The 132171-nt window shown below is 43.1% G+C and overlaps 1 protein-coding gene across 1 annotated transcript; it reads right to left on the reverse strand.

Annotated features, from left to right (window-relative positions):
* Nucleotides 1–13282: 13282 nt before the first annotated feature.
* On the reverse strand, nucleotides 13283–106726 carry SLC12A8 (solute carrier family 12 member 8). Its single transcript, XM_065413612.1, has 13 exons — nucleotides 106607–106726; nucleotides 102022–102168; nucleotides 97661–97852; nucleotides 93382–93613; nucleotides 62855–62968; nucleotides 50180–50267; nucleotides 46764–46851; nucleotides 29368–29514; nucleotides 23748–24435; nucleotides 22443–22540; nucleotides 17992–18109; nucleotides 16311–16371; nucleotides 13283–13448 (listed from the first exon to the last, which is right to left on the reverse strand). The coding sequence occupies exons 1-13, from the start codon at nucleotides 106724–106726 to the stop codon at nucleotides 13283–13285; spliced, it is 2259 nt and encodes a 752-aa protein (XP_065269684.1).
* Between the last annotated feature and the right edge of the window lie 25445 nt (nucleotides 106727–132171).

Raw genomic sequence — 132171 nt, forward strand, 5'->3', positions numbered from 1 at the left:
ATTTGACATGAGTGAACTAGGCACCAGGCAACTAAATGAAATGATTACGAAGCAGGAGGGTAATTACTAATGCACGAGTTGAAATGGGACATCAATTTATTTCTCAGCTATTTCTCAACAGTTTTCCCATTCATTCTTTATTGGATAACTTGTTTAAACAATCAAAGTAAGGTAAAAGGAGGCTATTCATACTTAGCTAAGGTACCTCACAGGGCTATACTAAGGCTTAGTTAAAATTTGTAAAATACTTTAAGATTTTTTTGGATGGACTATGAAAGTATTAATATTAGCCTTTCAAGTACCCATCCTATTTATACATACTGAATTTTCTGGTTTTGCACGAAATGCTTAACTGCCACTTTGTTTCCTGCCCCTAATAATTATGATTCTTTGTAAACTGCTTGTAGTTGCTGGAATGAAAGTCTCGATAAAGAACAAACATTAGGTCTCACTACATCCTGTGAGGTAGCCAACTCCTATTTTAGAGATGGGGAAAGCGAGGCACAGAGATGAAGTTTGATATGCCCATGGTCAGATAGCTGGGGTAGAATATAGCCCAGACATAAAGTGACCACAAAACTTACTCTAGAGCTGAACTTGGCCCTAGTGTCATTACACTGAGTGTACGGCTCTACCACACCAGAGAACACCCCCCACCCCATTTCTAATCCATTTAATTGTTCCCTGCCATAATTGCACTCTCTGAAATTGTAAATCCAACAGGCAGGAGGCACAATATCAAACGCTTGCCTAAAAATCTCAATACATTATTCTGACTGTTTTGCTCAACAGGCACGTTGAGAACAAGATCAGAAACACATGAACACAAAATACTCATTCCGGGAGAACAACTGAATTATACTGTGTCAGTACGAAGTATCTCAGTTTTCCACTATACATATTGCTTAGCTGGACCACCATTATTTGACACTGAAATAACTTTAAAATCAGACAAATGAGAGCTAAAAAGAAATATTAATTAAAACCAGAGATGAGCTCAAACTTCAAATGAGGATCTGAACCTTTCCAGAATTCTGGAGTCAGGGGGGTTGGATAAATCCCTACTCAAAAGTTTCCAGGAGCATAGGTATACAAGAGAAGTGATCAAAGCCATATATATATATATATAGAGAGAGAGAAATATATATATAATTTACACACACTCAAAGTTCAGTGTGCAGCAAAACACCAGGAAATGTTCAATTAAGGGTACCACATTGTCCTTGACCTAGTGGCATCCTGGTTAAACTTAATATAGATGGAGAAAAACAATAATAGGAGGTGTAGGTCCCATACCACTTCATAGGATGTAACCATAGCGCCTCAAGTCCCATGCTGTTGCCCGGGGAGTAATGCTTGGATTTGCCTTTTACAGCCCACAATGTAATAATTAGCAGTCGGTGTGCAGAGCTGAGCTGTGGCTAACTGGAACATAAAAGCACATTAACAAGAACAAATACATTTAACAAGTATCTGACATAAAAACGTGGGGAAAACGTGCCCTCTCTCTGCCATATTTACAGTCACCGCTGGTACTGTATTAGCAGGCTCTTGAAATGAAAATACCCATATTCACACTTCCCCAATTTAAAGCTTTTCCACTACAACTGCCCAACTTGTTGAGGGTTTGGGGTTTTGTGTGTGTGTAAGTTTAAAACTACTGTTTCTTTTCTTCATGCTATTTTTTCCTCTCTCCACTTCACTGTCTTACATGTGTGTAATATTCACCCTTCAAAGAGATTCCCAACAAAAATGGCAGTGCTGCCAACTCTTGCAATTTTATTGTGAGCCTTGCAATATTTTCCATTTTTCTTTAAGCTTCAACTCCTGGAGTCATGTGAGTACATGAGAATGTCAGCTTTCATTTTTTAAAAAGTAAGTTTCTAGCCCTAATGGCTGCAGAGGAAAGATTGATCTGAGTGTAGTTTGAAGGTTCAAAACCAGAAGGCAAATAAGAATACCCCACACACACATTTTTTTTTAAATCTCATTATTTTTAATCCGCACTCATTATTTTTGGGGCATGACTTGTGATTTTTGAATGCTTGAGGTTGCCAATAGTTAAATCACAATAATCCTCCATTCCTCTCTGGCACGACATAACTAAGGATTTCAAACCACTTTACAAACATGAACATTGGTCAAGGTAGGAAATGACCACTCAGATCAAGATGAAGTGTTGCATGCTGGGACCTGTAGTCTCAGTATTGAGAGAAAAAAGCATGGCTGCTATCAGATCAGTTTAACGAAAGCTAAGGGGGGGGGGGGGTCATCAGCATCCTGCACGTTGGCTCCGTGGATCTGAACGGGGGGAAGGTTGAGCACCCCTGCATTAGTACTACAGTACTGCGTCCTTCACTAATACATACAAATAATGTGCTCTGTAATGCAAAAGTGATATAAAGGCCAGCAGGCTGTTTCCCTCTCTTTTTAGGACCACAGCCTCAATAAAGAATTTAAGTGCAAGAAATAGTACCACGTGTCAGATTTGCCCATGTTTATCCTGACACAAAATATTACCCAATTACCTTCCTGAAACAGGGTGTGATCTACAGGGCCGGCTCCAGGCACAGCTTAACAAGCAGGTGCTTGGGGGGCGGCCAAGGGAGAGGGGCGGCACCTGCGGCAATTCGGGGGCGGCAGGTCCCTCACTCCCTCTAGGAGCGAAGGATCTGCCGCCGCCGATCGCGGCTTTTTTTTTTTTTTTGCTTGGGGCGGCAGAAATGCTGGAGCCGGCCCCGGTGATCTAAAAAGTCCATCTCTCTCTCTCTCTGTCTAATATAGTTGTATGAAACATGGTTCTGGTCTGCTGGTTAATTGAATCCCACTCCTCACCCTGTTTGCAGAGAGGAAGAGCTTAGTTTGTTTTGCACATTGTATTCACTTTGAATTTTCTGGTCCTAACCTGAAAACTCCCAGTTGAAACTACCACGTTTTGCATAGTTTTGAGATGAAACCATTAAAAACTCAGAGAGTTCCTCTGATGTAGAACTCCTACAGGATTTAGTAAGAATGAAACCTATAGGTTATTTTCTATTGTATTAGCTAGGACTTCTCCCTAGGGGTTCATGTGATTTCTATCCAGTATCACAAAACTCCTGCAGTTCACCTGAAATCCAGCCCAGATTTGTCCAAACCTCAGATAATACTTACAAACCTCAGACAAGTTTTGTGTTGATAATACATTTAAAAACTAGGTGAATTTCACCTAGTTTGAGGTTTGTTATAAAAGGTATTAAGATTACAAGTAGGTGAATAATTCATAATTGAGCATTTTTTTTAGTTTGGAAAGTGTCCACAAATGGATCACAGTTGACTCAAATATATTTGGTATTGGAACATTTTGGCTGAATGATTGTTTGCACATAATGCCTAGTCTGTAGCATGCTTAGAAGCAACTCATTGCAAATATTCAATATTTAAAAATAGGGCTATCAAACCATTAAAAAACATAATTGCAATTAATCGCGAGATTAAAAAAATAGTCGTGCTTAATCACAGTTTTAATCACACTGTTAAACAATAATAGAATACCAATTTAATTTATTATAAATATTTTTGGATGTTTTTCTACATTTTCAAATAGATTGGTTTCAATTACAACACAGAATACAAAGTGTACAGTGCTCACTTCATATTTTTATTTTTGATTACAAATATTTGCACTGTAATAAAGATTATTAAAAAAGTGCAATCTACAAGTCGAAGCACAAAGGGGCATACAGATGTTTAGCATATCTGGCACATAAATACCTTGCAACACTAGCTACAACAGTGCCATGAGAACGCCTGTTCCAGTGGTGCAAGTGGAATCCATTTCTTACTGGTACCGGGGGCGGGGCAGCAGCTAAGGGGGGGACACGTGACCTCCTCCCGTGACCCTCCACGTGACCCCACCCCCACCCGTCCTCTAGTGGGGCTGCTGCTGTACTGACGGAGCCGGAGGAGACGCAGCTCTGTGGAAGGGCAGGGGGCGGGGCTGGGGGTTCTGCTCCTTTCCCCGCTGCGGTTCCCGGAGAGCCCTGAACCACAGGCCTCTCCTAGGAACTGCAGCGGGGAAAGGAGCAGAACATGGGGCCACTGGTCGGCCCCACGCCAACAGCTCCTCCAGCACGGCTGTACCGCCCCCAGTCCCGTACTCCGTCAGGGCTGCTGTACAGATGGAGGAGACCCTGCATGGAAGGGCTGGGGAGGGTACAGCTGCGCCAGAGGAGGAGCTGGGCAGCCCCATGTTCTGCTCCTCCTAGGTCTTTCTGGTTCATTGTACCAGCTATAAATATCTTGCTGGTACAGCAGACCGGACCGCCCTACTTGCCCTGTTGGCCTGTTCTCACTTTCAGGTGACATTGTAAATAAGAAGCAGGCAGCATTATCTCCCATAAATGTAAGCAAACTTGTCTGTCTTAGGGATTGGCTGAACAAGAAATAGGACTGAGTGGACTTTGTTTTGTTTTTGAGTGCAGTTATGTGGGGGGGGAAATAATTTACATTTGTAAGTTGCACTTTCACGATAAAGAGATTGCACTACAATACTTGTATGGGGTTAATTGAAAAATACTATTTCTTTTGTTTATCTTTTTTATAGTGCAAATATTTGTAATTAAAAAGCATTAACTGAGGACCTCCAAACTATGGAACCATACTCAGAAATGGAGGCTCAACCAAACCCTGGAAAAACAATAGTAAGCGTATTTCATCTTGATAATAGGAGTGCCAAAAACACATTGAAAGTAGCTTTCTGTGGTAAAAATGTGTGACACAATTACACTCCAACATATATTGGCGTGAAACTTGACTACACCCTCATCTTCCATGATCATCTTGAGAAGGAAGCTGCAAAGATAAAAACAAGAGCCACCATAATCGAGAAACTAGCAGGTACAACCTGGAGTGCATTGGCATCAGTTTTGCGAACATCTGCAATAACACTTGGACTAGATGACCTCCTGAGGTCTCTTCCAACCCTAATCTTCTATGATTCTGTGATTCAGTAACTGAATATTGTGCACCGGTATGGAGCAGATGCAGCCACACACGACTTGTGAATACCCAGCTGAATACAGTGATGCGGTGCATCATAAGAACCCTTAAGTCGACTCCAACACCATGGCTATCTATTCTAACATCGCTCCCCTGCCGATAAGCCGAACTGCTGCGACATTCCATGAAGCTCAGTGAATCCAGGAAAACCAATGTCTTCCTATCCACCAAGACCTTAATAACACCCCCTGCAATCTCTTAAGTCCCGCAAGTCTTTCTGGGAACATTCATTTAGCCTCATGCAATCAGGCTACCATCAGAAAGAGGCTTGGAAAGCAGATCGGGCTAAACAAGACTTAAAAAATAAGCACCTTGTGCTGGATCCCACGCAAAAGGTTCCTGTGTTTGACCTTCCACCATCATCTTGGTCAACTCTGAACCAAATTCGAACCAACCATGGTAGATGCAGACATCTAATGCACAAATGGAAAATTAAGGACTCCCCTGCGTGCGCGTGTGGTTTCCCACGACAGACCGTCGAACACATCACCATCCACTGCCCAATTTATAAATATGAAGGAGGCATCACTGCAATAAATTCTGCTACTCCTGGTGTAGCCATTTGACTTGATCAACTTCAGGTGAAATTGTAGTTGCTGCTCTACACCAGACATATGAAAGAAGAAGATGACAGCGCCTGGAATAATAGTGGCCTGCTCCATGACTGGGCTTCCTAGGTACTACAGGTAATAAATCAATAAAGGGTCATGAACATAGTCAAATCCAATGAGTCCACGAAGCACCATTCGAATTTTTGAACATTTTTTAGAACAGTATTCACCCAGCTTTAGTTTGGATAGTGCTAGTGACTTCTAGCCCCCTCAGAGCTCACCGGAAAGCCTGCACAGCAAAAATATAAAAAGAAGCTCTTGCCAAGGCTTATGAGAAACATTTGGATCCAATAAAGTTACAGGTGCATTTCTTTGCCTCTTCATTTTTCAAAGTGCTCTCTCTAGCTGTATATACAATACAGAGTCGCTTCCATTTGCAGTGGAAACAATCCGCTTTCACACAACCAATGCAAATTCCAAATATTAAAAGTCATATCCCAAAGTTTCTGGAAGAAATCTCCCTCCCCCCAACCAACTCTCTGTTTTCATGACAGTGATCTGGCCTCCCACCCAGAAGCAGCTGTGTGCTCCAGCAATAACAGGAACCCAGCTCCTTGCAGAGAGCCTGCATAGCACTGCAGATAGGCGCTTGTGTGGCAGCAAACACAAGGTTGGAAATGGTCAACAATAAAACTATAAATAATGTGGCGATGTAGGGAGGCTCCCTTATCCTGAAGCGATAGTGGATTCAACAGATAATGCCACAGTCACTCCAGAAATGCAGCTGCTGTTCTGACCAAAAGTCGTCAAGAAAAGTTTTGCTTTGGAGGGTTCTGTGCTTAATGCCTCTCTGGGAGTCTGATCCAAAGTCCATGGAAATGCTCCCTTTGTATCGGGCACAGGGACTCCAGATTAACCTTGCTTAGTTTGCAAGTGTTTTTTTTTTCTCCTCCTAACTTAGTCAGCCCCACAAAATCCTCTTGGGATGCAAGAGTCAAGCTGCATCCTTTCCGGTTCCTGGAGCAAAATTCTGCAGCTGAAAATTAGTTCCAAATTCTGCTTTCATGTACATCTGTATCAATCCAGAGTAGCCATTTAAATCAGTCCTTAACCAACCCCGGTGATGCACAAGCCAGAGCAGACTCCAGCTCACTCTCTGACTTAGCTATGCTGGTTCGGCAGTGCCAATAGACATGTCAAGTAGTGAAAACTCATTATTTTTAATAAAGTCATCAGCTAGGACTTGGAATACAGGACAGGCACCAAGGGCTGCATGCACAAGCGTCAGGTTAAAAGTATTGAGCAGGGTAGAAAAGCCAGGGGAAACAGAGCCTGCGGCTGCACCGCCACTAGTGTACTCCTGCCTAGCATCTGGAGAGAGGTCAAGGATGGGGGAGAAGAAGGTGCCTCATTAGTGCGCTGAGGATCACATTTAAGCCCATGACTCATTCGATATCCCCATTCTCTGCCCACGCTCATCCCTTTTCCCATGTGAGAGAATAGGCACACAAGGTGTTCGCGACAATAGGCTTACCCTTACATGCACCTCCGAAGACCTTCCACTTGCGACTGAATTGAATGGTGACAGCCTTGCACTCTGAGGGGAGCAGCTCTACATATTGCTGTAGTTGTTTCCTAAGCATACGTGCATGTGCACTTTAAAAACTGCGCAGGAGTTGAAGTGAAAGTGACTGGTTTTGTAATACTAGACGGTCCTTTTCAGGGCAGGTGCTCCACTGCTCAAATGAGGTAAGTGTCTGCTCAGGGCTTTGCTGTAGCCTCAGCAACTCCTGGCCTGATTACTTTTGCTCACCCTTCATCCCCTCAGCATCAGGACCAGAGATGGAGGGAATTCACAGCCCAGCCGTACAACTCGGCCAGCATCAGCACAGCAGAAGGCATGCAAGTGCCAACTCAACGCGCTCACAGCAGAATTGAAGGGATAGTCCCAGTGCTTTCAGGTCCAATGCATTCAATGAAGCAATGCACTTCATTGCTTTTGGGGGACGGGGGGGGGGGGGGGGGAAAGGGGCAAGATTTTTTGCCTGGAGGCCCCAAAAATCCCAATGTTATCCATGCAAGTAGTCCCAATTTTGAGCCATGCAGCTCCTAGGCCAGCAATTAGCAACCACATCCTCATCTCCACTAGAACATTTGGTCATGGAGACTCTTTACTAGCCCTGGTCACACTGTGATTCAGATCTAAAACATTAGGTCCCAAATCTACACCTCCAAATCTAGGTCCCAATAACATGCCACTGCTATTTCGGGAATAGAAGCGAAACGATTAGGTAGCTATTTTTAAAGGTTCTACCAAATCCGGAGTCACCAGTAACACTTTTCTTTTCTCTGTGCAACCGACCCAGGTAACCCCCTTTTCTAAGTGAGATCAAAGTACTAGTTGTCTCTGTACAGCTAAAGGCATATCTTGACTGAATACAGAGAGGCCCAGAGATTGAAGGAATCTCAGACTCTCACTAATTTAATTATAATTCTGGGGCCATTACTTGCAATTCAGCTAACCTGATCTTCTTTCCTTGGAGATTTAAATATAATGCTGCGCCTTTAAGTTCAGGAAACAAAGCCAATTTCCCAGTCTGAAATTCCAGTGGGTCGGAAAAACACACTGTCTCACTGGTAACAGATTGGCCCTGTTCCCAATAGCTCATATAATATCATGAGCAGCATAATCTGTAGAATCTACAGGATCAACATGTCTTCAATATAATGTATTGTGGTTGGTTGTTCTCTATCTAGTTTCCCATATCACTCCTATTACTATCACCTAAGCTGCAGAACTGAAAATGGCAGCTGTCTCTCTCCTTAGCCTGGTCATGCAACTAAAACATACACCAAAAGTCAGGATGGACCGCGAGATACCCGTGAGGTGAGATATAGTTATGACACTGGACTGGGAGCTATAGACCTTGGTTCTGTTCCTGGCCTAGCCACGAGACTCCCCGTGTGACCTGGCACAAATTACACAGGGCCAAGCCCACTGACTTCAACGGAGCTATGACAATTTATACCAACTAAGGATATCATAGACTTTAAGGCCAGAAGGGACCATTCATGATCATCTAGTTTGGCCTCCTGCACATTGCGGGCCACAGACCCCTAGCCCCTTATTCTCATAGTATCTCAGTTCCCTGGCTATTAGACTGCTCCTGCCTGCTATTGCTCTTGACTACTTATATTGCAAGCATTTCAGATCAGGGATTGTCTCTTGCTACATGGTTGTGTAGCACCCAGCACAAAGGGGTCCGAGTCTCAGTTGGGGCCTCTAAATCCTACTGTAACGCAAATAAATAGTAAAACATTTAAATGGCTGCTTCACAACACTTTGGGCCTGTTTTGCTAGCAGGATAATCGCATTGGAAAGAGCAGTGTAGAAAACGTACCCAACCACAACCCACCAAATGTACATTACAGTATTAACAATAAACCAGAATTCTTCTTGAGATCTGTACATTTATTTAAATAATTCTTTCCTAGGCTGAATGACCTTTTACAAATCGTGTTTATTTCACAGCTTTCTTCTTAAAAAAAAGCTTGTTATCAATAAATCTGTGGAGTCAAAGCAAAATAGTTATGGTGATAGCTGAAGTATATGAGGGTCCAAGTATATGAAGTATTTGAAGCAGAAATAGCAGGACATTTTCTTAGTGATAGTAACCAAAGGGTACTTGTCTGGGAGTAGCTAGCACAGATACCTCTCAGAGCTATTCTCTGAACTGATCTTAAGGTAAATTATATCTTCATGCAATCCACAGAGTCTAGAGTTACTCTGCTCAAGGGAAGTTACTAACCTGGTGATAGGTTGCTGTAGAGTGGGGAATAGTAACGAATTCCCACCCACACTCTTCCTTCCTGAAAAGGGCAAGAAAAAATATTTCACGCCCATGCAGGTTTCTCTAACGTCAGAGGAATCAAGATGTTTTTGGAAGAGGAGCACAAGTCACAAGATAATCTTACAAACATTTGTTTTGTTAACTTGTAGCATTGCTCAATTCACATCAAGAGTTTTTGCTTCTTCCTTCTGCTCATTTGGTGCTCATGAAAGAGAGAGACTGAGAACGTTACCTAGAATTGGCAGCTCTGCCAGTCCATCTCAATCTTGTCCCGAAACACAGCTGGCTCTTTGAGCATGTTGTCGCTCTAGAACATATTTAATTATTCAATGGGCCTCGTTCTGCTCTGACTGGTTTTCAATGGGGTAACTGGGACTGAGGTGCTTAAGTCTGGGGTTTAGGTACCTAAGTCCCGTTGTGGATCTGGCCCAAGGAGACAATGCCACGGAGAGCTGCCATCTTCCATCCCCCTATCTACTTACTCAGGTAACTCTCTCTGCACCATCAGAGCTATTTTCAACTCTATTCAGCAATGATAAAAAGCTCTTCTTCCGTCATGGAGGCAATTATTAAAGTTTAATATTTAACCCTTCCAAGAGCAGGAGCAGCCTATCCCTTTAGCCCGACAATACATGGTTAAAATAGACTTTCGCTGTAATGTGATCTCCCGTGTTCAGTGCACACTCAGGGTGTGCGTGTGATGTCTTACACTCATGTTGCTGTGACAGCATAGCATTGTGCCCATTTGTAAGAGAGATGGATTATTTCACTAGCACACAAGTACAAGAAACCATGTATTTCACTTCATACTCCATCTAATGCAACAAGTGCCATCCTTCCTGAGGGAAGTTACGCTGCAACAGCAACGCCATATTATTGCCAGAGCAAAACTATGGACATGCTAATCCTGATGCATTTGTCTAATCATATTAGGGTGAAATTCACTGTTGTGCAGAAGGCCAACAAAACCCTGTGCAGTGCTGAAGTCCACTTTCAGAGCCCCCAAAATATTCTTTAAGTGGTGCTTATGGCCTTGTGCTAGGCCTCTGCACAGGACTGAATTTCCCACATTAAAGCCCAGTATAACTGACAGTATTGTTACAGGGCAAGCAGCACAAAGTCGTGTCAGAGAACATTAAGATGGAATGAGAGTTTTTGAGAGAGGTAAAATGTGTTTTGATGTTTGTTCTGGTTTTTCTGACAGACGGACATTGATAAAACAACATGAATGGTGCACAATCAAAACCTCATTGCACAAAGCTAGAAACTATTGTTTGTATTTCACATTGTTACGTCTGACGGATAACTGAACGAACTGTGGTGTCTGATATTTAAACATTCCACACCAAAACCAGTCATCTGGTTTTAATTAACACATTTCCCAAACAAGATATGGGTAGTAAAGGGACATTTTTTTCCCCTTAGATATTTTGCTTCTGTTTGCTGTCTCTGATATCAAAGAGGGCATTAAACTGTTTAGGACCTAAGAAAGAAAATGTAAAACAAAGACTTTCTAACCATCTCTCATACCATGCTGTGCTATGTGCTTTTCTCTTATTTAAACGCCTTATTTCAGAAAAATGGGGGGCTGAATGAGCATCCTGAGATGGAATGAGCAGCAGCATATTTAGATGCTGCTAAGTTTTAAGTGCATGAAATTTTGCAATATATGGCCCTTAGTATAGAACTATGGCTATGTATCATACTGTAAAAGGAACAAATACAGCATGTGCCAGGTTGTTTGAGAGCCCAAATCAGCATGAAGAAAAGGTTGACGATTGCAGAACTACATTAAACACAGTTTACAAGGTCATACTATGGTTAATTTGACCTTAACATTTAATCAAAATTGCCCCTTATTGATGGATTCTGCTAATAGGTTTCTGCTTTGAACTGATCTTTTCAAGCACCTGAAGTGTCTTCACAGATAAATCTATACAGGTTCACTATCTCTGAGCATCCTGTACCACCACAAGTCCATTTAGAAGGTCCAATCCTGCACCATTTAAGTCAATGGCAAGACTCACATGGAGGTCCGTGGGTTTAAGATTAAGTCCTACATTAGGAAAAACATTCGGCTTTAGTTTAAGAGGTGGATGTACACTGGCTCAGAATCCCACTGAACTTAAGGGAAGTATGGATCAACATCCAAACTTTTTTATCTAGAGTACAGAGCAAAACCAGAATATCAGATCCAACTCTTCTTGATATTTGGGGAAGATCAAATCTAGATCAGAACAGAGCTCAGGACCATCTCTATGTATTTCTATCAGTTGTTGTTGTTGTTGTTGTTGTTTTCAAGAAACGTAACTAAGGAATCCTGAAATGAATGTTTCTAACATGAAACAGCTTGGGGTGGGTCAACCTTCAGGCTGAGTTAATTTGACAGCATCCCTTTAACTTTCACAAGAGCGATCATTTAAGGAATGCTGAATTGTGACCAAAGCAGAAAATTAAAATGCGGAGCAAACTTTCAGTAGCATCCCAGAATTACTTTATTCATGATTTCATTGGTAAAGCTGGTTTCCTTCCACCTGCAGGAAAATATCACATGGTAGAAACAGCGCTCAAATGGGCTGACCCTGTGAGGTGCTGGTGAATGCCTTCAGCTCCCACCAAGTACAGTGGGAGTCAAGGGCCTTCAGCCCCTTCTAGTAGCATTGGTCCCAAAGCTAGCAGGAATTCAGAGCTTTTTCTGTAGCAGATGCAGAGATCTGGTTATTATCGCACTGAACACTAAAAAATTGAAAGACTCAAAGATTAAAGGAAATTAATTATCACTCCCTTTTTAAATACATTTTAAATGCCCAGACTTATTTTGCAGTGCTCACTACTATTTTACTACATACTCCTGAGGCCTGCTCCTTCATTTCAGACCTCAGCAGGAGCTTTGCCTGCATTGTTTCCTATCTGAAGGACTAAATACAAGTGATACATTTCTTCTTCTGATTGAAGTAAGGGTGTGGCCACATATATCCTAATAGGTACTTTTTATTCATTTATATAAATTATTATTTTAACTGGGACATGTTGTATTTGGAAACACTGTAGACCTTCAGAAAGAGGGTCCCCAGATTATCGCCTATGTTTCAAGATTCAGCCTCTCCCAATCCTCCTTTCTGAAATGATGTTGAAAATAGCTATTTAGTGCTGATAAAGCATAATTTCACAGTATGACGATACAGAAGAGTTCATAAATTTAAATGAACGGATTTGATTCCAATTTTGAACACACTTCATAATCCTCTCGCCTTCACCATTTCGGCCTTTCATCTAAATGCCTTAAAGCACTTTATGAGCACCAATTAATTAAAACTCACATCACCCCTGTGAGGTAGAAAAATATTATTTTACAGGCAGGAAAACTGGGGCATAAAGAGGTAAAGTGACTAGACTAAGTTTGCACCAAATCAGTGGCAGGGCTGAGAAGAGAACCCAGGAGTCCTAGTTCTCAGCTTGCTGCTCTAACCAAAAGATCACACTGCCTCCATAGTCAGTCCATGGAAGTTTCAAATTGCATTCTTCAAGCACTTATAGTTTTTGTAATATTTAGTTTGTACAGTATTTGAATTCTTGAGATTTCTAATGCTATTGTCCTCAGTTACTGATCACTTTACTATAGTCCTTTAATTTGTTTTGCTAAACTGGATAGGATATGGAATCCTAGTTAAAATTGCAAACTTTGTCCTTTGTAAAAAAATAAAATAAAAAGACACAACCCCAAACAGTGGAAGCATTAAAAAAATATAGTCACATTGTTCAAGTATTTTTACCAGGTGCCACAACAGCGATTAGTGTTAAGCGACTGCTGGAGTGAACAGCCGGATCCGTTTTTGTTTTTTACTGAAACTGATTGACAAATTCTTCTCTTCTGATAATAGAGGAATGGTGGTAGCGGTCTCGAGAGGCAAAATCTGCATTCTCTTCAGTGAGCTGAGTGGTCTCCATGCCAACTGTTGCAAAGGATGGTGTAACAACAATCTGCTCCTCTGGGGATGGCCTTCTCCTGAAAACAGACAAACACACAACCTTCAGATGTCCCATTGTTTCCCAATCTATCAGCAGCTGTGCTTTGAACTATGTAAACAAAACAAATCGAACCTCTGATGCACAAAGACTTAGAAAAAAGACACTAAAAACTTTTCTTGGTGGCTATGTGAGTTGCAGAACTCAGAGAACATTTTCCTCTACGAGAAATAAATAGTAACCTTGCTTACAAAAATATCCCTCCTCTCCTTGGTTGCTGTCCAGTTGCTCCAAAAAGTTCTTCAGCCACATAAAGTGAGGCAGAATTTGCTTCAATTACAGTTGCACTTTGTGGCTGCTAACAAATAAAAAGGATAGTCATATATCTTACCAACCCTTTTCCAAAGTTTACAGGCAATGTGGTTGCAGAAAAGTGAGAAGGATCTACTTCTAGTCATCCTGCTCGTAATGGTAAAGGTCAGTCAATGTAACTTTATTCTACAGTAAGATTTTTAGTGAGCTCTCTGTCTACAGAATATAGTCTACTGTATTCAAGAGAACTTTTTCAAATTTAGGGGCCTAAATTTAGGCAACTCAGTATTGTCAATCTCAAGGATTCAAAAATCATGAATCGGGATGAAAAAAATCATGAGATTGGCTTAAAAGTCTTGAGATTTTTAAAAATTTTAGGTTCTTTATTGTTGCCTCTGGTTTCTGACTCCTTAGGATGCACACTCTTCATGATTTCAAGCTTTTCTCTGCATCCATGAGGTCTAGAAACTTTCATTTAACAAAAAAAAAAGTAAGCTGAGATTTTCATGGCATCTCTTGATTCCAGGAGCTGGGGTTTGAGAAACACATCAAAATTCACATGACTCACAATATAATTGGAAAGCTGGTGACACTGTTACATCCATATATAATATTTGAATAAGTAACCTGATTGTGCAAAGAGCCCTCAGCTGCCTTTAAAGTTCATTCAGCATCTTCCCAGATTGGGCCCTCAGTCTCGTTAAAATGTCCTTTCCCACCTTGCTTTGCAATTTGTAAAAATAAATCTGAAGCCAAACCACCTACAATTTATTTCTGTGTGATATTGTGGATATAAAACAGCATCAGGGGTGTGCTTTAAATTTTTTTTTAAAAGCTGTGCTGGGAATTGACTGCAGGCATTATTATAAGGCTACCCTACCAGCTGTCTAAATTAGAGAGATTTCATCTTGTGACAAGAGATAAACAAGATCAACTTCTAACTTGGACTGCTGCCAGCCTTACACTGGATCCTTTCTAGCTGTGTCTCGACCGATCAATACTACTGACAAAAGGCACCAAGGACTCTATCAAGCTGCCAAGCTGCAGTATAAGAACCTCCGGTAATAGTGACACATCTACCCAAAGGTGTGGAACTGGCTCATTACAGGGGGAACATTTCTCTTTTTACGCCCACATGGTGGATTGCTCATCCACTGCACTGCAGCTCTCTATTACAGGAGTTGGGTATGGAATGGTCCACAGAGATTTGAAGTGAGAATAAAAAATACACAGAGGTGTCAGGAGAGGAGAATCATTCTCTACCTTTGCAATGTGTGTATATAAAGCAAATAATTAATGTGCATATACCTAGGGGGAACTGGATGGACAGTGTACAGGACACAGATCCTCTTGTTGGGTCTGACTCACTACGCAATGACTAATTCTGACTAGCCTTTTAGCATGAACCCATCCATCCACCCTGTTCTCATGCCTCACCTCATAACTCTTCTCTTTCACTCACATCATAATACAAACGAACAATGTGAAAAGAGAAAGGGAGAAACCCCTGGACCTAATAAGACACGTAGAAAGCTTAATTCAAGGCCATTCCCCCTCCTTTGCCTGTATTTTGTCTAACTCAGGTTCTGATCCTGCTAACACTAATGAAGGTACGAAACTTTACTCCTGGGAGTAGTCCCAATGGCCACAGGAGTAAAGTTATACACACGATTATGGGTTTGCAGGACTGGCACCTTTGAAAAAAGTCTTCAAGGCAGCTCCCTTGTCTTCTTTTATATAGGGGAGGCAGATTGTCTATTGGAGAGGCCCCTGGGCTAGGAGTCAGGATGTCTGGGCTCTATTCCTTGCTCTGCCACTGACCTGCTGGGGAATCTTGGCAAGTCACTTCACTCCCATCTCCCTCCCACCCTTCGTCTATTTAGACTGTAAACATTTTGGGACAGGAAGTGTTGATCGCTATGCACAGATACTTAGCACAATGCGGCCCCGATCTTGCTTGAGGTCTTTAGGTAATAAATAAATAAATATCTAAAAAACACCATGCGCACCAATGGTGTTATACTAAAATACAACAAGAAACAGTCATCATCATCTCTTCTGAATAGCAAGCTGTGTGGAACCTGGAACCCGACCTCTGCTTTCCTCCAGGAATTGACACTAGTCAGTATCCTCGCTAGCATTCCCATCCAAATTCTGGATTAGAATATTGCCATCTAGCCCATACAGGGCTTGTCTACGCAGTGGGGTGATTCACTCTATGGCATTCTGATTTCTAAAGAGTAATTGGTCTGTGCAGCCTCTGCTGCGGTGCACTAAAGGTTCCCTAGTGCACCTTCACGTAAATAGAAGTAAATATTTATTTTTGCCAGTAAAGTAAGCACATGCAACGCTGAATATAAAAAGGGGGCAGGTCTATTGATTTAAGTAGTAAATAGTTTTACGTAGTCACTTTCTCTAGCCATATCAGCACTCTAAATACAAGATGATATCAGTTATATCAAGGAACTCCAATACACCAAAAGAGGTGTGTAACAATTCTGCAACACGCCGCCACATTTTTTCACAATGTCAATTGTTTATTGTTAAGCGTGAGCATTACTTATGTCACCACCAAGTGATTAGTACCAACCTGCATGAGCTGACCAAACCTAACTTAATCCAGCTGAGAAAACTGAAGTTAGCTGCTGCCCCTGCAGAGGGAAAACACATGAAAAGTCACCATGCTGCTAATTCTCTCATAATAGCTTTACATGATCTAGACTTGGAATAAAATCTCAAACAAATGTGCATATTGTTATTAGCCCTACTTACACAAAAGGTTACAGGTTTAATAACTGTGAGAATGTGTTTCATTTTTTCCCATACATGAAAGCTTTTAAAGATTCTCAAGAATGTAACCTGAAGAGAACCATTGATTATTCCTAGACATAAGCTTTATTAAACTGTAATAACAATATCCCCTATATTTTCTCCAGTAGATCTCAAAGCACTTTACAAAGGAGTGTGTATCACTATCCCCATTTACAGATGGGGAAAATAGACACAGAAAAGTGAAGTGACTTGCCTGAGATCACCTAGGCAGAGTTGGGTATAGAACCCAGGACTCCTGAGTGCCAGGCCAGTGTTCTAGCCACTAGGCAACATTGCCTCCTCTACTGGTATAGGTAGTGACGAAATGTAGTGATCATTTAAGGGGGAGAAAACTCAAAAGCATGTTCAAATTGTATAAAAAACAAAGATTGAAAAGCTAGGACATTTTACGTTAAGGTAAATCTTTCAAATAATATGTTGGAAAATATGGAAAGATAGAGTTAAGGTACTCCTAATAACCTTTACTCTGCCCCAATATTCCATATCGGAGATAAATTGCGGCTGAAAATGGGGAACTGATGTGTAGAGGGTAGATGGGACATTCAACAACTTAACTGCTTATTTCTACGTTTCTTACAATTCGCGTTCATGGGATCTGCAATCTAGCAACCTCAAGTCTAAATTATCAAAAGAGGATATTTTCAAAAGCATGTGAGTGATTTAGGAACTCAAATCCCATTGATTTTTCTCCTCCAAAATTTTGTGCACCCGCCCTCCCACACATGCACACACAGAGGTCAACACATTGATCCCCACCACATATATACCAAGGAAGTGTAGGCTACGGTAGCTTGCTTTCTGAACTTACTTTAGTATATTTAATTTTGAACCTGTACAGTATAAACCAATCACATGCATAGACCTTTTCAATGCCCTTTTGCTTAAGAGTATCAGATTATGTTCCTCACATATTCAACCAGTTTAATTCAGAATCAAAAGGCCCTCTTGTTTTGCCATTACAAACACTGAGATTTAATGAGATGCTTATTGTAATTCCAATTTTCACAGCAGTTTTCTCAGGTAGATTTATATTGACTAATTAGGTTTATTAAAGTGTATTTATAGATTAGCCATTGATGTAATACATTTAATATCTGCAATTCCTATTAACTCTTAATACCAGTGCTTTTACTTATAGTAATTGCTCTTTCTAATTTATTTTATAGCATAGCAAAACAGTTTATTAACTTTTAGAGATGTTTAAACTCATCAGAACCAAAAATTAATCTGGTAATGCTAATTGTAGCCAGAGACAAATATATAACTATGTTTAAAGAGTCAATTATCAAATTTTACAACAAACTAGCAAGGAAACAAAATCTGCCATTTGTAATGTGTAACTCACATGTTAAATGAAAATGCCTTAATTTCAAATTAACTCCAATTAAAATGTAATAGGTATTTAAGATGATTTAATGCCACGGATTAAAAATACTCACCAGGGGGTAGTCCAGGACTCATTTGGCCAATGTAGAAATATAGAATAATTGCTACACTCAAATTAATGAGAGTGTAGATCCATTGAATGACAAACATGATTACAAGCGATCCGATTGCCTGTTGAAAATGCAGTGTTCAGGATTACTACACAGAGCATGATTGTATTTCACTGTTACGCTAATAAATATTTCCTGCAAAATCCAGAGGATGTTTTCTGCCATTTTTCTGATCTTGTGCAAGACCTGGCAATACTCTGGACCCTGGGGCAGTATTACCAGCCATACAGAGGGGTTGCCCAGAGCAGGAGTTTATTCTTCAAGATGAAAACAGGCCAATGCCTTTGATGAAGCCAAATAAAAAGCAGCCTGTACCTATGAGAATCCAGTATTTTTATTGAATATGACAGCACTGGAGCTTTCAAGGTGTCATTTGAACATCAGAAACTCCACCTTCACCAGCATTGCCAAACCCTGTACACCAAACCACCCCCATTTTATATCCTACCGAAAACCTACGTTCTGCACCCCCAGTGCCTCCTCTGGAGTTTTAACCAGTAGCTCTGGATAATCATAGATCTCCCGGCCGTACCCTACTGGTCCTCTGGCCTATCTCTCCTCTGTACAGGAGTGGGGAGAGAGCTGCCACAGAGCATGGCTGGGTGATATACAGAGAGCGAAGATAGACTTCTCTGTGGCTCCCAACCCAAACAAAATGGAAATGCGCTAGACCCATCAAAGTCAGCAGAATTTCAATGGGCTTCAGATAAGGCCATAAACCTGATTCCTTTGTGACTTTTTGCTTGTTTTTCGCAAATTTGGATGAACATTTCCCAAATTTTTCACCCATCATATAGACGGGTTGAGATTTGCCACCTTTCAACATGCAGCAGAATTTCGCCCAAAGGTCATTACTATAATGATGAGAGAGCTCTATGATGCAGCTGCCTTACAACATAATCATCATTATTACTATTTTCTTATTTGCTTCCGGTAGCACCGCCTATGTGCAAGATGCTGTACCAGTATAACAGGAGGCATGGCCCTGCCCCAAAGAGCTTACACAGAAAAAAACAGAAAGATACGATAGACAGGAGAAGGGAAATGAGAAGGGACTCAACCTAGAAGTAAAGTGGTCAAGGTGACTGCTTAGTCAACCCTTTGTATTATCAAACTCTGTATTACCAATTTAAAAATACAGGATATAATTTCAAAAGCGTCTAAGTTTCATTTTCAAAAGTGACTTAGGAGCCTGAGTCCCATTGTGCCTAAGTGACCAAGGCCCAGATCCTGAAAGGGATTAAGGTGCCTAACTCCCATTGATTTCAATTAGGTGCCTTTGAGAGTATGGGCCTAGACCTCTTTCAGAAAGGGACGTAGGCACTTTTGAAAAATGTATCCATACAGAGTATCCCCCTGTTATCCTCAGGCGCACCATCCATAGAGTCTCATAGGTGTCAGGGTAAACGTGCGTTGTCAGGAGGTGTCTGAATGGGGGTCAGAGTAGTGTCTTTGCATGCCAGCTCAGGAAGCATGTTCCATGTCTGGGGGAAAGCATGGAGATGCTTGTAGGAGAAACAGTTAAGCAAGTCAAGGCTGGCATTACTGCCAGAGCTGAGCAGGCAGGGGAGTGGGGCAGACAGAGGCAAGGGATCAACAAGTATATTTATAGATGTGCACATATATTATTAAGCTTCCATATCAAGTCTTTTAAATCACTGTGTACCTACCCCAGCCCCAGTTATCCACCATGGTCTCTTTCCAAGCCAAATCATTCCACAGAAGCCAAGTCTACTTTAATAACAATGTCAGAATCATCTCTTTACACAAATGTAAGAATTCCCCCATGCTTATGTGAGGTGTTAACCGCAGTCGTGATATAAGAGCTCAGTATTTGGGAACCACGCTGTTTACTGATCCAAAATGTAGATGTTAGCTTGCAACTGCTTAGAAGATTTCATCCACTCAGGAAAAGACACCTTACATTCATCCCGCCCATCTCATCACAGTTCAGCAGGGCCTTTCTCTGGCAGTTAGCATTTGATGAGCAGATGAGCTACTAAGCAATGTGGTTTGAAATGTGGTTGCCAAAGCCAAGCTAAAGATAGTGGGTAATTTAATAGGTGCGCTGTATGTTGTTTAACTGCACTCACTATACATATACATGAAATCACGTATGTGGAGACAATATCCATGTGATAAAGTGCAAAGCCAAGTGATAACTTCATTTATCATGTACCTCTGACCACCTTTCCTGCCATCTGCTCCAATCCATCTCCCCAAGACTTATTTTAATGTTCCAAATCCTTCAACTGCTTCAGACACCTGCGATTTTTTAAGAGAAATGTTTCCCCTCCTTCCCCAAAGGTGGGATTTCCCTCCAAAATTACTCTTGCCCTAGGTCTGGGGAAAGCAAAATTCTATGCAGTAACGGTTCTTTGATACATAAAAATGGCATGGCTTCTAAGCTGACATCTGACTACACTGCACGGCTAGAAAGGGGAGCTTCACACCAATGATAAGGGGGAGATTCCCAATGGAACTAGTCATGTTCTTTCTGGTCTGAAAAGGCCCCGAGATACCGGCCTTTTTAGGTCATTGTCAGATATTTTGATGATGTGCAGTGAGCCCTGTACAGTGGGATTCATGCTAAGTAAGGCACCTGGGCTTTACAGGTGGAAGGATAAAAGATAGTCCCACTCAAAATGCAAACATTCCTAAAATAGTTTTCTGATACGTAGGTGGCACATACAGAATGCATGTGGTATTCACATTCTAGCAGCACAAGTCTGGATTAGACACTTCACTTCTGAGTGGCAAAACCCTGAGTAAACTGTGCCGATCACCCAACATTAGCGCTTCTAAAACCTTTATACCACAACACATAGGAATTGCCAGACTGGATCAGACCCGAAGCCCAGTATCCTGTCTCTGACAGTGGCCAGCACCAGATGCTTCAAAGGAAGGGTGGGAACCTCACCATAGGCAGATGTGGGGTAATGTGCCCCCCATGAAGGTTTCACCCTGATCTGTAATAACTAGAGATTAACTTAAGTCCTGAAGCATGAGGTTTAATAAACTTTCCACAATTTTTGTTCGCATTAGGTATTACTATGATATACACCATCATATATGCCTATGTCACTTTCAGTAGGACTGAACTTTACAGGTAGTGAAGCGTCCAGAAGGACCCCTAGACTGAATAGCACCCTCAATGGCAGGAAGGCAAGTGGATGAATGTGACATAGGCAGCACACGGATTCCTCACCTGTTGCCAGAAATTTGAGCAAAACAATGGACCCCCAATTGGCTAATTGTGGAATCTCATTTTAACGAAGTAGCAAAGATGGCATTCTTCTGCCATCTACGAAAAGGACCCATAGAAATGTGCACACCCAGCCAGTGTGATCAACCAGGTCTTACCGACTGATTCCTGTAACTTCACAACTGCTGGTCTCTCAAAAACCACTTTGAGAAAAGTGCAGTTGCCTCAAAATGCTGCAGTGAGGTTAATCATTGGTGCAAGATATCACAGCCATATTCATCTCATTCGCAAATCACAGCCTGGGCTTCCAACGACGTTTCAAGCTGATTTTACACTGTCTCATTCATAGTCTTGTTTTGCTTATTTTGCCATCGGCCTACATTTCGTCTTGCTCCTTAGACCCCAGTCTCTAACTACTATGGGCTACATTCTACTCTGGGTTACACCACCTAAATCCAGAGTAACTCTGGATTTACATCAGCAAGACTAAGAGCAGAATGTATCCCTTTCTTCCTAAATATGGATTGGAAGCAGGAAGTCAGATCCTAGGTTGGGACTCTAAAATTATGGAGTTCCCACACTATTTAAATAAGATCAACCACTTCTGTCCCATGTTGACTTTTAGTGAGATCCTGGTCTGGCCTGCTCACACATGAAAGGGAATAAGACGGCATACGCCCACTATTTGCATTTTGTGGTAGGTGAAAGCATCCTCTGCAGAGTCACTAAGCCCTTTCCCACTGGCCCAGGTGGGCAGTGATTGGGCGGAGCGAGAATGGATAGACCCTTGGCTCTGCGCCCCCCTCCCAATGCATAGGGCAGCACAAGTGCACCAGGTAGCGTGCAGATGCAGGGTACTTGCCCCCAATGCACTGGGGAGGTTGGGGATTGGAAGGCAGATTGCGACACTGAGTCATAACCTCCTTCCTGGGCTATACCTGCGGCAGCCAAGCAATGCACTGCCACACACACAGGGCTCATGGCAAAGTCACAGCTAAGCCCTAAAGCTTTTCATTCAGCCCTGTGTATCTGAGCTCTACGATTAACCAACCACATAATGATTTGGGATACTGGAAATGAAAACCCCCTTGCCAATATATTTAACTGCATTGATTGTGATTTATTATTTATTTATTTTTACTTTTCTACCATCCTAAAGCGATGCGCAAAGTAAAAGAAAGTGACTTACACCAACAAGGGAAACCCAGTGATTGCAGAATCTGGCGTAGAAGGAAACTGGCATTCTCTGAATTTCTAGTTCTTGATTTTGTTGCTTTACATTTGTATCTATAGAAAGAAAAAGAAAACAGAAGCATTACAAAACCAACACAGGTGATGAAGTAGAGCTACATCCTAGGAAGCAGCCAGGTTACCCCTTGGTTAGGGTCTTTGTCCTCTATCTACATCAAGTTACATGAAAACAAGATATAATTTCAGGCTTCCAACTTGCATGACAAGGCTTAGCCAGGTTTAGCACTGGTTGTAGAGCGGCAGTGTTGTCTAGCATTTAGTGCAGGAGACAGGGAGTCTGGGGTTCTATTCCCAGTTCTGCTACTGATTCTTTGTATTACCTTGGGCAAGTCATTCCCTCTTTGTGCCTCACTTTCCTCATATGGAGGATATAATAATAAAACCTCACAGGGTTTTGTGAAGCTTAATTAATCAATGCTTGTAGAACACTAAGGGCTTGTCTACACGAACAATTAGCTTGCGGCAAGCAGGGGTATGACTGTACCCTGCACTAGCCTGCCCATACTAACTGTCCACATGGAACCTGCTGATGCACATTAACAGTTCATTAGTGAGCACTGATCTAGTGTTCTTTGAAATAGGACTAGATCAAAGCACATAAACAAACGTAATGCAGGTCATTAGGACCCACACATACAGTTAGTCCCTAACAGCCTAGTGTGGGCTAGATTCACACTCAGCTTGCTGTGAACTAAATGTTTGCACAGACAAACCCTAAGATTCTCTGATGAAAAACTCTACAAATTCAAAGCATTAAGTATCCAGATCTACAATATAAATTAATTCAGATTCTTAGATGCAGTGATGATGATGTGACGAATTACTCATAGTCTTCTTGCACACCATGGGGATAATTTCATTCACAAGCCTCCTCCCCCCAATATCAAGATGAAAACAAATGCCATAGTATGCTCAGAAATCTTTTAATGTACAGCATTAAGAATGCATTTGCAGAATAAGCAGCAGCATGCTATAGACAGTGAACATTCCCACATAATTTTGCCTGTTCTCCAGCAATTAATCTTTCACTGGCAAATTAGATTGGAACCTCTCCTGTGACTCATTATGATGAACTCTACCCTCACCTATAAAAAAAAAGATATTATTGCCATGAATCACAGAATGACAGCATCATATAAAATTAGTCTCTAGCCTGCCTACAGAAAAGTGCCAGCAGGACAAAGATTATTAAGCATCCCCCCATGAAAACACAAATGTCTATCTCTGCTCTTGTGCTCTTTACCTTCCACTTTCTGATTGGGAGGATTCTGCAGCTCATTAAAAAGTTGTTCTCCATATTCCATTAGCTCATGGTCACGTTTTTGCTCAGTGTCCACAGTTGATGATAAACACAGATTTCTTTCACTCTGATGACTCTGTTCAGCAAAACTCTGCAGACTTTCATCACTAGGCTCTGATGTTTTGGTGCAACAGTAAGGGGCGGGGGCAATATTATGATCAAGATCCAAGAGAAAGCTGTCTTGTAATGTTTGCTTGGCTGGCTTCTTTATCTTTCTCTGTTTGACCTTTTGGTTTAAATTCTTGTCTCTCTCTTCTTTCTCTTTACAAGTCTCTGGATCTTTATTAAGAGGCTTAAAAAGCTGGTCCATGTCTTTTGTGAATTCTAACAAGGTGCCATCTGATCTGCTTTGAATTATTCCATCTGATCCATAACGGGAAGTTTTCTCAAAGGTTAAAGGCTGGGAAGAGTTGACAACCCTAGATTCCTCCCTCTGTGTCCTTTTGGGTTTCTGCTGTAGGATATAACTCATAGAGACTGAGAAATAAGAGTAGTCCACAGCAATGTATGTCAGCATGAAGTTTATGGTGACTATAGGAGCAAGGATGTTCACTTGGCCAACGAAGACGAAAGCCATGGTGATGAGACTCGTTAAGCAAATCGCAGCCACTGGTGTCTTGTTGCGCCCTTTCTATTTTGTAAACCAAACAAACATATTTAAATATATATTTGCATACTCCACCAACCCAAAAGTGAAGACTGCCCTCTCTGTTCACACTGATAGAGGACCATCAACATCTAGGCAATATTTTGATGGACATCTCACTGGTCATGAAATAAGGGAATATATACATATATGAACAGAAGCATCAGAGTCTAGTGGCTTAAGTGAGGGACCAGGAGCCAGGAACTAACAAACACAAATCTGACTTCTGCCACTGACTTGCTGTGTGGCCTTGGGAAGGTCACTTAACTTCACTCAGCATCTCAGTTTTCCCATCCGTTAAGTAGAGTAATAAAGCAATGTGCTAAAACTCACAGAGCATTGGGAGGATTCTTACATTGTTTAGATGGGGCTTTGGAGAGGAAAATTGCTAATGATCATTAATCATGCATTTCTAATTTCAGGTCCATGCAAGAACCTACATTGTTGCCAAACAAAAGGCTTGCCATATATGGATACTGGAAAGCTCTGAAAAGGGTTTCAATTGGCAGCTAAGCCAAGCAAGCCTTGTGGGGCAGCGAGGCAGAGGAGAGGTGCCATTTTACATTAGAAGCTGCTGGCCTGGCCTTCAAATGAGGCCAAACTGCAGCCACAGTATTACCGGATTCCGCATTTAGCATTACTCCTCTTTTTATAAAGAAGCCCCAACTGCCTTAAGGCCAAGAGGAAAGGAGCAGACGAGAGGTTAAGCAGTCAAGGATGTTAAAGGGTGTGTGTCAGGAAGAGGAACAAATGATGCCAGGCGAGGATCAGGAAGGCAGACTACCACGAGAAGTATTGTTTATTCTTTTACTTTGGGGCAGGGTGGAGGTAGCGGGAGGATGGAAAGGAGGCACAGACTGAAGTGCGTCAAGCTGAAATAAAGGACTGGGAGTTGGCAGCTCCTGAACTTTAACTCCAGGTCTAACACGCCCTTTGGTTGCCTTGGACGCATCACTCAATGTTTCTGTACTTCTGAGATGCTTGTGCAAAGCCACGTAAGGCTCACGGGACACCAATGAGGGCACAATCTGACTGCAAAACCTCTCTTACGGGTAATGCTGCGTGAGACATAAAGAACCTCACTCCACTCTCAGGCTGTGTCTTCACTGGGAAATTCATGCTTAAACATGATTTTCAACAGCCGAGTTAGCTGACATGATGCTGACTGGCCAGCACAGACCAGGTCAAGCGGTGGGCAAATCCTACTGGGATCAGGGTTTACCTATGACTAGCAGACACAACGCTGAACACGTCTTGTCCTTGTCCACACTGACCAGTCAGTGTGACACATGGTCAGAATCACGTCACCACTCTCAGTTGGAGATCAAATTATATTCAATGCTAGCTCGGCAGTGAAGACAAGCCCTTCAAGCTTAGGGTGAGTTTGTGGGGCTGGCAGTTAAAACAAAGATATCGCTTTTTATGTGTAAATGTGATCTGGAAATCAGTGAGACACACTCACAAAGCAACTTTACTAAGCAGAACCACACTAATTAACTTGGAGACTCTGATGTAAACCTACAGCACCTAATAGATTCTTCTTGAGGAATTTATGTTTTTCTCTACCCAAACCCTTACATTAGTGCCTAAAGCATCACCTGGGGTAGGAAAACACTAAGGCAAGAAGGCACCATGATAGAAGTTTATAACTATCAGTGAGGAGAAAATATTAATGCCGGAGAAGGATTATTATTAGAATGGTATAAATAGGCAGAATGGGATGATGACATTAAGAAAAGGAAAACTTAGCCTGAGTATAAGGGTATGTCTTCACTACCGGCCGGATTGGCGGGCAGCGATCAATCCAGCGGGGATCAATTTATCGCATCTAGTCTAGACGTGATAAAATCGATCCCCGAGCACTCTCCCGTCGACTCCTGTACTCCAGCTCGGCGAGAGGCGCAGGCAGAGTCAATGGGGGAGCAGCAGCAGTCGACTCACCATGGTGAAGACATCACAGTAAGTCGATCTAAGTATGTCGACTTCAGCTACATTATTCAAATAGCTGAAGTTGCGTAACTTAGATCGATCCCCCTCCACCCCCCTAAGCATAGACCAGGCCTAAGACAAAATCCTAAAGTGCAAGATAGGACTCTGCATGAGAAGAAGCAATATTTTACAGGATCATGGCCTAGATTTATTAGGTTGTGGAATAGTATCCCTAAGGAAGTGGTGGAAGACCATTACTTGGGACATTTAAAACTGGATTGGATGAGACACTGTCAAGAATAATCCTGCACCGAGGGATGAATTAGATGATTTAATAGGACTATTCTGGCTCTAATTTACTATCAATTATGAACTGAAATGTTGTGTGTTTTTTTTAAATTAAAGTAAAGAGATTTTTGGAGGCATTTAAACATTCACCTACCGTATTGGAAACACGACACTCTGTATGGGAAGGCGGCTAGTTATTTGACCATGAGGACTAATGTCACTGCCCATGCTGAGTGAAATGCACAAATGAAAGCAGCAGCATAAATGGTGAAAAGGAAATTAGATTTCTAAGCCTCTTGTGGCTTTAGCAACCCAAGGGAACATTTTCAAATAGCAGCTAGGTGCCTAACTCCCAACAGGAGCCAGCTGCCTAAATGACATTTGTGCCTTGGACAATCTCCCACCTACGGGGTTATTAGTACCACAAGCAAAACATTTCAATCATGACTGACCCTTTCATACAATCTTTCAGCTCTGATTGGATAAACAAGAAATAAATTAAAATAAATGCTTTTCAAATATAAAATACTAAGACTTTCACCAGCTTCCATATAAACCATAGTACTGACCATACAAAGGTACCGCCAATAGCGTCTAGAACGTACAGTCCAGTTATACCAACAGTAACACAAAATATGCCACCTTGAAATATTTTTCATCCTATATTGTCCTCTATTGTATGTGCTTCTTTAATAAACACACAGCTCAAACGGAAACTATTTCCATTTCCTCCACACTCATTTATTAATAGAAAAGGATAATACATCCTGCACCTTACACATTTTCCCAACAATATGAGAAATGTGTCTCACGCATAACAGGTTTCAGAGTGGTAGCCGTGTTAGTCTGTATCAGCAAAGAGAACGAGGAGTACCAAATCAACAGTCAATTCTCAAGGTAGCAGATACAGGAAGGGAGGAAGGAGATTTTCCTTTAATTCCTAACCTCTTTTCAAAGCACTTCCTGTTCTGGTACCTTGCCAGCACAAAGGAGTTCATATTAGGAAATGTTATGAAAAAACAGAAGCTAACTATGCCATGTTAGCATCAACTTTGCCGCCATTGCGTCAAAGTCAATGAATGACACCACAATAGTTGAGTGCAGAATTTGGCTCTTTCCACAGAAGCCACTTAACTACTTTCAATGCTTTGATTATTTTTTTTAATTATTATTACTTTTATTTTAGAGAACCACAGGAATATTCGAGAAACAGTGCACACAAAATGGATACACTTAAAAACTGATTTTAAAGTAATTTTTCCTCAGTTTATTTACAAGGCCTTGCACATGTGAAAAATTGCTCTCATGAGATTTTTCCAAACTGGTTTGCTATTACAGGGTTGCTTTGAGAGAGGCAGTTTTTTCCCTTCATCTAGAAAAAAAAAGAGAGTCAGAAAAGAAGGATTTGGTTTGAATTTATGGTCCAATCCTGCAACCCTTATTCATGTGAGCCCAGTTGAAGTAAACAGGTCTACCCAGGTGTATAAGGCTATGTACATGAGTAATGGCAGCAGAAACAAGCCTTAGTCAGTGTTCAAACCAAAGCTTAGCTTAAAAGAGCATTTAAGATTTGTAGTCCCCCAAACTGACCTTCTTTAAAATGTATCCGTCTATCCTTTTATTATTCATTAGTTTTACAGAGTCCAAAATGAGTTAGGCACCTCACAATATAAATAAGAAGTGATCCCTGCCCTCTGATGCTTACATACTAAGGCCGTGAATCTGCCACTAGCAGAACTGGGCCTAATTTCAAACATGATGAAATCAAGGGAGACGAAAAGATAGCAGGGAAGAGTTATGGAGGAAGGACAGAGTATAAAGGCTCGGATTCAGCAAAGCACATAAGCATATGCTTAAGCCCCATTGCCTTGATTGGGACTCAAGAACGTGTGCGAAATCTACATGGCAGCTTGAAGTAGTAAAGGTGGTGGTAGCGGGTTAATATATTAAGACATAAATTAGCCACTCATTTTTTTTATTAACTGGCTAATTTATTGTGGGCATCATAAAAGAAATGGGTCCTATGGAGGGACTTGAATAACGAGAGGATAGAGGCCTTGCAGACCAGCTCACGAAGGGTTTTCCATGAATAGGGTTCTGTCTGGAAGAAACGAAAGAGACTGATGTGAGAGAAGTGGACTGGGGTACTGAGGAAGACATCAATGGTGGAACCGAGGGGGTGGGGTGGGGCATACAATCAAAGACAAAGTCAGAAGGGGCAGTTATATGGGTCCTTGAAGGCAAGGACGAGAAGCTTGAACTTCCTGCCATGAAGGAGGGGGAGTCAATGGAGGGGGTTCAAAGAGCAGGTGACATGAACAGAGCAACAGGCAGGGAAGAGGGGGCAATATGAGTGCTGGTGAAAGCAGAGATTAGAGGAGGAGTTTATAGTAATCAAATAGGTAGATGAGGAGGACCTGGACTCAGACAGAGAGACTTCTCCCATAACTCTGTATTTCTTTACAAAGCAAATATTTGAATGGTTTCCTTTCAGGGTACCTTCCAGTTCTATGAGATAGGTATATCTCACCTGCTGATCCCCACTGGGGAAAAACCATGACCCCCCTCCTCTCCTGGTATTTAATTACTGTACATCAGCCAGGACAATCTATTGACAGCAGATTCATTGTTTCCATGCATCATTAACATTTGTTTGTTATAGAACCCATAGCTAATTCTACATCATCACTGATTACTAACCCCATGTCCAAGAAAGGAAAGGGTCGGTATCACTTTTTCCTGGGCAATGCACTGAAGGATTCGGGGTGCTCCATACAAACCTCCCATGCAGGAAGCTAAGGAGGAAATGTACAATCCTAATAAAAACAAGAAACCCACCAAGGACACCTGGAAAATGCAAAGAGAAAACAAATATTTATCAGATATTTAAAAAAAAACACTTAATTGTCTTTAAACACAGATTTTTCCAAATTAAAATCAATTAATTTCCTTTGTAAATGCTAAAGACTTTGGCAAAAATTTAACAGAACGAGCCGTGTGAAAATAGAAAGTTAACCTGCTCTGTACTATGAGTATGAACTAGTAATACAATAAAATTATCCCATGAAAGCAGTTCAGTGTTGAACATTCTGTACCAACTGGAAACCACTCGATAAGCTCACGTCCAGAAATATGTGCCACTTGGAGAAAACGCTTCGAGGAAGCAGACATCTGATTCCATTCAAGTAACTGGAAGTGAGTTTGAAGGGAGTTTATTTCAGGAGAGCACACTTATATACCGAGATCATCATACAGGAAGAGCTATCCCAGGCTCTAAACCATCCAAAACAGGAAGACAAACCCCTGTGTCCCATAAGGGAATACCAATAGTGGAGGAGTAGCAGGGGAGGGGAAGAAATCCACACTGCAATCAAATCAAAGCTGCCATTTAAATAAATGGGATTTCAAAAACATGTTCCAAAGGATATAATGCGACGACCTTATTTTCCTGTCTTAAATGTGTAAGGAATTTCTTTAAGTTAAATGAACATAAAACTTAAAAATCCTTAAAGCAATAATGCTAAGTAGACTGCTTTATTCATATTTTGTATTTGACACCTTTGGTTCTATTGTATTCCAAACCAATATTTAAATTTTACAAAACTTTTTACAGGCTCATCAATTAAGGGCAAGCACCTTTTATTACTAATATTTTGTATGATGGAAGGTGCCAATACACACACATAGTAAGAGTCCCTGACCCAAAGACTTTACAATCTATGTAGACAAGACAGCAAAGCATGGGAGAAAGGTGTAATATCCCCGTTTTACAGATGGGGAACTGAGGCACAGAGAGATAAAGTGCCTTGTCCCAATTCATAGGTAAAGTCTGTGGCAAAACAAGGAACTGAACCCAAATCTCCCGTCCAGTGCTTTAACCACAACACCATCCTTCCTCTGCTCTTCACTACTGGGCTGGAGCAAGGCTGCTGTTTGACAGCACACAGCAACATTATACCCTTCAGAACAGCAAGTGAAAAATATTGTAGCCAACTGAAATTTCAAAGGGACTCTGGGTCAGCAGAATGTAGATGCACAAATTGAAATCGAATCAGGTAATCTCCTCATCTGAAAGAAGGTGCCTCCGGCTACACAGTTGCCTGTAAGACTATGGTGGAACATGGATTGTTTCAGTAGCTTTTAACACGAAAGAATAACACCTACTGAACCATCATCATAACTTCTTGCAGCATCCTGTGTTCACCTTGCTTCCATCCATGATGTGAATGGGCCCCCCAAATTCTAGCCAATTGTACAGTTTAATGACATGATATTTCCCTTAACATTCACATTAATTGTGCAGGTATTGATCCTTGGAAGAAAGAACAAGTTATAGTTATACAGAAATACAGACAAAAAGAGAACAGATTCATTTGAGGTTAGCACAAGGGACAGGGAACTGGAAGATCTGAATTCTAGTTTCTCTGAGGAAGAAAATATAGAGGCCATTGCCAGTATTTTCAATATAAGTTAAGGGTTTATTATACTCTCAAGATGAACAGCAAAGCAAAGGAAATTGCATTTGTCTTTTCCTGCTTCTCTGTGATGTATGAAGATGGCTTTCAAATTTATTTCCAAAATACTTTCCCATATTTTTTTAATACATGAAACATCAGGAATATCAATGAGGACCTCTTTTCCTTGTCTTTGTTAGAGGACCTTGGCAAAATCTTTGGAGGACCTTAACAGAGATGTTTCACAAGACAATGGAGCTACAGTTCTCTCCTCAAAACTGGATAGGAATAGGATGCACAGCGCGTCCCGCTGGGATCTTCTAATCGCCCGGCTGTCTGGCTGGGCGTAATCAGAAGCCAGGCTATTTGCCTCAACCTCCCACCCCGCCATAAAGGTCTCCCCCTTGCTCTCACACAGATTGTGGAGCACACAGCAAGCAGCTATCACAATGGGGATATTGGTCTCGCTGAGATCACAGCGAGTGAGTAAGCTTCTCCATCTCCCCTTGAGACGGCCAAAAGCACACTCCACCACCATTCTGCACTTGCTGAGCCGGTAGTTGAAGAGTTCTTTCCCTGAGTCCAGTGCGCCAGTGTAGGGCTTCATGAGCCAGGGCATGAGCGGGTATGTAGGGTCCCCGAGGATCACTGTAGGCATCTCCACATCCCCAACAGTTACTTTGTGGTCCGGGAAGTAAAGACCTTCCTGCAGCCGTCTAAACAGACCAGAGTTCCTGAAAACCCGAGCGTCATGAACCTTGCCAGGCCATCCAACGTTGATATTAGTAAAACGTCCCCGATGGTCCACCAGTGCTTGCAGCACCATGGAAAAGTATCCCTTTCTGTTTATGTACTGGCTGGCCTGGTGGTCCGGTCCCAGGATAGGGATGTGAGTCCCATCTATAGCCCCACCGCAGTTTGGGAATCCCATCTCGGCAAAGCCATCTATGATGAGCTCCAAGTTTCCCAGGGTCACTACCTTTGATAGCAGTAGCTTGACGATTGCCTTGGCTACTTGCATGACAGCAACCCCCACGGTAGACTTGCCCACACCAAAGTGGTTAGCGACTGACCGGTAGCTGTCTGGCGTTGCAAGCTTCCAGAGGGTTATGGCCACTCGCTTCTGGACAGTCAGGGCTGCCCGCATCCGGGTGTCCGTTCGCTTCAGGGCAGGGGACAGCAACTCACACAGTTCGAGGAAAGTCCCCTTCCGCATGCGAAAGTTGCGCAGCCACTGGGATTCATCCCAGACCTGCAGCACTATGCGGTCCCACCAGTCCGTGCTTGTTTCACGGGCCCAGAATCGCCGTTCCACAGTATCCACAAGACCCAGTGACACCGAGATGTCCTGGGCAATGGGTCTCATGTTTTCTGAGAGGTCAGAGCTAGTGTCCGAATTCATGCCGTCACGGTGGTGCCGTAGCCTCCTCTCCTGATTTATCTGCAGCTGCCTCTGGTAAAGGTGGATGAGAAGCTGCGAGGCATTGAGAACTGCCACAACTGCAGCGATGGTCGCAGCGGGATCCATGCTCGCACTGCTGTGGCGTCCGCGCTGTCAGTAATCAGAAAAGTGCGCGAACTGATTTCCCGCCGGCGCTTTCAGGGAGGGACGGCGGTAGTGACGGTTGGATGATGACAGTTACCCAAAAGCACCCTCGACACATTTTTTTACCCAGAAGGCATTGGCGGCTCGACCCAGAATTCCAATGGGCAGCGGGGACTGCGGGAACTGTGGGATAGCTGCCCACAGTGCACCGCTTCCAATGTCGACGCTTGCCCCGTTAGTGTGGACTCACAAAGTCTCACAAAGTCGAATTACTGTCCTTAGTGTGGACACACACGTTCGACTTTGTAATATCGATTCCACATAGTTGAATTAACTAAAATCGAAGTACTCTCGTAGTGTAGACATCTAAAGTAACAGTGAGGACAAGAGAGAACCCTTCCTTATATGTTGAAGAACAGGCTTAGGATCTGCTGAAAGGCTGATGTTGCTCTGCCTATGTCTAGTTCTTATACTGAACCCATCCCTATGGTATTTGAACTCTAGAGACATTCCATCATGTAAAGAAGAGTAAAATGTCCTTTGGGTGGGAGCTCCAAAGAGAAGCAAGGGCAGAAATTGATGAGATTCCTTTGTGGAATTCCAAAGCCATCCCATGGTCCATGGAGAAAAGCCAACAGTTTGTGGCCTGTGATAAGTGACTAGTACTAACTGGAGGAGTTAGAGACTGAACTGATCAGACAAGCTTGCAGCTAATGGAGAAAGGTCAGGGGGTCACTGCTACGAGTTAAAGGATAGAGGCAAAACTTTTTTTTAAATCTAAAGAATGTATTTGCTGACCACATGGATCATCCTGAGATGTGGACTGCTCTGAGTGCTAAAATCTGCAGGAGGCCTGATTATCACAATTATGCAAGGCCTGGGATTGCCCTGTTGAGGACTTGCTTCTGGATGCACAGGTGAATGCAGGGAAATGCTGGTGCAGTGAGAGGTTTTGGCCAGTGTAAAGGCAGTTAGTTTTCTGTAGAAATGGAAATGAATGTGGGCTGCTTATTAAGTATGAGACTCCCTGCCTCCCAGACTGACTGAGCAACTCCTGCCACTGCACTGACACATGAATCTGCAGAGCTGTCTAGAAGGTTGTTGTGTGTCCCCCCCCCCCCCCCCCCGCGTGCAGCCAGACTTGTCTGACAAGACTTGCCACAGGCTGTCATTTCTGGTCAGCGTCCTGGCTTCTACTTTTGCTACTTCATGGAACAGGGGGGGGAAATTCCACGGCAAATGTGTCAGCATTTCTAGCATGTGGATCCACCTTACACACATACGAGTTCACATGCAGCCCTCTGCCCAAATAAATCCACCACAACAAACACACAACAGTTGCTGGCAGAACAAGAGATATTATCAGCAGTGCTTCAGCTATGGAAGCTTGATAAACAGGGCTCTTGCCATATTCTAGGAGACCGTGTCTGCATAAGAACCAGTCATGCAAGACAAAGAACTCCAAAAAGCTGAATAAGGCCTGGTCTACACTAGGAGCTTATATCGAATTTAGCGCCGTTACATCGAATTAACCCTGCACCCGTCCACACCAGGAAGCTACTTAGTTCGAAATAGAGCTCTTTTAAATTCGACTTCTGTAATCCTCGAAAACGAGAGGAGTAGCGCTAAATTCGAAATGGCAATATCGAATTAGGCTAGGTGTGGATGGAAATCGACGGTAATAGCTCCGGGAGCTATCCCACAGTGCACCACTCTGTTGACGCTCTGGACAGCACTTCGAGCTCGGATGCTCTGACCAGCCACACAGGAAAAGCCCTGGGAAAATTTGAATTCCTTTTCCTGTCTGGCCAGTTTGAATCTCATTTTCTGTTTGGACAGCGTGGAGAGCTCAGCAGCACTGGCAACGATGCAGAGCTCTCCAGCAGAGTTGGCCGTGCAATCTAATAGAAAGAGGGCCCCAGCATGGACTGATCGGGAAGTCTTGGATCTCATCGCTGTGTGGGGCGATGAGTCCGTGCTTTCAGAGCTGCGCTCCAAAAGAAGGAATGCAAAGATCTACGAGAAGATCTCTAAAGCCATGGCAGAGAGAGGATACAGCCGGGATGCAACGCAGTGCCGCGTGAAAATCAAGGAGCTGAGACAAGGCTACCAAAAAACCAAAGAGGCAAACCGACGCTCCGGATCCCAGCCCCACACATCACGTTTCTACGAGGCACTGCATTCCATCCTAGGTGCGGCCGCCACCACTACCCCACCACTGACCGTGGACTCCGAGGATGGGATATTGTCCACGGCCGGTTCCTCCTCGGAAATGTTAGGTGACGGGGAAGATGAGGAAGGAGATGAGGAGGACGAGGCAGTCGACAGCGCTTGCACCGCTGATTTCAACGACAGCCAGGAGCTCTTCATCACCCTTACCGAGATCCCCTACCAACCGTCCACAGCCCTTACCCCGGACACCGAATCAGGGGAAGGATCAAGCAGTGAGTGCTTTAAACATCTAAACATTTCATTTTAACATAAGTGGAATATTTATATTGTTAAGAATGGGCTTTTCAGTCACTCATTTAAACACAGAAACTTTTATTTATAACATAACAGGAATATTAACTATATTAGTAATTTGTTGTTCATGATTTGGTTGGCTTAGTGAACTATTTACTCCTAACTATATATAGAAAATCAAGTACTGTCCGGTTATTCATGATTAGTCCACCACAGAACGCTCCACTCTGTAGTCCGTTATGCTGAACTTAAATGAAAAGGCGGTCAATGTGCCCGGGAATGGACAGACAGTCCTCCTGGGATAGCTCGGCATAGCTCTCCTGCAGGTACCGCTCCAGCATGCGCACAAGGTTCAATGGCAGGGCGATCTTGTTTGGTCCCCCGTGGTAACACACGTTCCCACGCCATGAGTCCATCAGGTAGTCGGGGATCAGTGCGCGCAGCATGGCGGCATACGGCCCAGGCCTCTGCATGCTTTCACGCAGCATCCTTCCCCTCTCGGTCTCCGAGATCCTCATGAGTGTTATGTCACACATGACGCCCTGCTTTAAATTAGGGAGGGGAATGTTAGTATTGGGACTGCTTTACAGCCACGCTGTGGAGGCGGCAGAGGGGCAGCATACAGGGATCTTTCCCGGGGACAGCCACGAGGTGGTGGGACAGGGGCAGAGCTCATGCTTCCCTGATTGCTGCCAGCAGAGAGTGGCCTTGCATTCAGTGCGAAAGGAGCCCAGTGCTACTATTACATGTTTAAGCTGCCACAAGTCTACGGCTTACCATGTTTTCCTGCAGCAGAAGTAGAGGTGTCCTGCAACGCTTCTCTGATCGCAACTGCAGGACCCCAGACACATAAGGCGAGGGCCGAAAATTCGACCTTGTCCTGAGTGCGCATGTGAAAGGTGCAGTGCATGGTGTTGTTCACAGAGAAAGACTATGCTCTTTGTTAGCAACTTCATTTATCTGTCTGAGGAATTTACTCCCTTTTTCCCATTCCCACAGACACATCTGCGACTGTCTCCCAACCCAGCCTGGCATCACACTCCCAGAGGCTAGCGCAGATTAGAAGAAGGAAGAGAAAAACTCGTGAAGACATGTTTTATGAACTTATGGAGTGCTCACGAGAGCAGGCAGCCCAGACGACACAGTGGAGGGAGAACTTGTCACAAATGCACAGAGCAGTCATGGAACGGGAGGAGAGGTGGCGCCAGGAGGACCAGCAGGCTACTCAAACCCTGCTTGGACTAATGAGGGAGCAAACGGAGACGCTCCGGCGCCTAGTGGATGTTCTGCAAGACCGGAGGCAGGAGGACAGAGCACTGCTGCTGTCTATCTCTAACCGCCCTCCCCCGCCACCAAGTCCCACACCCCCCTCACCAAAAGTACAAAGAAGGAGGGGCGGCAAGGTCCGTTAAAACTGTCAGTCGGCCACTGCACACTGCTGCAGCAATGGAAGGCTCTCGTTCCAAAGTTTGAAAAGTCCTTTCCTACCCTTCTCACACTAGCCCATGTCCAAGTTTCCTCCCCCCCCCCCTTTTCATGTGCGGTTCACAATAAAACATCTGTTTCTGTTAAGTACTGTTTCCGAGAGTGTCTTTTGGAGGGGATTCTGTCTGAAGGGGGGGAAGGGGTTTGTTACTTGGACAGGACAGTCACCTGTAGCAGGCTACAGAGGCGGGGGCAGGTCCAGCATCAGGACACATACACAGCACAGTCACCAGTTACCCTGGTCAGTCTGGGAGGCGGTTTTCTTGTTCTGGGGTGCGAGGGGGTTGATCTGTGACTTTGTGTCGGGGGAGGGCAGTTAGAGATCCTATGCCGCGGTCCTTATCCTGGATCACAGAGCCACGCAGCAGGGGATCTGTTACCCTCCGCCCCCTGCCAGAAAGTCACTTGGCCGACACATACATGCAGTCCCGCCCAGGACTGCTGGCAGGCTGCGTTGAAACAACCAATCCAGCACTGCGGAGCCTGTCATTCCCGGACTTTAGAAGCATCATTTGCATCAAAACACTAAGCCCGCCCCCTGCCACAGTCTGCGTCCCCGGTTTAAAACATTCCCGCGAAAACAGTAAAAAAGAGAACCTTGTTCATTAACAGAACAGAACAGATTTTATTTGTTGGGAAGGTGGGGAAGGGGGTATGTAACTTGGAAGGATAGTCAACAGTAACTGGGTAAAGAAACGGGGGCAGGTTCAGCATCCGTGTCCAGAAAGTAAAAAGTCACTGGAGACCCTGTTCAGTCAGGAACCTGGCTTTCAAAGCCTCCCTGATGCACAGCGCGTCCCGCTGTGATCTTCTAATCGCCCTGCTGTCTGGCTGGACGTAATCAGAAGCCAGGCTATTTGCCTCAACCTCCCACCCCGACATATAGGTCTCCCCCTTGCTCTCACACAAATTGTGGAGCACACAGCAAGCAGCTATCACAATCGGGATATTGGTCTCGCTGAGATCACAGCGAGTGAGTAGGCTTCTCCATCTCCCCTTGAGACGGCCAAAAGCACACTCCACCACCATTCTGCACTTGCTCAGTCGGTAGTTGAATAGTTCTTTCCCTGAGTCCAGTGCGCCAGTGTAGGGCTTCATGAGCCAGGGCATTAGCGGGTATGCAGGGTCCCCGAGGATGACTGTAGGCATCTCCACATCCCCAACAGTTACTTTGTGGTCCGGGAAGTAAAGACCTTCCTGCAGCCGTCTACACAGACCAGAGTTCCTGAACACCCTAGCGTCATGAACCTTGCCAGGCCATCCAACGTAGATATTGGTAAAACGTCCCCGATGGTCCACCAGTGCTTGCAGCACCATGGAAAAGTAGCCCTTCCGGTTGATGTACTGGCTAGCCTGGTGGTCCGGTGCCAGGATAGGGATGTGAGTCCCATCTATAGCCCCACCGCAGTTTGGGAATCCCATCTCGGCAAAGCCATCTCTGATGAGCTCCACGTTTCCCAGGGTCACTACCTTAGATAGCAGTAGCTTGACGATTGCCCTGGCTACTTGCATAACAGCAACCCCCACGGTAGACTTGCCCACGCCAAACTGGTTAGCGACGGACCGGTAGCTGTCTGGCGTTGCGAGCTTCCAGAGGGCTATGGCCACTCGCTTCTGGACAGTCAGGGCTGCCCGCATCCGGGTGTCCTTTCGCTTCAGGGAAGGGGACAGCAACTCACACAGTTCGAGGAAAGTCCCCTTCCGCATGCGAAAGTTGCGCAGCCACTGGGATTCATCCCAGACCTGCAGCACTATGCGGTCCCACCATTCCGTGCTGGTTTCACGGGCCCAGAATCGCCGTTCAACAGTATCAACAAGACCCAGTGACAGCGAGTTGTCCTGGGCGCTGGGTCTCATGTTCTCAGAGAGGTCGGAGCTAGTGTCCGACTTCATGCCGTCACGGTAGTGCCGTAGCCTCCTCTCATGATTGATCTGCAGCTGCCTCTGGTACAGGTGGAGGAGAAGCTGCGAGGCGTTGAGAACTGCCACAACTGCAGCGATGGTCGCAGCGGGATCCATGCTCGCACTGCTGTGGCGTCCGCGCTGTCAGTAATCAGAAAAGCGCGCGAACTGATTTCCCGCCGGCGCTTTCAGGGAGGGAGGGAGGGAGGGCTTGAGTGACGGACGGATGACGACAGGCGCCCAAAAGCACCCTCGACACATTTTTTTACCCAGAAGGCATTTGGGGCTCGACCCAGAATTCCAATGGGCAGGGGGGACTGCGGGAACTGTGGGATAGCTGCCCACAGTGCACCACTTCCAATGTCGACGCTTGCCCCGTTAGTGTGGACTCACAAAGTCTCACAAAGTCGAATTACTGTCCTTAGTGTGGACACACACGTTCGACTTAGTAATATCGATTCCACATAGTCGAATTAACTAAAATCGAAGTACTCTCGTAGTGTAGACAAGGCCTAAGTGTCTCTTTCCCTCCATCCAGTATTTTGGATAGGGGCTATTTTCTCCCTATGCCTCCCCACCTTGCAGCTGCCATCTTTCCTGCTGTGCAATGGACTTTTGCATAACATATCGCTACTGATCCTTAACGAGCTAGAGAGATTAACTGTCATGTCATCTCCTTCCTCTCCCGGCCTATTCAGAATACCCGGCCACTCCACTCTTCATATCCCTCAGCTGAAGGAGCGACATGCTCCATTTTCCACATACTTACTTTAATCAAAATGGTGGAAAACAGGCAGCCCACCTTCTCACACTGAAATAAGGGGCATTTCAGAGTAACCCTTATGATCTGTAGAGCTCCAAGCTGCTGAAGGGTGGAAAGAAATACTGGGCTGTGAACTGACACAAGGAAAGGGCCTGAATTGTATGAGGGCCCCATGGTAGCTGAAGTAGCTCGCAGCCTGTATTTCCCAGGAGGTGGTGGCTGTGGAAAGAAATCATGCTGCAGGTTGCTGAGGCCTACCATGGTGTCCCAAACAGAAGCATGTCTTGCAATTGCTTAAGGCTGGTTTTTGAAGAGGGGAGTGGGGAGAGCCAGTTCGTTTTGAAAGACACATGCAGGACTAAGGTCTATAGCATTCGCTAGGGAGTCTCCACTGCACCAAGAATCCTGGCCTGGGGCCCTCACATAAAGCAGAGCAGGACATCCTCAACCAGTGGGGCACGGCCCAGAAGTGCATCATGAAGGGGCGATTGCTGGGTTTCACCCCACTGGGTGGGAGAGAAAAGAATCATTGGCAAATCCCAGACGCTTGGACGTGGGAGCTGCTAGGGCAGGGGAGTGAAGGAGCAAATCAATCCCACCACCTGCTGCTGCCCACCCAATCCTGCTGCAGCTCCTCAGCCATGCTCCTATATGTACAGCACTCAGCCATAGGTAGTATGCTGAAGGAAGCAGCGCAGAAATAAAGGTGGCACGATATGGTATTGCCATCCTTACTTCTGCGCTGCTGCTGGCAGGGCGCTGCAATAGCCACTGCTCTCCAGCCGCCCAGCTCTGAAGGCAGCACAGAAGTAAGGTTGGCAATACCGCAACCCCCCCTAAAATAACCTTGCAACCCCCTGCAACTCCCTTTGAGTCAGGATACCCTATTTGAGAAACGCTGGTCTCCCCCGTGAAATCTGTATAGTACAGGGTAAAAGCACACACACACAAAAACAGATTTCGGGGGGGGGGGGGGGAACCATATTTCATGGTCCGTGATGCGTTTTTCACGGCCATGAAATTGGTAGGGCCCTAGCCATAGGGAAACAGCACTTCAAGAGGCAGCACAGCCAGTTCCACAGCCTTTTCAACTGGTGCTGCCCGCAGAGCCGAACAACATGAGGACTGGGGAAGTGAGAAGCTCCACACCCAGCAATGGCTTCCCCATCCAGGCTTCAGCAACAATCTGGTGAGCCCCTACCGAGACCTAAAAGCAGCCATCTTTTTTTGACAAGAGCCCAATCCCACCATACTTTGCAGGACTGGGTGGGTGGCAGTAAGGAACCAGGGATTTTTTTTTTTTTGAGGTTTCCGGAAGTAAAAGGTTGAAAGCCACTGGCACAGAGTTAGTTGAGCTGAGTGGTTACTTCCAAAATGGTGGCACAGAACAGCAGGCCATATCTGAGTCTACCTATGTAGCTTGGGATGTACCAGCAGGTAACAGGCATTCCAGTCCATTTCCCCATAATATTTGTCTCCGAAGTTGTGAACCTAGAGTCTCTCTGTCTATCTAAGGTATTAATATGGCCCCCATTCCCATAGCACCTCACAACCTGTAATGTATTTATCCTGTGAGGAAGGGAAGCGCTATTATCTCTCATTTTGCATATGGGGAACTGGGGAACAAAGACTCTAAGGCCCAGATTTCTAAAGGTATTTTGACATTGCTGCGCTCGGCACTGCAGTGCCTAACTAATTTAGGACCCTACATACCATTTTCAAAAGAGATTTAAGTACTTAGGAGCCAAAATCCTCTTGTCAGTGGATGCGATTTAGTCTCCTAAATCACTTTTGAAAATGAAATGTAGGCTCCTGCATCAGTTAGGCATTGCAATGAAGAGGGTGGCAATGCCTAAATATATCTAGAAACCTGGGCCCAAACAACTTGCCCAAAGTCACACAGGAAGTGTGTGGCCGAGCAGAGAACTGAACCCAGGTCCTCTGAGCAGCACCATAACCACTGGATCATCCGTCCTGTCACAGGTAAAAACAAACACACACCTCATCCTGTTCACTTAAGAGGTTATTCCCTGCTTCTTTGTGTCCCTGAGGTTGTACATGTCAGCTGGGGTGTGCTTGACTCGTAGTGGGTAATACATTTACATTTTCTAAGAAAGCTCAAGATACATTGACCTTTTTTCTTATTTATGAAAGCAGCCTGCATTGTAAAGGAGGTTGGATGAAAAGATATAAAATTCATTCTGCTTGGAGACAGCATCTAAAATTCATGCTGTGTTTTGAAAACCCTCAAACCAACCCATCTTCCCCCTCCAGGCTACCTCCCCCCCCCCTCCAAACACCCCCCCAACGAACTAATTTGGCTCCAGGAAAACAAAGTGTGTTATGAATGGATGGATGAAAAATATGAGAAACAAATCAATGAACAGACATTTACATTAGAGAACAGAACAGCCACTTTTGATTTCAGAATGCTATCAATACAAAACCACAATACTATTGGTCCCATTTAAAAAAAAATACTTGAAAGAAACACTTGATAGTTTCAGGCTTTGCCTATCATTTTAGTCACCAAAAAATGCTTGCATTTAAATGTGCTACTTGACATTCCACTCAGGGCTTAGGGGGAAAATGTCTTTTCATTGAGATTGTCAAAAGTAAAATAAATAAATTAATTAACTTTTAAAAAGTTTAGAGAGTACAAATACTTCACAAGAAATTGGCAGTCCTAGCCTATTAGATCTCCTTTGAAGTGAAATTACTTCGTGTCCCTATTTTGTATGTTCAGAAAAATACATTCTAAGGAAGACAAACAGCCAAATGCTTCTTTAACCACGACTGACAGAAATGGAAAGTTTGCACAGTTTTTGATTTGTAATGATTTCTTCTCTCAAACAAGGCCAATAAAATATAAATGTGCTTATAATAATTCTGATAATAAGCCATATTTTCTACATGTATTGCATCACCACTTCATATTGTACAAGGGGAAAAGAAAACTGTATTTGTTTTTTCTTGTGTCTTTATGATATGCAACAATGGCATAAGACTCTCTTTCCAGAAGATTTCATAGAATCATAGACCCATAGGGTTAGAAGGGACCACAAGGGTCATCTAGTCCTGTGGTTCTCAACCGGTGATCTGGGGCACCCTACAGAGCCGGGAGCAGATTTCAGGGGGTCTGCCACTATAATCCAGAGAGCACAGCCAGTGTTAGCCTCACTGGGGACCACGGCAGAAAGCCAAAGCCCGAGCCCCGACTCCCTATGGCCTGGGGCCCCGAGCAGTTGCCCTGCCTGCCTGCCACCCCCTAATGCCGATATTAGCTTTTAATCAACTGGATATGCAGAAAAACAGGTGTTGTGGCACAGGTGGGACGTGGAATTTGTATAGCATGTTGGGGGGGGGGGGGGGGACTCAGAAAGAAAAATGTTGAGAACTGCTGATCTAATCTAACTCCCTGCCAGGATGCAGGATTTGTTGTGTCTAAACCATCCAAGACAGATGGCTATCCAACCTCCTTTGGAAAACCTCCAGTCCTCCAGTGAAGGAGCTTCCATGACCTCCCTAGGCATCTGTTCCATTGTCCTACTGTTCTTACAGTAAGGAAGTTTTTCTTGAGATTTAATCTAGATCTGCTGTGCTGTAGTTTGAACCCACTGCCTCTTGTCTTCCCCTTTGTGGCAAAAAAGAACAACTTTTCTCCATCTTTTTTATGGCAGACTTTCAAGTATCTGAAGACCATTATCCTATCCCCCCCTTAATCTCCTCTTTTCCAAACTAAACATACCCAGTTCCTTTAGCCTTTGCTCATATGGCTGCATTCCAGCCCTTTGATCATCTTTGTTGTTCGCCTCTGGATTCTTTCCAGTTTCTCTACATCCTTTTTGTACATTGGTGAATAAAACTAGACACAGTACGCCAGCTGAGGCCTAACCAGCCCCGAGTAGAGCAGTACTATCACCTCCAGTGACTTGCATGCTATGCCTCTGTTAATGCAACCTGAAATTGCATTTGTTTTGTTTGCAACAGCATCACATTGCTGACTCATGTTGAGGTTGTGATCCACCACAACTCCCAGATCCTTCCCAGCTGTGCTGCTGCCGTGCCAGTTTTCCCCCATTCTGTGTTTGGCCTGGTCTACACTACGACTTTAATTCGGATTTAGCTGCTTTAATTCGAATTAACGCTTGACCCGTCCACACAACGAAGCCATTTAATTCGAATTAAAGAGCCCTTTAATTCGATTTCTGTACTCCTCCTCGACGAGAGGAGTAGCGTCAAAATCGTTATTGTTAATCCGAATTAAGGTTAGTGTGGCCGCAATTCGAAGTTATTGGCAATTCAATGTTATTGGCTACCCACAATGCAACGCTCTGGAAATCGATGCTACTACGGTAGCTGGACGCACACCACCGAATTAATGGTGCCTAGTGTGGCCGAATACATTCGAATTTATAAAATCGGTTTCCTAAATTCGAATTATATAAATTCGGATTAATCCTGTAGTGTAGACATACCCTTTGTATATTTGGTTTTACTTCTCCAAGTGTAGCACCTGACATTTGTCTTTGTTGAATTTCATTTTGTCATCTATAGCCCAGTTCACCAATTCATCAAAATCCCTTTGAATTTTACCTCCGCCCTCCCAAGTGTTTGCAACACCCCTCCCAGCTTTGTGTTATCTGCAAATTTGATCAGTATGCTCTCTATTACTACATCCAGGCCGTTAATAAAGATGTTAAATAACACCGGACCCAGAAAGAAGCCCTGTGGAACCCCACTTGAGACCTCCTTCCAATCCAATATCATTCCATTAATAGTTACTCTTTGTTTGTGGTGGTTTAACCAATTATGTATCCACTTAATGATAGTTCCACCCACAGGCGCCAACTTCTGTTGGCGCCAGTGGGAGCTTGCACCCTCCCTGCCCCTGGCCCCACCCCAACTCCGCCCCCTCCCTGCCCCTATTGGACCCCTCCCCAAATCCCCATCCCAGCCCCGCCTCTTCCACAAGCGCGCTGCGTTCCTCCTCCTCCCCCCTCCCTCCCTGCCTTGCTGCGCGAAACAGCTGTTTCGTGGCACAAGTGCTGGGAGGGAGGGGGGAGAAGCAGGACGCGGTGGCCGCTCCGGGGAGGAGGCAGAGGCGGAGCAGAGGCAGAGGTGAGCTGGGGCGGGTCAGGGAGCTGCCAGTGGGTGCTCCTCACCCACCAATTTTTCCCTGTGGGTGCTCCAGCCCTGGAGCACCCACAGAGTTGGCATCTATGGTTCCACCGAGCCTGCATTTGTCCAGCTTACTTATCAGAATGTCATGTGGGACTGTGTCAGAAGCCTTACTAAAGTCCAGGTATATCACATTCCCTCTATCCACCAAACGAGTTACCCTGTCAAAGAAGGAAATCAAACTGTTCTGCTTGTTTCTTATGGGGTACTGAAGCTAACCTAATAAAGGACTATCAATATTTATATAACAAAGACTGAATTAAAATGACTAGCGTAGAATCGTTCCACTTTTCTCCCAGAAACAGTGATGATTTCTGTCTTACCTATAAGTGATATAAGCCCCATGTGACGAAGTGGGTGATTTTGTTGTTTTTTTCAATGGTTTGCATGCAGAGCGGGTGGACTCAGGCTATGGCTACACTGGCGCTTTACAGCGCTGCAACTTTCTCGCTCAGGGGTGTGAAAAAACACCCCCCTGAGCGCAGCAAGTTACAGCGCTGTAAAGCGCCAGTGTAAACAGTGTCCCAGCACAGGGAGCCATGCTCCGGGGAGCCATGCTCCCAGTGCTGTAAACTAATCCCCTCGGGGAAGTGGAGTACCTGCAGCGCTGGGAGAGCGCCGCGACCACACTCGCACTTCAAAGCGCTGCTGCGGGAGCGCTCCCGCGACAGCGCTTTGGAGTTTCGAGTGTAGCCATGCCCTCAGTTTCCCTGGATGTTACTGGTTTAATGAGGTGATGGGAGAGGGAGTTTGTTGTTACAGAGGACCAGCGACGGAACTTGGAACCCCAGCCAATGGCCTGGAGAATGGATACCCCAGCGACTGGTGACCTGGGGACTGGGAGGCCCAGCTCAGGAGTCACAGCCGGTTCTGGCCAGTGGGAGGACAATGAGCTGTGGAGAGAGGACCCCAGTGACCTGACCAGCCGGTTCTAGCCAGTGGGGAACAAATGGCTGAGAGGAGAGGAGACCCAGGCGACCCTGTTACTTGGATAGAAGACAATGGACAGAGGTGGGGCTTGGGGGCAGGTGATATCGGATGCCCAGCTGGGAAGCACGGGGTCTCAGGACTGGGGGGAGAGGGCAGGCAGAGCCCACCTGGATGCAGGAGAGACCTAGATGTACTGTGCTGAGAGAGGCCAGGCCTGAGGGCCCTGAGAGTTTCCTATGCTGTGTTCAGACGCTCAGTAAACCCTCCTGTTTTACGCTGGCTCAGAGTTGCTGCGGTCTGGAGAACAGGGTTGCATTATTCCCTCTGGGAGTGGAGGCCCCGGGGGTCCAGAGTGAGTGGACTCCGTGAGGGGGCCCATGGCGAGAGAAAGGCGTGCTGAGGCTCAGGGAGGTGCGGTTCCAGGAGGCCGAGGGGCTTAACCCCAGAGAGAGAGTGGACCCCCAAGAAGGGCTGTCACACTAAAGGGGGTTCCCCCCAGGGACCATACGGGGCCAAGAGTGGGCACAACCTGGGAGTCCGTGACACCCCACATACGATCATATTTCAGTGTAAATCTAAACTATTTTTTCTTATCTTGGGAACAGGACAAAATCTAGGGCTGCATTCAGAGGGAAAATGAAAGCATGCATTTCAAATAGAAATTATAGTTTAAACTCTGTTAGAAGAATTAAGAATTAAATAAAAGTAAAGCATGCCAAACTAATTTAATCAAAGAAATTCTGTCAAATTGCAGTGAGCATATAATTTTGGATAATGGGGGATAATTGAAAATTAGCCATAAACATTTTACTTCCACTTAATGTAAGTGAGCAATGAAATACACTGAAATCTTTTCCTCTCTTTTCAGAGGGCCTCAGTGATAAGGTTCACTGACTATGACACTACAAACCGGCTTCGTAGGTATATGCCAATGTGGAATGTCTAGGATTTAATAATCCCATTACTTACATTGCAATTACACTAGAGTGGATATGAAAATGTAAGCCTTGCTTGACTTAGTAAAGATAAGCAGTGTGATTCTTTGGAGATTTCAATTAGACCTAAGCTTCCACTGATAAATTGGGCTATACTGAATAATGTACAGCGTTTATCATTAGGCAACATTAGCATAGTTTAGCTATTAAAGTTATTGCTGTGGAATTACAAGATTCAGCATTATGGGGCATGTTGGAGAATGCAAGCTATTCAAATCAATTTTGGGATGGGATTTTCAAAGGAGTCTAAGGCACCCAAATACCACTGCTTTTCCCTTAGGCTCTGGAAAACCCCAACTTTAAATAATGCCCCTGTAGACTGGAAAGCACCGTTTTCTACAATGGATTGAGTTATTTTAAATTTAACAAATTACCTTTTCTGCTATCATAAAGTCATAGCGGAGCGACTCCCGGGTACAAATGGCTCCCAGCAAGAAAACAAAGACTATATATAGAAACCACCTGAAAATAACAGAGAGAGACACCGTTTGTTCCCAAAGCAATGAGATCATTGGGCATTTTCACTATTGTTAAGGCCTGAAGAAATTCAGCTACTTACAGTGATCACCATTTAAAAGCTTCACAAATAATTGACATTACTGCAATACTTGTGGTATTCCCTGTTCTAAATTTAGGGACTAGCATAGTAAATGCAAAAGCAAAAGTGTAAAGAGATAAGCAGCAACCACTGTATTGCTTTGTTATTTTTTAATACCAACTGGAATCCCTTTGCTTAAAGCAAAGCAGGTAAGCTCATATGTAACTTTAAGCATACAAATAATCCCAATGGAGTCAAAGGGGACCATGTGCATGCTCCATGTTAAGCACGTGATTAAGGGCCAGATTTTTAAAAATTATTTAGGCACCGAAATGTGCAGATGGGCACCTAGTGGCATTTTCAAAAGTGCCGAGGTGCCTGACTCCCATTATTCCATTACTGGGAGCAGTGTGACCTAGTGGATTGCACACTAGACTGAGACTCAGGGGAGCTGGGCTCTGCCACTGGCTCGACATGTACCCTTGGGCAAATCATTTAATCTCTCTGTCGCAGTTCCTCCATCTGGAAAATGGGGATAATTAAATCTACCTCGTTTGTAAAGAAAGCACTTGGAGATCTACTGATGGAAAGCACTCCATCAGAGCTAGGTACTGTATTAATTATTGATTAATTATTATTATTGTGAGTTAAATATATAAAAATTGCCATTATGTTTTGGGGAAATACAGTAGAACCTGAGAGTTACTAACCCCTCGGGAATGGAGGTTGTTCATAGCTCTGAAATTTTCTTAACTCTGAACAAAACATTATGGTTGCTCTTTCAAAAGTTTATAACTGAACAGTGACTCAATACAGCTTTGAAATTTTACTATGCAGAAGAAAAATGCTGCTTTCCCTTTATTTTTTTAGTAGTTTATGTTTATCACAGTACTGTACTGTATTCGCTTTTTTTTTTTTTTTTTTTTTTTTTTTTTGTCTCTACTGCTGCCTGATTGCGTACTTCTGGTTCCAAATGAGGGGTGTGGTTGATCGGTCAGTTCATAACTCTGGTTCTACTGTATGTGAAAAAATGGCCTCAGAAAGAACAACTAGATGAGAAATGTCTGAAATAGGGAAATGAGTCAATGTAAATGGACATCTTCCTTCAGTCCCTCCTTAAAACTCACCTCTTCCTAAATGCCTGCAAGTGGGTATGCCAAGTCTGCTGCATATTATATTAAACGTGATTGCCTCACTTTTACCTTGTCCTTCCTGCCTCTATCTGAGGGTAAGGAGCACAGACAGAGGTGTAGCCTTCCACAAATCACTACATCCCACCATGCACAAGCAGGTGGGAGTTGTTGGGCAGGGCAGGGCAGGGAATTGAGGGTCAGATGGGAGGATTGGGCCAAAAGAAATCTGATGAGGTTCAACAAGGACAAGTGCAAAGTCAGGAAGGAAGAATCCCATGCACCACTGCAGGCTGGGGACCGACTGGCTAAGCAGCAGTTCTGCAGAAAAGGACCTGGGGATTACCATGGATGAGAAGCTGGATATGAGTCAGCTTTGTGCCCTCATTGCCAAGAAGGCCAATGGCATAATGCGCTGTATTAATAGGAGCACTGCCAGCAGATCGAGGGAAGTGATTATTCCCCTCTATTCGGCACTGGTGAAGCCACACCTGGAGTACTGCGTCCAGTTTTGGTCCCCCCCACTACAGAAGGGATGTGGACAAATTGGAGAGAGTCTAGCGGAGGGCAACAAAAATGATTAGGGGGCTGGGGCACATGACTTATGAGGAGAGGCTGAGGGAACTTGGGTTTAGTCTGCAGAAGAGAAGGGTGAGGGGCGATTTGATAGCAGCCTTCAACTACCTGAAGTGGGGGTTCCAAAGAGGATGGACCTAGGCTCTTCTCAGTGGTGGCAGATGACAGAACAAGAAGCAACGGTCTCACGTTGCAGTGGGGGAGGTCTAGGTTGGATATTAGGAAACACTATTTCACTAGGAGGGTGGTGAAGCACTGGAATGGGTTACCTAGGGAGGTGGTGGAATCTCCATCCTTAGAGGTTTTTAAGGCCTGGCTTGACAAAGCCTTGGCTAGGATAATTTAGTTGGTGTTGGTCCTGCTTTGAGCAGGGGATTGGACTAGATGACCTCCTGAGGTCTCTTCCAACCCTAATATTCTATGATTCTATGACGGACCATAGGCTCCGTCCCCCACAATGCACCAGTCAGAATAACAGCACTGGTTCTCCTCAGGAGATACGCTGTGCCAGGTAACAAATCTCAGTGACACAATCTGCCTCTCTGTCCCCTCAAGGGACAAAAAAGCAACCCACCACCACTTGCATGTGGCAGAGCCACAATTTAGCCTGCCCAGAATAATTTGTAAAATGCCCGGGGCCCAAATGACTCGTGTTCTTTTAAGCTTCAGGAATGACCTTCCGCACTTCATGCAAGGTTAATCCCCAACACCATGTAACAGGCAATTACAAGCCTTCAAAATGTTCTAAACATCCCTCCGATAAAACGGTACCCTTTATGGCAGTGAGAGGAAATATTACCATCACACACACTGCATTAAAAAAAAACAAACCCTCTCACATCACCATGCAAAAACTGATCAGGATGAGAAACGACATACAAAGGACACAGTGTCACATTCACTATGGGTTTGCCACCAGAAGGGCTCCTTTTATCTGCTGGTATGTCTACACAGCACTGGGAGTGTGCTTTCCAACTCGGGTACACAGAGGCGCTAGCTCGGCTCGAACTAGCGCACTAAATATTTCAGTGTGGACACAGTTAGACCAGCCCACCTGATCTCCTAGGTATGCTAGCCCGATCCACCTCCCATCCCGCCATGTGAGGATAAACCCTAAGTCATTCTTCATAAAAAAGTACTTGAGAAATTTAGCTGCAACATGTCAGCTAATATAAGAAAATGACTCTGCCTGTTTCTTTAGAAGGCTTGTAATTTTTATTTTCTTAAAAAAACCCAAATCCAACAACTTTGAAATCTACTCCAGAGTAGTCCAATCTGACAATTCTAGAGTTAATACATATTCTGTATCAGGAAGTGAGCCTGAGGGGCGGAGAAGAATTGATTATATCCGCATTAATGAATCTCTTCACTAAAAGCATCCAGAGTAGGAGGGGGTAATAGATGATCATTTGAACAAGAGCCAGACTTTAATTTTCCAGATGGGTGAGTAATAAAAGGTTGACTGGAATATGAAATAGATTGGTCACATCCAGGGCACACTCTAAACAGAAAGTAAATTCTTCTCGCTCTCTTTCAAGCGACTTACGAAATGCCGATAGCTGCCAGAGACCCGAGTGGGATGCTGGCCGCAGGCTTCTGGAGATCTCCACTCATATTAAACCCAGCCATCACACCTGCATGTTGCAGACAAAGATAAACATAATTTGGAATTAGATCATTTATTGATCATGTCAGAACTGTAGCTATACTTTGTCACGTCACTGTTGAAAACACTATCTGCCCCATAGCCGTAGCTTTGTAAGTAAGTAACCATTCAATCCTGTATCCAATGGTAACAAGCTACCAAAAACATGCCCACAAAGGACCCTTTGTGCAGACTGGACAATGACATGAGAAAAAAGCATGAATTTAAACAAAAACGTCTTATCTTAATACAAACATCATGGAAAACAGCGTTGTTCAATTGTCAATAGAAAAGTGCTGCCATTCATCCCGGTGTCCATTCAACAGGCCGTATTACCCAACTCTGACACATGCAGTTAGACCCAAATAGATGATGGGTTCTTACATCCAGGAGAGACAATCTTTATTATAAAATGGCTTGTACTGTCTGTGTCTACCAACGATCCCACGCACATTTAACAGATAGAGAATAATAATACTCTGCAGGCACATGGCATCTCCCATCCAAGAATCTGCTTTGCAGATGTCAGTTAAAGCTCACGACACCCTGGTGAGATAGGTATTATCTCTAGCTTGCAGATAGGGAAACTGAAGCTCTGAGAGGTTAAGTGTTAAGCCCAAAGTCACACAGAAAGCACATGGTAGAACTGAGGACAATCTAACTAAACTGTTGTTATTATTTATATGCCAGTAATAATATAATATATGGAGATATACCTATCTCATAGAACTGGAAGGGACCCTGAAAGGTCATTGAGTCCAGCCCCCTGCCTTCACTAGCAGGACCAAATACTGATTTTTGCCCCAGATCCCTAAGTGGCCCCCTCAAGTATTGAACTCACAACCCTGGGTTTAGCAGGCCAATGTTCAAACCACTGAGCTATCCTTCCCCCCTCTAGTAGTTCCTAGAGGCCCCAGCTGGGATTCCGAGGCAATAGACACATAGAAATACGTAGTACCGGACAGACTCTACCCCACAAAGTTTACAATCTAAATAGACACGACAGACAAAAGGATAGAAGAAAAGGAGAATTATCCCCCAGTTTGCAGCTTGGCAAACAGAGGCACAAAGGGATTAAGTGACTGGCCCACAGTGCCTGAGTCTCAGTTCAGTGCCATAAGCACAATACTATCCTTCCTGGTCAAAATAGCTTTTTCACACTTCCTAGAAGTATTCAGATACTGGTAAAGAGAAAAGTAGCCATGTTACTTTAAAAACATGATGAGAATTTGGACAGTTAGTCCAATTAGTAGTACACTATTAGTAGTACGCTATTAGTAGAACACAATTCTTCAGTGTACAATTAGTGTACTTATCTCCATACACCATTGTGAAGTAAGGAAGTATTATTATCCCCATTTCACAGATGGGAAACTAAGTGGTCAAATGACTTGCCCAAGGTTGCACAGGAAGTCTGTGGCAGAGCAGGGAATTGACCCTGAGTCAGTTCCAGGATAGCACCTTAACCACTGAACTTCCTTCCTCCTCAGTTCAACTCATTACCATGCAAAGTGTTTGGAAGGTGCCCCTTGCAGACTATAGTCTACTGACATGGCAATGAGTCTCCTTCGTTGTGGGGTTTTTGCCAAGATGAATTGCTCCTATCTAGTCTTTGGCTCAGGAAGAAATGCCACACAAGGGCCAATCACTTCATAGGAGCGCCTTAAAATGGCACCGACTTGTGCTGAATTGGAGCCTGTCGTTGCTTATTCACCACTCAAACTCTGACTTCATCATTCCTGTGCAGCATTAGTTTCCCATCTATGGAATGGGGATAATAATACTTCCTTACTTCACAATGGTATATGGGGATAAGTATACGAAGGACTTTAAGCCACTCTGATAGTACAGTAATGGGGCCATATAGGTGTGCTAGATAGATTAGATAGTGCACAAGAGTTAATGTGAGCATCATTAACCACAGAGCCCAAACAGCCTCCTATATACAACACGCAGACCTCAGATCTTACTGAAGAGGACCAAGGAAGTTCAGGAGTCACAGGTGGTGTCTTGCTGTTTTATTCTCAATCACCTTGTCCACAAAGGACATGTTACAGACAGGGTGATAGCTGAAGATTAGCATCAAGAAGTGCTTTCCTGAGTAGCTGGTCCAACAATTTTCAACGAAGCAGCAACCTGCTTACCCTTAACAATAATAAGTCCTCCTTCCCAGTTAAATACAAGAAAGAATGTGTCTGACTGGCAAGCAGTAGGATGGAGTGCTCTCAAAAATTCTAGCTCTCAACAAGAAAAACTGTCCAAAAAGTCAACTTGAGAAGCTGGGACATTTCTCTCCTCCAGACATAGATCAGCCCCCATGGAAGCATTCATCCCCCTCCAAATTTGAACAATCTTATCTGCAGATTGTTCTCAGAGAGAATTACCCACGTCTCTGTTTCAATCCGATAGCAGCCTGGATTTTCCACACAGACCCACTATCTCACAAAGCAGATAATGGCAAAGCTGCTGGGCAAGGCAGGATAAAAACGTGGTCAATTCAGCCAGGAAACCAAGGGAGTATCGAGACAGCCTGTACATCACAACTACGCCCAATATAATCCTATTCTGGGAATTATCCATGCGATGGACAAATGAAAACGTTTGCAGAAAGGTACTACCTACATCATAGGTCACAGACAATCAACAGCTACACCACCTCCAGTTTATAACTTAACCACCTACGATTTATCATATATCACTGTCATATGACAAATATTTTTACATTTTCTAGTACATTACATGATAAATCAAGATAGAGAGCAAGGGCCTTTTCCATTCCTCGTCTCCTTCATTCCTCAGGAGATGGGGAATGGAAAATACCAGAAAAGAGTTCATTTTTAAAAGGGGCCAAATTCTCTGCTCATGTACATTGGCACCACTCCACAGCCTTAGCGGAGCTGTGCCAGTTTGCATCAGCAGATTATTTAACCCAAGATTTCTAAATCTATTTGCGGTCACTTTGAAACACCAGATGCAGTTTATTCCAGAATTCAGTTTCAGTGCAAAGATATTTCACAGTAACATGACCTCAAGAGGTAAGTTACTTACTTTGTTGTAACTGGAGTTCTTCGAGATGTATGGTCCCTTTCTATATTCCCTTGTGGGTACACATGTGCTTCATGTGCCTAAGACTGGAGAATTTTTGCAAGCAGTGCCCGTTGGTCCTGTGTCCCTACTCTCCTTGCGCTCTGCACGGAGGGCATAAGGGATGAGGCGGACTGACCGCTTCCTCAGTTCCTTCTCCACCACAAATCATGCCACGATTCAAAGCAGAGGGGAAGCAGGGCAGGTAGTGAAATACAGAAAGGGACCATGCATCTTGAAGAACTCCAGTTACAACACGGTAAGTAACTTTAACGTTCCTTTCTTCTTTGAGTGCTGGTCCTTATGTGTATTCCACAGTGGGTGACTGACAAGCCGTCCTTAGAGAGAAGGAGGGTGCGAGGATGCAGGTGGTATAGCTGCATGTAGAACTTCTTCCCAAAGGATGCATCAGTGGAGGACTCTTGAACCAAGGCATAATGCCTCATGAATGTGTGGAAGGAGCTCCACTTAGCTGCCTTGAAAATGTCAAGCAGGGGACCTTTTGAAGTGATGCTACTGAGGCCGCTTGTATCTTGCAGAGTGAGCCCTTACTCCATGTGGGGGAGGAAGCTGTGCCATCCGGTAACAGAGTTAAGGATACACCTGGAGAGCTACTTAGAGATCCTCTGAGAGTATACAGCTTGACCTCAAACCCGTTCTGCTATGGCAACGAAAAATTTAGGTGACTTTCTAATCGGTTTCGTTCCCAGCAGGTAAAATGCAAATGTTGGTGCTCATCACATGTCGAGGGAAGACCCTGCGAGCAGCTACTAGAACAAATGGAAATGCCCTGTCTTGACAGTTGTCGGGACCCACTATAAACCTGAGGAATTTTCTGTGGGAAGGGCGAATGTCCATGTGAAAGCATGCATCTTTCACATTGAGAGCTGTGAACCACAGGTTCTTTTCCAGAGATGGTGTCATTGATGCCACTGTAACCACACAAAGAATTTTAGTTTGTGAATAAAAATGTCACAGTGTTGCAAGCTGAGAATGGGTCTTTTTGGGAACTAGGATATATTTTGAATAGAACCCTTTTCCCTGATGCTGAAGAGATACCTGCTCTATTGCTCCCTGCTGAAGGGGACATTCTATCCCCTGGGAGGAGGATCTCCTGGTGAGAATGGTCCCTGGAAAGGGACAGGGAAGGAGGTTTTGGGGGGGGATAGGGAAACTCTTTGGAATAGCTCAATGGATGATATCCAGCAACCATTTGTCCATTGTTATTGACCTTCAACTGTGGGGAAAGAGTGCTAGGCAGCCACCAAAGGAGACCCGGGGATTGGGTGGAGATGGCACCAACAGTGGTTCACAACTTCTGAGTATCTCGTTAAAAGTAGCTTTTGGCTGGCACGGGAGGTTGAGTTAATGTGACTGAAGTGGAAGGTGCAGGGTGTCCTGGCCATTGCAGCCTCTGCCTTTTACGAAGAGGTTCATAAGAGTGCTGATGGTAATTGCTTATTGTATTTTCTCTGATGGATATATACACAGAGAGCAGAGGGTTGCCATGGAGTCCTTTAGCAAGTGCAAGTTTCATCTGTCTTTTCATGAAGAAGATTGGTCTTATAGAAGGACAAATCTTCTATGGTGTTCTGGACCTCCCTGAGAAACCCTAGAGTGTAGCCATGATTCCCAGGCAATGGCAATAGCCACTGATCTTGACACGGTGCAGGCTGCATCAACCTCAGATTGTAATGAAGCTATTGCCACCAGTTCGTCATCATCAATGAGAGCCTGCAAGTGAACCCTCTCCCTCTGGGGCAATTTGTCCCTGAAATCTAGAAAAGTTTAATAATTCAGAAAATCATACTTCGCCAACAGCAATTGACAATTCAATACACTAAACTGGAGGCTAGTAGATGTAAACACCGTCCTCTCCAGCTGGTCCACATAGTTGGCCTCCTTATTGGTGGAGGTGGCTCCTGGGTGTTGCTGCCTGAATCTCTCTGTGGCAACCTGAACAACTACAGAGCTCGGGACCGGGTGGGTAAAGAGAAACTCTGCTCTGTTTTCTGGGACAAAGTAATCTTTCTCTGCCCTCTTGGAGGTAGGGGTACATGTTGCCAGTGCATGCCATACAGTCCTAACTAGCTGGATCCCAGCGGTTGCAGGATGTCTAGGAATTTATGTTGTGTGTCCTGGACTTCCTCTAAGGAGATATGGAATTCTTATGCCACCCTTGGTAGCAGCTCCTGGAGTTGCTTGTGCTCATCTTGAGGGGACAGCAAAGCTGGGGAGACCACCTCATCAGGAGATGAGGAAGATACTCTTGTCAGTACTGGCAGAACCGGTAGATTCGGCTCATAGTCTTCCTTCAAAGAGAGCAACCAAAACTTCCTCCTGACCGTACAGAAGAGAGAGGGGCAATATGACTCTCTACTACATACAGATCCCGGTAATAGGGGCAGTAGGAAGGGTTGAAGGTATGTTGTGGAGGTCCCCAACGCCTGGGGTACCACCGATCCTGAGGGAGGCGTTTTGCTTGGGTAGGGGAGGCTGGTTCCAGGTAGCGCTGGTTCTCCTGTCTGGACTGATCTTCCTCGTGGAGGCAATGACAGTTCCTCCAGTATATCCAACCTTCTTGTTGGATTTGGATCTGGCTTGATCAGCAGTGTTGTCAGTTCCGTTGAAGAGAAGCCATGGCTAGTAACAGGATGGGAGACAGACTTCTCTCATAGCATTTATCTCCTGGTGGGGTCAAAATCTCCCTGATGAGGGTCAGTCCCAACAAAAGGGGAGACTGTGGATCCAAGAGAGCAAAGATGTCCCCCGGAATGATGTATCTTTCTGTTCTCCCCTGGGGTGCACAGGGTTCGGTCAGGCTTTACAGACTGAGCTGATGTAGGAAGATTCTGTGTTGGCAGATCCAGACGGGGTTGTGGTGGTACCCGCGGTGGCTGAGATTCCCTATGGGTGCTCTTCATCGATACTGGCAGTTCACTGCCCTGACAGTGGCGTTGCTGGTGTGGAGTCTGGTAGTGGCAGTGACTTGCTGCACTGTGCTTATTTATCATGGCCCTGGAGCTTAGGTCTTTGGGAGCTAGGCACAAAGACTTGCCTGACTTGGACAGGGTCAGGGAGGGATCCATCCTCTTTGGAGTGGACTTAGAGGGGGGGAGGGCTGCTCTTGTGCTTATGACAGCATTCCCTGCTCTCCTGAGGAAACCCTGACAGTGGGTCCATAGGTGTATTCTCCCGCACGCCTGCATCAGGCCTCCTGCTAGGAGGTGCACTCCTTGATGTCTCTGACCAATGTACAGAAGGGTACCCCCAGCCAGGGCCTGACACTGGAGGTTCCGACTCAGGCCATGTGATGGTAAGAAGGAACTGAAGAGGCAGTCGGTCCAATCTGCCCCTTATACTATCAGTGTAGCACACGAAAATCGCAGGGGTGCAGTCATGGACCAATGGATGTTGCCTGCACAAATTCTTCGGTCACAGGAGCATGAAGCGCATGCATACCCACAAAGGAATCCATATGGAGACCAGCACTTGAAGAACACTGTATTGCTTTTATGAACAGCACAATAGAGAAATAATAATAGAAATAAATATGTCTTAATAGAAATTAAAAAAAAGAGCATTCTTTGCCTAAGACAAGCTTAAGTCTTCATTTTCAAAAATGCACCAACAACTGTGTGCCCAGTTTGTGCATGCAGTTTTGCAAGCAACAATATGAGCTGTGCAATTTCTGACTCCTTGCATACACGACCATTTGCACACACACATCCAATGTACATGCGAAATCACGGCAATAATGCAGACTAATTAGGAATGCATTCACCCACAATTTTTTGAAAACATATTCATTCATTTGTGCTTTGGTGAAGTTATAAAGATACAGGTATTTTTACTCCATCTACAGTAATTATTTTAGCCTTTATGACATAATCAATAATCCTCCATGCCCATAAATACACATGCAAGCCAGCAACGCGCGTGTGTAAACACACACACACACATATATATGCATCTATATATCTATATATATATGTGTGTGTGTACACACACACACACACGTGGATCACCTCTTCATTAAATTACAGAACTTTAAGAATAAAGCCAGCTGCATTCTATTTCCCTCTGAAATGCTTTAAATGGCTATTACATGGAAAGATAACTGTGAGCAGAATTTGGGCCTAACTTAGGGTTGCCAAATTTCTTAAAACTGGACACTACAGGCCCCTGCCCCAGTCACTCACTCCCCCTCCCATCACTCGCTCACTCCGCCTCCACTTCCCCAGGGACTCACCTGCTCCTGCAGAGCCGGGCTGGGAGCTGACGCAGAGCCTGCCTGCCTGCCCACGAGATACAGGTACGAGGCAGCCCCAACTGAGAAGGGGCTGGCACGGGTTGATGACCTGGCACCTTTCCTCCACCCCTGTGCTGCTCTGCCACCTGCCCAGGCCCCTCCTGGTCCCCATGCCCTGGGCCAGGCTGGCATGGTGTGGGTGATAGGCTGCTGCCGGCATTTACAAGCGGTAGCCGGACTTTTGGTGTCCAGTCAGAAGTAAGGTTTCAGAGTGGTAGCCGTGTTATTCTGAATCAGCAAAAACAACGAGGAGTCCTTGTGGCACCTTAGAGACTAACATAGCTTGGGCATAAGCTATGTATATAGATACCTGCTACTGTATTTTCCACTCCATGCATCTGATGAAGTGGGTTCTAGCCCACGAAAGCTTATGCCCAAATAAATCTGTTAGTCTCTAAGGTGCCACAAGGACTCCTTGTTTTTTCAGTCAGAAGTACTGACTGGACACCCTACAGACCACCTTTGACCAGACTTTCTGGTCAAAAACTGGACATCAGGCAACCTAGCCTAACTGTAAAACTAACTCCACTCGCATCACTGGAGTCATATCACTGAAAATCCAGAAAAACTGAGGACAGAATTTGGACCATGACCTTAATTTTTTTTTTTTTTATGAAATCCCCAGAAAGTACAATTTACTCAGCTTCAATTCAGAGAGACAAGGTGGGTGAGGTAATATTTTTTATTGGACCAACTTTTGTTGGTGAAAGAGACACGCTTTCGAGCTACACAGAGCTCTTCTTCAGGTCTAGGAAAGGTACTGGGAACGTCACACCAAATACAAGGTGGAATAGATGGTTTAGCATAAGTAGTTAACACATAATTTAAGAAACAATTCAAGGTAAAGTGGCTAATTAACACCTCTGCAGTCAAAGGACAAAAAATACAGGTTAGAGGGTTACAGGTTGTTGTGATAAGCTGTAAATCTAATGTCTTTATTAAGACCATGATTTTTAGTGTCTAGCAAACCTATGGATTTATGCTCTGAGGCTCATCTTTTGAAAGTGTTGTGCAGGTTTCCATTGAGGATGAGGACTGATTGGTCAGATATGCAGTGATTGCTCCGTGAAAAGTGTCTGCTCACAGGCGGTGAGATACATACGGACTTGCACATAATCGGAGCCTCACCCATCATTACACAGAGCAGCAGAGTTTCCTAAATATCACTTAAATGATACATATCCAGTCTCTAATGTTAATTCACGTGTGTGGCTTTCTAGCATTTATAACTGATTTATTGAAGGCTGGCATTTGGAAAGAACTTTCCATTACTCTAATCCTCTACTTCTATACCCTATGACAGTGGTTTTCACCCTTTTTTCATTTGCAGACTGCTACAAAATTTCAAATGGAGGTGCAGACCCCATTGGAAACCTTAGACATAGCCTGCGGACCCCCAGGGGTCCATGGACCATAGATTAAAAACACTGTTCTATGGTAACAACAACCTTTCACAGACCCTTTAGACGTAGTCCGACCACAGGTTGAAAACCACTGCCCTATGACAATTGTCTCACTCTGGGACAGTTCCAATCTCCAAACCCCACTCAGTCCCCATCATACAGAACTCCACAAACTGCCTCTCCTCCACAAAGTGTACCTTAACCACTATTTATTGCTGAATCTGAACTTGAACTCTCATGGTGTCTTCCTATGAAGTTCCTCTTCACTCACAGACGTAAATCCCAGGACAGTGCAGTTGCAGTGCTGTAATGCTTTAAGTATAGACACACCATGAGCCTGTGAGTGCCTGAGGCTTGGTCTACATTAGCAACTTATGTCAGTATAACTATGTCACTCAGGGTTGTGGAAAATCCACACCCCTGTGCAACGCAGTTATACCGACCTAACTTCACTGAAGAGCTACAGTGGCTCCGCTGCACCAGTCCAGCATTTTAAATGTAGACAAGCCCTCAATTCCCTGTACTTCCTTACTCCCATCTTTTTATTTGTCCAAACATACTGCAAGTTCTTCCAGGCAAATTCTTCTGTACGTACTGCACCTAACACACTGGTACCTGGATGGGGCCTCTATGCACTGCTCTCATACAAACAGGAATGGGAGTAAGATCACACAATCATCACTGGCACATTGCTACTGGCGGGGAATTGTTTAAATCCTCCAAATAACAGACTAACCAAAACGAGGGAAGTCGTGCGTAGCAACCCAATTAATTATCCTGTACACTGCACAAAGCTGTATTTTAAAAGACTCTTTAGTATTACTAAAAAAAGAACAAGAGTACCTGTGGCACCTTAGAGACTAACAAATTTATTTGAGTATAAGCTTTCATGGGCTACAGTATTACTACTGGTATTACAACTGCTAACCAATGAAATAATAAACTGACAGAGCTTTAAATAAGTTCAATCTATTAGCTTTGACTTTCCGAGCTGCCAAGAATCAGCAGCGATGAAGAACCATTTAATAACACTAAGGCTAATTTTCTTTGCAGCTTTGTCATAAACACAGTGGAACCTCAGAGATACGAATACCTCAGGAATGGAGGTTGTTCATAACTCTGAACAAAACTGTATGGTTCTTCTTTCAAAAGTTTACAACTGAACATTGACTTAACACAGCTTTGAAACTTCACCATGTAGAAGAAAAACGCTGCTTTTAACCATCTTTGTTTAAATGAAACAAGCACAGAAACAGTTTCCTTACCTTATCAAATCTATTTTTTAAACTTTCCCTTTATATTTTCTAGTAGTTTACGTTTAACACAGTACTGTACTGTACAGTATTTGCTTTTTTGTGGGGGTGGGGTGGCTCTGCTGCCTGATTGCGTACTTCCGGTTCCAAATGAGGTGTGTGGTTGACCGGTCAGTTCATAACTCTGGTGTTCGTAACTCTGAGGTTCTACTGTACTCCTTTTTTCCCTATTAGATGGTTAGGAGCAGCTGCACTCCAGACATGGGGATGACATGGCAGCCTCCTCATAGCCAGTAGTCACGGGTAAGGGAGAAAGGAAAACCAATACCATCCGCCACTACCTTTCCTGGGATGCTACACCTTGAGGCTGGACTCAGAACAGTGATTCTCCCAGGAGGGAGCACATGGTGCCACTAGACAAGATAGCAGTAAAGTAAAACAAGCTCTCACTGAGCCCAGGCGAGAAGCTGCCTGCCAAATCACTGCCCAACCTGTTTGGACTTAGCATAAGGGAGTTCAATGAGAGGCAAATAAGAAATAACTCAAGCACTTTCACAATGGCCCAGTCTCCATTAAGGTACTGAGCACACTCAACCACCGTGGAAGTGAAAGGACGTTAAGGGAGCTCCCATCATTGCAGGATCGAGCCCGTAGGTTGTGCAAGCAACACAATGATAGAAGATTCAAAAGCCTTTAGAATCATAGAATATCAGGGTTGGAAGGGACCCTCAGGAGGTCATCTAGTCCAACCCCCTGCTCAAAGCAGGACCAATCCCCAGACAGATTTTTGTGCCAGATCCCTAAATGGCCCCCTCAAGGATTGAACTCACAACCCTAGGTTTAGCAGGCCAATGCTCAAACCACTGAGCTATCCCTCCCCCTTTATCCTTTAAAGTGCTTCAGTCCTTCCATAGAGAGTGAACAAAAGAGCAACTATTCCAACTACTCAACAAAATGCATAAAACAGGAGACGCTCAGAGGCCAAGCCTTTCTGAGTGCTGAATGTGCCCTGACACTCTGCTAGGCCCGAGACATCACTACCCCCTCTATCCCTGCTCTGACAAATACTCCCTTTATAATCAGCAGCAGCAGAACAGAACTACAGGAGTGTTTAAGGAAACGGGAAGTGATTCCCTTCTGTAAAAGGCCAGGCAAGCGCTTGAAAGAGAGATTCTTCAGTCGGTCTTCGCAGTAAGTTCATGTAGCCCTGGTGATCCAGCTGGCTGAACGAATATTTTGGGACAAAAGGGACGTAACAGGAACACTTGCTCCTCCAAGGCAAATGAGGTAGATTTCTAACAAAACAAGTATTTATGCTACTGGAACACTCATTTATTTCATCTGTTTTATGAAACCATATAACATGTCTCCCTGTATTGCAGCAACTCTGCTAATGACTTTCGGCTAGTTGCTTAGAGCTAATCCTCTGAAAGTTCATTCTATAATCCAAGGATTCATCACCATGGAAACTGCTTACAATCGGTACTTTTTATAGCAAAAAAACAGCATCAACAAGAGGAATTCTAACTCGAATTGATGGAGATTTCATTCCCACTTGGCATTGCCAGATTCATTTTTTATGGTCTTTTAGTTAATTTAGGAAAGTGAAATAAAACCAAATCGACAATTAAATTTAACAAATGTGTCAGCTGGACTGATAAGCAATGGTACTACACATACCACGCCACCAGCCTTCCCCTTACACATATCACCACATCAGCACAGCAACAATCATTAGCAAGAGTCTCTCAGTAGCTATGCTGAGAGGCTAATGCAAAGAAAAATCTATAATTAGGGAGAGAGGATAACTGTGGGCTAGGGCATTGAGTAAAGCGCTGGGACTCAGCACAAACGGGTTTTGTTCGCAACTTTACCACTGATTTGTTGTGTGATCTTAGGCAAAACTTACCTGTGCATTAGTTGCCCCATCTAAAATGAAATGGGAATGCTCCTCTACTTTAGGAGAAGCATTTAAGAATTATTACCCAAAATTTAGGAAATAAATCTTGTTCATCACCATTGTAGGTAAGTGCTATCAAATGTGATACGGTAGATTAATACTATGGCCTAATAACACTGACCTAAACCAATGCCTAACCCTCTAGTCTGGAAGTCAGGACAGGTTTCATAGAGAACAGTGGACTGCATTCAAAGAAATCCCAGCTCCCTGTATCAAGGAGTTAAGATAAAAGAGTCAGTGTCCATTAGGGGGAAAAAGGCATGACAATTAGAAGGTCACGCCAATTACAGCTCAGCACCAATAGATTAAAAACAACATGGAATTTCTGACCACCTGGAAAAAGAAGATTAAAGAGTGCAATGAGGCTGTGCAGAATGTGAGGCATCCCAGAATCACTGATCCACCATGCACTCACTAAGGCTGGCATGGCCAACTCTGATAACCAGGAGCGCTGCTTGCGTTGCTGCCGTGAAAAGGTGCTTAGACTAATTCACATTGTTTATGTGTGCTCGCCTCTATAATGCAGTTTAGGTAAGAAAGCATAGGTAATAAAATGTATAGTACCTGTAGCAGCTGGGAAAAACACTCCAAAAACAGTGAAGAAGGACTCCCCCGTACTGTAGTCTGGTAGCGTGTTGTTAAACATAAGTTCTTTCGAATATCCAACAAAGCCATGTTCTGCAAACACAAGGGGTTTAAATGTAAACTATAAGAAAATGGATTTGGAATCGGATAGATGGAAATCCTTATTTACAGTCTCTCTCTCTCTCTCACACACACACACAGGGTATATCTACACAGCAAAGAAAACCCCGTGGCTGGCCCATGCTAGCCAACTCGGGCTCACGGGGCTCGAGCTGCGGGGCTTCTGGGCTCAGGCTGTCCACGCAGCAATGAAACAGCCCCACTGCCTGAGCCCCGTGAGTCAGCTAGCCCGGGCCAGCTGTGGGTGTCTAGCTGCTGTGTAGACATACTCTCTCTCTCCCTCCCCCGCCATTGGGGAAGTCTATTTTCCAAACACATGTGACCACACCAATTGGTTTAAGCCCTACATTGGTAATAACTAATCTGAATTCAGGAAAATATGCTCAGTCCTATTTTAAATTTCTGGAGAAGCTATAGCTAAATACAACGAAAATGGGCACGGTCAGATCATCAGCTGGTATAAATCCTCACAGCACCATTGAAATCCTTAGAGCTGCCTGGATTTAAGCCAGCTGCGGACAAGGCTCACAATATCTAAAAGGCTTGTCTGTATGGAGAAACTGACTGGCAGAACTACAGCGGTATAATGATCCCACTATAGCTATGCCAGTATAAAACTCTCCACTTCTAAAGCAGAGTTATTATACTGAAATAAAGTCACTTTTATTCCAGAATTGTGTCCACATGGGAGTTATAGCACTGTAGTATAATTTTACCACTATAGATCTGCCTGTCAGTTTCCCCGTGTAAAGAAGCCCTAAGTCTACAATTGACAAACACTGACTGTGAGAGTTGCCATCAATCAATACATACAATGTATCTTTAAGCACATGTTATCAATAAACTCACAGCTGAGATAAACTTGATGTACTGTAGATTAGGTCCTCTCCTGTAGGTTAGACTCAGACACAGACTGAAAAAAATAAGGCCCTATATTATAGCCAGAGACTCCCACGTCAAGTTTTATTCTTATCATCCCCACCTACATTGTTATTCTGTTGCTGCACTATGGTTTCAAAAATGTAGATGAACACATGGCTGTGCGCTATGACCAACAAAACTCCTTCCCAGATCTTCAGCAGATGTTTAAACTGGTGTGTAAACATGTATCATAATGAAAAACAAATGCCAATAACTGCGTACCTTCTGCTGTTGCTGGAGATTTCATGCTTCCCCACACCCACCTCATGCTAAGTTTTTCCAGATCACACATGAATTTTGATTAAAAAAAAAAGGAAAAGTGTTATGAAGTATGGAAAAAGGCAACTGGTGAGAGATCAGCACTGTGTAAACAATAATCTCAAAGTATCTACGAAATTTATTCCCCCCTCCACTACCCACCCACACAGTGCAGACTTGGATACTGCAAATTAAACCAGCTGAATTTGCCAGACATATTTGAGGCTGACAGCTCAAGGAAAGGTCATGGGATGGTCATAGTAAAAATGGCTCGGATCATGGAAATGTGGTAAGTAGTAAATGATGCATACAACAGACTCTATAGATAAAGTGACCATATTGTCTCAGTTGACTGGGACAGTCCTGTTTTTTCATATGGTGTCCTAGTGTTGCAGCAACTTCTTTCAGGAGACATGAACTGTACTGGTTTTTCATTTCATTAATCAAAACATTTGCTTTAATAACTACAAAATGTTTGTCCACGGCATATTATTATACCAATGAGAATTTTCCCTGTGTTTATGAGGAACTAACAGTCCAGTGGAATGAGTGTTCAGTGCAATGACCAGTGTTTCACCGGAAGAGAAAAGGTGACTGAGTGTAGACTCTATCACAGCTGTCCTTTGCCTCAAAGAGAACGTAAATGACTCTTTTGATGAAAGAGAGCTCTGCTTAAAACATCTACAAATTTTACTTCTAAAAACACAGAGAACAACAGGGCTTTGAAACCATCACAGAAAATTCCTATGGATAATCAAAAGTGCCTACCGAATCCTCATCAGCTGGGTGGCCTTGGCATGAATGGATACTCACTGACAAAAAGCACAAAAAAAAGTCTTGCTACTATTTTTTTTTTAAATCACAGAATCTTAGAAGTATAGGACTGGAAGGGACCTAAGTATGTCATCTAGTCCAATCCCCTGGACTCATGGCAGGACTAAGTAATAACTAGATCATTCCTGATAGGCATTTGTCTAACCTGTTCTTAAAAACCTCCAATGACAGAGATTCCATAACCTCCCTAGGTAATTTGTCCCAGTGCTTAACCACCCTGATAGTTAGGAAGCTTTTCCTAATGTCCAACCTAAACCTCCCTTGCTGCAATTTAAGCCCATTGCTTCTTCTCCTTAACCTCTGAGGATAGGACAACAATTTTTCTCCCGTCAACATAGCGCTGTCTACACCGGGAGTTAGGTTGGTATAACTGCTTTGCACAGATTTTCCACAACCCTGAGCGATGTAATTATACTGACAAAAGTTGCTAATGTAGACCAAGCCTCAGGCACAAAGAGACTCATGGTATGTCTATACTTAAACCTTTGTCTGGAGAAGAGAAGACTGAGGTGAGACATAACAGTTTTCAAGTACATAAAAGGTTGACTTAAATGGAAGTTTTGCCCAAGTTAGGGTTGCAGTAAGGCTGGCTGAAAATATTCTGTCAAAACTATTGTTTGATGGAAAATTGGTTTTTCAACTGAAGAATTATTTTGGGAAGAGTGTCTCTCCTATCCCAAGCATGTAGTCAAAGGAGAGCAGTAAGTACTCTAGAGCCCAACCAAAAGCATTGCTGGGAACCCTACTTTGTATGACAATACAATACAAGAGATTGATTTATTTTTGTAGGGATTCTTGCTTAAAAAGTAAATGGCATGGTCTGTTGGTTGGCCTTATGTAAGAGGGGCCCAAACTTTGAACACTGGGGGCTGCACTGGCAATAGGCCACTCACCTGCATCTAATTTATTTATAAATGCACAGAACGTTAGCGATCCTTGTGCTTCTTCCCCTCGTTGCATCCAATCTTCCCCCTCTTTATTAGTTACGGTCACTCGCTGCAACACATCTAATCTTGGATTGCAAGACCCGGCCCCTGTATTAGTTTTGTGAAGTATCTTGTGCACTGTGGGTGTGCTGTATAACAGTCATACTATTTGTTTGTTCTTCCATTTGCCTTGGCAGATGAATACAAAATGCCTATTGAGGAAGGTTATCCCTGACCAGCATCATCCTCACCCTCAAATCTGAAAGAGAGAACAGCGCTGGGTCTTATTTTATGTCCTTGTGGACCATTGTGTGCCCTCGCTTTTGGATTTTGGAGGGGGTGTTAACCATTTTACCCACTGCTATTATGGTATCAGCCACAATCACAGACACACTGTATACAAACCAAAGGATGTCCGCTACAGTCCAAATAAAGGCTGAGAGCTAACTTGCTTTCAGCTTCATTTATGGCTCCTGGTGAGAAGATTTTGAGAAAAAGTCATGCCTAGAGAAGGGGTCGGTTGGATCCCTAGGAGAACGGAGGAGGCACAGGATTTAGCTCACATTGTACTCAGATCCCTCACCCACATTGTGCGGTATATTCCAAAAGGAAACAGAAAGCATCCGTAACTCTCAACACTTCTCACCAAAGGCGAAGAGAAGCTCCCTCACTGAGCTCTAAATGCTGATGTTGGAAGCTTTGTTTCTCCTCACCCTTGGACAATTTTAACAGTTGGGTTTTTTCAGTTTGAAGAAGAGAAAAAGACTCGAGTCAGCTTTGAGACGTGGGGCTCGAGAACACAGGACACACCTTAGTGGGCTGGCCGTGTGCAGAGCCTGAGGTTTCCGCCTAGCACTTTAAGATCTTGGAAAATGACTGATTTGGAGACCCTGCCAGCAAGCAGTGGTTATTTGGGGTCAGCCCATTATGCAACTACATAAAGGATATCTGGCCTGCCAAGTTTTATGCAACCTGGAGCTCATTACAAATTAGTCAAGTTTTGGCCAGATTCAAAAAGCCTACTCATAAGCTTAAAGTTAAGCAAACCCTGGCAGGGAGGCAGGACTGACCATGGAACTAAATCATGCACAAGTGAAAACTACCTTAAAGAACATTCCACCAAATGATCGTCACTTACTACACTGTACTTGTGGTTAGAGATTTACGCATAAAGGTGGATGCTGAAGTTCTTGGAAGACCGTCAGATTTAATAAAAATAAATAAACCACCACGTTTCTATTCCAAATACCACAAAGTGGTACCTGGCTTGGATTTTTCTCACTGAGTCAGCAAGTTTTTTCTTGCCGGATGTTTTCTGGGGCTGACTCTAGAATGTTCAGGATCCTGGAGGGTAAGATGTGGGGCTAGGGGAGCCTAGCATAACTGTACAGCGCTAGAGTAATTATCTCCTCTTCTCTATTTCTCTCCTTCTTCAATCACTAAATCCTGTCTGTTTCCTCACTGAAGTTGACCCTGTTCCTCTCCATCACTATTGCCAAAACACTTGCAAAGTCCTCAGTCTTCATAGAATCATAGAATATTAGGGTTGGAAGGGACCTCAGGAGGTCATCTAGTCCAACCCCCTGCTCAAAGCAGGACCAGGGCCAGTGCAAGGAAGTTTCGTGCCTTAGGCGAAACTTCCACCTTGCGCCCCCCTCCCCGAGCCCTGCAGCAGCCCCCCCCCGCTCTGAGGTGCCCCCCCCGTGGCAGCTCCCCCCCCTGCCCTGAGGCACCCCCCCCGCAGCAGCTCCCCCCCTGGGAAGCCGTGCGGCACCTCCCCACCCCAGCTCACCTCTGCTCCGCCTCCTCCCCGAGCACACCGCCCCCGCTCTAATTCTCCTCCCCTCCCAGGCTTGCGGCGCCAAACAGCTGATTGGCGCCGCAAGCCTGGGAGGCGGGAGAAGTGGAGCGGCCGCTGCGCTGGGAGAGGGAGTCTGAGCCGCACGTGTCAGCGCACCGCCGGCAGCCTAGCCCAGGAATGCTGTAAAAAAAAATTGGGGACACCGCTTTTTGCCGCCCTCAAATCTTGGCACCCTAGGCAACCGCCTAGTTTGCCTTAATGGTAGCACCAGCCCTGAGCAGGACCCATCCCCAGACAGATTTTGGCCCCAGATCCCTAAATGGCCCCCTCAAGGATTGAACTCACAACCCTGTGTTTAGTAGGTGAATGCTCAAACCACTGAAACAGCATTTTGGAGAGTGCCTAGCCATTGGGCTATGGTATATTATGGTGTGGGTCTCTCTCAATGTCTCCTGCACTGTGTATAAATAATTAAATGTTTTTTCATCATTGAATCATAGAATATGAAGGTTGAAAGGGACCTCAGGAGGTCATCTAGTCCAACCCCCTGCTCAAAGCAGGACCAATTCCCAACTAAATCATCCCAGCCAGGGCTTTGTCAAGCCTGACCTTAAAAACCTCTAAGGAAGGAGATTCCACCACCTCCCTAGGTAACCCATTCCAGTGCTTCACCACCCTCCTAGTGAAAAAGTTTTTCCTAATATCCAACCTAAACCTCCCCCACTGCAATTTGAGACCATTACTCCTTGTTCCATCGTCTGGTACCACTGAGAACAGTCTAGATCCATCTTCTTTGGAACCCCCTTTCAGGTAGTTGAAAGCAGCTATAAAATCCCCCCTCATTCTCCTCTTCTGCAGACTAAACAATCCCAGTTCCCTCAGCCTCTCCTCATAAGTCATGTGCTCCAGCCCCCTAATCATTTTTGTTGCCCTTCGCAAAAATGTTTTTGGAACAGGGATATGGGTCTCCCATCTGCCTGGTGAGTGCCTAACCACCAGGCTATACAGTCATGTTCACTCGCTCTCACTCTCTCTGGCCCAATGACTATTCAAGTATTTTATTCACAGGAGAGACTGAGACAGACCCATACCAGAATATCCCATAGCACAGTGATTAGAACGATCTCCTACACCATGAAAGAACCACATTCAAACCCTTCTCTTCATCGGGGGGGGGGGGGGGGCTGAACACGGGTCTCCCGCATCCCAGATGAGTGCCCTAACCACTGGATTAAAAGTTATAAGGTGGATGCTCCTCCCTGCATTTTGTAAATGGTATCTAAGGCCCCCTCCCCCCCAAAAAATTGGCCAAAATTATTAGGCAAATTCATGTTAAATTTGCAAATAGTGTTAGGTTGACCCAAACTGCATTTTTCAGGGGGGGAAACCCCTATTCACCCAAAAAAATGTCACCCAGCTCTAGTTGTGGTATTACGTCCTTTCACCACAAAGTTGTCCGTACAAGCCCAGTCAGCCTGGTGGTACCCAGAGACTGTTGCTATGTTGGATGAACTATATGAAATGAATTTGGTCTGGTCTAGTTTCCAGAAGACAAGTAACCCCAGCACAAAACCAGTACAAGTACAGTATCCTATTGAAAACCTCACCAGAGGGGCAAAAGACTGACTCAAGTACGGAGAGTCAGCTATCCTCTCTTTCCTGGTACTCTTTCCTTCTACGTCAGAGCTGAAGTATGGTGTGGAGAAGCTCGCACCACCTCCGCCTGTGGAGTGAATACACATAGGACTTCCGTTCATTGGGGCTATGCAGCTCACACCAGCAGTAAACTCACTAAAAAATGATACCCATAGCCCATAACAGAAGAGCAACATTTTTCTTCACCAAGAAAAAGTCAAGACTATTCTCTTAATTGTGCCCAGTGTTACTCACAGTGATTTTCTAACACAGTGCTAGGGACAGGGCCGGCTCTAGGCACCAGCAAAACAAGCTGGTGCTTGGGGCGGCACATTTTTAGGGGCGGCATGGCCGGCGCCAGAATGCCGCCCCTAAAAATGTGCCCCGGCCGCCCTAGCTCACCTCCGCTGCCGCTCGCGCACCGCTACTCGCTGCGCCGCGGCCGCTCAGGGTCTCCCCCTCCCTCCTAGGCTTGAGAGCCTGGGGGGAGGAGGCAGGGAAGGGGCGGAGTTGAGGCGGGGCCGGGGATGGGGTAATTAAAAAACAGGGGGGGGGGGGGGGCGGCCAAAATTGTTTTTGCTTTGGGCGGCAAAAATCCTAGAGCCGGCCCTGGCTAGGGATTAGTTTCCAAACATCTGAGTGGATGATCTCCCATTCAGGGTTAAACTTTAGAAGAAAAACAACTTGCATGCACATGGATTCCTGAAGGTCCGTAAATGGTTTCTGTAATTCATTTGCTTGTAGGATTTCATGCTACAAATCACAATGGAGATCGTGGCACAACTGCTTGCTAACATTTTGTCCCTGCCTTCCAATTTACATAAACAACTGGATTTAGTTCTTGTGCAGACGACAGCCAAGATGGGATCCACTGGTTATGATGACAGTTTTGCAAGCTTCACTGAGGCATGACCCAGTGCAAGTGCCACTCACGCTACTTTAGTTAAGATTGTTATTCAGTTATAATCTCCTTTGACATGCACAAACATAGGGGAAGACACTGTCCCTGCCTGCTAATCTAAATCAGACACAAACAGTAAAAGTTCAGCCAACTGTGAAGGTCACTTGAAATGGTATAGATCTCTGGTGAGTTATCATGATCAAAAGGCCGTGGTGAAGATGTGTGGGATCCAAGGAGGAAAATGAATGGTACTGTAAGTGCCTTTCCCAACCTGCTTCAAAAAACAAAGTCTGCACACTGCAAAGTCAAAAGACAACCCCTACTCTCCCCACCCCCACAGCCACCTTTCTATGATTGGGCTTTGTTAACAGTGAAATTAACAATAAAATAAAGTCCAGCTCAAACCTCCCCAAGGTGGGCTGCTCCTCGGGCTCCCCGCTTGTCACTACTTGGCCCGCACCCTAGATCCTCTCTCATGAGGGAGTCACTTTGGCCTCCCTTATATCCAGGTGGACTAACACCTGTCTCAGAAAGTTAGTAGAACTCATGTAACCCTTTCCCCAGTAACACCTGTGAAATATCTGTGTGGGGTGTTTCAGCAAATGCTGCCAACCTGTTACAGGCAGGACATGGAGGGAGATCTCTGAATGAGGGAGCAAAGATGAGAGAAGAATACAGAAACAGTGTTTAGGAGGGAGGATTGGGAGGAGGACAGGAAGTGGGAGGGAGTTGGAAGAAAAAAGAGCAGAGAGAGATGCAGAGCTGAATGGACTTGAGTGTCAGAGTTTCTACTAAATAGCCCTAAATTCAGGGATAACTTCACTGTAACAATTCACTGTGGCCTGAAACTTGGTATAGGAGGCATAAGCACAAGCGAGCTTTTTTTCCCCTCAAGCCCACAAATGTTACAGGAGAAACTGCATTCAGCTATTGCTGAGTTGTAAAACAGAACAATTCAAAAGGGAAAGATGAGTTGCCAGGTAAGCCAGACTGGATGAAGCACAAACAAAATCTTTGCCAAACCAGAACTGAGATTCAAACAAGTTTTAACATTTTTCAAACAGCGTTGAGCAGACATCCCCGCACTTCCTGATTTGCTCTAGAAATACAAGAAACTCTGCTTTAAATCACATTTTCTGACAGGCACTGGTGGATTAATACTACGATGCTGGGGCCAGATCCACTAAAACTTGGCAACCCCTCCCCACAGACAGCAGTAGGTGTGGCATATGCTAGCTGAGTTAGGGTAACATAATTCCCAGCTGCTGCCTGCCACTGCTTTCCCTTGGACCATGCCATGATGGGACCTGCAGGGTTGAAAGAGGGTTCCTAGTGCATTTCCTCCTCCCCAGAGTGTGCACTAGCCACTGTTGGTTGGTTGCAACCAGCTTTGCGCCCTGCCACATTCATCATACAACTTGCTGCTGCACTCCAGGCCTCCAGCCACTGTATATGGATCCAAAAATCTTACTAAAAAGCCTGATCATGTGAGATTCCAAACCAAACAGTGCTGGACAAATTTGGATCCGAACTACCAGAAGCTTTATCTAAAACAATATGTTAACACCTTTTGTGAGTCAACCCATTACTAGCACTAATTTAGGCTGCTGCTTTGCAGTCCATTCACCCCAAAACAAACTTCATAAACATAAATACAAACCAAGTTTGGAAGTGTTAGTTCATGCACGCTATCAGATCACTGAATGGAACACAGAGGTATTAGCTCATACAAGCACGTGCACTGGAATTCTAGACACTACACAAAAGGCTAAGCACACAGTGTTCCAGTGAGGCAGCTGGTGGATTGGGTTAGTCCATTTGCCACTCACCTCTGGAGTTCTGGGTTCAAATCCTAGCTTTAGGTTGTAAGTGAAACAGAGTCTGGTGATATCCTGGGTGCCCCACGAATAACTGCCTATGTATCCAAGGTGTCATAGCATCAGGGCAAGAGTGCAAATCACTGCTTGGGCCTGGAAAAAGCAGCAGAGCTTTATTTGATTTAAATAAATCCTGATCGGTCAATGCACGTGCGAGGACAAAATATATCCATGACATAATTAGCACAGTGATGCAAGGCCACGGAAGTACAGAGAAAGGTCTCCGGGGAAGACTGCACAGCAATTGCACAAGCTCAGCCCAATAGTGCAGAGGTGCTCAGCCCCTTTCAAGCCCTACCTGAAGTCAAAAGGCTTTAAGGAAGCTCAATACTTCACAGAAGCTGCTTGAAGTCTTGGTAGGACTGGGGCCCACTGTGCCTGGCTCTAACCAATGTTAAGGCAGCCATGTTGCCAGACGTGCTAAATACACATTTGTCTTTACAGCAACAGGGAAGGAAAATAGGATTACTACATAATTTAGTTCTTAACTCTCAGTTCAACTCACACTAGTCATTAAAATACTTATTTTAGTATTATTTGTCGGTGTTCTTATTAAAACTAATTATGGTTGAGGCCACGTGGGGATACTCTGCAGATCCTGATGAAATGCAATTTTAGGTCCCAATGCTGCAAGCGGATTGTCACATCCACAGAGAACCCTATTCACTTCAAGAGTCCTACGTGCTAATGATGTCTCCCTTTACCCATGCTGAGGCCTGAGTCCCGCAACGGGCCCCTTACAACACCCCACTGACTAACGTGAAAGACGCCATTCTAGGATAGGTGTCTTGAACACTGCTAGATGAAATCAGAAACAAGAGAGAGAGGATCTGATTGCTATTTTTTCCTATTCAAAGTGTACTAATGATAAAAGGAGAAGCTGGCAGTGTTTATTAGAAACCCAATTTCCCAGGCGGGTTATAAAGTAGGATAAACAATTTACTTCAGGCCCAAACACAGCACACTTATAAGCAATCAAAAAATAAAAAAATAAAAAACAAAAAACAACCCTGCATCACCATTTTTCTTGTAAAAAAACAAACAAAAAAAATTGGAGGGGGGGAAATCACTGAATAATTTTGAAAGAAAGAAAGAATCCTGGTCTGAGATTTTTTCCTACACCCATAATAAGCAGGGCAAACCCAAAACGAAAGATTATATAAAGTCTGTAATTGAAGCAGAAAAAGCCACAGTTAAAACAATCTAAAAAGACCAAGCCCTGAGAAAGGCAATTTGGACTCCTTATCTTTTGATGGAAAAGAATGTGCTCCCTTAGATTAATGACGTGTTTACCCAAAAGGAAATCACCACCCTTCTGAAGCATTGACTGTTTGTTCCTTCCAAGTCACTGTTTTCTGATTCTGAACTGATCTCCCAAACCTCCTGTTTAAAGTCAACACACAATACAACTTCCTGTCAGCTATTGGCTGTGAGGGATCCCAGAATTAACCCTCTCCCGAAAGCTGCCAAAGGTTGGAAATTTACTGCACCTGTCGTTCTGGCCACTGCCAATGTCAACAAGGAGGAAAATGTGGTACTGTATTTAGGTCACACTTCAGTCAAGCTGTACTATGCACATGCAGTGAGACTGGGATTGCTCTAATTGCAGCCAGTGAAATTGTAGCAGGAGGATGAGTCAGCCCCCAATAAATATACAAATATTTTTATGTAGAACGAACAAGTTAACAAGTGCGTAGACGGCCAGCGCTTTAAGGGGAAAACACTCACTGTGCATGGTTTATGACTACTAAACAGAACACTCTTTGCAAAGTTTAAAAACACAGCATGCTGCATCTTTGCAGTTCAATGCAGGTTTCAATACACGGTAACACTTTCGATTTTGCGTGCATTTCTACAGCATGTCACCAGAGGATCTCTAAATGCTTGATCAACATTTAAATAGGAACCACAGCACCTTTCTGAGGCAGGTGAGATTATCACTATTCAATAGCTGGGGAAACTGAACTAATAAGAGGTTGAGTGACTCACCAAAGCTCACCTGAGTAAATTAATTACCGAGCAGGGAACTCAGGCCTCTCGTTGTAACCACAAGGTCACTCTACCTCTTCATATTATATTCCCTCCAAGGATAATACATTAATATTTACAATATGAAGAACTGTTTATTGGATGAAGAAATAACTTAATATTAGTCAAAATAAAAGCAGGTTAAAATCCCATTGCTACTTGCTGTCCAGTAGTAAGACCTTTAAAGGGATTTTATATTGGACAGTGTAGTGGTTCTGATGGATATTACTGAGACCTGGCTGGAGTGGAGGAATTGTTCACTCTAGGGTTTTCAGTAATTCAGCATACAAGGATGTCTAGGATAGAAGTATCCTGGGGTTGTCTGGGTGAGCACGAGCCTTGGGTAAAAGCAGGGACTCGGTGAATATCTGTCTTTTGTATGAGTAACAAAACTAAGCATTAGTATTGTCTCCCATTGTACCAACCCCCACACACCTCAGAGAGTTTGGCAAGTTCATCTTGGTTGTGGCGAAGTCCCCATCATTTATTTTTCTTGAAGACCATGATGACTAGGACAGATGGGATTCAGATTCTTTAGCCATCAAACTCCACCAGTAAATAGACTCAACTCACTGCAGCCACCTAAAGAAGCCATTTATACTGGACCTGATCTTCTCTCTCAGCTTGGTTACTTCTTGGGTTGCACTGGCCCAGGAGCGGTGCCAGGGTTTTTGCCGCCCTAGGCAGCAGCACTCCTTCTCAGAGCATTCGGCGGCGGGGGTCCTTCCGCTCCGCGTCTTCGGGGCGCTTCGGCGGCGGGTCCCGAAGCGAGTGAAGGACCTGCCACCAAAGTGCCCCAAAGACGCGGAGCGGAAGGACCCCCGCCGCCGAATTGCCGCCGAGGGCAGCAAAATGCCGCCCCAGGCGACCGCCTAGGGTCGCCTAGTGGAAGCGCCGGCCCTGCACTGGCCCTACTGAGATATCAATCAGTAGTCTTCATTTCAATAAATGGTTACACTACTCAGACCCAGGACCGGCTCTAGGCACCAGCAAACCAAGCATGTGCTTGGGGCGGCACAATTCCAGGAGCGGCATTCTGGGTGGGGTTTTTTTTTGCTTCGGCAGTTGTGCTCTCTGAGGTTTTTTTTCTTGGGGCGGCAAAAAACCTAGAGCCGGTCCTGCTCAGATCTTCTGCTGAAAAGGTTCTGGCCAAGACTTAAAAAAGAAAAAAAAAATTAAAAAGTTAGGCTCCAAATTTCCTATTCAATTTCCTAAATAAGTGACCTGATTTTCAAAATGCTGCATTCTCTGCCTCTCCCACTGAACTGATGGAAGTCAATGGAAGGTGCAGGGTGCTCCATGCTTTTGAAAGCCAAGAGTCTATATTATCACCTTAAGCATGTACTAGCTCTGGTGAGCTCTGCGGTAATTCTGATGTCTATGCGCCCTTCTCTAAGCAGATGCTTTGAGAGTAGTGGAAGCTTATACTGAAATACTAACCATGGTCATTAACACACTGATACCTGTATGTTCTCGCCCTTGAAGAACACTGGGGTTTGAGAAGTAAAGAGACAAGGTAGGGATTAGAATGTAGGTGGAGAGAAACGCAGATCAAATGCTGCACTCCTCACAATACTATCTGAGCACCTCATGGACAATAATGAAACAAGCCTCACAACATCCCTGTCGATGTAGTTAATAGAGGTGGTTGGAACCTCGAATTTCCAGGGGAAAATCTGAAATTTCAACAACAAAAAATTGCTCTAAATCAGAACCAAAAACTGAAATTTCAAAATTTCCTGCAGAACAAAATTCTGAAATTTAATTTTGGAAACCTCAAAATGACATTTCATTTACATAAGGTCAAAAAATTATGTTTTAACTTTATTAACTCAAACTTATATTACATTATAGTTTATAATATAATCATGTCATTTTTGTCATGTCATAACATTATATTATATTGTGACCTCAGAATGTAATAGTGAACCATTTAAACTATTATTTTAAATTGTATTGTATATTGTTTGTGTATATTTTATAAATTGGTACGGTAATTGGTAAAATAGTACTGTAACACTGGTCTACAATTTTTGAGAAAAGCAACAGAGGGTCCTGTGGCACCTTTAAGACTAACAGAAGTATTGGGAGCATAAGTTTTCGTGGGTAAGAACCTCACTTCTTCAGATGCAAGTAATGGAAATCTCCAGAGGCAGGTATAAATCAGTATGGAGATAACGAGGTTAGTTCAATCAGGGAGGGTGAGGTGCTCTGCTAGCAGTTGAGGTGTGAACACCAAGGGAGGAGAAACTGCTTCTGTAGTTGGATAGCCATTCACAGTCTTTGTTTAATCCTGATCTGATGGTGTCAAATTTGCAAATGAACTGGAGCTCAGCAGTTTCTCTTTGGAGTCTGGTCCTGAAGTTTTTTTGCTGTAAGATGGCTACCTTTACATCTGCTATTGTGTGGCCAGGGAGGTTGAAGTGTTCTCCTACAGGTTTTTGTATATTGCCATTCCTGATATCTGACTTGTGTTGCATGGGTTGGTTCCTGAGTTAGAGTTGTTATGGTGCGGTGCGTGGTTGCTGGTGAGAATATGCTTAAGGTTGGTGGGTTGTCTGTGGGCGAGGACTGGCCTGCCTCCCAAGGTCTGTGAAAGTGAGGGATCATTGTCCAGGATGGGTTGTAGATCACTGATGATGCGTTCACTAACTCAGGAACCAACCCATGCAACAAACCTCGATGCCAACTCTGCCCACATATCTACACCAGCAACACCATCACAGGACCTAACCAGATCAGCTATAACATCACCGGCTCATTCACCTGCACGTCCACCAATGTTATATATGCCATCATGTGCCAGCAATGCCCCTCTGCTATGTACATTGGCCAAACTGGACAGTCACTACGCAAGAGGATAAATGGACACAAGTCAGATATCAGGAATGGCAATATACAAAAACCTGTAGGAGAACACTTCAACCTCCCTGGCCACACAATAGCAGATGTAAAGGTAGCCATCTTACAGCAAAAAAACTTCAGGACCAGACTCCAAAGAGAAACTGCTGAGCTCCAGTTCATTTGCAAATTTGACACCATCAGATCAGGATTAAACAAAGACTGTGAATGGCTATCCAACTACAGAAGCAGTTTCTCCTCCCTTGGTGTTCACACCTCAACTGCTAGCAGAGCACCTCACCCTCCCTGATTGAACTAACCTCGTTATCTCCATACTGATTTATACCTGCCTCTGGAGATTTCCATTACTTGCATCTGAAGAAGTGAGGTTCTTACCCACGAAAGCTTATGCTCCCAATACTTCTGTTAGTCTTAAAGGTGCCACAGGACCCTCTGTTGCTTTTTACAGATTCAGACTAACACGGCTACCCCTCTAATTTTTGAGAAGTCGTCTGCTTCAGAGATAAAATGTGCTATTTATTATGTATTTTGATGTGCTGAATTCAAATATGACAATTAAAACAACTGATTGGCTACTGTTTCTAAGATATTTTAAGTTTTTACATTTTATGTCTATGTATATTGTGTAGATAGTAGAGTTTTAATCATAAATTGTAAACCTAGGTCTTTTCATGTGTTTATGGTTGCTTTACATGATAATATTTCACCTGTCCTGTTTATGTAACACTTTAAAAATCAGCAAAAGGGTTATATAAATAAAATTTATTATGAAACAAAAGGCAAAAAACTATTATGTACATAGTTTAGTCCTATTCAGTGTCTACTCGGCGCTTCTTGGCTTGTCTCTTGTATTCATTAAATGGAGCATCTCTTGTCACTCTCCAGCAATAGTCTGCAAGCATTGATGGGCTCCATTTGCCCTGATAGCGTTTCTCCATTGTTGCAATGTCCTGGTGAAATCGCTGGCCGTGCTCGTCGCTCACTGCTCCACAGTTCGGTGGGAAAAAAATCTAGATGAGAGTGCAAAAAATGTATCTTTAGTGACATGTTGCAACCAAGGCTTTTGTATGCCTTGAGGAGGTTTTCCACCAACAACCTGTAGTTGTCTGCCTTGTTGTTTCCGAGAAAATTTATTGCCACTAACTGGAAGGCTTTCCATGCCGTCTTTTCCTTGCCACGCAGTGCATGGTCAAATGCATCATCTCCAAGAAGTTCACGAATCTGAGGACCAACAAAGTCACCTTCCTTTATCTTAGCTTCACTTAACCTTGGAAATTTTCCACGGAGGTACTTGAAAGCTGCTTGTGTTTTGTCAATGGCCTTGACAAAGTTCTTCATCAGACCCAGCTTGATGTGTAAGGGTGGTAACAAAATCTTCCCTGATTCAACAAGTGGTGGATGCTGAACACTTTTCCTCCCAGGCTCCAATGACTGTCGGAGTGGCCAATCTTTCTTGATGTAGTGGGAATCTCTTGCACGACTATCCCATTCGCAGAGAAAACAGCAGTACTTTGTGTATCCAGTCTGCAGACCAAGCAAGAGAGCAACAACCTTCAAATCGCCACAAAGCTGACACTGATGTTGGTCATAGTTTATGCACCTCAAAAGTTGTTTCATGTTGTCTTAGGTTTCCTTCATATGGACTGCATGACCAACTGGAATTGATGGCAAAACATTGCCATTATGCAGTAAATCAGCTTTAAGACTCGTCTTCGATGAATCAATGAACAGTCTCCACTCATCTGGATCGTGAACGATGTTGAGGGCTGCCATCACACCATCGATGTTGTTGCAGGCTACAAGATCACCTTCCATGAAGAAGAATGGGACAAGATCCTTTTGACGGTCACGGAACATGGAAACCCTAACATCACCTGCCAGGAGATTCCACTGCTGTAGTCTGGAGCCCAACAGCTCTGCCTTACTCTTGGGTAGTTCCAAATCCCTGACAAGCTCATTCGGTTCACCTTGTGTTATGAGGTGTGGTTCAGAGGAGGAGGATGGGAGAAAATGTGGGTCCTGTGACATTGATGGTTCAGGACCAGAAGTTTCATCCTCTTCCTCATCTGACTCAAGTGAGAATGATTCTGGTGCATCAGGAACCGGCAGTCCTTCTCCGTGGGGTACTGGGCGTATAGCTGATGGAATGTTTGGATAATGCACAGTCCACTTTTTCTTCTTTGACACACCTTTCCCAACTGGAGGCACCATGCAGAAGTAACAATTGCTGGTATGATCTGTTGGCTCTCTCCAAATCATTGGCACTGCAAAAGGCATAGATTTCCTTTTCCTGTTCAACCACTGGCGAAGATTTGTTGCACAAGTGTTGCAGCATATGTGTGGGGCCCACCTCTTGTCCTGATCTCCAATTTTGCAGCCAAAATAAAGGTGATAGGCTTTCTTAACCATAGTGGTTATACTGCGCTTTTGTGATGCAAAAGTCACTTCACCACAAACATAGCAGAAGTTATCTGCACTGTTCACACAAGTACGAGGCATCTCTGCTCACTTTGGCTAAACAGAAATGTGTCCCTTTGCAAAATCAAACACTGACAAAGAAGAGAGCACGACACTGTATGATTTCTAAAGCTGATATAGGGCAATTTGTTCAGCAGAGTGATGTAAGCTTCGTTATGATTGCATCATCCATGACTTCTAGGAATAACATGATGCAATTCATATCATGTATGACGCAATACCAGCTTCAGATTGCATCATTCATTGTTTTGCCTAAAAAGCAAGTACTGTCCAAACCCAGTCATAGATTTATTCATAGATCCAGTCAAAGATGTATTTTAGTCATTTCTGGTTTAAATTGAGATCCTTTCCCTTTATAACTCACTTATCCGCCGCCATTCCCAAGTCAAGGGTCGTATATACTGACCCAATAGCATATCTTGAAAACTAGAGCCAATCAACAATTTTAAGCATCATTTTCATTCTCAGTGACCCAGAATTAGTAAAGTTTGACTACATTTATTTCAGAAGCATTTTGGCTGTAGAGCAGTGTAATTGGTACTTTGTATTCTAACTGGTAATTGGTATTCTAATTGGTTTGGTAATTAGTACTTGGTTGGCTCAATTGGTATTCTAACTGGTCATTTGTAATTATTACTCTAATTAGTAATTGGTTTAGTAACTGTATTAATTTATTATTAATTATAATTAAATTATCATTATAATTATATTATATTATATTTTCCACAGTGCAGATAGGAACCAAATGCCCCATGCACAGTTTTCGATCCATTGCTGATTGTAGGACAGGAAATCAAATTAAATAAGAGAGGCAGCTGGAGAAATAATTTAATATTTGCAAATTATTTTCATAGAGAAAATAAATTAAATTACTTAGGCAAGGCTGGGCCACAAAACAGTGGTGTCACCACTGGGATGAAACACTGAAGGAATGAAATCATGTAACATAAAAGATCTCATTAATTTAGTCTACAAAAAAGAAAAAGTGATTTTGGTTTTATTTAATTGCCCCATTCAAACATAATGAAGAGGACGAAAGTAGAGATTATGGGACAGTAAACATTTCCCTTGAACTACTTAACCTTGTTTGGCTTCTAGTACTAAATACACTGCAGCTATAGAGAGAGACAGGGGGCAGGGGGAACTATATCAGAATTTATTTAAAAAAGCACAAGGAAAAATTATATCCGACACTATGGCACAAGTAGCGCTGACAGAGACAAGGAAGTTCAAAGCTGAAGTGGCAAATGCTGCCAATGTTATTTCCATGGTGACTAGCTATCGTTAGCATCTCCTTACAATGACTGGTTTGATATATACTAATAATAGTTATCACTTAACATAGGGCTTTCCATCCATCAGCCCCAAAGCACTTTATAAGGCAGGTAAAGCATTACCAACCCCAGTTTAGAGATGGGGAAGGGAGGGAGGGAGAGGTGAAGTGACGAGGCCAAGGTCACACATGTACTACGTGCTATATATTTATGAAGGAAGGGAAAATCACCAGATACTGTTGGGGGTTTTTTCAGCAATACACAGATGCTTTTTAAAGTTTAGCGCCTTGATTCTGTCACTTGGTGTGTATTTGCAGGGCCATGCAGAGCCCCACTGATTTCAATGGGGTTCTGCCCATATGAAATAAATAGCTGAATCAGGGCCTAGTTTGGTCGATCCTGCAGTCCGTACTCATGTGTGTAGTTCTGTTGGATTCAATAGAGTGGGACAGGCTATCCAGTAGGAAGTAAAAGAACATGAAAAATGGAGCATTCAGTGAAATTCAAAAAACAGACCCCACCCCCCCCCCAAAAAAAAACCAACACAGAGAAGAGAGAGAAGAATATGGACAGAGACGAAATTTCTGCAAACCTAATCGTTGGACTGCCCACCTAGGAAAGCATTAAATGAGTGAAGAGGATAAAGACAGATTAAAATGAAAAACAGGACTTAAGGGGAAAAAGAAGTGCAACTTGATAACCAGGATGAAAGAGGCCATAGGCAGAGAACAGTGAATGGAATTTACAGGCATATTTTGTCCCGCCCACTTTATCCACCAACTCCCATCCCATGAACAAAAGCAGAGATTAAGAATAAAGAAAGCAAAGCAAATTCCTGTTTTTCTAAATTTAAATATCCTCTTCGTACGACAGCTATTGTTAGCTGATTCAACACTCTTGGCTCCTTCTAAGGCTCTAACTGAGGTGTCTGAGTGGAAGTGCAAGTCCCACCTCTATGTGCAATAGGGCGACGACAGAAGTTCCTGTCAAAATTAACTAGGTAGCAGCACAAAGAACACCAGGAAAAAAGCTCGGTACCATCACCAACAGCCATTCCTTGGAGTCAGCCACAAACTCACCTCCACTAGCGCAGTTATTAATCGTTTGTGTCACGGTAGCACGCAGAGCACCAGCCCAACGCAGGACTGCGTGGCGGCAGGCACTGTATACAAACACACAATCGGAGTCCTTCCCACTCTCCCCTAAGCAAAGAACAGCACAAAGTGGTGCTGCCACAAGAGTGCAGCAGGGACTGAATTGTGACTAAGAGTCTCATAACTTGGTCCCTGGTTACCTTCTCACTCCAGGGACGTAACTTGTGCCAGACCTTTGTCCTGGCACAACTTACTTCCCAGATGTACTGGTTCAGACGTGCATGTTGGGGGGGATGAAGTCAAGATTCTGCCCACTCCCTGCTTGCCCACTGCCCACCAGGTGCCCCCTCTGTGCTGTGAGCTGAATGCAGGTAGCCCCTGCTCAGGAGTATAGGGGTGCCTTCTGTGTCCCCGTTCCCCCAGAAAGAGCACACCGACTGGCTCATGTCTGAGCCCAGACCCATCAAACCTCTCTTCAGGACACTGTTCCAGTCACAGCTTTGTTCACATGAACCTTCAGACATTAGAAGTCGCAAACAAAGGTGACATTAACCAGGGATACTATGAGAGGACACACTCATGCGGGCATCCAAACGATTGCCCTCTCTGCTCAATGTATAAAGGGATGTCTTGACTCCAGATGATACCCATTAGCCTGGCCCTGGTGTGTGTCCCCCACTACAATGCGACGTTACTGTGTCCCCACTGTCTCTGCGCTCGTCTGCGTGTGTCTGGGAGCATAACCCATGGTTCTTTGTGCTGAGATGCTCTAGGATTCTTTCCCAGTAACTTGAGGGAGAACTTTTCTGGCCTGTGGGAAGTCACTGGAGGGCTACCAGCACCTGAGCGATTTAGCCTGCATCCTCATTGGAAAGTGGGTGGGTTCCAGCTCAAGTTAAAAGGGAGCCCAACTCTACTCCCCACACCCAGCTGGGTTAGCTAGCCTGGGCTTAAAGAACCTCCAAGCCACAGGTTTTTGTGTATAGACAGTAGTGGGCTTTGGGCTAAAACCTGGGTAAGAGCCCAGATTAACTCTGCAGTGAAGACATGCCCTGCATGGATCATCAAGAGGATTAGTGATGAGACATGGGCTGTACTCCCTTCCCTGCTGTTCCCTCCATGAACTAATCCATTAGGACATTACCCTCTCCTTCCTCAAAACACAATCCTGCCACAACCCCATGAGAAGTCAGTCAGCCTCTGACGGCTAGATGGAGGGGCAGCTGGAAAAAGTACATATTTAGTTTGATTATATGTAGTTTAAAAAAATCAATGTGTACATGTATATAAATCACTGCAACAACTGTATATACTTGCTTGTAGCCTCTCTCCACCTCCCATTGTTATCACCATCTATTTGTAGTATGGTAGAACTCACAACCCCCAATCAAGGATCAGGGCCCCATTGTACGAGGGACCGTACAGACAAACAACAAGGAAGACTGGCCCTGCCTCAGAGAGCTCCCAACGTATATGTCAGGCAGGACACAACAGGTAGATGAAACAAGAAAGCAGAGCTGAGAAGAGCAGAAGTCACAGTTGCTACTTGTCTAACCAAAGCCAGGGAGGAGTGATTTACAGGCATTTATATATATATATATATATATATATATATATATATATATATATATATATATATATATATATATATATATATATATATATATATATTTTTTTAAACAGTGAGGGTGACTAAGGACTGGTCTCCACTAAGCCCCCAGTTCAAACTAAGATACGCAACTTCAGCTACGTGAATAACGTAGCTGAAGTCGAAGTATCTTAGTTAGAACTTAAAAGCACTTACCGCGGGTCCACACGCAGAAGGCAGGCTCCCCCGTCGACTCCGCCTACTCCTCTCACGGAGCAGGATTACCGGCGTTGACGGCGAGCACTTCCAGGATCGATTTATCGCGTCTAGACAAGACGCGATAAATCGATCCCAGAAGATCGATTGCTTGCCGCCGAACCAGCGGGTAAGTATAGACGTACCCCAAGTACTGGAAAACACTTCCACAGGAAGTGGTAGATTCTACACCTCTTGAAGTTTTCAGATCAAGACCGGATGCCTTTCTGAAAGACATGCTTTAGCCAAACACAGGTTTTGGGCTCACTACAGGCCTGACTGGAAGAAATTATATGGCTTGTGTCCAAGCAGATGATCTGATCTGATGGTCCCCTCCGGCCTCAAAAATCTATGAATGCTGGCAGAAGCAAGTTTTAAGGGAGGGTTTAAATGGAGAATATGATGGCTGCCTTAGGAACTTCGATGGAGAACTTTTTCCAGGCTTGGGAGATGGCACTGGAGAAAGTGCTGAGGTTTTTGAGGACCAGGGGACAGGTGGCCCATCAAGGTTGGCACCACTGGCAGAGCGAAGGCAGGGGCTGATAGCTAAGTGTGATAATAGAACGAACAGATAGGGGGCGGCTCACTTTGCATCTGAGTTCTACTGTAATATCAATATTTAATTACTAATAATCTTTTGCACAGATGGTTGGGTGCTTTTATTTCATTTCTCTCACCTTATTTTGCCTAAACAGACATTGTAGGTGAAATCCTGGCCCCATGGATGTCAGTGGCAAGACCCCTAGGGACTTCTGTGCAGTCTGGACTTCACCCATCTCTGAGTAGCTATTCCTAAACATGGCCTTTTGGTATTTTTAAGGGGAGAAATCCAAGTCAAAAGAAAATCACTCACCAACAGCACTGTTATATAAGGCCCTGATCCCGCCGAGGACCCTCAAAAGCAGCATAGTCCAGCAGATAAGGCACTGGAGTCAGAATCAGAAACCTTAAGTTCTATTCCCGGCCCTGCCACTGACCTGCTGTGCGACCCTGGACATGTCCCTTCACCTCACAGTGCCTCAGACATATTCGAGGATCACAAAGGTCCCTTCTGCACTCAAAATGGATGAACATCATCTACTGAAATCAGTGGGAAATGATGGCACACGGCACCTTGCAGGAGGTGCTTGAAAGCTCACAGGATTGGGTCCATAAAGGGCAGCTTGTTGTAATAAATCTCTGTCCGTGTGTCACCCTACAGACACCATCACAACAAAACACTGAGTGTTGTTTAATACAATCAGAGCAGTGGCTGTGCATTGGGGGCTGGAAAATGAGCAGAGACAGACGCAGGCTCCAAACCTACATAGGAGTGGGAGGGTCCAAGTGTGATAACCCCAGCCCCTCAAAAAAGTTATGGATCAATTTTTAAAAAAAAAATCTTTCTTTAAATACTTACTTCAGAGACTATACAGACCTGTGTAACCTTCCTGTCAGTATCTAAACAAGGATCTTAACAATGTTATCACTTTTTAAAACACATCTGTACTTCAGTTCCTATCCCAGACAATTGGCAGGTAACCAGTTAATAAATTCCTTCGCCAGACTGTTGAATAGACTGGCCTATGGTCAAAAGTGATGTCACACCGATTCAATGTGCTATAATTGGAAAAACCTGGGTAAAGCAACCGCGTGTGTTTTACTAAATAAAGATCGCATTAGAAGTCTCCTGCTTTATTCACCATTGTGTCTACCTTGTTCAGTAGCAAAGTGGGATTTTCTGTTGCCCTTTCTTCAGTGATTTCTACTCAGAATTTGATGCCAATTTCCAGATGTGTTTCAAGCCAGGAAGTCAGCAATCAGGCTGGATAAAGCCTGTGGGATTAGCTACACATCATCATCTGACACACACATCCTTCCTGTACCTCTCTTTCAAAATGGGGCACGCCCCTTACACCCCCCCCCCCCCAAAAAAAAAACCATGTAGAGAAAAAGGGTTATTTTATTCTTCGATTTTTTAAATTTATTTTTGTGATAATTTCTTTAAAAAAAAAAAAAAAAAAAAAAAACAGTCCACCAAAGCCCCTGAGACACCATTTTAAGGATCTTTACAATGATGGAATGTTTATACAACAGAGAACTCGATTTGACGGTGGTAGGTTCCCTCTCTGCGAAATGGCTCATGAGAGGCTCCCCTCCTCTTATAGCTAGCCAGCTGCAGTGCTGCTGACTAACAAATGTCACTTCTCCTGGTACTGTTACAGGAAGCCCAGGGGATAAAAAGCCTTCAAAGAATTCACCCTTCGAAGAAAAGGGAGAACAAACGTTTTTTCCAGGTTTTGCAAAGCTAGTTTCAATATACTAAAACCAAAATGAGTGACAACAGGGATGTGCTTTATCTGAAGAATAACTCCAAAGAGAATTATCCTAACAGTGATACATCTGGAAATAGCAATAGGATAATAGATTGTGTTTATGTAGCACCTCAGCTGAGCACCTAAAAGCACTTTCAACCCCACCACTAATGTCTCACAGCATCTCTTAGAAGTGAAACCTCATTTTACAGATGGGGAAAAGCCACAGGCCTTGATCCACCCTAGCACTGTAGGGTCCTATCCACAGAGAGGTTAAGTGACTTGCTCAAGGTCACACAGCGAAGTTGGCGGCAGAACCAACTCCCAGTCTGAAGTTCACACCACTAGCCCATGCTGGGTTTAATTATGTAATCTGCAGTCACAGCCAAAGAGAACACTGAGAACAAAGAGAACACATTTTCTTTTAAAGGAACATTAGACATTTAAAAATTGCAAAGCAACAACCATTTCTATGTAAACTGCTATTCTTTTTCATCTCAAAAAAGGAACAAGGCATGACAAAATTAACACCAGATCTCCTCTCCTCCAACCCCCGACTCCCCCAACACCAACCCTTTTTATTTACTCCCTCAGTAGTTCTGTTTTCACAGAATACCTGAAAGCAATTGCCAAAACAGGAAAACAGGCGCCTATTTGAAGGGAGTATTTGGGAGTAACCCTCCACGAAAATTACTAGAGATAGGCTAGGAAAATAAAAGTAGGGCATTAACAGCGGCCTTATCTTCTTTTTCCATGACTCTAATGTTCTATGCATAAAGGCCAAAAGGCTTTGCATATTGTTCTGAAGAAGTGATCACGTATACTGCAGTAGTCTTCTATCTTTATCGTTTATTTTTTGTGGGTAGCAAATAGAGACGAATATTGAAATGTATGATCTCAAAGCAGTAAATATTCAAATACAAAGGACAAAGGCAAAAAAGAAAATGGTGTTCAATGTATTCAAATATATAATAATACTGTCACAAACACAAGTCCTTATTAGGGGGTCAAAGGGCACCAGGACTTTCTGGTGCTGAGGCATGTATACTGGACTCAGTAAAAATAACACAGTGTCCAGCTAGCAAGACAATATGGCTATTTTTCACTCCCTAGCACAATAAGGCTCTCCACTTTAAGCAAGCCCCATATTTTATTGAAGCAGATGTTCATACAAGGACCATGGGATCCAAATTTTCAGAAATGACTAGTGATTTTGGGTGCCCAACCTGAGATGCCTTAAAGGGGCCTGATTTTCAGAAAGTTCTAGTCACTTCTGGAAATTGAGGCTCTGGTGACTGTACCATGAAGCAGCTATAGAAAGCCCTGCCACTACCAAAGAAAATGGAAGAGTGACATCGCTAGCAACACTCAGCAAAGCACTGGTATCAGTTGCATGGGAAAACTCATATACCTCCCACCATTATCTTCCCAGTCATTCATATCTAGGCAAGGAGCTTGATACAGATCAGTTGATATTCTTACGGGTTCTCCTTCATTGCATTATTTCTCTCAATACTGGTTGTTAGTGCTCTTTCAGCGACATCTGAAATACACAGAGACACTTTCTGCCATCTCACATTACATCTCATCTTTAATTTGCTGCCCACTGTCACCCCAGGAACTTGCAGCATTACTAATTACCTGGTATTACTGTCCTCAGTGGGATCTGCAACATCTCCCTACTTAGTAACCAATGGACTAAGTAATTATGCTAACCCATTGTGAAAATTCTCAGCCTACATTTCTTACCCTGATAAAGTGAATTAATGAATGGTTAACTGTTCTTGGGTTGCAGTTCACATCAGTGTGAGCAGGGGTCAGACTTTAGCATTGTGGGGCTGGGCAGGGCTATTTGCTGACTCGCCCTGGCAACCAGACCAGCTCCAGCTCTTCAGCTCCAGCTCAGGGCTATAAAAGCCTGAGGGGTTCTCTGAGGAAGTGCAGCTGAGAAAACCCCTTTTATACAAGTACAGTCCTGTCTCAAAAATCTAAAAATAAGGGCAAGCCACAGGAAAGGAGTGAGTTTTTGGACAATATCCTATTTAATAGCTGTTTGTGTATATGTGTCTGGGGATGAGTTGAGGGAAGGGGAGTGGGGTGGGGGGGAAGAGCCAGGGGACTCTGTCCAAGCAGAACGAAATAAAGACACTAGTTTAAGTATTGCTTTACGACTGAACTCCTTGGGGGAGAATTGTATGTCCCCTGCTCTGTTTTACCCACATTCTGCCATATATTTCATGTTATAGCAGTCTCGGATGATGACCCAGCACATGTTGTTTATTTTAAGAACACTTTCACTGCAGATTTGACAAAATGCAAAGAAGGTACCAATGTGAGATTTCTAAACATAGCTACAGCACTTGACCCAAGATTTAAGAATCTCAAGTGCCTTCCAAAATCTGAGAGGGACGGGGTGTGGAGCATGCTTTCAGAAGTCTTAAAAGAGCAACACGCCAATGCAGAAACTACAGAACCCAAACCACCAAAAAAGAAAATCAACCTTCTGCTGGTGGTATCTGACTCAGATAATGAAAATGAATATGCATTGGTCCACACTGCTTTGGATTGTTATTGAGCAGAACCCATCATCAGCATGGATACATGTCCCCTGGAATGGTGGTTGAAGCATGAAAGGACATCTGAATCTTTAGCACATCTGGCACATAAATATCTTGCGACGCCGGCTATGCCAGTGCCATGAGAATGCCTGTTCTCACTTTCAGGTGACGTAAACAAGAAGCAGGCAGCATTATCTCCTGCAAATGTAAACAAACGTATTTGTCTGAGCAATTGGCTGAACAAGAAGTAGGACTGAGTGGACTTGCAGGCTCTAAAATTTTCCATTGTTTTATTTTTGAATGCAGTTTATTTTGTACATAATTCTACATTTGTAAGTTGAACTTTCATGATAAAGAGATTGCACTACAGTACTTGTATTAGGTGAATTGCAAAATACTATTTCTTTTGGGTTTTTTACAGTGCAAAAACTTGTAATCAAAAATAAATATTGAGCACTGTACACTTTGTATTCTGTGTTTTAACTGAAATCAATATATTTGAAAATGTAGAAAACATCCAAAAATATTTAAATAAATGGTATTCTATTATAGTTTAACAGTGCGATTAATCATGTGATTAATCGCGATTAATTTATTTAATCGCTTGACAGCCCTAATAATAATAATATTTTTAAATGAGCGTCCAGGGCATCCCTTATTATTGGATGGGCATTCATGTAGACTATTAAAAATCCAAAGAAAAAATATATTGCACTTCCATATTTCCAAAGTGCTGTGCAGACAATAACTAGTCCCTTTAGCAAGCCTATGAGATGGAGAAATATCATAAGTACCACCATCCCCATTTTATAGGTGGGCAAACTGTGGCCCAAACAGATTGCGTGACTTGCCATATGTCATAAAGATAATAAGCGTCAGAGTCAGGATTAAAACTCAGAACAACCTGACTCCCAATCCATGCTCATCCCCTAGACTGTGTCTCACAATACCTCTCTCTTGCCCTTGGTACCTAGCTTACTGGCCTGTTACATACTCACACTATCCTCATGTGACCAAACTTAGCAGCCTGCCGCAACAGATCTAAAACTCCAAAAGGTTGATTATACACAAATATTGAAGATGTAAGATACTGATCAAGAAGACAAAGATTGTAAAATACTGATCAAGGGCGGAAGTAATTCTTGAGACTGGTATTTTGCCCAAAGCCAAGGACAATTTATTTGTCTTTAAACCACCACACACTTCCCTTCCCTCAAAACTAGGCAGCATTAATTTGATTTCTTGCATAGCTATTGCCTAGTTGAACAGGGTCCTTCTATTTGCAGTTACAAAATCATTTATTAACCAACAGAACGTGTGAAAAAGATCAGCTGGGTTTATCAATATCTGTATTTATCATCTGTAAATCATTAGATGTTGCCTTGTAGGAAAGGCTTCATGTAAACAGATACAATCAAGGCTAATTTATCTACGCCACTTTAAAGGAAGTGCTGGAAATCCAGACAGAGCGGGTGATTCTTTCCAAAGCCCTAGTGCTTACAATCAGGGCTGAGATACCACTCAGAGGCCTTCGGGGGTAATGCAGGACTTCCCAATGAATACACTTTTCAGGCAACTAAAAAAAAAAAAAGTCTCTCATATATAAAGTTATTTGTAAATCACACAAATGAAGACTTCTCAAAACAAGCATTAAGCCAGTAGATATAGTCTGCACACTTGGGGGGGATAGGGAGCTTGGAATGAAATGCTGGGACCCACATCTCCCACCCTGAGCCACAATCAGCCTTAAGACACTTTTCTTCTCCTCAAGTAGGCCACAGATATACTGTAGATTCCATACTGCTGAACTGGGTACCTCCCATCCACCTCCCTTCCTTTCTTCTCTCTCTTTTCTATCAGATAAATTCACATAAGGAAAACTAATAAAGGAATAAAAAATTCCAGCTGTAAAGTTGGGCATGTTTTCTCTTTCTCTCTTTATTTCTTATATTCCTCCTTTTGTTCTCTCCTTCCAGTTCCATATTCGTCCTCCTGCTATAAAGTACGTCTACACTTCAAAAGAAGATCAGTGGCAGCAAGTATCAGAGCTGGATTAACTGACTCAGGCTTGTGCTACAGGGCTAAAAATAGCAGTGTAGACATTCGGGCTTGGGCATGAGCTCAGGCTCTGAAACCCAGCGAGGGCTTGGGTCTGAGCCTGGGCTCCAGCCTGAGCGCCTCTGGTTATGTCTACACTGCAATTACACACCCTCAGCTGGCCCATGCCAGCTGACATGGGCTCGTGGGGGTCAGGCTAAGGGGCTGTTTAATTGTGGTGTAGACGTTGGGGCTTAGCCTGCAGCCTGAGCTCTGGGGCTCTCCCGCTTCACGGGGTCCTAGAGCCCAGGCTCCAGCCCGAGCCTAAACATCTACACCACAATTAACCACACCTTAGCCCAAGCCCCTTAGGTTAAATACATTGCTATTTTTAACCCTGTAGCATGAGCCCGAGTCAGCTGACCTGGGCTCTGAGACTTGCTACCATGGGCCTTTTTTTGCAGTGTAGACAGACCCATAGTCTCTCTCTCTCTCTCTTACGTTGTATCTATTTTTTCCTCTTTATTAAAAAAGGATGGGTAGTTTTAGGCCCAGTTCCCCTCTACTCAAGACAAGTTAATTGAACAGTGAACAACTCTGGAATCCTCCTAATGTTTTCTTTAGTTATATAGCACAGCCTCCTTTATTCTTGAAAAGTACATTAACTTAATTTTCTGTACCTGGCACAACGTTCCTCAATTTACTTTTCTTTCCGAGCATCAGTTGAGTGCTAAAGCAGGTTTAATTTTGCAACACTTATTATGATGAAATAAAAAATTGTTTTCCCAGAGCGTCCTACCTACAAAGAATCATAAAATGCTTTCTCTCGGGTCTAAGTCCTGTGCCTGTGACATCAGAACACTGCTTGCTATCAGCATTGCAAGCACAAAATAGCTTGATGTGAAATTCTCTCAAACCAGCTGGGCTATAAATATTTACAAGGTGACATCTTCCCATCCCTGTTCCAGCAGTTTTTTTTAATGTTGAAATCAAAACTAAGGACAACAAAAAATGGACTTTGTCCATTTATTAAAAGAACACTGGTGCGTTTGGGAATGGAGGGAAATCAAAGATAAAGTGACACCTTCTGTTTATTTGGATAATTGCACTTTTTTGCGGTCAGTGTCACTTAAGCATTCATGCACTCCTTTCATTGCAATCTATCACATTATGCAATATGCTTCTATGACCCCCAGCTTAGAGGAAATCGCAGGGTTAACATTACTCCATACTGTGGGGTTATTATTAAGTGCAGCGATGTCTGTCTCCAACCCTGGACCACAATCAGCCTTAAGAGACTTTCCTTATCCCAGAAAATATTCCCCTCCTTAACCAGGCCACCCGTGATCCTGAAAATGTCTTTGCTTGTAAACGGATCAATATTTGCTTGAACATAAGACCAATTGTTACTAAACGTGGTGCATTTCAGTGCAAAAAGCTACAAAAAAAGAGGACTGATATTGAAGTCACAATGAAGTGCCAAAAGTTTTCAAATTTCAAGCATTTTGGATATTCTTGCTAATATTTCATCCAGCTCCAATAGCAATTGCTGATTATGACGACTAAGGGCATATCTAAAAAGAACCTAAACAAAATTTTCAAAATTATTCTCCAAATATGTATCGGGTTTTTACATTATAAGTAGAATATTTTCCTGGTGACAATTATTATTCTTATTTATTATTTGTTTTATGGTAACCCATTGGAGCCTCAGTCATGGACCAGGAACCCCTTGTTCTAGGTACTGTAGAATCAAACACAGAACAAAAAGATGGTCTCTGCCCCCAGAGAATTTACAATCTAAGACAAGTGACAGAAGGTGGATATAGACACACACACTGGGGTGGGGGGAATCACAAGGGGAAAAAATGAGATAATATTGCCCGTACTGTCTAAACTGTTTGATGTGCTGTCATGCAATTCATTATAGGCTGACAGTTTTATTTTTTAAAGGCCATTACAGGCATCAAACTGATAAGAAAAACTTCTTAATGTAAATTTGTTATCCTTAATCTTTATGGATACAACTCTTTTAAAAACTGGTTCATTGGACATAGCACTCTGTCTGTGCAGGCAGTTTTCTATTGTTAGAAAGCTTTCAGAAACTAAGAACTCAATAAAAGGTTATAGCCAGTACTTTTTAAAGTAGTTACCTAAATTTAGGCAGCAAAGTTAGGCACCTATGGTCCCAACCCTGCAAACACTGGTACCTGTGTTTAGGGATGTATCCTAGGCCGGGTCTACCTCTATCTTAGGCTGCAGCTTACGGCAACCTAATTACGTCAGTGTACAAACTACAACCTTGTCCCGCCGATGTAAGTGCCTTATTACACCGACATCATAACCCCAACTCCATAAAAGGCGTAGGGCTTATGTTGAAGTTAGGGTGACACAGTGTCTGTGTAGACACTGCGTTACTTGCATCAGCTGTTGGCTCTCAGCATCCCCCAACACTGTCCCTCGTCAGTAGGTGGAAGTGCTCCTGGTGAGGATGTGCACCTCCAACAGAAGGAGGATTATGTGGACATCAGCCACTGCAGTAATTACTAACATAGGTCGACTTCAGGCTGTAGAGATGCCCGACGTGTTTGCAGAATAGGGGCTCTGGTTAGGTGCCTAACTTTAGGGATACACCTCTAGAAGTTTTGGTCTATATTTTTGTCCAGCTTTTAAATTCACAGAATCACAAATTAAGGGGAAAACAAAATTTAACGCACGTTAAATACTGTTGCAACTGTAAACATGAAGTATTCATGAAATTTTACCTGGATCTAGGTGCGTGAATGATCCAATGACAAAGTCCAGCGTAGAAACAGCCAGCAGGAAGAGCAGTAACAGTTGGAGACGGATTATCCATTTAACACCAGCCAGGTTAATTCCAAGCAGACCTAGTAAGACTGCCAGTGAAATGCCTCTAACTGCCCAAGTGCTACTGAAACCCAGTAAGTCGGAGATGGATTCCGCAAATCCGGTGATGTACATAGCACCTGCAACACACTGAATGACATTTAAACATAAACACCCCCACCCCCAGCGCAAGTACTGCCTAACATGCCTGAACAGAAGGATGTTGGATGGCTCAGAGGATTGGTGACAAGATGCAGAGTATTTCACCCGTTAGTTTCAGCCAGTCCAGGAAGGTATTGACTGAAGGTTGTTACCATCTGATGGCTGCACCGTGGTGGATCTGAGAGGAGTTTGGTTATCTCAGTCAAGTCCCTGCAGGACAGGCGCCACATCACAATTTGCACCCTTGTTAATGTAATACCCACCCACTCAGGGTGGTGTTCTGTCCCCCTCGAGTGGTGGCTAGGCCACCCATACAGATTGTTACGGCCTTCAGTAACAAAGCTGGGCTTTTAGCTCAGGCAATAGAGTCCTGGGTTTGATGCCCACTGCCAATGACCCACCCACAGCCAAAGCGTAACTTTAGCAGAGAGGCTGAGGATTCCCTGGGCCAAACATTCACATGGAGACTAAACACAAGAATGAGGTATGTTGGCAGGATAGTGTAAGAAAGTTTGGACCTGTTCCATGGGTAAATAGGGGACTTTAGGGCTCTGAGACTGTCAAGCTACCTACCTTTTACCAGCTCTAAAATGCACCCTTTTTTAAAACAACAGAATAAAACTCACCCCAGAGACACTGAGCATCTCCTGAACAATACTCTGAAGTGAAAGAAAATACGTTTGCCCAAATAAGAGCACATCTCTGTAATTTCTTGTTTTCCTTTCTTTCTGTGGAGCACCTGCTTGGAGAATGACTGATTGCTTTCCGCTTTATTGTTTTCAAGGTTTTTAACTCAGTATTTAGTTTGGATTTAAAGTTTGCTGTTCCACCGGTTCCCTGTCTCTTTACTGGAACATAGCCTGCACTTCTGATAAGCGTGTATTGTGCAACTCAAGTTCCATGAGCTCTGGGGAGAGCAGTTTATTTTTCTTGATGCAGAGAAGGACTTGTGTTTTTCACTGGATGTATGTGTCTGCAGGAATGGAGTTCCAAAGCTCAGGGAAGTGTGTGCAGGTTAAGGCTACAATTCATGCCAGAGAGAAGATACAAACCCAAGCAATCCTTTCCCCACCAAACCAAAGTGGCACTACTGGATTCAAAGAAGAAGGCGGGGGTTGGGAAGAGAGAGGACTATTATTCACTGTAGAACTCTCTAAACTAAAACTTCCCGCCTTCCTATTATATCTGACATTTCAGTGACAATCCTTTTCAACGTGCAGCTGATACCAAGGGTCACATTTCTAAAGTCAGGCCTGGGCAGTTACGTGTGAACATCAGTGTGCACCAAACGTATGGGTTCAAAAAAACCAATGTGTGCACGTGCAGGTGTTACAAATTGGTGGCCCATATGGCCACCAATGCGTATTTGAACTGCTGTGGACTTCTCAAGTTTAGGATGAACTTCCTCAGCCAGGGTGAGTGTGCAACCTATGTTGACACAGCATGGCTCTTTGTCCCCCTCTAATGGTCAGGCCATGTATACAGCTTTGAGTCAACCACTATCTCCTGACTAATGGTCCTTGTCCTTTAGTCCAAGCAGTAAAGGCTCATGCTTTTAGATCTAGTGGTCCCAGGACAAATGACCCAATCTGGTTAGTTAGTCACAAAGAGCACAATCCAACTCTCAGGGAAGTCAAACAAAAGACTTCCATTGACTTCAACAAGAGTTAAATCAAGTCCTTAGTAACTAGTGATTAACAGACCATAGATCACATCCTTTGCTGGGGTAAATCAGCACTGCTTTATTGACTTAAGTGGAACAATACTGATTTCCACCAACTTAGTGTCTGTGCATTCATGGACAGGTATTTCCAGGCAATGAGTGCTCGCAATGCATCCATGTAATTGCACATGCTTAGTTTTGAAAACTTTGCCCTCAATATGTGTGTTTAATACAGAGAATTTCTAAAAATATAATTTATGAAAGGACGTCTAGTGTCGTGATGGGATATTCACAAAAGATTGCATTTGAGACTTGAAAAGAAAAGTAGAACCTGACTCGAAACAAAATGCATTAGCCTGAAAAGCCTAATACAAGAAAGAATCCTGAAAGCACAGAGAAATGCCATATAGCTGTTTGCAGGGAGCACTGCAACTTAGGATTTCAGGGTACTTTTCAACTGATTAACACCAGTTTTTGGAAGGAGTTAAATAGGATCCTTCTACTTTCATAACAAGGCCAAGTAAAAGGAAACAGTATGTATATTGCAAAGGATAATTCAGAGAGTGGAGAGAAAGAAGGAGCTGCTGCGAGTCTCAACACTATCAGTGGCCTTGAAGCAACAGCCTGTCTTTCCTTCAATAAACCCTACCTTCGCCAGAAGAATGAAATATTTCTACGCATATAAAGGTATTGCTATGACTTCTACAGTGGAGCCAATTTCTTCATAAATGCACCATGGAAATGGGTAATTTTTAAATGTTTTTGAACTATCCTCTCCCCCCCACCCCCAAGATTTCTGCCTTCCATTTAGCAACAGCTTCTAGAAGTCACCAAACTGTGAGGCAGAGGAAAGTTTTTGGGGGACAAGCGGCAATGCCATGCGGTGGAGCTCAGGGCGGGAGCACCACCTCCACCCCCTGAATCACCTCAGCGGGCCACCCAGCCTGTCTGGGGTAGGGAGGAGTAACCAAAAATTGTAACTTCAAGTAGGGCCCAGCTCTTTGGCATTAACCCCCCCAAATTTCCTCCGTGCCCCCCTTGGGGGGTCGTGCCTCTGATTCTGAGTCTCACGGTGGCTGTAGTTTTAATTGAAAGGAGATCAAACATTGATTAGATTGCCAAGTCTTACTAAATAAAATGCGTTGTCCGCCATTACAGGAATTTTCTGGTGTATCCCCGATGAGAGCTCGTGTAGCCCTGGGGTATGCGTACCCCAGTTTGAAAACCACTGGGAAAAAACACAGCACTGCTAACCATCTGCAGTTCCTCATCTCTCCAAACCCCACACCCCCACATAAAATGTTTGTCTAGGTAAATCCATGGTCTGCCAGAGCCCAGATTCTATGACCTCAGGACACGCTGCACAGCTCAGTTGTTTTCCCAGGCAGGGGGGGAGATTGGGGGAATTATAGGGCAAAAGGCTGGGGGAAGTCTTTTTCTTACATGTATGACTTTTTTGCATGCCCTGTCTTGTAACTATTGAATTTGTATTTTATGTAGACTTTTCAAATTGGCCAGGCTTTTAAAGACGGCTGCAAGCTAATGCATTTAAATGAACAATTCTTCACTGTGCATGACCTTTTCTGGTATTTCTAATCTCTTTATTTTTTTCAATTGCTATGGGCATTAATAATCACTTTTCTATTAGTAGGGATAGTTGTTTGTGTTTCTTAACCTTTAATTTCAATCCACCACTTCAGTGGCACATTAGGGTTTCTCTAAAAACAAAGAGCTGCAAAACTGTGCACAAAATCAACTACCCATAAGCTCCTCCTCCACATGGGCTCTGGGTCCTCTCCACTTCCCCAATGGCTCAGACACTACTTTGTCTCCAAACCACCTAATCTCTTTTCCCCAAGTGCTCCTCCTACTCCTCCACCCTCATAAGGAAACATTTAGTACGCTATGGGCAAATGTATAACCCCACAGCTGATCTGTAGAGTTTGTATTGTCCAGTTGGCCACATAGGCTTTTTCCTCTTCAGTTTAAATATTTCCTTGCTTGTAGATGAGATGTCTTAGCTATGGCATTTTTTGTGTTTCATTCTGTTTTGGTCATTGTTCCCATGACCAGCACCTCAGGACAGCAGAGAGAATTCAGACTGTGTCAGAGATGGCTCCATACATGGGGAGGGAATCATTAGCCTCCTCATTAGCATTCCCCCTGTTCAAACATGACAGGACTGATCTGTACTCTTTGCTGTATTGCTGTAGATGAGTGACAACAAGCCTGATCATACTGAGAGGAATGGAATTATATGCCTACAACTCTGCTTTTCCATGCCACCCTCCTTCTCAGTGGGATCATCTTATTTATTTTAGAGCGTGGAAGAAAAGGACCAAGGGCGTGCTTGCAGTAACAATCATTTTTACCTGACCAAAAATATAAAGGAGGCCAATGGTCCCTCCAACTTGACCACCGAGGACAGTAGAAATCATGGAATAGACTCCTCCACTTCCGATGCTGCACCTCTCACAGACCCCAATTCCAGATAAGACAGTTACCAGGGCAACCACGACAACAAAGGACACCAGAAACATGCCCATTAAAATGCCGGTGTTTCCCTGTAATGGAGAAAAAAAGACACCGAAGAACACAAGGAAAATTATTCAGGGTAGGAAAAAAGACCCATCACCTTCTGAGATTCCAGTTAACTATAACACATTGTGTCAATTCATTGTAGGTTATTTTATATTCAGATTAAATAAAACACACACTTCTCTCCTGTAAATTTAGCAACCACAGAAATGTATGTTAATTGTAAAATTCTTGAAACACGTTCAGGTCTTTGAGGTTTAAGGGCCGTCCTTTTGTTTTGTGTATGTGCAGCGCCTAGCACAATGGGCTCTTGGTCCATAACTAGGACTCCTAGATGCCACCGCAGTACAAATAATAATAATAAATAATAATATTTATCCCCACTGGTTCTTTCTAGGAAATTCTACCCTTATCAACAAGTGCGTGAGGGTCTCCTCAAAAGAGCCCTACTTTGTATAAATTCCTGAGGGCATCAGGTTATCTCACTGATCCCTCGACCTGAGATTTAACACACCAGGGTGTTATCAAGGGCAGATCACTACTCAGCTAAAGTTTCACAGTTACAACTCCCTTATAACCATGAATAATCCGCCACAAGGTAAAAAAAGCGGGGGTGGGGTGGGGGGAGGGAAGAAATATTTTGATTATAACAAATACTGGGTCAGATAAACACAAAACAAAAAACCTCAGCACCCAACACATCCTGAAATAAAAGCCTGGATTTTCAAACTGCCCGTTTCTTAGGCCCCTAAATGATCGGATTTTCAAAAGGGCTCAGAACCCAGCAGCTCCGATTGAGATCAAATGCTTCTGAAAATCTAAGCCACTAAGAACTACTATGTTGCTAACACTCAAACCAATGAACGACAAAAACAGAAGGAAAGACTGAATATACAAGAGAAAAAATAAACATGTTATAAGTAATTGTTTGCTGGTCGTTATCTGGACTATACACCGTCTCGTCTGACGCAATATCTCAGTCCACACCCACGTGTTCCTCCAGCTTTCCGCAGATGCTTGGGACAGTCCTGCTTTCAAGCAAGCCTGTTCAGTGGCCTGCAACACGGAAATTGGCTCGCCTCCTGGTGGTATCACAAGCGGATTTGTGCAACCTGTGACTTTTCACTTCCTGATCTAGAGCAGAGGTCCACAAACAGCTGCCTTGGCATATGGCGCTGGCTTGTTCTCTAATTCCCAGCTGCTAAGGTGCATTAACAGACCTACCTTAAATCCCTTTTCCATGTATCCAACCGCTGTAGCTGTGTTATGAGATGGCGAATGGGCGAGCAGGTCATCTGTATTAGAATCCAAGAACCCCTCGGCCCACAGGCTTACAAGGAAACCCAATTCTTCCCAGAAACATGTAATGCTCTTGGCACCATGTGCCATGGAGCCTTTGGTGACTGCAGCAGGTAAGTCAGCTTGTGCGCCTTGATAGCCATAGAACCAGGCCACATATAGCCCATGGCCTCCCACCAGCTTTAAGAGACACCATACCTTGTGTGCCTTCAGTTTGAAGCTTCCCTCTCCCTCCCCTTCCCTCCCCCACAGCGCTGCCCCATTACTACGGTAAGGTTTTGCATAATTTCTCTCCGCTGATGGCTGCCAAGCTGTCTCTCTCTCCATTCCAGTGGCGCTTGTATCTGAGGACACGCTGGCCTCTGGCACCATTTTGTTTCTTATCAGCGATAGGCGGCTGCTGCTGCTTCTATTTTGTGCTGGTCTAAGTCCCAGATCTTTCTGTTGTTGGTGAGTTTTAGTTTTTTTTTTTTAAAAAGAGAAACGTATCCAGGATGTTGCTATCATTGTGAAATCCTATTTTGGTTCAATATCCTGCTGTTTTAGGTGTTGATTTTATTGGATCAGTAGAAAATGAAGCCAGGGTTCATTGTGAATGCAGCTGCTAGCTGGGTCTACATCACATGAACCCTTAAAGTCTAGTTTTGTTTTGTTTTTAGATAAAGGAACAATTGTTTCTTTGCCTCAATTATGTACAGTCAGGTTAAGACAGTACTGAAAACTTGCATTTTTGTTTAAATACACTGAAAAACTTTCAATCGTTTTTTTTTTTAATTGGTAGCAAATAACTTCTATTAATCATCCAGAAGGGATGGCAGCTCTTGCCCACTGCTTGTGGTAATGGACAGTCCATTTGGATCTACAGAAGAAAAAGTCAGTAACACAGACCCTAAACACCAGAATTCATTCTTGCAATGCATCATGGGAAGGAACCCCACACTCAGGGATCAGAGCAGCATGCAGAGCAGGAGAGAAAACTGGAACACTGAAGCTTATTTACACATGCGTGACAGGACATGCTACAGTTGAGACTAAAGGCCCAGTGTATCATTAGTATTATTATCTAATACTTCAATGTGGGCCCAAAGACCTCCAGTAAGAATCAGGGTGTCTCTCGGTGCTGCAGAAATATATAGGAAGACGTGACCCCTGCTGTCTTGAAAATTTTACAATCCAAGGCCCTGATCTTGCAATCAGATCCATGCAAGCAAACCCCTGTGCTTGTGTGAAGCCCCAGTGACTTCAAGGCCTAATACTATTATTTTCAATCGCTCCCCATTTCCCTTTTAAAAATCCTCTATTTGATTTTTTACCTTATTTATTGACTGTGCCACCAGTACCTTTCTATTAAATAGCAAAGGGAGGGATGAAGGTAATATGATGGTGTTGATGAAGGGCTTATGGAAACCTTTCTGACATCTCAGTTGAAATTAATGTGGGAAAGGGAAGTAAACGATGAAAAAACTCACCTATTATGCCTGGCTAATGGGTATCAGTAAAGGGCCCTGGGTAATCCAACTGGGAATGAGGATCTTTCTGATGATGTGACACGTGTGCTGGCAATGGACTATCAGATTTCATAAGGCAAGGATTGGGCCTGGATGATTCGTGGAGGAGAGACCGCCAAGGAAAATCATGGCAGCTGAAGAAAGTTACACTGGTGATTCAGTAGGCAGCACTCTGCTTTCTGAGTCAGTAATGAACTAATCCCCTAGGTGGAACTAAGGGAGAGGGGGTTTCTGGAGGTACAGTCTTGAATGAAGGCCTGGACCCTTTTGGTCATTGTAGACCCCAGGGCAATTCTCACAAGAGTATTGTTCCCAACAGCCAATGTGGGAACTACACTGGGCCATTGAACCAATATGCCAAATGTAGATGATATAATCAGGAAGTGAGCTAAAGTGGTTATGCTAGGGAACTGAAGGCACTCAGAACCTGGCAGGACTGGGTTAAATGTTTCCCCTGCAGATTCAGTTGGATCTGGTCGTATCTACACTTCCTTGTGAAGTAATGCTATATGTCTTTGAACAGCTGCTTCATTTCCTCCCAGTAGTGGCAACAGGATTCATCGATATCGCTTTATTACGGGCCTGAGTCGCCTCTCAGACTGCGTAACTTCGTTGACATTATTCCAAATATACCCTGGTGCCGTGGGAGATCAGAACTTGGCCCTGAATTTCTCTCCCTGTAAAAAAACACAGTTCCCTACCCTTTCAGAAGAAAGGCGCTATATCAAATTCTAAATGTTAAAAGTTTCTTCTTGTACCTTTGAGAACAGCTGGGCTCATGACATTAAGTCCAAGGTTCAGCTCCAACATTCCCTCGGGAAGCTTTGCTTTTCCTACATGGAAGCTGCAGGGAACAGCACAATTTACTGAGCGAGACTGGATCCTGCTTCATGCTGCAGTATCAGGCTCACTCTTAAAGCCATGACACTGGGATATATGCTACCCTTGAGCCATGCATGGGACTCTCCTGGCTATCAAGGAGAATGTTGTGCAATCCAGGGCCCTTTAGTCAGAACAGCAGGGTCTCCATTTAAAACTGCCATGTTAGAAATACGACTGTTTCAGCGCTGCTTGGAGGAGGACAGTGGAGGATGTGTAACCATGGCAATACATTTTACCTGGAAAGTTATATTTGGATACACCATTACACATGGACTTTTCTATAAATTGTCAGGTTTGTTTGGCATTTGCAGAACAGCGCATTACAGAGAAAACGGCCCCAGCCTCAGTGTATTTTTAAACACAGTCATTTACATTTTCAGAAGAGCCAGAAGAAAAACCAAGAGATTTAACCGATTCACGAAGCACAAAAGCAAACACAACAGTGGTGGGGGAGAGAATAACCTACTACTTAACCCACAGTGTCACCCACTTTGTCCTTCACTCACCACTAGCCATCCAGTCCTCAGAAAAAGAACCACTCCAAAAATGTTGATCATGCAAGAAGTAAAGACACCATCCCAGGTTCCAAAGAGCACTGGCTCCCAGACGAACAGCTGTATCTTCCACCAGGGTTTGGTCTGTGTCTGAGATACCTAGAGGAAAGTAAAACCTTTGGTTATCTCCATGCTGTCATCTGGGTGACTGCAGAAGTGGCACAGTGGCCTGCCAAGACTCCTACAACAGGGTGCTCTGCGCATGGCTGCTACAGCGTCGCTTTGCCTGACGTCACCCACAAAGAGCAGTATATCAAGGGAAAGGGGAAACCTTGAGTGATGGGACAGGACCACGAGGTCCACAGATCCCCAGCAATGCCATGAAACTATTGCAGGCTCCACAACATGGATGCAGAAAGCACCACTATTTGGTCCTTAATCTGCTCTCTCTGTCAGACAGAACTCAATCAAACAAGTAACACCACACCGAAGCACAAAAAAACGGTCTCTACTGTACAGAAGTCAGGGTCACAACATCTCAATCAATCTGGCACGGGACGCTACATGTAAAAGCTATACAGTCAGTTTTTTATCAGGCACAAGAAGATATGTTACAGGAGATGCCAATCAGCAGGTTCCCCATTAATGGAGTCATGATAGAGTGTACTTGGGCTCTCCTCGGGTTCCCATCCCTCAGCTGTTCTTTTTAGGTGACAAATCTGAGGAACTATCCCAGACTGAGGTGTCAATAGAGGCGGTTTCAGAACAAATTGATAAATTAAATAGTAATAAGTCACCAGGACCAGAGGGCATATGCCCAAGAGTTCTGAAGTAACTCAAATATGACATTGCAGAGCTACTAACTGTGGTATGTAAACTAATGCTTAAATCAGTCTGTATACCAGAAGACTGGCAGATAACGTGATGCTAATTTTTTTAAAAGGCTCCAGAGGTGATACTGGCAATTACAAGCCAGTAAGCCTAACTTCAGGCAAATTGGTTGAAACTATAGCAAAGAACCGAATTATAAGATACATAGATGAACATGATATGTTGGAGAAGATTCAACACAGCTTTTGTAAAGGGAAATGGTGCCTCGCTGACTCTGAGGATTTCAACACACACATGAAGAAGGGTTATCCAGTGCATATAGTGCACTTGGACTTTCAGAAAGCCTTAGACAAGGTCCTCATCAAAGGCAAAGTAAGGAGTCATGGGATAAGAGGGAAGGTCCTCTCATGGATCAGTAGCTGGGTAAAAGTCAGGAAACAAAGGGTAGGAATAAATGGTCAGTTTTCACAGTGGAGAGTGGAAATAGCAGGATCACTCAAGGATCTGTACTGGGACCAGCGCTGTTCAACATATTCATAAATATTCTGAAAATGGGCATAAACAGTGAGGTGGCGAGGTTTTCAGATGATACAAAATTCTCAAGATAGTTGAGTCCAAAGCAGACTGTAAAGAGTTACAAATGGATCTCACAATACTGGATGACGGGGAACAAATGGCAGATGAAATTCAGCTTTGATAAGTGCAAAGTAATTCACACTGGAAAACATAATCCCAACTATACATACAAAATGATGGGGTCAAAATTAGCTGTTACCACTAAAGAAAGGGATCTTGAAGTCATTGCGGGCAGTTCTCAGAAAACATCTGCTTGCTGTGCAGCGGCAGTCAAAAAAGCCAACAGAATGTTAGGAACCATTATGAAAAGGATAGATAATAAGACAGAAAATATAATAATGCCACTATATAAATCCCTGGTTAAAAAGATTAGGAGTGTCCATCTTAGAAAAGAGACTATTAAGAGGGGATATGATACAGGGCTATAAAATAATGACTGGTCTGGAGAAAGTGATAACGAAGTGTTATTTACCTTTTCACATAACACAAGAACCAGAGGTCACCAATTAAATTAATAGGCAGCAGGTTTAAAACAAACAAAAGGAAGTATTTCTTCACACAATGCACAGTCAACCTGTGGAACTTGTTGCCAGGGAACTTTATGAAGGCCAAAACTATAACTGGGTTCAAAAAAGAATTACATAAGTTCATGGAGAATAGGCCCATCAATGGCTATTAGTCAAGACAGTCAGGGATACAAACCCATGCTCTTGGTGTCCCTAACTCTCTGACTGCTAGAAGCTGGGAGTGAACGACAGGGGATGGATCACTCAATAACTGTCCTGTTCTGTTCATTCCATCTGAAGCATCTGGCACCAGCCACTGCTGGAAGACAGGATAGTCAGCTAGATGGACCATTGGTGTGATTCAGTTTGGCCATTCTTATGTGCTTATGACTAAAGGCTGGGAAGTGCTCTGGGTTAACTCATCCTGCTCCAGCAAAGGACATGTCCACCACCTTGGAACACTTCTGCTACAGCACATGCAGTTTACATGGTGACAAGCTGGAGAGTGAGTGGGGAAGGAATGTAATGCCTGGGCAGAATATGGAGTGATGCTAAGTCAGCTTCCGCATGGTTAACTGTGGCTCTCCTCTGAAAAGTGACTCTATAGAAAAGGCATCAAGGTTCCATGATTATTTTCCCTCAGTGACTATCAAACTATTCAAAGACGTTTTTTCTAACTGCCAGCCCTGCAAACTCAGCCTGGATTTCTGAAAGACAAGGTGGGGGTCTTTCTTTCTCATGGATCAGCACCAGTACCAAAGGTTCCACAAGCCAAATTAACCCTTCGGTTACACATGTGCAGCCCCAACATTTTTGCTGGATTTGCACATATGTACATGGTGGGAATTTAGTAAGCAATTCTGCTGAAGCTACACAAGAAGAAAGAGAATCCAGCTCATTCATAGTCACAGAGTTTAAGGCCAGAGGGGACCACCAGATCATCTAGTCTGACCTCCTGTATACTACAGGCCACCACCATCAGCCAGCGCCCACACACTAAACCCAACAACAAAAATTAGACCAAAGTATTACAGCCCACAGGAGACTAGACTATTATGTGCCATAGGCAGAGAATAGGAGAGATAGCATGCACCAGTGCTCAAGGACCCCACAATGTCAGGGAAATTACTCTCTCTGCGTTGGCTCTGCAGGGCTAACAGTACAAACTTTTTTTTTTTGTCATTACAGTAAGCAGATACCTAACTTAGCTTGTTATTTAAGTGAGTGTTACTGGCTGGTTAGCACTCTTGACAAATAAGGGCACTTATTTAGGCACCTAAATGTGGACTTAGAAGCCTAACATTAGGCCCCTGTTTTTGAAAAGCTCAGCCAAGGCCAATACAGTCATAATGGAAGACTGGTATTAACCATGGGTTTGCTTCCTAACATGCTATATCTTTAGGCATATACTGCATAACCAATATGATCGCAATGATATAGAGTCATGCAGAACTGCAGGTAACAGAATAACTTTAACACTAAAACGTTCATTTTTAACAGTTTCAGGTGTGTCAAAAAGCTTTAACCCACTGTCAAGTACAATACACAGCATTCCAGGGTACAGAGTAACTGGGTCCTATATAGGAAAGCCATCAAGTGAGCAAATTAATTTGGAATTTTTTTTTAGGGGAACTGGAAATAAACAACATTTAAAAGACTTTACTAATGATTATGTTATTGCTATTTGTTGGTGATTCGGTAAGTGGTGCTGACGTGGTTACAGAACCCAGGCCCCCCATATGATGGCAAGGGTTCCTAGGTCATTAGAGATGGGGTCTTTCAGAAGAGACGTAAAACCAAAGTCTCGACAACATGCAATCATCAAGGCACTTTTCTGTATGACCTAGTTAACCCCTGTATCCTAGCCAAATTCTCACTCAGGTACCTCAATTTTCCAAGCTGTTTAAACAAGACTCAGTTCCAGACTTTAGCCCATCCTCCTTCAAATTATGGACCATCATGTTTGGTAGTAGAATCTTAAAAAAAAAAAAAAGGCCTACAGACAACCAGACAGCAGCAATTTTCCAAATGTTACCAGAGCTGCCCTTGGAAAGAGCTGTCTGAGACTCTGTGCTGTACTGTGAACCATTCACCACACTCAGTTGTGCTCCAAGCAGAAGTTTGCAATGACTCTCCTGCATGGCCTGAGGGGCAGGGAGTAGGGCCCCAGTTCATTCCTTCAGCTGCTTAAAACACAAACCCACCCCCTTTTTGGTACCAGCATGGCTAGAATCTCATAGTGGATGAAGCCAAGAGTTAGAGTTTGGGGAAGGTGACTATACCCTATACCGCTCTCTGGAAACCAACACAGAAGACAGGCCCCTTCCTTGCCTGACATCCAGACAAGATGTTAATCCAAGGAGTCTCATAGAACTTCCATGGACCGGACCAGACCCTGCAGAGGCTACTTTTGACTGGATGAAACATAAGACCTTGAGAAAGGGTGACCATCATGCAACTCTGATGGATCTCACTAGGGTAATAAGGTATCCATCATGTTCAAGGCCTAAGAAGGAATGAAAACCTTTCTTACTGAAACACATGTGATTTTGACATAACCTGATTAATTTCAGATATTTGTTATGTCAGTTTATTCATCTGCCAGTTCATGATGACATCACAAGGGGCTGAAGATGGAACTCAAGAGATTAGTGGCTTGGGGAGAAGGAGCCTTTTCAACATACCTGTTGTGCTTCCTCGTGGAACAGCTCTTGCACGTGCGTGTCACTCCTCAGGCCAGCAGCGCTGCTCAGCACAAACATTTTATCTTTTATGTTAGAGCTGTATGTCCAACGTGCAGCCATAATGCCAATCACAAGTCTGGGGGGCAGAGTATAAGGTCAGCTATTCCTCTCAGACAAATTCCTGTCGCGCTGGAATCTCCACAGACGAGGATTCATGGTTTTGTTACTCCTAGTCAGAAGGGCTGGGGAAGAAAAAGAAAGACAAACCTACTGTAATTTTCTAATTCTGCAGAAGACAAAGAAGCGCAAATCTGCCATTTAAGCAGCACCATCCTTTCAAACCATACCCTTATAATGACACCAGCATGTGAAATATAGGAGCTGCCTCTAATAAGGCATCTTGATAGGGCATGTTTAGTATGAAGACAAGAAAACAAAGTCCTGACCTCAAAATATTTTATTATTTGTTTCATACCTCAAGGCAAGGTATGCCAGGCATGTCACAGAACAGATAGCTTGACAGGTCCCTGCCCCAAGCAGCTTACAGTCAAAACAGAAATGCATATTAACAGATGAGAGTAAGGAGCAGAGGATGGGAAGGGACTTCCTGGGTCATCAAGTCCAGTCCCCGGCTATCACAGGCACCCTGTCATATAATCCCATTCAGAAACATATCAAGCTCCATCTTAAAACTAGTTAGTTTTCTTACCTGAACTACTTCAATGGCAAACTATTCCAGAACCTCACTCCTCTGATGCTTAGAAATCTAATTTCCAACCTAAATTTATTCATGGTCAGTTTTTATCCATTCATTCTTGTGCAACATTGTCCTTTATCTTAGATAGCTCTTCCCTCTCCCCGGTGTTTATCCCCTTATGTATTTATAGAGACCAATCTCAGCTGGGGCAAAGGACGTAACAACAGCGTAAGGATTGAACAATGATGTTTAGCATGTATTCTGATAGTTCTTAAATTTGATGATGGGAACTTTTTTGTGCCTTTGGGTTTCTAACATCAGTATTAATTACACTTCATGGTAGCGGGAATTAACAAATACACACACAAAGAATCAATCATGATTACAAAAATCTATGTTTACTTATTTGTATTTGAGTAGTGCCTGGAGACCCCAACTGAGCTCGGCGATCCACTGCGCTAGGCGCTGTACAAACACATAGGGAGAGACAGTCTCTGTCCCCAGGAACTTACAATCTAAACAGAGAAAGGAAGATTATTGTCCTCAGCTTGCAGGAACAGTGGGACAGAGAAATTAAGAGAATTGCCCAAGGTCACACAGAACATTGGGAGGCAAGATGGGACTTAAATCCAGATCACTCATGTCCCAGCCCAGGGCCTTAACCACAAGACCACCCTTCCTTAACCAGCCTTCCTTTCTAATTCTGCCTTTGCCTTCAAACAGAACATTGTGAGCACACTAGTATAGAAACAACATCTGTGCTCCCCAGTAGTTGCACTGATGATCCTCCTTTCTAGCATTTCTGCTGTGCCTGGTACATTGGACAGCACAGGAGGTGTTCCTTTACCCCGTGCATTTGGTTCATTGATTCCCTGCTGCTCATTCCGCCCCGCTTTGAAGCAAAAAAAAAAAAAATCCTTTACAATATCACAATTGGTTGCTGTTATAGGGCGGTTGGGGCTTCAAGCAGGGAAGCAGCAGCAGGAGCAGATGAACTCTTAAGGAACGAAGATTGTGTTTTTATGCAAATAGCCCCGATGATGAAAACGGAGGGAGGAAAATACAGGACATGCAGGCAAAATTGCTTTTAAGTAGAATATTTTTCAAAGCGTTCCACAAGGCATCAGGCTGCTCTTTAATGGGAAAAGATTTTATTTAGTAAAGCTCCACTGTGATCACTAAAATTCATTTTATTTATGGAAGATGCACCTGGAAGTAAAAGTTGAGCATCGCTGTCCTTGTTCATTTTACGGTGTTCATTTCTAAGACCCATATGCTTGTTGCAGTACCTGGGGGGACACATAGGTAAAGCATTCCTAGCAGCAAAAGTACATTTGCAGCAAGTTTGGAATATCAAGAAGTAATCATTCATTTACCATATCTTCCAAAGGCAAATGTAAACATCTTTCACATAGTAAGGCCCCCAGTCCTGAAATTTATAACTTGCAGGTGGACTGTGGTATAGGTTACAGGACTGAGGTGCAACCTTGCCAGGATATTTTGCTGTCCTACTTTTTAAATCCTCCAACTGATTTTTCTTCCTTCTTCTGCTCACTCTAGTCTCTGAGAATCCCTGCTCTCTCTTTTCTACTCCCCAATCCCTCTGCTTGTCTATCACTAACTTCTCTCTCTCCCTGCACACAATCTCACCCCTGTTGGTCTGAGAACTTTCTCTTCTGCAGCTACTGCTGTATGGAACAGCCTCCCTAATTTTCTCCCTTTCCTATAACTTAATTCTACAATGATTTATACACATACATGTATCACAAATATTTGCATTGGGATACTGTTTTATGTAGGACGCTGTGCAAGATACGTAAATGAAAGGAAATATTTTGCTCCGATTCTACAAAGACTTACACACACTTAACTTTGTACAAAGTGAGTCGTCCCATCGAAGTCGACGGAATTTTACAGTATGTAAGATAAATAAACACACGTCTTTGTGAGATCAGGGTCTGAGATTGTAGTCTTTGGGGCAGGGACCTTCTTCTTGTTATGTGTGTGTATTATGTGCCTAGCTCAATAATACCACCACAAAATATCCATCTAGGTTAGAACATAAGAATGGCCATACTGGGTCAGACCAATGGTCTATCTACCCCAGTATCCTGTCTTCCAACAGTGGCCAATGCCAGATGCTTCAAAGAGAATGAACAGGACAATCATCAAGTGACCCATCTCCTGTCGTCTGGTCTCAGCATCTGGCAGTCAGAGGCTCTGGGACACCAAGAGCATGGGGTTGCATCCTTGACCATCTTGACTAATAGCCATTTATTGATAAGTTCATGGAGGATAGATCCAATTATTTTTTAATCTAGTTATAGTTTTGGCCATCACAACATCCCCTGGCAATGAGTTCCACAGGTTGACTGCATTGTGTGAAGAAATACTTCTTTTTGTTTGTTTTAAACCTACTGCCTATTAATTTCATTGGGTGATCCCTGGCTCTATCTAGCATTTGCCACACCACGGCTAAAGCATGTTATGCTACACACACCATTCAAAATTAGTCTGCTAGAATAACAATTCCTTTCCCCAAATATAAAATTAGGGTCTAATTCAAATTTTGATTGATAGCCACTTCCCCAGCACTAAATAAATCAAAGAAATGTAATCAGTGACCACATATTTATTTCCCCATGGCTTTCATGGCTAAGAGCAAAACAAGAGCTTTTGGGGAAATATGTCCATTGCAGTTTTAAGGGGAAATAATTGTGTAGGGTTGATTTTTTGTTAGTTTTTATGGTGACAAGTAATTTGGAAGCTGAGATACTTTCATATTTAATTATAAAGGCTTATTCTGGAAGATGAAAATTACAGCCTCTAGTGTGCATTCTGCAACTCAAACTGCCATTGTACCTTTTCAAACTAAGACTATTTCATTAATAATCACGTTAAAGAAGCTTCTCAGCCAAAATCACTATTCTAAGCTATTCAACAGATGGCCTCTTTTAAAGAAAAGAGGTTAAAACATTTCCAACTGCAATTGTGTGTGGTCCAATGACCTCTGAAGGGGCTCCCTTCCTGTCATAGGAGTTACTTTCAAGGTTTGTTTTGTGATGGGACCCAGCAGCTTAGAGCACTTTGTTTTCAATAAATCACCTAAACCCTCATCATGGTGAAGTTTTTAAAAACATCTAATTTTGGGGACTCCAAGGAAGAAATGAATTAAAGATAAATCAAATAGGATTCAGCACAATAAACTTAAATAGCACACTCAGGAACGTTTGATTATATACAAATACAACAATGTTATCCAGGTAATGTAATATCCAAGCTAATTTTGTTGCTCTTCTATATTTTGAAAACAATAGTAACAGAGTATTACATATTAAGGACAAACTCTCTCTAGTAGTATATCAATTTTACAGCCTGACTTGACTTACTTCTATTTAAAGTTGTTTATAAGGTCCCCATCACCTTAGCTAACTATACACTGTTACACTTATGCTGTAAATGACCAGCTATAATGACAAAACAAGAACAAACCCCACTGGAAGGATTTATATAATAAAATAAATCACAGAAGTAAATGACATTTGCCACCATTGCATTGTTCACTCTGGTTGTATGTTCTCTCTCTTTCTCCGACACCCTGTGTCTGTCCCGTCTATTTAGACTGTAAGGCCTTTGGGGGCAGGGACTGTCTCTTACTCTGTTTGTACAGCACCCAGCACAACAGGGTCCTGTTCTCATCTTCCCTTAGGCACTACTATCATGAACAGTATGGTATAAATCAAAGACTGAAGTGAATCAAACCATTCTTGATGAGAGAGCTCTCACCTCTTTGACAACCTACAGAAAATACAGCCACCCACCTCTTATTAATTTTTAAATATTAATAATTATTAATTATTATTTTTTGTTTTTTAATAAGAGATGTCCAAGGAAACTCACAGATGGGACAGCTATTCCTTCCAAGATTTACCAGTATACAGACTGGATCTCTGTAGCCTCTTTGACGAAACTAGCTTAACCAGCCACAAACATCACCTTGCACACCTCCTCAAGCCTGCCAAGGGGGCCCTTAAATGCATAGTCTCCGAAGCTCGGCTCACGGTCATTCCATCCCCAGACACGAGGCTCTGCGAACCCCTCCCAGCCATCCGAGCCGAGCTAGGCAGGTGCGTGCGCCGGGCAGGTTTAGGTGGAACTTCTGAGCTGACGAGTCCTAGAAAGGACCAGGAAGGAGGGCCAGCCCTGCCCGCCTTCAATCTGGGAGCAGGAGTTTCCTGGATCCGGGAGGCACCTGCAGCTTTTTCTCAGCGCCCTGCCCCCGCCTTCGCCTGCTTGTGAAGATCCTGCACCTTCTGCTCCTGAGTCTCCCTAATCTTCCTTTCCTCTCCTGCCTGTCATTGTTGGTTCCCCCCCAGCCAGCTTTGCCCTTGGAGGGGGGCAGGTAGCAGCAGCCCCTGGTTCTCTGCTCAGTCAGTGGCAGGCTCCGGGCAGCCCATTTACAGGGTGAGTGAAAAACAAACCAGAAGTTGTTTGCCCCAGAAGCAACAACCCCCCGCCCCACCGCACTGCAGCCCCTGGTGCTCGCTCCGCGCGTGGGGTCCAGGCAGCCCACAGGCCCCACCCCACCAGCAGCCGGTTATCTAGCCCCGGGCTCACATACCCCCACGCAGCAGCTGCTGGCTCTGCTCACCTTGGCCCCCCTCACTCCCTGCTCCCCCTGCCTCTGGCTGGGGGCCTCCCCTCTCCCAGGCTCGCCTTACCCTGCAGAGCCAGCCCCGGCCGGGCGGCGCGTTCTGCTGCTATCCGGGACGGGAGGGAGGCGAGCCTCCAGCCAGCACTGCCCTGTCTGCGCTCTCCTGGGCCGGGCACTCAGTGCCACGTGGGCCTGGCCCTGCTGGTGCTGCGGCGGCGGGACGTGGGGGTGGCCTTTCCCCAGGCAGGGACACTCCCTGGTAGTTTGCACAGGAGCCGGAGAGCGCAACCCTAGAGCCTCCTCTCTCCATCCAGCCGCAGTCACCCTCCGTGCCCCCGACCACAGCTAGCGGCCAGCACTCCCTTCCCCAGCATGTTGCTCCAGTGCTGTGCTAGGCAGCCTAAAGGGGGGACAGACAACAGGGCTTCCCCCAAAGAGCTCACTTGCCTCCAGAAAGCAGGATGGGGGGCAACCCCAACAGCTGGATGGCCCTTATTATTTATTTCGACTTACACACATCCAGCTAACCAGGGCACCTATCTCTAGCTACCAAATACGGCCCCGCTCCTGCCACCACTTCCTGAGGTCAGCAGGCTCTCTGCCCTCACTTAGGGGAGCAAGGGCTAGGGCTTTGCCTTTCTCAGCGCTGGTATTGGCATTCCCAGACTGTAAATACTCCAGCTCTCACTCACACCAGTAAACAGAGCAACTCCATTACAAGGGTGTTTGATTGATACTGATAGAGCTGAGAGCAGAATTAGAGCCATATGGGGCAAATCCTAACCCCATTGAATTGAATGGGAAAACTCCCACTAGGGCCACAATTTCACCCATAGTGCATGGAGTCTGGAGGTGGAAAAGGCCTGTTTGGTATCTGGCCCCTGACCCTGCCAGTGCAGCATTGTGTCCTGCAGTATATTTTCTACTAGTCCTAGTAAGAGACAACCCTTGTTGGTTGCATCCAAAGGGAGCAGCACATGTAACAGGAGCCTTGTACAATTTTGTCTGTTACAAACACATGCAGCCAGTGGGGAGGGAATGTGACAGGTTAGATATGCAAACAGAGAATGAGTCCCATTATCAGAGATAATAGGCTCAACATCCTGTTTGGCAAGCCCGTTTGTTTATTCTTTATTGACACTCGGGGAACATAATTTTTTCCCCTTAAGGGTGGAAGACAATGAGGCACATAAACAGTCAAATAAGGATGCTAGGCAGCAGCAGCCTGTGTTTCACTGAAAACATGAAACCGATCATTCATTTCCTTATTTCTTATTCATAATGGAGGCTTTCGATTTATTTGGAAGTCCTAGCACTTTGTGAAAAGAAATTCTCACACACCCACATTCAGCCTGATGGAGCACAGTGGGCATAAGGGCTTGTCTATGCAAGGGCATTCCATAGTAGCTCTTCCTAAAGAGCTCCCCAAGGGGCTGTCTATGCCGGAAATTTGCAAAGCAGATTAAGGCACTCTTATTCTGGAATTCCCTTCTATCCTATATAGGTTCTGAGGTCCTGCCCATCATCAGTATCTCAGCACCTTCCCGTCGTGCATTAAGCAATGTAATTACACTTCTGTAGTCTGTTCTCTCATCCTCTCCCCAGGGGGAGAAGTGTGTGCCGTGGAATGCCGTATTTTGGTAGGGTTTTAGGATTTGTTGCTATGTATTTATGCTGGAGAAGGCAAGGCCAAATAAATTGGCCTTGCACTTGGAGCAGAAGATGGTGAAGTTTGAAATGGTCCTCAGTTCCTAGGGGTCAGGTTTCAGAGTAGCAGCCGTGTTAGTCTGTATCTGCAAAAAGAACAGGAGTACTTGTGGCACCTTAGAGACTAACAAATTTATTAGAGCATAAGCTTTCATGGGCTACAACCCACTTCTTCGGATGCCTAGAATGGAACATATATTGAGGAAATATATATACAAGAGCATGAACAGGTGGGAGTTGTCTTACCAACTCTGAGAGGCCAATTAAGTAAGAGGGAAAAAAAACTTTTGAAGTGATAATCAAGATAGCCCAGTACAGACAGTTTGATAAGAAGTGTGAGAATACTTACATGGGGAGATAGATTCAATGTTTGTAATGGCTTGACCATTCCCAGTCTCTATTTAAGCCTAAATTGATTGTATCTAATTTGCATATCAATTCAAGCTCAGCAGTTTCTCGGAGTCTGTTTTTGAAGCTTTTTTGTTGCAAAATTGCCACCTGCAGGTCTGTCATTGAATGACCAGACAAGTTAAAGTGTTCTCCTACTGGTTTTTGAATGTTATGATTCCTGATGTCAGATTTGTGTCCATTAATTCTTTTGCGTAGAGACTGTCCGGTTTGGCCAATGTACATGGCAGAGGGGCATTGCTGGCACATGATGGCATATATCACATTGGTAGATGTGCAGTCTCAGATCAACCCCAGAGAAAGTTCTAGCTCCCCCCAGAGACAAGCTTTAACCTTTTTGTAGAGAGTTATGCTGGGCCAAAGGCACATATTTGTTGCCCAGGACCTTCCTCTCACACCTTTAGGCAAACTTTTAGATATCCTGGCCCTAGAGCTCCTTGAAGACAAGGACTGAGACTTTGAACTTGATTTGAAATTCTATGAGAAGCCAGTGCAGAGAACAGAGGACAAATCTGATGTGTTGGCAGTAGCCTATGCTGCTGAGGAGGCACTCTGCAGAGTTCTGGATTAGCTGGAGTTTCCTAAGCGCTGAAGTTTTCATCCCCACATATATTGCATTGCTGTAATCCAGACAAGAAGTAATAAAGATCTGAATAACTGAGGCCAGGTCTTCATCTGCCAGGACGGGACAGAGTCTTCTAGCCAACCAGAGATGTTAAAGTATTACTCATGGATGCTGCTATGTGAGAGCTTAACATCAGTGAGGAATCCAATTGTAGGTGTATATTTAATCAAAGGAGACTGCACCATCACTGCAAACACATAAACTCAGAGACATTAAGGACATAAGGGACCCTCGCAATCATCTAATCTGACCTGCTGCATGTTGCAGGCCACCGAACCTCACTCAGTCACCCCTGTAATAGACTCCTATCCTCTGGCTGAGTTACTGATGTCCCCAAATCTTAATTTAAAGACGTCAAGTTACAGAGAATCCACCATTTACTCTTCAAACCAGCATGTGACCTATGCCCCACACGGCAGAGGAAGAAAAAAAAACCCTACGGGGTCTCTGCCAATTTTACCAGGGGGAAAATTCCTTCCAAACCCCAAATATGGCAATCAGTTAGACCCTGAGCAGGTGGGCAAGATCCGCCAGCCAGACACATGGGAAAGTATTCTCTGTACTAACTCAGGGCCCTCCCCATCCAGTGTTCCATCTCCAGTTGTTGGAGATATTTCCTAATAGCAGTCGTAGATGGGCCATATGCCATTGTAGGCAGTTTCATCATACCATCCCCATCATAAACATATCAACCTCAGTCTTAAAACAAAGTAGGTTTTTTGCCCCCACTACTCCCCTTAGAAGGCTGTTCCAGAACTTCACTCCTTTGATGATTAGAAACCTTCATGTAATTTCAAGCCTAAACCTATTGATGACCAGTTTATATTCATTTGTACTTGCGCAAACATTGGCCCTTAACTTAAATAACTCCTTTCCCTCCGTGGTGTTTATCCTTCTGATGTATTTATAGAGAGCAATCATCTCTCTCCACATTCTTCCTTTTGTTAGGCTAAATAAGCCAAGCTCCTTAAAAGTCTCCTCTCGTAAGGTAGGTTCTCTATTCCTCTAACCATCCTAGTAGTCCTTTCTCTGCACCTATTCCAGTTTCAATTCATCTTTCTTAAACATGGGAGACTAGAATTGCACACCGTATTCCAGATGAGGTCTCAACAGTGCCTTGTATAATGGTAATAACACTTCCCTGTCTCTACTGGAAATACATCACCTGATGCACTCTTGGATTCCATTAGCCTTTTTGATGGCCTGTATCACATTGGCTATTCATACTCATCCTGTGATCAACAATAAACCCAGGTCTTTCTTCTTCTCTGTCACTTTCACCTTATACATCCCTAGTTTATAGCAAAAATTCTTGTTGTTAGCCCCTAAGTGCATGACCTTGCACTATTAAATTTCATTCCATTTCTATTACCCCAGTTTTCTAGGTCATCCAAATCTTCTTGTATGATACTCTAATCCTCCTCCCTATTTGCAATACCTCCCAACTTTGTGTCATCTGCAAATTTTACTAGCACTCTCCCACTTTTTGTGCCAAGGTCATTAATGAAAATGTTAAATAAGATCGCTTCCAAGACTGATCCTTGAGGAAACTCCACTAATAACCTCCCTCCAGCCTGACAGATCACCTTTCAACATGACCCATTGTGGTCTCCCCTTTAACCAGTTTCTTACCCACCTTTCGATTCTCATATTAATCCCCATCTTCTCCAATTTAACTAATAATTTCCCACATGGAACTGTATTAAATGCTTTGCTGAAATCCAGGTAGATTCACTCTACTGTATTTCCTTTTGTAAAACCATGTTGCATTTTATCCCAATTACTATTTACCTATATGTCCTTAACTACTCTCTCTTTCAAAATGTGTTGCAAGACTTTGCATACAATTGAGGTCAAACTAACAGGCATGTTGTTTCCTGGATCACTTCCCCACCCCATTCTTAAATATAAGTACTATATTTGCTATTCCCAGTGATAGGGGGTAACCTGTGAGTTTCCAGATTCATTAAAAATCCTTGTTGTTGGGCTTGCAATTTCATGTGACAGTTCCTTTAATAATCTTGGATGGAGATTATCTGGGCCCCCTGATTTTCATCCAATTAAGCTGTTTGGCTTCCACCTTTGATATGATATCCTCATTTCCATTAGCCACCCTGCTACTACCCCTAAACGCCTCATTACCCTTATTAAACCTGAGGCAAAGTATTTGGTTATGCCATACCTAGATTATCTTTAATCTCCACCGTAATGTTAGTGCTTAGTGGTCCCACTTTTTCTTTTTTTGAATTCTTTTTATTTATATGACTAGAGAACCTTTTACTATTGGTTTTAATTTCCTCTGCAAGATCCAACTCTGTCTGGCCTTTGGCAGTTCTCATTTTTCCTTAGACTTTGACCTCCAAGACGTAGCTTTCCTTGCTCAACCCTCCCTTCTTCTATTCCTTGTAGGCTTTCTGCTTTTTCTTAATTACCGGTTTGAGATGTTTGTTCATCAAGTTCAGTCTACAACCCATCCCTATGAATGTTCCCCTTTATTTGGGATACAGGCTTAAGATACTTTAAGTCAAAGCTGCAGAAACTAATTTCAAGTTTCCTCCACAGTCAGATCCTTGAGTTCTTCAGTCCAGTCCACTTCCCTAATTAATTCTCTTAATTTTTTTAAATTTGCTCTTTTGAAATTAAGGACCCTAAGTGCAGACCTATTTTTGTTTATCTTCCCATGTAGTTTAAACTGAATTAACTCATGATCACATGAACTAAGTGGTTGTCCTCTACAATCAGTTCTTATAGGAAGTCCTTGCTGCTTACCAATACTAAATCTAAAATGGTATCACCCCTTCTTGGTTCAATAACTATTTGGTGAAGAAATCTGTTGGCTACCACATCCAGGAATACCTGGGCCTTACCGTTATTAGTAGCACTTGTCCTCCAATCTATATCTGGGAAATTAAAGTCTCCCATGATTGCACAATTCCCAGTAGTATTTATTTAATGACAAATATTAAAGAGATTTCTATCCATATCCAAATCAGATCCCAAGCATGATCCCAATAGAGCCTCTTTTACCTTTCTTCCCCAAAGTAAATTTGACTCAGAGTCTGTTTTCTCCATCCCATCACTTTTATTTCTTTACAGTCTACCTTGTCATTATTATACAACACTACTTCTCCATCTTTACTTTTATTTCTGTTTTTCCTGAACAGCACATGCGCTTCAATACCTATATTCCAGTCATGAATACCATTCCATCTTGTTTCTGTTATCCCTGTAACTTCCTGAACCAGTAGTTCTAGTTCCTCCATTTTGTTATCCAGCCTTCTTGCATTGATGTGCAGATATCTTAGTTGTTTTTGCTTGGCTTCACCCATATTCCTCACCTAATTAGGTAAGGTCATTTTACTGCTAGTATTGCCTACCTATTACAGTCAGTGATATTGGTATTATCTTTCCTCTTGTTGTCCATTCTCCTACCCTCTGTTGTTCCTTTTCCCACTGCTATCTCTTTTGCTTAATTTTCCTGCTGCTCAATATTAGAATCAGGTGTGGAGATTACATAAGCATCTCCCAACTGTCTCCTCTACATTGCTAGTTTAAAACTCTTTTAATTAGCTGTGCCAACCTCCAACCCAGAAGTCTATTTTCCTCCCTACTCAGGTGGAGTCCATTCCAAGAAAACAATACCCTGTCCATGAATGCCTCCCAGTGGTTGACTATCCCAAAGCCCTCCTTGTAGTACCACTGCCTGTGCCATCTGTTGATCATCGTACTCTTGTCTTGCCTTCCCTCTCCTCCTCTAGGGACAGGTAGAATCCCACTGAAGATCACCCAAGCCTCCTTATTTTTTTAAGTGGCTTCTCCAGCCTGGCATAATCTGCCTTGATAGCAAGAACCTATCAGTATCATTTATTCCCATGTGAAGGAAAATCAATGGACTCTTTCCTGCTCCCAGTAGATCCTTTTCAGTCTCAGGTCCACATCCTGTATCTTAGCTCTCAGCAGACAGCACACCCTTCTGTTCTGCAGATCAGCTCTGGTGACAGACCTTTCTGCTGTTCTTAGTAGGGAGTCCCCTGTAGACCTGTCTCTTCCTGGTGTTGGTGCAAATGTTCAACCTTCCTCTTTCTATTCTTTCTGGCTGCAATCTTCTTGTCTTCTGTTCTCACTTGTTGTCTTCTGCAAATCATCCTCTATCCTCCTGGCTATCTCCATTGTCTCTTCCCATATTGTTGTAGAACTAGCCACTCTTTTCTTCTTACTTGCTCTTTAATCTGCCCACCAGCCTTACCTCTGTCTTGTTTGGGTTTAGCTTCAACTAGCTGCTCATTATCCATGAGCTGATCTTATCCAGGCCCTGGGCCATCTTGTTGTTAACAGTATGGTCATACATGGTGAAGGATAGGTAGAGCTGTGTGTTATCTGCATATCGTTGATCCTTCAGTCCATGTTGTCTGGCCAGTTCACCTAGTGGTTGCATGTAAATGTTGAAGAGGACTGGAGAATTGATCCTTGTGGGACTCCACAAATCAGGGGGTAAGTGGGGGAGGGTCAGTTTTCCATTATTGTTTGTTGAGTGTGTTCCTTCAGGATACATTACCCTGGACTCCTGCCACTCTTTCAGGTGAGGCAGCAGTATCTCATGGTAAATAGCGCCAAATGCTGCAGAGAGGTCCAGGAGGATCTGAATGGATGTCTGCCCTTTATCCATTAACTGGAGGAGTTCATCCAGCAATGACACTAAAGCAGTTTCAGTTCCATGTCCTGGCCTGAACCTAGTGCCAGCAATGCTCCCTGCCATGTACATTGGCCAAACTGGACAGTCTCTATGCAAAAGAATAAATGGACACAAATCAGACATCAGGAATCATAACATTCAAAAACCAGTAGAACACTTCAATCTCTCTGGTCACTCAATAACAGTGGCAATTTTTCAACAAAAATCTTCAAAAACAGACTCCAACGTGAAGCTGCAGAACTGGAATTAATTTGCAAACTGGATACCATCTGATTAGGCCTGAATAAAGACTGGGAGTGGTTGGGTCATTACAAAACCTAAACTTAATTTCCCCAATACTAATTTCTCCCTACTGTTACTCACACCTTCTTGTCAACTGTCTGTAATGGGCCACTCTCTTACCACTTCAAAAGTTATTTTTCCTCCCTTGGTGACCCACTGTTAATTGATTTATCTTGTTAGACTGACCTCACACTCGGTAAAGCAACCCCCATCCTTTCATGTATTTATACCTGCTCCTGTATTTTTCACTTCAATCATCTGATGAAGTGGGTTCTAGCCCACGAAAGCTTATGCCCAAATAAATGTGTTAGTCTCTAAGGTGCCACAAGGACTCATTGTTTTTGCTGATACAGACTAACACGGCTATCACTCTGAAATCTTAAATTAGGTGATCTTGTAGTTGGCCTTTGCTTACCTTCTCTATGAGCTTGCTCAGAAATGGGAGGTTTCACACTAGGCAGTAATTGACTAGAACCAATGTATCCAGGATGGGTTTCTTCAGTGTTTGTCAGACTATTGAGTGTTTGAAGGAGGAAGGGAAGATTCCATCACTGAATAACTTGTTGGCTACTTCTGTTGAGAATAGCAGCATCCACATGGGGAAATATTCTGGAATAGCTAAAGCATTTTAAAGTCACACCTTACCTTATTCTGAAATAACTTCCCTATGTAAACACCCTAAAATTGTTCTCTCAGAGACAGGAAGTGAACTGGGGTCAGAATGGTGCAATTAGGTGGAGCACAGACTCAAATGTGGTGGGTAGAAAGCTGCCCCCTGAAGGACAGGGAGGTCTAACTCAGACCTGCTGTCTAGAACAATAAATATCTGTGTATGAGAAATGTCATTGTCTTTTAAAAACCCACCTCTCGAGGATGTAATTTTCTAAAGATCTCTCCTTTCACCTGCCCACCCTTCCACCATCCTCCCTTCAAAGACCTAAGTATTCATTACAACTAGAAGAAAACAGATTCTCTAATTACTTACACCAGTGCAAATCAGGATTAATTCCATTTAATTTGGTGGCATAAAATTGACGTAAACTAGAAAAATTAAGACCGCTGATTTTAGTGGTTTGCGTTAGGACTCAGTGTGAATGGGGAGGAAGGTTTGTGTGCACAATTGTACTTTGAGCAAGAAGTTAAGGATAGGTTTTCAAAAGCATTCAAAAATGGCCTAAATATGCTCCCACTTAAGTCAATCGGAGTTTTAACATCATCTTGACTGGGAGCAGTTACGTTAACACTGAGTATTTTTGAAAATCCCACCCTAGCATTTAACTGCAACCATATGTGTTTCTGATGCGTGTTAAATTTCATTTACCTTTAGCAATGCTTAGCCCGTTAGTAAAAGGGTCCAGACTGATATGCCACAGTTATTTTTGTAAGTCTACTCAATAAATCATTCCCAAATGTATTTAAATATTTTTGAGAGAACAAACAGTGAAAATGAAAAGTGGTAAGCAATATACTACAGAACACGCTCTAAAATTACATATAGGAAATATGTGATGATGTGGTGTGGTATAAATAAATTCTCTCTCTCTCCAACCTGTAAAGCTAAGTTCCTTAGTTCAGCTGGGAGGGAGGAAATACAATTAATACATTAAAACATTTCTAAAAACATCCTAAAATATCTTTGTTATACATAAGAACAATATGAACTTGAAGTTTGGTATCTTGAGTGCTTTCAGAGTCCCCATGGAAAGCCAGGAATCTCCTCTTTCCAATAATACAGAACTCCCATTTCAAGGTTATGAGATGTTGGATGCCAATCCTAGCAGGACTGAATATTGTTCCTCTTAGACTTTAAAATAGAAATATCTCCTTTCTCCATAAAATTATACTATGCCAGCCATTTGAAACTGCTCAGAGGATTGGAATGTGGAGACGGATTCATCGGCAGAGTGGATGAAGTGATAAAAAGATGATATACAATGAGAGCAAGCAAACAAGCAGGCCGGGGACAAATTCTGGGGGCCAAGAAGTGTAGCAGTTCAAACAGCAGGAAGCAGATTCCTGAGGTGGGAACGATAGTAGCAGTCAGGTTAGTCAGCAAGAGGGAAGTGAGCCATATTTAAAATGGCTACCAATTTGAGTGATCATCATTTAACTAAACAGAGACTGGGAGCACTATGTAAGTGGAGGAAAATGTGAAAAATATTCTTACTTCCATGCATATTAACAAGGACCGTCACAACCTTCATCTTCTGCACCACATGCAAAGCCCTTTGACCAGTCTTCTCTTACACACACAGTAATGTGCATATTTTAAAAACAACCTCAAAAGGAAACACTCCACTACACACATAATTCTTGCCCTGGAGAGAGGATGAGAGAGAGAATGAACCACATGTGACGGAAGTTTAATTTGGACTAGCCTGATGCTTTTGATTTAACAGCAGCAAAGTCCCTGTATTTCTGCCTTTGTGAAGTGGCACTAATAATCAGATCTGACCATGAGAAAAAAACCATATAGAGGCAACTGTGAAAGCTAATGTGTTCAGTGTCACAGCTTGTACTTCTGTACCTGTGCCAGCCTACCTCGCTCAAATAGCAGCTTATAAGGTTATGCAGCCCAGGGAATATTATCTGTTCTGAAAGAAGGTACCTGGCTACAATATAATATTGGTGTAATGAACTGTGTCAGCAGATAGAAATGTAACTTGTGGCTACGGTCATGAATACACATGTTTACAGGCCAGTAAGAGAGCTGTACTGGCATAGATATCCTAAGATACCAGAGACATGTGTATGCTTGCAGAACCACAGCCAAACTGCTTTACTAATCAGTGGGTAGTAGTGTATGATAACTGTTACAGTATCATACTTTGGCTCTTGTGTATGAGAGGCACAGAAGCACTGGCCAACAAAATGAACTCCAGCTGGGAAAATGCTAGTCAAGCCAGAAAAAATAAACAGTTGTGGTTTGGTGATGCTGGGATTCAGAACACAGGGCCAAAAGCTGCCTTGCAACACACCCACAAAACTTCTGCTGAGCGCATACAACAGAGGGAAGAATCAGTCTTTTTCAGAAAGTGCATGACTGCTGACACCTACATAGATCAGTAGCTAGGAGTGGAAATTTGGGTGGGCCCCAAATTATGGTGCATGGGCAATGACCAAAGCTCTGGTGTTACAGCAAATCATTTATACTGCATATTACTGTGGATTATTGCATATTATATTTGAGTGCCAGGGCGCATGATTATAGGGGAGTGGTGTAGATAGTGCAGAGAAGGGATTGAGAGCAAGGATGCTGGGTGCTAAGCTGCTCAGTGGAGAGGAACAATCCCTGCAGTCCCACAAGCAGGTACAGGTTAAGCCGGGGAAGGAGGGGCACTAGTCAGCATGCTTGCGGGGCCTGGCTCTCATCAAAGCCATGTAGACCTGGAAGAAGTTTGAGGTGCTGAGCGGAGGCAGCAGTGGGACTGACTAGGCTGTTCCACTCTGCTCCCTCCCAGCCATGGCGTTCCGCAGACAGGCCGAGAACCACCCACTCTTCAGCCAGGAGTTCCTGACCCATAATCACAAGGACCTCAGCTTCTGCATTCACACAAGCTTGTACCTGGGAGGACCTGGGTGCTAGCTGGGTGGGCGATGGTCCACTGTCAATAGGCTGGTGAGCATGTGCATGTGTGAATTAATAGGCTGGTGTGTGTGTGTGTGTGTGTGCAGGTTGCACTGCTAAATTATGAAGAAGACAATCTAGTATCAGAAAATTAGCACTGATAAATGTTCACTGGGAAAATGTTCTAACATCCCTTCCTATAGTGAAAGGCAGCTTAAGCATCAATGATTCTTTTTTAATGTCAATTATTAGCTACCATCAAGTGCGTTACTAAGATATTCCACAGAGCTGCTCTTGTTCATGTAAGGATAACAATGATGGACAAGGTACCACGTGGTTGGAGATTAGATACACAGATGAACTACAACATTTTTTTTTTTAAATAAGAAATCAAATTGCTTGGAAAGGCTCTAACAGAGGAAAAACCACTCTACCTGCTCCCCACTATCCTTAGCGTTGTATTTAAAAAGAAACAACCACCCTCAAATTTGAGGCAATCACAGCCTGAGCAATCGAAACTTTCGCCTGCCTTTTCATTTACCAGAGAAAGTGACATCATAACCACCTTTGACATAGGCTGAAAGAGTCTGTCTGTTCTAAACATCACTGTAGGGAAGGAATGCAGGATTAGCTCACAGTATATGATTGCTCAAGGCCCAGAGCTTCCAGAGCACTCCCTGTCACCACACTCTCAAGTTTCCTTCCTCCTGGCCCAAACCTTGATAGAGTAAATGAAGGGCCCAGCCCCGCTCCCTGTAGTCATAATTGTAGCCTGCCTCCTGAAGAAGTCCTTTTGAAACCACCAACCACTCAGTAATGACAAGAACTTTGACAACTTTCCTATCTCTGTAATAACAAGTATCCCTGACCTGCCCATGTTAAACCCGTGACAAAAAGGCTCTCTGGCTTTAGCACACAACTCCCTACCTAGAGTTACTTGTATCTTTCAAATTTCCCCGAACAAGCGGCTCAGAAAATGAGTTAATGCAGTTCCAGGATACAATGATTCTGGTATATAGCTGCAGCTGAGGAACATATAAAATATGGTTGTGGATTTTTTTTAATTAAAGTGCCCAAACCTTCATAATGACCCCAAAAGCAGTCCCAGCCACCCAAGATCCTCTGCAACTTGGGAGACGTGGGTTCTATTCCCGGCTCGGCGTCTTGGTTTCGCCATCTATAAAGTGGAATAGTAAAACTGACCTTCTTTGTAAAGTTGTTTGAAATCACCAATGAAAAGTGCTACATAAGAGCTAGGTATTAAAATAATAAGTATAACTCAACTATCATAAGAAGGGGGGGAGTTGATGGCAATCCAATTTTCAGGTCTTTCATATGTCCCCTTTTTGATTCCTTAGCTGACAGGTATGTTCCTCTGTCAGCCAGGAAGAGCCACTATGCCAGTAGTCATAATGAGTGGAAGAATTCTGCTTTTTTGAGTAAAGCTGCTAAAGGAACAGAACAGGATTAACACCTTTGCAAAACTATCATGAAAACTCACCAGCCCAGGGACAAAACCTACACTCACCTGGTCTTTACCACAATTATAATTTTAAAGTATTATATTTTACTTGCCTGTCAAAAAATTGTGCTCAAACTGGGCAAGTGGATGAGTAGAATTTTCAAGACTGGATTTACCATGTGACATCTTACCAAGCTATCATATTTAATTCCTGCCAATGATCAACAGAAGTGGGTTTCATATGCACACATCTGACAGGTTTAATAATTTAAAGCATGGGTTGGATGCTGTGATAGAGCATGTGAACTTGAAGGAGAGCCCTGCAGTGGAAGTAGAAAGGAGGCATACAGGAAGAGGCCACTTACCTGAAAGACCATTCCAGTGTTGCTGGCTTCACCAACTTCTGAAAGGAAAACACATACCTGTTCCATTTTCAGTCCCTCTCAAAAAATTGTTGGTTCCCAATGAAAGACTTGCACTTGTTTAACTCCATGTCTTGAGAAACAGATTAGACAAAACATCACACTAGTTACTGTAGGAAACAATCCTCCATTGGCTTAGTGAGGGTGATGGATGAGATCAGTATTAAGTCTTTTCCAGACTCTGGTAATAACCAGCCTCCACTTATGTGAGTAGATCACTGAGTAGAGCTTCAGTATGGTTTATCACATGAAGTAAAAGGAAAATTCCAAGTTAAAGGGACAGGGATTGTATCCCTCTAAACACAAGGAGCACCAATTCTGACAGGACAGGCTGTTAAGGAAGTCATATTAAGAGCAAGATGATTACACTTCTCTGTATGATAACCATAGCAAATATTAAAGATAGCTTAATGTGTTATTCTCTTTGCAATAATATTAGCTCAGTGAAGAATTAGGGGATATTTGTATTCCAGCTTGGTTTGCAACAATTGCTACTTTTAAAAGAAAACTGGGGTAGATAAATATATATTACATCAAATTATTGACAAATGTACCTATTTTCAAGATCACAGATCTACACTATTAGACAATGTTACATTTAAAGCATGAAAGCCAACAGTCTTAGGCTACCAAGTTCAGATTTAAATGTTGCCTTGTTTCCAATAACTAAAAAAATAACTAAAAATAAATATCACTAAAGTAAGAAAATTGAATACAGAAAACAGATCTGCTGAATAAGGAGGTGCAACTTTCTCCGTCATATTTCAAAGTACGCCCACAATCTAAGATTCGTTTTACACATTTTTAAAATTATGACTGCAATCATATTTACATATCTTGTGTGGCTCTTTATACATTGTTTTCTTTACAATGCTATATGTGTATATTTCAGTAAAATCATAACAGAAGTGATGCACTATATTTATATGTATAGTGTACTCAACCCGTATTTATGGGATGCATGTTTCTCATTGCTTGCACAACCATGTAATGGTGCACTGACTGAAAGCAATGTGCATAGCAGTACACAGACTAAAAAGGAGTGGAGTAAGGAGAGTCATACTAGCTTTAACTCAGAGTTTACATGACTTTGTGTGTCATCTTTACATATACTGCGATATAGCTATCAAGTCTACTTCTTATGCAAAGTCAAACAGATTTCCAATCAACAGATCTACACATTTCTCAAAATGATTTTGTTACTGGAAATGGTCTTAATTATATACCAAAATCATCAATACTAAAACATTTCAGTAAAATAATGTCACTAGGGCTTGCTTTTATTTTTGATCACAAGATTTATTCTTCCTTATAAATGCACAATGCTATGATTTGCAATTCTTCTTATGGATTCTGCTTCAATGCAGGAAGAATATGCTCTATTAAATTATATATTACACACTGTGCATTTTTAATCCAATATATTCAAAACAATATTAAAATTCACATTTCTGACATGTACAGTTAAACGTACTAAGGCCTGATTCTCATTTACACTATGGCCTCTTTACAGTGCCATGGTGGTGTAAAGGGCCATTAGTGTGCAAAAGAATCTGCCTCACTTATCTTTTGTGATCCTACTCTATAGTAACACAATCAACTCACAATTTCTGAATTAAAATTAGTATCAAGTGTGGTAATAATATTCCAAATCTATAGGAGGGGAAAACAGGAAATAAGCCCTAAGAAAATGTGCTGTACCCCATAACCAAATATTTAAATATTTCACTTATTTGTTAAAATTATCCACATCATTTCTGGCATACTTGATATATTTCTACATGCCTTTGTCTGCCATGTTAACAGATCAAATTTTGTCTTAAATCAACTAACATGAAAAATACCGCTAAACAGTTTAATTCATAAAACAGTATTCTATACTTTTATTTTTCAAACAGCCAGTGACCACATTTAAAATGCATCATTTGCAAATATAAATTATCAAACTAATAGATTAATTAAAAATGAAAGCAAATAACGTAATTTCCTTTAGTATCACAATACATAAAAGGGTATTATAAACCCAAAATGGCTAAGTTAACCATAAGAAAACAGTAATGTCAGAAGCAATGAAACCCATTAAGCCACTTAATGAATAAATCAATTCTAAGAATACAATATCATTCACTATGACTATGCATAAAACCCATCTTCCACTGTATTATACAGGCACAACAATCCAATCGTTCATGCCATATTTTGTCAAGCAAAATTTAATTTACAATCACAGTCAAATGAATAGGAATAGCAACTTCCAAAGTATTTAAAAATTGTTTTTAAAAGAGAAATAAAGGCAGAAAAACGATCTTTTAAAATGTATTGTTAATGAAAAAATTCATTTGGCCAAGCCTGCTAATCAAGTAGTTTTATTCTTTTGATTTTAGAGTAACACAATGCACATTTCTTCTTTTAAATTCCCACTCAAGTAAACAAAACTCCCATTAACTTGAATGGGAGCAAGATCAAACACTAAGAACTAAACAATTCTGGTTAAATAACCTCCCTGCAAAATATTTTTCACCTTTCTGAATGGATTATTACATTCAAATGCTTAGAGACTGCTTTGAAATGAAATAACCCTTTTATACTTGTTTTGACAACTCTCTCTCTCTCTCTCACACACACACACACACACACACACACACACACACACACACACACACACACACACACACACACACACACACACACCTTTGTCATGAAATCCCTGATTTCACAGGAACTAAGACTCATCTCCTAATTTCTATCAGAAACATAAGGAATATACAAATTCATACTTTTCAGGTTTATATAAAACCATCTATTACTTATATACATTTTTTTACAGATGGAACTTGAGTTTTGATTTTTTTTTATTTTTACTCAAACAGTAAAATGGACGGAACTGATGGTGTAGGTTAAAAGAATACTGTATTACCACTGAAATAAACCTATTATCCTGCCAAAAACTTAACTATAGGGTGTTGGTCTTTTTTTATTAGTTGAAATACAAAGAAGGCATATGGACTTCAGGAAAATAACACTATATCAGAAAATGCACTGTAACAGTGTTCCACTATACATACATACATACATACATATATGTATGTATGTATGTATTCAAAATCATCATATTTCCAGACTCAATTTAGCACTACATAGTATGCCCTTGAAATAAAAGGTCACCTGCTTTATTTGGATACGAAGTTCCCTTCCAGACAGCATTAAAATAAAGACAAGAGTACACAGACAAAATCCAGTATAATTCATTTCTGACAATGAAAATTCCCTCCATACTGTTGCAAAATTCCTTCTACTGAAACGGTTTTGCTACAATAATAAAAAGCATACATTACATATAAAAGATACCAGTGTACTAAAAGTGACAGAAGTGGACTAGCAAATCCTTCAAAGCACATATTATATAACTGACTAGCATTTAAAAACATTTCTCTTATAAAATGTAGGTCATTTACATTTATAAATCTGTGTTCTTTCTAAAGCAGTGATGACTGTGTTCAAATAGCTATGCCACACTCTACCATCCAATACCTAGTCAGTTCAAACTATAGTAAGTTTGACACCTTAATAACTGAATAAACCCATTTCAACAGTTGAGGATAACTCACACTTAAAAAATAAGCACGTAAAATGAACGTACAACTTGTAGAGTCACTATTTAACTGTATATGAATTATGAAGAGAACTATTCCTTTATATTGGAGCCCCAAGTCACATCAGGTCAGTATCAGGACTTAAGGACTCTGAATTAAAGTACAAGAATTGTCAGGAATCAGCACAGAAGCAGAAAAGTATCTCTCTTCCTTTAAAACTAAACTTTTGCAGTCTTCCTCATCTCGCAGAAGTGCAGTAAAGCCATTCATTTCTTACTGAAAGCGTGTACAGACGAAGTCATAAATCTAAAGCCTGTCTCCTCTGTGACTGAAATTGTGCTGTGTAAACAATGTTATATACTCCAACAGGAGGACAGTTGAATTTATTTATAAAAAATGATTAAGAATACTGATTAACTCAAACAAGGCTATTTAACTCCAAAACTATTTTTGGAACTATCCTTATGCTACTTGTAAAGTTAGCACTGTCATGTATTATTGCTTACATACAGTACAACATCATATGCCTTCTAACATAAAGCAGTACTGTGATCAGTTTGTATATATTTACAGCATTTTTGTGGGTTTTTTTTTTTTAAACAAGCTATAAAAACATTACATACTTTACAGACAATACAGATTTCCACACTGGTACTCAATTCAAACAAATGGAATGCATAACAATAATAAACATCATAAAGGAAGACTGACATAAGTCCTTGATTGTCAAGACACATTTATATTTATATATAAACTCTAACTGTGCAGAATCAAAGATTCAATCATAGGTACATCCTTATTTGATAAATCATATTTACAGCAAGATATTGCATAAAAAAATAAAATAATGTTGTTTACACAATTTTACCTTTCCATCCATTGGATTAAGGAAAGCAAGAAACAACTCTTAGAAATGTTTGCTCGCCTCAATTTGTGTATCCTAAGAAAAGAAATCGTTTTTAAAAGGAAACATAAGGTTTTTATATGCAGAGTATAACAAAAGCAACTATAAAATTTATTTCCCTGACTTAAAGCAATTTAAAACTGAACAAAAGTTCAAATTTAAACTTAAAGGTGTTTTTCATTAACAGTAATACTTTCTTAGTACAAGTTCTTTGAAAAAGTGAATTCTAGTTTAATGTGTTACATGCTTAACATAAACATGCACCAACATAAAATGAATGAACTTTCAAAATTACAAGGCTTCCATTTAGTAGAACTTTTAACACTAATAAAGCATAAAATTATTATTTTGCCTCAGTATTGACCACATAATTTGAAAGTCCACATGTGTATTGGTACCAACTCAAGTAACCATAGCACAAGCATATGTCTCCCTGCTAAAGTTTCCAAATGTATTCCAGGAATATTAGGAATTTCCCTGCAATTTGTAATGAAGTTAATTTAAAAAAAAAAAACTAACAAGAAAATTCAGTTTGCAAATTTACATACACAGAATAATGCAATACTGCAAAATTCAAAGTAGATTATTTGGGTCATTTTCAACTTTTTGCTGCACATGAGGCTAACTTAAAAATAATCAAAACAAGCACAGAATATATTGTTTATATCCAGATTTTTCAGAGGGAAAACCAAACATTTTTGAAAAAGCCACAGTAGAACCCCATTAATGCACGGTAATAACTTGGAAAACCATTACAAATGACTGAATTTTGAGAAGTAGCAAGTGAGCAAGCAAACAAAGGCAAGAATATCACATCACAAAATGTACTTCGTTCATTTATTGCGACAACTGTAGTTAGTTTCCATTATACTACTTCAGAGTATACTAATAAATGTTCTGTAGTATACTTGGTTGAAGTAACAGACTTATTAAAGTGAGACTTCACTACAGTACTTTACTATTAATACTTTGCAGAGTCGGGAGAAAGCAGATTGTATGTGTAAGAATTAGGGGGTGCGTTAATTAGCAATCAGCGAATTAGAAAGATTTTATTGTATTTCCCCTTTATCACTGAACTGCTCCCTTTCTCCAAACCATTGACAACCTACAATATAAATATAAAAAGTAATAAAAATGTTAAACAACCATGAGTATTTTAGGGGTTGTTGTATTTTCTTCTTGCACCATAATTTTCCCATAGGCAACACCAGGAAACACACAGGACCATGAAAAAATTCATTTTAAAGTCTGATTTAAATTCTTCATATTACTGTTTATAAGACCAGTGTATAGTAGTACACAATTCTATCCTCCTCTTCAAACTTTATCATTTATGATTAACTCACTCTCAAACCAGTACAAGAAAATGTAGATGCTTACTAATATACCATTGCAAGCCAATTCCTTCATTATTAGTTATAATCGTGGTAAAACATAACAAAGGACTAGTGCTCAAAGGGACACTGTCAAGTAATTTAGGCCCAAAATACTATCTATTTAAAATTATTATAGTCTGGAAGTAAATGCCCTAAATTTTCTAAATATACGTTTTTCATTTATCCTTACTCTGTCACAGAAAAAAACAGCCATAAAAGATTCCACCTTACACGCGCACACATCCATACCTTTCACAACTTCTAAAATAATGTAAGAGCTTCTACTGTTGGCTTGCTGGGATATAAATGCTATTCCCAAAAGTGTGCTGGCTTAATAATGCTGGTACATGAACAATGTAGCGAAGAAAAAGTCATTTTCATTTTTAGTTCTTTCAAATACATAGGGGGCCCAGATGAGAATAAACATCTGCCAGATCAAAAGGGGGGAAGCACGTACGTGTGTGTGTGTGTGTGTGTGTGTGTGTGTGTGTGTGTGTGTGTGTGTGTGTGTGTGTGTGTGTGTGTGTGTGTGTGAGGATGTAAAACAATAAAACATGTTGAAGGGAAAAATATTTTTTTAAATGATGAACTTGTTAAAAATACAGGCTTATCTAGAGAGGGAAATTTACTGGCAGAACAATACTGGTATAACTACAGCAACAAAATCATATTGGAAGAATTCTGCTGGTAAATTTCTCCAGGTAGAAAAAGCCTAAGTTTCCACGGATTAACTATTAGTACTGCCTCTATCTATATGTATAAAGTAAGTCTACAAAATAATCACCATGGGACAGAGTGGGGACTTTACATCTTGCCCTACGTCACAGAGCACAGCTGTAATACCCCAGGAACACACCAGAGAATGAACTGTGACCCCGGGAACCACAATTCCTCCTCTGGGGAGAAGCAAGTTATTTCACCCTTTGTGTGAAACACCTTACTCACCACTATGCACAAAGTTAACTATTCTGGCTAGTGTGCAGAGAGAGTGGAGCCAAGGTTCTCCCCCCCCCCCAGCCACTTTCTCACAACAGAGTATCAGCAGAGTAGCCCCTGCCCTCTCCAACATAGCCAGTCATCAATCTGGCAAGGACCGAGTAGGCCTTACTCCCTCTTATTTCCCTGTGTGTCCAACTAAGTGCTGTAATAATTTAGCCCCAAGGGAATTTTCTTA

This window comes from Emys orbicularis, chromosome 11 (genome assembly GCF_028017835.1).
Source record: "Emys orbicularis isolate rEmyOrb1 chromosome 11, rEmyOrb1.hap1, whole genome shotgun sequence".
NCBI classification, from domain to species: Eukaryota; Metazoa; Chordata; order Testudines; family Emydidae; genus Emys; species Emys orbicularis.

Bases quoted from the DNA above. Each gene is read 5' to 3' on its own strand.
- SLC12A8 (XM_065413612.1), bottom strand. From the start codon at position 106,726: ATGGCTGCACGTTGGACATACAGCTCTAACATAAAAGATAAAATGTTT. The intron at 97,853-102,021 runs GTGAGTGAAGGA...TCTCCATTACAG, and splicing joins TGAGGACTGGATGGCTAGTG to GGAAACACCGGCATTTTAAT. The intron at 46,852-50,179 runs GTAAGTCGCTTG...TGTTATTTTCAG, and splicing joins CTGGCAGCTATCGGCATTTC to GTGGTTTCTATATATAGTCT.